This window comes from Molothrus aeneus, chromosome 11 (genome assembly GCF_037042795.1).
Source record: "Molothrus aeneus isolate 106 chromosome 11, BPBGC_Maene_1.0, whole genome shotgun sequence".
NCBI classification, from domain to species: domain Eukaryota; kingdom Metazoa; phylum Chordata; class Aves; order Passeriformes; family Icteridae; genus Molothrus; species Molothrus aeneus.
In genome coordinates, this window is record NC_089656.1 from 19197609 (window position 1) to 19338698 (window position 141090).

At 50.8% G+C, this 141090-nt stretch overlaps 4 protein-coding genes, 1 long non-coding RNA gene and 1 other non-coding gene across 7 annotated transcripts in view; 1 reads left to right on the top strand and 5 right to left on the bottom strand.

Annotated features, from left to right (window-relative positions):
- Positions 1-349: 349 nt before the first annotated feature.
- LOC136561317 (uncharacterized) lies at positions 350-10090 on the bottom strand. The gene is made up of 2 exons (XR_010784318.1): positions 9911-10090; positions 350-688 (listed from the first exon to the last, which is right to left on the bottom strand). It is a non-coding gene; the product is annotated as an uncharacterized lncRNA (long non-coding RNA).
- A 14250-nt stretch (positions 10091-24340) lies between these two features.
- Positions 24341-40814, bottom strand: KIAA0513 (KIAA0513 ortholog). 2 transcript variants are annotated; one of them, XM_066557348.1, is made up of 13 exons: positions 40674-40814; positions 35049-35535; positions 33923-34022; positions 33347-33420; positions 33154-33224; positions 32469-32676; positions 32038-32078; positions 31522-31600; positions 30578-30655; positions 29049-29078; positions 26631-26711; positions 26279-26373; positions 24341-26199 (listed from the first exon to the last, which is right to left on the bottom strand). In XM_066557348.1, the coding sequence occupies exons 2-13, from the start codon at positions 35396-35398 to the stop codon at positions 26150-26152; spliced, it is 1257 nt and encodes a 418-aa protein (XP_066413445.1). In that variant the 5' UTR covers positions 35399-35535; positions 40674-40814; the 3' UTR covers positions 24341-26149. The 2 variants fall into 2 exon arrangements, with proteins under 2 accessions (XP_066413445.1, XP_066413444.1); XM_066557347.1 differs by lacking the exons at positions 29049-29078; positions 40674-40814 and having other exon boundaries at positions 35049-35529.
- Positions 40815-54439: 13625 nt separating this feature from the next.
- Positions 54440-78912, bottom strand: FBXO31 (F-box protein 31). Its single transcript, XM_066557233.1, has 9 exons — positions 78534-78912; positions 71233-71304; positions 65847-65923; positions 64308-64475; positions 63595-63669; positions 62157-62266; positions 61337-61490; positions 60434-60795; positions 54440-59175 (listed from the first exon to the last, which is right to left on the bottom strand). Exons 1-9 carry the CDS (start codon positions 78910-78912, stop codon positions 58953-58955), a joined length of 1620 nt encoding a protein of 539 aa, XP_066413330.1. The 3' UTR covers positions 54440-58952.
- Positions 78913-79349: 437 nt separating this feature from the next.
- Positions 79350-79422, bottom strand: TRNAM-CAU (transfer RNA methionine (anticodon CAU)). The gene has a single exon. It is a non-coding gene; the product is annotated as a tRNA-Met (tRNA).
- An 8636-nt stretch (positions 79423-88058) lies between these two features.
- Positions 88059-96489, top strand: MAP1LC3B (microtubule associated protein 1 light chain 3 beta). The gene is made up of 4 exons (XM_066557558.1): positions 88059-88191; positions 90660-90715; positions 93005-93111; positions 94973-96489. The coding sequence occupies exons 1-4, from the start codon at positions 88152-88154 to the stop codon at positions 95145-95147; spliced, it is 378 nt and encodes a 125-aa protein (XP_066413655.1). The 5' UTR covers positions 88059-88151; the 3' UTR covers positions 95148-96489.
- A 142-nt stretch (positions 96490-96631) lies between these two features.
- The window catches only part of ZCCHC14 (zinc finger CCHC-type containing 14), a 51829-nt gene continuing 7370 nt past the window's right edge, over positions 96632-141090 (bottom strand). The window contains exons 2-13 of the mRNA XM_066557566.1: positions 133905-134028; positions 113009-113082; positions 109247-109318; positions 108933-109042; positions 106903-106997; positions 106758-106812; positions 105998-106271; positions 104658-104749; positions 103574-103701; positions 103138-103278; positions 101602-103068; positions 96632-100689 (exon numbers count right to left, since the gene is read on the bottom strand). Of these exons, the coding sequence (XP_066413663.1) occupies positions 100634-100689; positions 101602-103068; positions 103138-103278; positions 103574-103701; positions 104658-104749; positions 105998-106271; positions 106758-106812; positions 106903-106997; positions 108933-109042; positions 109247-109318; positions 113009-113082; positions 133905-134028 (2688 nt within the window). The 3' untranslated portion in view covers positions 96632-100633. The remainder of the gene's footprint in view (positions 100690-101601; positions 103069-103137; positions 103279-103573; positions 103702-104657; positions 104750-105997; positions 106272-106757; positions 106813-106902; positions 106998-108932; positions 109043-109246; positions 109319-113008; positions 113083-133904; positions 134029-141090) is intronic.

The window sequence follows — 141090 nt, forward strand, 5'->3', positions numbered from 1 at the left end:
GTATTGGCAGAGGAGTGGGAAGCAGAAGTTCACAGGAACAGAGAAACTCAAGGTGCTCCCAAATATCAGCCCAGAGCCCACCAGCACCACCAGCACTGGGATGGACAGGAGCCACGTAGAGGCTGGAGGAGAAAGCACAGCTCCTGCCAGCCTTGTCCAGCTGTGTTCTGCCAGATTCTTGGCCTCAGGGTCCATCTGACAGGCAGACACCACTCCTGGGAAAGCATCTTGGTTTGAAAGACAGGTGTCTGCCAAGGAAGGCGGGAATTGCCCTTGGAACAGCAAAAAAAATCACCACCTTCCCTCCGAATTATTATCACTTTGAAATTAAGATGTTTTCAGGTGACAATGAGAGGAAAAGGAACAACATTTATTTACTAGGATGTGTAAAAAGGCAAACAAACAACAAAAAGAGCAGAAACCCAAGCGCGGCCTCTCCCGCCTGCGGGCGTGTCCCCTGCGCTGCAGTTTCAGGCACGGCCACCAGGGGCGCTGCTGGCTGCCGGCCGGGCGGGGCGGGGCGCGGTTCCTCCGAGCCGGCAGGGGGCGCTGTGGTGCCGCGGGTCTCCCTCACGCGGGGATGGCGGGCGGCATGGACAGCGAGGTCAGGCCGCAGCAGGAACGGTGGCTGGAAAGGCGGGGAGGAGCAGATACCGCAGGAGGTAAAGATGGAGCTGAAACTCCACAGCTGTAGAAAGAGCCACAGGGTGTCAGGGCAGGCAGTGTAGCAAAAAACTCAGGGCATTGGCAGCCGGGTTCATGAACGTGGCCGGGAGAGGCTTGTCTGGAGGGGAAAAGGGCCCAGGGTTCTGGGTTCTCCCCTGAGGCACAGACTTCTGTCAAGACAGATTTGCTGCCCTCAGGCACTCAGAAACCAAAGTAAAGACCAAAAGCTGGGAACAGGGGAGCTGCCCCTTACCCTAAAGATGGTGAGGGTGCCTTCCAGTGAGGTCGGGTGTTATAAGGTCCCAATGCAATGGCTGCTCCCATGAGCAGAACTTCGTTTGCAGTAGGAGAAGACAGCAGGAGACAGAACCCTGCAATGGTGGCAAATTCTCCCCACAGCAACCCCAGCCTGTCTCCCCTCAGATGCCGAGAGAGAGAGGAGCCAAGCTCAGCTCCCCACCGAAATCTCGAGGTATCTTTGCCCTTCCAAAGAGAAAACCCCCCTGGTAACAGAGTAGCCAACCACACCCTTCACCCATCTTGGCCATTTCCTTTGTCTCTTAAATACCGGTCATTATTTTCTCTTAGCAACATTTGGGACAAAATTCCATGAGAGAAGGAAAAATCCTAACCCCCAACAGAAAACAAGTGCTCAAGGAGAAGAACAGTCCAGCCATTGAGGAGGTGAGAAAGATGGTTCTTTATGTTGAGGAACATCATGGCTCAATTTTTCAGACAATTGTTGGCAATTCTAGACACTCCCAGGCACATCTGGATGAATTTCATGGAGAGTTTGGCCAATGCAGAGAGGTCCTTGATGGCTCCTAACCTCAGAAGGTGACCAGCCCCCAGAACAGGGTGGATCTCCTGGTGAAGCAGCTCACAGCCCTTTGCCAGGCTGGGTTTGCCAGGATTTATCCCTACTGCAGGGTTCCAGGCAGGCCGAGGCAGAGAGGGGCTGAGCCCACAAGCCCCTGACAAGGTCCTGAGCAAACAGATCCCAGCTGTCGCCCTTCCCAGCAGGAAGCAATAAACACACACCTGCTGTGAGGGGAGCTGTGAGGGCTCCGTGGCAGCCACTGCCTTTGCCAGGAGGGATCTGCTCCCTCCTCCCCTCACCATCCCTGGGCAGAAATTCCTGCTCCTGGGATGCCTGGCTGAGGGAAATCAAGCCAAGGGTTGGACCATGCCTGGGATGATGACACATCTCTGCTTCTCGGAGGGTTTTTGGGGTGGAAAAAAGGGAAGTCACCCCCTCCTCTGTACTGCCTCGTGGCATGGAGAACCTAGAGGTAAAGTGGATTTTTGGATGCTCTGTCACTACCAGCTGGGAGACCCCCAGGTCTGTATCTGGTCCAAACAAGCCCAAAATGAGCTTTGTCCCTCAGCATCCTTGTGGGATGCAGCTGGAAAAAATCATTGCTCCTGCTTTGAGCAGAGCAGCTCATGTACCTCAGTGGTGCTTACAAAGATGAATCCCTGTCTGGAAACACTTCCCCTGAATTAATATCCATTTTTTTCTCCATTAGCACTTCTATCAAGACAGATTTGCTGCCCTCAGGCACTCAGAAACCAAAGTAAAGACCAAAAGCTGAGAACAGGGGAGTTGGCCCTCACCCTAAAGTTCAATATGGTTAAACAAAACCTGATTATTCCTATCAATCCTGCTTTCCTCCATGGAGCATTCCCGTGCCACAGCGTCGGGAGATGCTAACTCACCGCTGCTGCCTTTAAGGGAGTTCTTCCTGATTCAGACCAGGGCCAAGGATCAGCTCTGAGTGTCCCCAGCAAGCAGCAGGATGCTCAGGGATTAAGCCTGACATGCATCACCCCTGAGGGACAAGGAGAAGCTGTCCCTGCAGTTTCCCATGGGAAGGGGGAGTGGAGGGGGAGAGCCATTAAGCAGCTCCTTACCCTGGGAATAATTAATCTGCAAAGCCCACGAGGAGGGAACGGCTGTGTTGCCCTCTCCGTGCTCCCATTTCCAAGGGGGAGCCTGGAAGGGTTCCAGTCAGATCCCATCTCCTGGTAGGGGGTCCCTGCTCACCATCTATGGGGTCTTCAAGGGCATGGGAGTCCCTGCCAGCCTGGAAAAGGGCATCCAAAGGGCTGGGCAGGGCCACCTTGGCTCCCTAAAGCAGCACCCAGGGGCGTCCCCAGCGTGCTGAGCCTCGGGAAGGCTGAGCCTGTCCCCAGCCTCCGGGCAGCCTTTCTGAGCTGGAGCGTTTTTAATCTGGAGCTGTGGAAATTCGGGCAGCTCTCCAGCCCTCGGAGCTGTTCTGCAGTTTGGCTTTTAGCTCCTGCACCCAGGGCAGAGGCAGGAGCAGGGCTGTGCCCCCCCAGCTCTGCCCCACACACGGGCATGTGCGCCAGCACATCTCATTGTTATAAATGATCTTCCTGCTTTCCTCAGGGCTTTGGAGCTGGGATCGGTGCAGCAGGAGGCTACAACCAGCCCTGCCGGGGTCTATGGGCAGCACAGCATCCCCAGGGTCACCTTTTGGTTCTGGAGACAGCTTCAGCCCGGTCCTCAGTGCTCAGGCAGAGCCCAGCGGGGCAGAGGGTGATGCAGGCGGGGGAGAACCAGCGTCCTCTGAGAAACCCTCCTGGGGACAAAGCACCAGAAAGCCGCTGGTGAGTGCTACAGCTTTGCAAGAGCCTGGAGCTCTGGAAAAGCAGGAGGGCTCGGCACAGAGGTGCCTTTGGGATGTGCTCTCCCTGCCAGCACCTGCCACCTGTGGCAGCCCCTTCCCCAGCCCTTTGATCCGCCTCCAGCTCCCGGCTCTCCTCGGCATTCGCCTCTTGCTCTCTCTAGGGATTTTCCAGACCACCTGGGGAGAAGCATTCCTGCATTCCCCGTGTGGCCCGCTGCCGGCGTCAGCTCCTGGAGCCAGCCTTGTCTTTGCCTCCATGGCTGCCTTGCTCTGCCGTGCCAAAACCCAGGCTCCCAAAATACTCCGAATTTACAGAGCAATCGCTTTTCCCCAGCTCCCCTGGGCCTGTGGTGAGGGTTTGCAAAAGCTTTTTTATTCGGATGTGCAAACACCAGAGGGTCTAAAGCCACTCTTTAAGCTGAGACTGGCAGGGTTTTATCAACCCAGCGCCTCAGGAAGGTTCACCAGCCCAACCTGCCCTGTTTACTGGGAATTCATTGCTCTCCTGTGCTGCACCAGGCCCAGCTGTTTCACAGCATCACTGCTGGGCTTCCATGGAGAGCATTCTGCAGGATTGCAGGATGGGGCTGTGTGGTCTGTGCTGGCACTGCAATCCCCACCACCCCTGTCCAGCATCCCCTGTACCACGAAACCCCAACTTCACCATAAAAGCCAACCCCAGACGCGCCCCAGTCCCCTCGTCTCTGTCACCCCCATTACCTCCCATGGACTCAGCCTGCAGGATACAGCCCCTGCTCCCCCCTCTGTGTCCAAGGAGAGCCAGCCCCCGGTGGTTTCACCCCCCCTCCTTCCCTTGCAGGCTGTTTTTCTCCTCCTCTCCTCCTTCCATCAAGCAGCAAATATGCTTTCAGAGCAATAAGACGGCTGTTCAGCCTTTGGAACAAATGTTCTCTGCCAGGCTTCGAGCACAGGGGCGGAGGGGGGACTCACACTGATTTAATGACAGTGATTTAAGCAATTTGATCCATTTTTATGGCGCATTTACAGTTAGGGGAAAGGGAAGGAAAAAAAAAAAAAGAGGAGAGAGAGAGAAACACAGGAGTGGAACGGAGGCAGGAAAGGTTAGGGAACGCACCCCAGCAGGCGCTCGGAGAGGGAGAGAGGCTGTCACAAGCTGTTCCCCTGGCTGCTCTGCCAAGGCGAGGCCTCGCCAGCCTCCTGCGCCCGGCTCTGAAATCTGGCTCGTGTCAGCGTCAGCTCCCCGGGGCTGCAGCTCGCCCAGGAGGTGCTGCAAAGCCTCCCCAGGTCACATGGATCCAGGGATGTGGGGTCAGGGTAGGGCAGCACCTCCTTTTCAATGGGAAAATGCAGCAAGGGCACAGCCAAGCCCCAGCTCTCATCCTGCTCCATGAGAGGAGTCCCCCATTCACCCCTAATGGAAATCCCTCCAAGATCCCATCCATTTCCCAGTTCCAGCTGTAGGAATAGAAGATACACTTTTTGGGTGCTGAGGGATAGCTGCCTGTATAAACACACCACATCCACTTGGAATGGAGGTGAAAACAGAGCTCTGAGCTCACCCAGCTCAGAAAACTTTAGCCCCAGAGAGCCTTTCCCATGGTTCTGCTGAGACCTGGCCCCTCATTCCATGTGCTCTGCACAGCTTCATCCTGGCCCCACTCTGTATCTCCCAGCTGGCTCTCAGCATCCCAGAAATTCCAGCCAGATGTGGGCCATGCCAAGGGACCCTGCTGTGGATTGCACCTCGTATTCCACGGGGCTCTCTGAAGGGAGGTGCTGCACCTGTGGGAATGCTGCCAACCCCCCCTGCCCCATCCTGCCCTGCCCTGCCCCTCCAGTGGGGAATGACCCCCAGTAAATCCAGGATGCACCAGCCCAGACATCACAAAGTAACAGAATTGGTGGCCTAACCCTGCTCTTCCCTCGGGAAGAGACCTTGGATATGCCCACACTCAACTTGACAACAACCAGCCAGCTTGGCTCTGTGGGAAAAGGAAGAAATTCCATGCAAAATCCTAAAGGATCCCTCCTGGGGGTCCCCTCTGCCACAGCTGGTGGCTTTGTGGGACCAGAGCTGGCTGAAGCATCGCACTCTGCCCAAATCCTCATGTCCTTGGCAGCACATTGAGGACTCAGTATCAGGGAAAACGCACCTGGACTTACCCTGCTCCTGGCTGGAGAGCAAAGTGAGTCCTGCCTCAGGAAAACTGAGGGGGAAAATGTCATTCCAAGAGAGTTTACATCAATAAACAGACGGGAGCAGCCTTTTACCAAACCCCATCCACAACAAACTTCCAACTGCATCCTCCCACTCCACCTGCAAGGGAAGCCCTGTGCCAAGAGTTCCCCCTGTTCCCAGAGGGTTTGGGTGCTGGTGGTCCCTCACTTTGCTGCTCCATCACTTGTGCAAAGCCAAGGCTGTCCCAAAACATGGATCTCAACTCCTGATATCCCACCTGCAGTGCCCCAGCCTGCTGCAGGCACAGGGATTGGGAAGCTGCAGCACCACTGAAGCTGTCACCCTGCAGAGATGCTGCACAGCCCCATCACTTGAGCATGATTTATCCAGCTTGATGCCCTTTGTATCCCACAGGAATGAGTTGTGGCACCTGGGAGCTCTCTGCAGCATGGGGAAAGGGGCACCCAGGGACTGCACAGCAATGAGGGAGCTCCCAAAGCAGGCTTTGGCAGCCCACACCTCCCCAAGGAGAATGAGGATGGAAAAGGTTGCACAGAGAATCCATCTTCCTGCTTGACTGGTCAGTCCCACAGCCAGGAAAACCCTTCCTGGAAGCCAGTGGAATTTTTCCCTGCTTGTTTCTTTGGTTTTTATTATTTCTTTTTTTTTTTACTATCAAGGCCCATCTGGAGGCTACAAATGCCCTGCAGGTCTATAAGGGATGGGCTTTGAACACATCCCAAAAAGTTCTGCCTGGAGTGCCACCATAGGAGCTGGTGGCACTGACACCTCCATGGATCCAGGGACATCCAGGAGAGCAGCAACCCCAGCCTGGCCTCGGGGGGGTTGTTGCCTTTAAATACCTCCAAAGGAAGAGGGAAAAAAAATACAAGGGAAAAAAATTCCAAGCAGCAAACAAAATAAATCTTCCTCTCCAAGCCAAAACAGAGAGAAAATAGCCAGGGACCTTGGCCGGGAAGTTGTTTATTATAGCCCTGGGGTTCACTGCCAATTTCAGCAGTTGGACAATTTTCCTTTTGCAGCCCAGAAATAGCCACCCCTTCTCTGGGCAGCCCTGGGTGCTGCGAGGGGGGCTCCTCTCCTGGACTCCCAAAACATCCCTGCTCCAGCTTAGGGGGGTCCCTGAGCTGCCCGGAGCCCCCGGCAGGCAGAGGCTTTGCTTTGGCAAAGGGATTTTCGGGAATCACCCGCAAAGCCGAGATCCCGCAGGCGAGCAGAGCCCCGGCCCTGCCTGCAGCGGGATGTGCTGCCAGGCGCAGCTGCCCTCTGGCTTTGTTTCCAGGGATTAAAAGGGAAAAAAAAAGAAGAAAGGACTGAAGCCCAGGAGAGCAGGAGCGATGGACACACCTGCCTGTGGCATCACCCCGCAGCTGCTCCCCCTTCACCCCCAGGAAAGGGGCAGCTGCTGCTCGGTGGGCTCTGGGGGTCCCATGGGAACAGGCAATGCTGGAACAGGAATGGGGAACATCGGGATTGCTGCGTTCCCTTCGCCTCCCTCTCCTCATCCCATGAAGACGTAGGACAAAGGGAAAGGCAGGCTGCCTATAGCACGCGGCCTTTTGTCTTTCAATTAAAAACAAACACAAAATAAGAGCCGGGAGGGACCCGCCCGCTGAGGCCGCGCGGCTCCTTCGCACAGGCGGCTCCGCCGGCTTTCCTCACCCCAAAGGAATCCGCGGGCTGGGAAATCAAATCCACGTGGGATGCGAGAGAACGCTCCTAAGGGGCCACACGCCCCCCTGAAAGCCCCCGGCCCCCCGGGGGAACGCTCCTCCCTCGCAGAGCCGGCAGTGGCACAGCTCCAGCTCCGGCACATTCCCTCTCCTCTCTTCCCTCCCTCCCTGCCATCCCTCTGGTCCCCAAATGTGGGCATGGGGATGGGAAGCTCCTACCCTGCATCCTCCACAGTGGATCCAGCCCCTGGCATCCCCCAGGAGGCTTTGGATGTCCCCAGCCCAGAAGGAGATGCTCATGGTGGTGTTTTACCTCCTGCCCAATGCCGGTGTCATCGCTGCCTTCTGCAGGTGACAACGGCAGAAAGCACAGGGTCCTGGGCCACCAGGTGGGTGGGGAGAAAAGCAGCGTGCCAAAGAGGATCAAGGACAGCTGGATGTTGCAGAAAAGCACCTGGAGGAAGCACACCTGGAGTCTGGGAGCACCGCTCAGTGCCATCAACAGGCCCCAAGGTTGCTGAGTGTTCTTGTAGGAAAGGACTGAGCCCCACGGGTGAGCTCAAAACCCAGGAGATGCTCAGTCCCCTCTCCTCGACCCACTAAACCCATAAAACCACCAGGAAATCGCACTATTGTTACACAGAAGCTGAAACTCTATCTGGCCAAGAGAATTTCCAGAAAAATCTGCTTCACTGCATCTCCCGTATCCCTGAGGCAGAACTGGGGTTTGCTCCCCTCACTGCCCCTGCAAGTCAGGGTCATGTCAGGCTTTTGGCCAGGGCCCCAGGAACCCAATTCCCTGCTTTGTGGAGGAAAAATTAAATTTTCATTCAAATTTTCACTTTGGCAGCCAAGATATCGGCTCAATTTCCACCTGCTGCTCTGAAGCCTTCGCTTTGCATGGGAGAAGCGCACAACTGAGAGTTTTCAATTATAGAGAACTTGCATATAAGGGCAGGAACAGCCAGGAGTATGGATTTGAAGCCTAAAAAACATCAAAATAAAAACAAAATGAGAGGCACTCGGAAGGACACGCTGCCCCAGGAGGGACCAGCTGCTGCTTGGCTGGGTGGAGCAGGACCACCGCTGTCAGCCTATGGATGTGCTTGTTCCAATCTCAGCGCCAACAGCATGTGACACGGAGTTGGGCCCTTCTCTCCCCAAAATCAGCCCTGCAGGTCTGGCTGGGAGGTGCCAGGGCTGAGCTCGAGCCAGGTTTGAAGCAGGGACGTGAGGCAGGTTTGGACCTTTCCCTTGAAGGATGCGTGAGTGGGGCTGCCTCCCCCAGGCTATTGCTGTACCCTCTTCCAGAGGGATAAAAGAGGATTTATCCTCCCTGAAGGGCTGGGGATTCCCACTCTGAAGCTGCAATTAGACTGGAAACTGCTCCAAGTTTCATCAGTGGATTTGGAAAGGTGGGTGGGAGAAGAGGGGAGCTTGGCACTGTTGGGCTTGAATGCAGTGGCCTGGAGCCCCCAGAGCAGCTCATCCCAATGTCCTGTAGGAGAAATTTCCACCTGCATCTCTCAGGGATGGCTCTCTGAGATCCAGCCAGGCTGCTGGGTTGGAACTTCAAGGAGCAGAGGTCCATGAACAGCTGAATCCCATCCCAGCAACCCTTTGTACATTCCAATAAACCCCATCACCATGGGAAGAGCAGTGCTGGCTCCCAAAATCATCCCAGGGAACAAGAAAACACAGCCCGGCCTCCCCAGCTCCAGCATCTCACAATTCCTCCTCCTGTCCCTTCTTCCTTGACAGGAGAGACCATCCCCACCTGGCTCTGACCTTTCAGGTGGGTGCAGAGAGTGAGAAGGTCCCTAAATATCATCCCAGATGTCCAGAAATTTCCCCCCAGGCTGCCAGAGCAGGCAGGGAGCCCCTGGTTTGCAACCTGGAGCTGCACAGAGCCTGATGACCCCCCCAAGCCCAGCCTTTCACCTCAGTATCAGCAAATCCCAGTATGTGGGACCACCAGGAATGTGACATTTGCCAGAGCCCCTGCAAGGAAAGCCAAGAATTGGGGCAGGATCTGCAAAAGGCAGGAGCAGGGAAGCCTTTGGGGACACATTAAGGAGACTTTGCAGGAGGAGATGCTGCTGACGCTCTGCAGACACCCAGCATTTTCCAACAGATCCAGACACGATCCTGCTCTCCAAACTGGACCCCATGGAAAAGGAGGAAACCACATGGCCGTGTCCCCCCTCCCAACACCCAGCTCCTCCGGGGGGCTCAACCCCACTTCCTCAGGGACCTTCCCAAGAGCAGCCCCTGCCCTTCCTCCCCCGCTTTCAGCCTGAGCACCAGCGTCTCTCGGAGCCATCCCGTATCCGATGCTCGCCCCCTGGCCGCCATGGGGGACTCCCGTGCCCCCCCTCCAGGTCCAGCTGCACGGCACACCCGAGGGGCCCGGCAGCAGCTGCCTTGGCCCGGCTTCAAGCCCGGCACTGCTCGAGAGCAGCTTGTTATTTCGGTCCTGCTCCGCGGTTATTTTTAGAAAGCGCTGAACACCCCTTCTCCCAAACGGCTCCTCCAGGGATGACCTTGCGGAGCTGCAGCCGCTCACTCCCTGCTCCAGCGCCACCCCTATCCTCGGGGACTGTCACCCACCGCCCCCAGGGTCCCCGCCCTGTGCAAATCCCGGTGGCAGCAGGGCGAGGAGGGAGGGGGATGAAGGCTGAACTACATCTCAACCCCTGCCGCCATCCAGGTTCGCTCCCGGTTTCAATTATCACCTGCTGGAGCAGCAGCTGCCGAGTGCCGGGAACTCAAAGCGAGTCAACAAGGTCTTGTTGTTTCAGCTGCTCGGGGGCACGGAGCTCCGTGCGCTCCCCCTCCCTACATCTCCGCGGGGATGCAGCGGCCCCCGCTCGGCCCTGTGCGTGCAGGGCTGCGGCGCTTCCATCATTGCCCCATCCCGCTCTCCCCGGCAAGGTAAACGCTGCTGGAGCTGCCGAGGGGGGAGCGGAGAGAAACAACCAACAAGGGAAAAAAAAATAAAGAGAAAGAAAGGAAGAAAAAAAAAAAAAAGCCCCAAGAAGCAGCCGCTGCACAGAGGTTATCCGGGGGACAGAGCAAATAATTGGCGAGGCGAACAATGCATTTTAATTAAACCTCTGCAGGAAACGAGGGGAGGGAATCAAGTTAATTGCATGGAGCGGGAGCAGGAGATTAAAAATGCTCTTTGCTCAGAAGATGGTGGCTCCCATCCGCCTTTGCTGAGGAAAACAAGGCCACCTGGGGTGGCAGTGCCGGCGTGGGGACACGCAGCTCGCTGGCTCTGCCGGGGCTAGGTGTGACAGCAGGGGCTGGGGGGATCGTGCTGATCCCCTCTGCCAAGGGGCTGGGGGCACCTGGTCCACAGGGATGGGTACAGGTGTGGGAGCTGTTCCTGGGAAGTCCCACAGGGATGGGGACATTGCTTGTGTCTGCAGGAAAAGGGCCATGAGATACATCCCAGGGGATGTGTCCCATCACAGCTCTGCCCTTGCCCTGCTCCATGTCCTCTGCTCAGCCCAGGGTGTTCCTGGCACTCTCCCCATGAAAAACCATCAGCATTTACCTTTTCCTGCCCATGATACTTCAAATTTCACCTCTCTCAGCTTGGGACCCTCTGTTTTTTTTCTCAACTACTCCCTTTCCTGATATTTCAAGACCTTGTTTTTACCCCATCTTGGACACCACAAACAGAGAGCCCCAGAAGAGCAGCACATCCAGGCTCCTCTCCTGCTCAAGAGAGGAAGCAGCACCACAGACTCCAGGCTGCTGGAAGATGGGGGCAGGACCGAGCAGCCCACGCCTGGCACTGGCACAGGGGAGCGCTCCCAGCCCACCCCCATCCCCCTGGGCACCCATCCTCACGGCATCCAGGGCAGGAGGCACCAACCTCTGCCCCGAGGCAATTTGTGAGCTCCAAACCCTGCCCTGCCTCCCGCCGCCTGCTAATGAGCCCCAGCCCGCTCCGCCTGCCATGAGAACAGCAATCAGAGCCACCACTCGCCTGCTAGGAACAATCTCCCTCCTTCCCTCCTCTGCATAAATTTCCCAGGCTGTGGTTTTCAGCCTCTTATCCCACATAGCTTTATTCACAAGAGAAGTCCCACGGGGGGCAAGGAAATTACTCCAGCGAGGAAAATTACCCGGGCACGGGATGCACACCCAGGGCACCAGGAGAGGGGCTGGGGTGGTTTGGTTTTTTGCACATCATCGAAACCAAAATAAATCCACGGAGGGAACTCAGAGCAAAGCCTTGCTCCTGACCACGGGTAAGAGGCAGACAAATTATAGCAATTAAAAAGAAGAAAGAGGCATGTGGACTTTCATATCCACAAACCTCAGGACGCAGCCTGTGGGGGAGAGAGCGTTTCCCAGTCACACACAGGCAGCAAAGCCGGCTCACATCACAAAACACTCCGTGTCCTCAGAGGCACAAGCTGTCCCTCCAGGCACCGGTGCCACCAGCGTGAGCACGGGGCTGGGACAGCCTGTCCCTGCACAGGATGGCTGTCAGCAGCAGGACACAGGCTGTATTGTCCCCAGAGCTGGAGATTGAATTGCAGGTTGGCCCTCCCCGCTGTGCACAAGCGCTGCCCTGATGGGAAACGAGAGTTCAGCCGAGATCTTCCGCTTTTCCCCTGCAGCTGCAGGCGGACAGGCAGGAAAACCACAGAGCTCTGCTCAAACGCTCACACCGAGCAGCTTTCCAGCCAGAGAAACGCTGCTGCTGCTTCACCACATGCTTAAATTGCATGTTGGGAGGGAGGAAATTGGCCACTGTTTTCACCCCAAAGCTGTGGTGGAGCCAGGAGGTGAAGCCCATCACGCTGACAGTGAAATGGCTGCAGCACCCCCAGGCTGTTTGTTCAACAGGAGCATCCCCAGTGGGAACAAGGCTGGATTGCACTCAGCATCCCCAGGAAAAGGGAGGGAAGGGCGAGCAGAACCAGCAGGGCCAACCCAAAATCCCAAACACCCCCTTGCTGCTGCCTCCCCATCACTCCTGGGGCTGTCCCAGCGCACCTGGGGGTACCCACGGCACCCCTGGAGAGCTGCAAAGATCCCTGGCTGCCAGCAGGGCTGTGGGAACACTCTCTGTGCCTGCCATGCTGCAGGGACAGGGACATTTGGCAGCTGCCTGCCGGGAAGGTGTCTGGAGTGCAGTGGGAACATGAGTCAGAGCTCCCTGCTCTCCCTGACATCTCCCTCCTGCTCATTTATTCACCACGTCAAATATTTGCCCTGCGCAGACCCGCGTTATCCAGGAGGGTTTTTTTTTCCTTTTTTCCTTTCTGCTGGCAGTGACAGCTTCAAAAAAGCCACCACAGTGCCATCTTGGGAAACTTGACCTCCCAGCTAAGCAGTTCCAGCCTCCTTTTCCTCGCCTGCTCCAGGGACCGGCTCCTCTTCAAGCAGCCACCCCCTCTGTGAGGGATGGAGGGGCTGGATGCCAAAACCCACAGGCTAAAGCAGCAACCCACAGGGCTGCAGCAGGGAAAGGTCATTTCAGACCCACTTCCAGCACAGCCTGAGTGACAGCAAAGCTGGGAGACTGAGGGAAGCAAGCAGTGGTCCTGCTGTCCCCTCATGTCCCCGAGCATCCTGCCTGGAAGTGGCACACGCAGTGGCAGGAGAGGCCAGCCAAGGAAAACTGCTCAATTTTGCCTCCCTTCAGCAGGGAAGTAGCTTTGCTGGCTGCCAGCCCCACAGCAATCCCCTGAGGACCTCAGCCTTTGCCTTTTTTTGAGCCACATCCCTGGATTTCTTGCGGAAAGGGGTGCTCACACCCTGAATTCCCAATCCCCAGCGAGAAGGAAAGGTGTCCATCCTTTATTAAAAGCTAAAGGCTGGAGAAGGTGACCTTGAGCAGAGGTGACACAAGAGAATTCACGTCCCCACCTGGCCCCACGGGATTTTTATCCCAGGGTTGCAGCCAAAAATGTCCCATTTCATGGAGAAAGTGCAGAAATGGCTCATAAAGCACAAGCTTGGGGATGCAGCTGAGCAGATCAGCTGCCAGATGAAGACAGCGTGCTCTGGGGGAAAACACACCTGCCTCCCTCCTGGCTGGAAAAGGAGGAGGAAAATCTCCCTTCAGCCTCCATTCCCAGCAAGGACACACACAAGGCTTTCACCTTTTACAAGAGCTGCCCAGGATCAGGGCTGGCATTTCTTGCTGGTGGGGGCTCCAGAGCCTGCTGGTTGGTCCCAAGCCAGCCAGCTCAGCATTCCTCCTCTTCCTTGGGAAGTCACAACACATGGAAAAGCCTTAGGGCTGGAATAAAACTACAAAAAGCTTCTGCAGTGCTGTCAGAAACAGCACCAGGAGAGAAGGGAACTGCCTGGTGGGTTTGGCCCCCTCAGTCCTGCATCCTGCTCCATCCCTGAGCTCCAAACCCAGCCAGCTCCAGAGGCAGAGAAATCATGCTGATTTCCTGGGATTTTCCAGCTTATCCACTGTTTACAGAGCTGTCCATCTCTCTTTGCTGTGGAGGGGCAAATTTGGCTGAGCCCACGGCAAGGACTGCTGGCAGATGAGCTCAGAGTCCTTTGGGGAAACCAGCAGGGGAAAATCCATCTCAGCCAAGACACCCCCTGCGTCTCCCAGCTGGACAAGGAGCTACAGTGACCTTGTCCAAACATGGCCTGGAGTTGGAAGCGAGGAAGGAGAGGATGTGACTCACATCTGGGATGTGGCCACAGAGGACAGATGTGTTTTATTACTGTCCAGCCCCTCTCTGCAGCTCTGTCTCCGTGACTCAGCCTTGCCTTCAGGCCCTTCCTAAAGGAGCCACAGCACAGCCCTTCCCAGCAGCTTCCCTCTGCTGCAGTAAAACTGATTTGGGAAGTTCAGGCTCCTGTGAAGGGGAAAGAATAAATTAAAACAAATCAAAGTTATGTTTCTGCATGGGAATCTTCCAATTTCAGTTGTAAGTCATTCAGAGAAGGATAAAATCAGATGTTTTAGTGGCAGGATTCATCTCTTTAGAGACTTTAAAGCTAAACATGCCCCAATCCCAATGGGAAGGACAGGGAGGAATCCCCTGGGTTTTCTTGGACACTTCCAACAGGGCAAGAGGAAACATCTGGAGATGTTCCATGTCTGGAGGGAGGAATAGGGGGATTTCAGCAGATCTTCCCGCAGTCAGGAGGAAACTCAGCAGCATGTAGTGGAGAGAGTCCCAAAGGGCTGAGACCAGGCAGAGCCACCATGTGTTAGACATCAGAGGATCGAAAGAGGGGAGCTCTGCAGCCAGCTGGGTTCAGCTCATCCTTTCTGGCCCTTCCTGTGAATCCCCACTTAGCTCCTCTGCCTTGGGAAGGGCTTCCCTTGCCACACCAACCCCAAGAGCCTTTAGCACACTCACCTGCACTATTTACCAGGTACCGAGGGACACAGGGGTGACAGCCCTGCCCAGACCCCCCTTCCCAGCTGTGCTTTTCCCGGAGGGAGAGCAGCTGGAGCCCATCAACCGAGCTTTTCCAGCCACATCCCGGCCTCGACAGCCCCGGGAGCCAAAGCTCCGTGAGCCCCCCGGGGCCAGCGGTGCAGTTCGCCTGGCAGACACTGGATGGGGCTGCGAAACCGGTCACCGGCACAGCTGGCACGGCCGGGGGGCACAGCGGCCCCTGCCAGGTGTTTTGGGGTCCCTCTTTGCGGGTGCCAGGCTGGCCGGGTCACAGCTGCCACCACTCACTGCGCCGGGCACCAGGTGGCTTCAATCCGGGCTCCACCTCTCCTGGATGCTGAGTGAGAGCCTGGCAGCACCTGGGGAGAGCTGGAGGCTTCACCTCCCAAAGCTTTTCCATGTTCTGAGCACGGAGATGGGAAGGGAGAGCGGGAGTTCCCGTCTTGTGAAATGCTGATGAAGGTTTCTGCTGCAGTGGCAAGGTGAGGTGAGTTTCCTCCCTCCCACCTGCCTGAATCCCAGCTCTTTGAGGGACTTTGGACAAGGACACAGAGGGTCAGGACCAGAGGGAATGGCTTCACATCGTCAGAGGGCAGGGTGAGATGGAAAATCGGGGAGAAACTCTTCCCTGTGAGGATGGGGCGGCCCCACAGAGCAGCTGTGGCTGCCCCTGGATCCCTGCAAGTGTCTGAGGCCAGGCTGGATGCTGTGTGCTTATTTCTGGGACTTTCACCTGTTTTTCCAGCATCTTCTTTGCTGTGTTGTGCTTTGCTCTTTGCTTAGTGCCAGCTGTCATGTGCTGAGGGGATGGGTGAGGACCAGAACCTGGGTGCTGGGGAGTTCTGAGCTGGCTGATCCTGCGAGCTGGGGCCTTGGCTGTGGCAGAAGGGCTGCTGGGTGAATTTTGGCATTGTGCCGCCACAAACCCACTCCAAACAAAGAGCACTTTGTGGGCACGGCGCTGCCCTTTGAAGTCTCAGTGGTGGCTGTTACCAAGCAGGTGTTATCGGGGAGATGTTGATTCCATCACTTCCTGTCCCCAGGCTGGGCTGGCTCTGTTGCCTGGGCACAGGCTGCTGTCCCCTCTGCAGGGCCATGTGCAGAGCCCCCTTTGCCTTGGCAGGGATGGTGGCAGTGACACTCCCAGCCTTGCTGTGATGCCGCCCTTGTCTCTGCTCTGCCCCCAATCCCTCGGGAAGCTGCTCCGTGCCCTGCCCTGGATCATTAACCATTTCCTTTCCATCCTCTCTGCAGCAGGGCCAGCAGCTGCATTACTGCTGTGGGCAGCTGGGCTGGGAGGAAGGGGGTGCAGGGATGGGCAAGTGTCACAATACGACACGAAATGAATGACACTCACACGCTGAGATGTCTAAGGAAAAAAAATGTGTTTATTTCTGGACCTCGGTATTTATCATTTAGATTTTTATTATTTAGAATTTATTATTTAGAATTGTTCTTTTTGTTATTTAGAATTGTATTGTTTAGAATTCTAAAAGTGGCTATGGATTGAAGGATGAAATTGCCACTTCTCTAACTACATTGATCAAACTAACAGTCTATCAATTCTCTCTTCCTCTAGAAAGGAATGCAAAACAATCATTATTTACATGAAAAGGGCGTGAGAAACTCCATTACAAAAATGTAAACATCAGGAGGCTTAGAAGGACTTTAGAAGAACAGGGTGACAGGCAAGCTCTGCTCCCTGGAGTGCTGTGGGTGGGCAGAGCTGGGCAGGGAGAAGAGCAGCAGCCAGGGGAAGCCTTGGCAATGCTGCAGGGCTGCCTTTGACTGCTGGGCTCCTGCTGGGGCAGCAGGATCAGAGCTTGTGGAGTGTCCTGGGTGTCCCGGCTGTGCCTGGCTGCTCAGGGACGTGCTGCCTCCCAACGGTGTCCTGGGGACACAGCTGGAGTGGGCAGCTGTGTGTTGGCCCCTCTTTGGGAGCAGGGTCAGTGGCCTGAGCTCGAGGGCTCCCTGTGCACGCTGAGAGCAGAGTGGCAGCGGGGACGCGGTGTCCAGGGGGCAGTGGCACAGGACATGGCTCTGCCCCACAGCTTTTGGGGGATGCAGATGGGGACAGTGCTCAGACAGCCCATTCTTCCCCATTCTTCCTGCCCCTAACAGCAAATTCTGTCTGCCTTGGGCTCCCCTGGCCTGCACTGGTGGTGTTTGATCCATTGCACCAAAGTGCCTGTTCTCATTTGGCTTACAATTATTAACCCCTGTATTGCCTTTTGATCGATTATCAGAGCCTGAAATGACCTCAAAGAACCCCTGTGACATCAAGTAACTCCTCTCTGAGACTTCAGGAAAGGGTAGAACCAGGGAGGAATTGCCTCATCACCTTAATCACTAACTGGGGATTCTTGTCAGTCATGCTAATTTGCTAAAAATACAAAATTGTAAATATTTATAGGGCGTGTTTTCGTTCAGTGTGTCATGCACATAAGGATCCTTTCAGAGGGAACCCCTTTTTATCACCTAAACCAGTCTGGCTCACAATTTTAGCACCAGGGAAAAGGTTTTGGTTCCTGGTGACTCCACCAGGACTTGTGGCACAGCTGCTTGGACTGGGGTAAACCCTGCCCCACCATCCATAATTTTTAAAGAAATTGTGTGTTCTTCATGGTGCTCCAGGAAACTGCAGGAGTTCCAGAATCCAGCATGGGAATAGAGGTACAATAAAAGGCATTTTGTTGCTAGCGTTTGTGGGTTTGCATTTGGAGATCTCTTGTGGGGGTTTTTTGGGGTGGGAAAGGGGCAGAAGGGGTGTCCATGGTGGGGGGGTTTGTCCATTCCCTGTGTTTTGTTCTTCCCTCAGTGTTGGAATGCCAGCCTCTCGGAGTTCCTCAGAGAGAGGGATGAATGCAGGCGTTGAATTAAAGCCTTTAGACAAATTAAGATAGCCACAAATTAAGATATATTAAGCCACATAGTAGAAGTGTAGGTTTAAGTTTGAAGTAAGTGGAAGTGTAAGTTACAGTTTTAAGTGAGTAGAAATACATTTTAAGTGCCTTAAGAAACTGTGTTAGCTAGTAAAGGCCCTAAGGCCTAGTTTAAAGTTCAGTAACTTAGTTCCAGACTTAACAAAAACATAGCAGAGCTTTGTCTGTGTCTCTAGAACAGACAGAACTGTGTGTGTAAATAGATAGAGCTACTCATGTGCATAGATAAACTCATAGATGGAAATTTAAAGTAAGAAAACAGATAGTATATTTGTGTAGATAGATTAATATTATATATGTAGGTTTTTAGGTAAGAACTGACACTACTTTTGCACATTAGAATTAATTTAGATTGGTTTAGAAAGAGTGTTTTAGAATTGTGCTTTTAGAAGATTGGATGATTTAGGGATAAAAACATAAATTCTGTTTATTATGTGTATTGAGGTGTTTGGCATGGAGGAACAAGAAGAAGAAAGAAGAAAAGGCTGTGGTTCCTGCTGCTCAGGACATTGGACATTGTGCAGGGAACAACTTCTGCTGCTGTTCCTCACAGAACCTGGGACTCTGCAGCACAGAGCAGCCCTGAAGCTGCAGCTTCTGCTTGGGACTCCATGCCAGAAAGATTTTAGCATGGACTTTAATACTTTAGTATGGACTTTTAAACTTAGAACTCTTTGTCTTTGAGACTGATGTATTCATATATATTAAATATAGAATAGATTAAATAATTTAATAAATAATATAAAATTATATATTATATAATATACAAAATATAAACATATAAAATATTTTTAAATATAAAAATAACTTTATACAAAATATAAATTATATAAAAATACATATAATTATATATTACATAATTGATTAAATATTATACAATAAATTATATATACATATAGAAATTAATTATATAATATATAATTGCATAGAATGTATTATTATTATTTAGTCTATATTATATATTATATCTATAATACATATAATATATGTAATCTTTTTATATGTAGATAAATATATAAAATATATTAAAATATATAGATATATTAAAATAAATTCAAAACAAATATATATCAAAATTAATAGTAAATTAATTTTGATATATTAAAATTATATAATAATTTAATATATAAAATTAATGATATATTAATAATTTATTATTAATATATCAATATTAATAATATTGATATATTAATAATGAATTAATATATAATAACAATATATATGTAAATTAATAATATATAACAATATATATTATGTATATATGTTATTATATACATTATATATAACATATTATATTATAATAATACATTAATGTACATATAATATATGTATATTAATGTGTTATTTATAATATAATATGTTATTATATATAATGTATATAATACATATGAGATATGTAATCTTTTTATATATAATAAATATATAATATATATATGTATATTAAATTTAAATAAATATATAAATTAACAAATATGTGTATATATGTAAAAATAATAATAAACAACTTTATAGCAACCACCAACTGCTCATTTCTCCCTGAAGACCCCAGACCCAAGACAAGCTCACTCTGCCTGCAGACTGTCCCTGCACAGCTCAGCCTGTGCCCAGGGTTAAGTGTCACTCCTTGCAGTGTGTCTGCATTTCCAGGAGCTTGGTTTTGTTGTCTGATACTTGCAAGGTTTTTTGTTTGTTTTTTTTTTAATCTATAAAAAAATAAAAAATAAAATAAGTGAAAATAAAGTACGGCTTCAAAGGTGGGGGTAGTGGAGTTTGCTCCCCCAAGCAGCAGGTTTTGTGTTTCCCCTTGAATCCCAGAGATTCCAGTCCCAGGCCTGGTCAGCCAAGGTTTTTTCTCTCGTGTTTTTTTTGCCCCTGCCTGTTCAGGGACGGCCCAGGGCAGGGTGAGCCCCTCTGGGAGTGCAGAACCTCCCCACAAATCCAGGACCCAGGGGCTGCCAACTCTGCTCTCAGCAGCTTTGTCCTGTTTGGAAATGCAAACATGGGCTGCATCTGCAGAAAGTAAAGATCCCCAAAACTGCCCATTCAATTCAATAATAAAACACTCCTAACATGTAAAACCATCTTTTATCATGGAAGAGCTGCTTTGGAATTCTACAGAGGTGTGCCCAATGCAGAAGCTGGAGCAAGGAGGGACCTGGCCTCCCTTTGGCAGTTTAGAAAGTGACTTTATGTCAGGATTATTGTGAAAACTCCCTCAGCAACATTGGAATGAGATTTTGTGCACTGAACTCTTCTTTGTATTTTCCTGAGGTCACAGAGGTTACTTGGGGTCATTTGAGGCCCTGATCGGGGTTACTTGAGGTCACTGAGTTCATTTGAGGTCATGATCAGGGTTACTTGAGGTCATAGGGGTCGTTTGAGGTCATGATCGAGGTTACTTGAGGTCATAGGGGTCGTTTGAGGTCATGATCGAGGTTACTTGAGGTCATAGGGGTCGTTTGAGGTCATGATCGGGGTTACTTGAGGTCATTGGGGTCATTTGAGGTCATGATCGGGGTTACTTGAGGTCATTGGGGTCATTTGAGGTCATAGGGGTTACTTGAGGTCATTTTATCATTTTTCGTTCCTCCAGGGGTTACTTGAGGTCATTTTGAGTCCCTCTTTGGGGTTACTTGAGGTCATTTGAGGCCCTGATTGGGGTTACTTGAGGTCACAGGGGTCATTTGAGGTCATGATCGGGGTTACTTGAGGTCATTGGGGTCATTTGAGGTCACGATCGGGGTTACTGCAGGTCACAGGGGTCATTTGAGGTCATTTGAGGACCTGATCAGGGTTACTTCAGGTCACAGGGGTTATTTGAGGTCATTGAAGTATTTTTTAAATTGATCTGGGGGTTACTTGAGGTCATTTGCATCTGTATTAATTGAGTGTGGGGTCAAATGTGGACACAGGGGTTCCTTGGGGTCAGTTGTGTCCCCATTAATTGATCAAGAGGTCAATGGGTGCACAGGGGTTAATTCTTCTGAGCTGTGGCCATTTGGGAAGGGACACTTTGTGTAATGGATCAAACAGTGCCAGTCCAGGCCAGGGGAGCCCAAGGCCCCAGGTGACACCAGTGCCCTGTGGTGTCACCCATCCTTTGCCCTCTGTCCTCTCAGCATCGTGACAGAGGCTGGTTTTTAGCTTTATTAATATTTATTATTAATTTGCAGTATTATTTATTGTATTTATAGTATTAGCATTTATTATCATCTCCTGTAAGCAGCAGCATCTATGGAATTGGTGTTAGCTATTAATACAATCATCAATAAATTCTACTGTTGGGATTACATTATCAGTTAAATTATCTATTAAATCTATTATCTAAAAAGTATCTATTAAAATTATCTAAAAATTTTCTATTAAATCTATTAAATTCTATTTACAATATTATCTTTTAAGATCCAGTAGTACAATCACCTATTACAACATAAAACTATGATTATTTCTTATAATAAACAGTAGATTTATTAATATTGGCAATTAGCAATGTATTATTAGCTGCCACAGGGGTATAAATCCTATTGGAGCCTCCATGGGATTAAGGAATTCCCTTCCCACCCTTCTGTTTGTGGGAGCAAATTCCTCAACTCAGCTTTGAACCTTTATTTTCACACAGATTAAAAAAGCCTTGCAACTATCAGAACCAAAAAAATCCCAACTGCTGGAAATGTTCACAAATAAAATCCAATAAATAAAATCCCATAAATCCAAATAAAAATACATCCAACCCTTTCAAAGCTTTTGCTGGGACACCAGGTGTGGCAGGGGACAGCTCCTGTCTGGTCAGGGCTGTGCTGGGGACAGCCCTGGGACACCCAGGGGACAGCAGAGCTCTGAGGGTGTCACTGAGAGGGGCTGGGACAGGAGCTCAGGGCAGGTTCCTGCTCGTGTCCCCTCCCCAGAGCAGGGCCACAGAGGGGTTTGACCTGGGGCTGGCAAGAACTGAGCACAAAACCCCTGAGATGTCCCTGACTGCTCTGTCTGATCTTGATTCAGCACCCCTAAAATAAACCCAGAGGGGAGAGGAGAGCCCTGCCCCTCACACAGCTCCAAACCAGGCATCCTAAAACTTTCCTGTGGGAAGAGCAGTGCTGGCTCCCAAAATCATCCCAGGGAACAAGAAAACACAGCCTGGCCTCCCCAGCTCCAGCATCTCACAATTCCTCGTCCTGTCCCTTCTTCCTTGACAGGAGAGACCATCCCCACCTGGCTCTGACCTTTCAGGAGGGTGCAGAGAGTGAGAAGGTCCCTAAATATCATCCCAGATGTCCAGAAATTTCCCCCCAGGCTGCCAGAGCAGGCAGGGAGCCCCTGGAGCTGCACAGAGCCTGATGACCCCCCCCAAGCCCAGCCTTTCACCTCAGTATCAGCAAATCCCAGTGTGTGGGACCACCAGGAATGTGACATTCGCCAGAAATTTCCCTTCAGGCTGCCAGAGCAGGCAGGGAGCCCCTGGTTTGCAGCCTGATGAACCAGCCCCCCCAGGCCTACACCTCAATATCAGGAAATCTTCAAGTTCCCTTCCCACCCAAACCCGCTCCAGGAGTCTTTGCCAGCTGCACCAGTGGGATTTTCCCAGTTTCATCCCCAAAGCCAGAGAGGATGTGAAGATGCAGCCCCAAAGCAGAGGCTGAGCCCAGGGAGAGGCCCAGCCCCGCATTGCAGATCCTGGGCAGCCCCAAATTCCCTGCAAGCTGCTGCCAGCCCTCCCAGCAGGGCCCTAAATCCACCCGGACCTCCCTGGCTCCAGCTGGCTGAACAAGCTGGCAACAGCAGCAAGAGAGGCAAAGCCTCTTCTACTGAGGGGAAAAAAAAAAAAAAAAAAGATTGGGAGAGGTCTCCATAAATCCTGAGGCAGTTACTGGTGGAGAGGACTCCCCTCCTCCTGCTCCACACTGCAGCACAAATTATGGCCCCAGCTTCGCTGTTGTTCAGTGATGAACATCTGAAAAGGCTGTGACAGATGAGAGGAGGGATGATTTAACAGCCATAAATCCAGCCAGCTTAGAGGTGTTTTTACAACCAAACCCATCTTGAATCCCCTCTGTTATGAATACTTATCACTCCCAGACACTGCCACAATGGAAAGATTTTTAACAGCTTTAATAGAGACGCAATAAAACCCCCAGAGCCGGGCGAGCAGCCGTCCTTTGATCCCTCCCGAGGGAGGGAGAGGGGCTGGGAGCTGCTGCCTGGGCTCAGCCTTGAAGGGGCAGGGCTGCAGCAGCCTCTGGGCTGACCCTGGCTTTAATGGATGGGTGGAATCACCCCAGAGCTGGATCAGCTTCCCCAAAGCTGCTGCATTTAATTCATTAATTAATTACCACCGGGCAGGGAAGGGGGACAGGGGACAGGCTGGGCCTGTGACATTCAGTACCTTCTCCAGGGGCTCCTCCTGCAGTCCCCACCTCACACCTGCCCTGGCCCACCTGCAGGGATTTAAACCAAGGCTGCATTAATGACCCCCCTGGGTGTGGTGACACCACTTTTTAACAGTAATGACTAAATTGGCTCAATGGCCACCACCTGAGCAGGACAGGGACACTGTCCCTTGGCACTTCCCCAGCAGGACAGGGATGTTCTCCCTTGGCACTTCCCAAACAGGACAGGGATGTTCTCCCTTGGCACTTCCCCAGCAGGACAGGGATGTTCTCCCTTGGCACTTCCCAAACAGGACAGGGATGTTCTCCCTTGGCATTTCCCAAGCAGGACAGGGATGTCCTCCCTTAGCACTTCCCCAGCAGGACAGGGACACTGTCCCTTGGCATTTCCCAAACAGGACAGGGATGTTCTCCCTTAGCACTTCCCAAACAGGACAGGGATGTTCTCCCTTAGCACTTCCCCAGCAGGACAGGGACACTGTTCCTTGGCACTTCCTGGAGCTCAGGAGATCTCCCAGCTCCAGGGTAACTGGTCATGGATCTCACACCCTCCCAGGCTGGGATTCAGCAGCCCCAAATCTCATCTCCACTTCCTAAAGTGCCCCTGCAGCCTCCCAAAACAATTCTAAGCACCCAGGCAGCAAAACCAGGAAAAGGGGGGTGCCAGGGGGCACCTGCTGCAAAGGCCACGTGGAGCTGGGCAAATACCTCAGGAACAAGCCCCTCCCTTCCTGTACACATAAACTTATCAGGCACAGCTGGGTGATAAGGAATCCAGCAGGTGGAGGGAACAAAATTGATCCCAGGCTCTTTGTTTTCCACAGCTGAGCAGTCCACACCCAGGGAAAACACCCAGGCTTTGGGGCTGGTGGGTTTCCCTCCTGCACAGGGGGTAATTCAATAAAAACAAGGAACAGGGAAAGCTCCTTCCTCAGAGAAACGTGGCTACCGAGAGAGATGTTGGGCTAGCAAGAGAGAAACCAGCCCTGCAGGACAAGGAACAGGCTCAGCTTGGCCTCACAGAGACCTGAGGGGACGTGGACTCTGAATCCTGGGTGGAATGGGACGTTCCCAGCCTGCTAACCTAAGGGAACATCTTTTAATAAGATAATACTGAGTAATTGATTTTTAAATACACTGAAATCAAATGTCCCGAGGCCAGAGCAGGATCCCAGCTCTGCCATCAGCTCCGAGGCCACTGGCAGAGATGGAAAGCACAAGGGAAAAGAAAATAAAAATGAAATCTCCTTCAAGTGCCTCTCTGGCTCCGGGGCAAATGTGAATATCTCTGTAAAAGGTACAACAATTTTTCTCTATTAAAAAATAGATTATCAAAAGGGAGAAGCTGGTGGAGGCACCAGGGACCAGCGAGGTCGAACAACGGGGAGAAAATCCATCTGCTTAAAAAACACAACAATAACTGAGCAAAAATATTCATTTCTAAGATAATTTATTCCAATCTCTCTCTCATATCCCATCCTTCACACAGTCCCAGTCGAGGAGGGTTCATGGCTATTTTTTATTGGATTTTAATTGTTTTTATAGAAAAATACACATGCAAATAATATATATATACTTCAGCGCTGAACATTTCTTTTCATGTTGGAAAAAATAATAATAATAATAATAATAATAAAGAAATGAAGGAGGATTTGGGAAAGACCTGAGTGGAGACAGAGCCAGGGAAGGCCATGGGGATGGGATGCTCCAGGATGCTGAGCTGCTCATGGTACAGCACATTTTTTCCAGCAGGAAGGGGTTTATTGGGATGAGGGACCAACATCAGCCCCTGTCCCCAACAAAAACCCTTCTCCAGTGACTCTGCCCAGGTTTGGGAATGGCCAAGGAAAAATTGGTGCTGGATTTGTCCTTCCTACAGGACCCAGCACGGATCCCATCCCCAGCAGCAAGGGAAGTCCAGCTTAGGTAAAAGCATCACTTTGATGCTTGGAAATGACACCAGAAGCCAAGAGCTACATGGAAAAATTATCCTTTTATGCTATTTCCTATGGGATAGAGCTGGCAGCGCAGGGAAAAATGGGTTGTTGGAAACCTGGACTCGTGTTTCAGGATGAGGTTTTTGGGGGGAGACTGTTGAACCCTTGGCTGTGCAGGGCTGGGGGTTTCTGCCCCTGTGGGCTGCTCCTTGCAGAGGGGAGCAGTGATGTCCCCATGTCCCCAGCAATGTCCCCATGGCCCCAGCCTCTCTGCAAACACCGTGCCAAGGTCCAAGGGATAAAACAGAGCTGCTGCCCCTGGAGCAGAACAGGAGGTGTCCTTTGGACAGGGCTGTTTCAGGTTTGATGGATGAGCAGCTGGAGCAAAGGAGGGGGCAGAGAGGAGCAGCCTGGGGAAGGAGGACACGAATCTACTGCCACAGGATGCCAGGAGGCTTTGGGAAATGTCACAATGCAGCAGCATCCCGGCACTGACAGGGCAGCAGGGAGAGGGATGAGGTTTTGTCATCTCCTCCCAAGGCAAGCAGAGCTCCTCTGCCTCTGCCTGCAATCCTGCCCAAGGCCATGGCTTTTTTCCTACTGATCCAGGCTAATGCTATGGAGCAAACTGCTGTCCCTTTGCCCAGAGGTACAAACCCACACAGGCAGCACAGTGAAGGTTTCCCAAGGGAAGGATTTCCCTCCAGCTCCCAAGGAAGATGGCACCAGAGCTCTGCCATCCCCACCTCTGCCCCCAGCATGGCCCCGCCCTGCCCATGTCCCCAGGCAGTGGTGACACCCTGGAGCCAGCACAGAACCTGACTGGGTGGTGGCCGGGTGCAGCCCCAGCTCCTGGCTGTGCTCCCTGCATCCCGGGTGCAGCTCCAGCATCAGCGAGGGGACTCCAGCAGGGAAAGGCAGCCTCGGATCCCTCTGGATTTGCCACCAGAGCCCTCAGCATGGGGGGCTGCGCACACAGCACCTGGGGGCTGCACAGCCACGCTCTTCCTGCTTTCCCCTTGCGTTTTGTTTTGCTTTTTAACCAACCAAATTCACCTTTGGGAGCGTCTACTCCGGCAATAGAGGCGGGAGGGTCTGGCGAGGGCGGGGGCTGTTTGGCTCCTATGTCTACAGGCTGCCCTGGGGCAGCTCTAGAGTTTGATGGACGATCATGCAGGTTTTATTGCAGCTCGCGTGTGTGGTTTGGTTTGTAGGTAGCCCAGCTGCAGTCTCAGGTAGCCCCGGGCGTGGGCTCCTCTCCCTCCCCACCTGGCCGGCCGCCGTCTCTCCGCCTCTGCCCGGCGGCTACTCCGGGGCCATCTGCTCGATGTGGTCACTGAGCAGCTTGTATTGCTCTGGGAAGGAGAGAGAGAAGGGCTCAGGGAGGCTGCTGAACCATCCCATCCGCGCTCCATCCCCCGGGCTCCCCCCTACCTTCGTCCAAGTTGCCGATGGTCGCCTGCTTCTTCAGGAAGTCACTGCAGAGCTTCTTGTTGAGGCCAAACGCCAGCATGTTGTGGATGAAGGTGCTGAGGGAGGACAGAGATGCTCTGGGTGAGAGAATGGCCAGGCTGCCCCTTCTTCCCCCCGCCTTCCTCCTCCTCTCCACAGCCCCTTGCAGCAGGCACCGGGATGATGCTCAGCTCGGTCCCTTGGGGTATTCAACAGAAGGGGCAGGAGCAGGTCCCAGGGAGAAGCCTCAAAGATGCTCTGTACCATAGGGGATGTCCCCAGAGGGGGATCAGCTGGGAGGTGTCCCCAGGGGTGGTGCCCGTGCCCTGCTCACCCCAGCTGCCCGAAGGTGATGTTCTCATTGAAGCGCAGGCTGTCGTCGCGCTCCTCCTGCGTCATGTGGCACCACTTCTCCCTGCAAGGAACGAGCCAGTCTGGCACCACTCTGTCACCACTGTCACCTCAGCACCCCCTGCCTGCTTCCTCCCACCCCGGACCACATTGCTGGAGGACAGGAAAGCACCCAGAGCCCCTTGGAGCACAGGAGAGCCCCTGGGTGTGGTGCTGGGTGCTGGATGAGCTCACAACATGGATCCATCTGCAGAGCTCCTGCCCTGGAGCAAAGCAAGAGATGCCCCAGGAAAAAAAAAAACAACCTTATTCAGCCTTGGCTTTGCCTGGAAAGGTCCTGGTTAAGAGCTAAAAATATCATTGATCCCTCCAGCACAGAGCTCACCTTCAGTGCCACCGTGTGCACGAGGAGGAAGCAGGGGATGGCCCTCCCAGCAGGGCTCTGCTGAAGCCCCCCAGCCTGGGAGGGTGACAGGGGGACACCAGGCAGCTGTCCCTCACCTCAGGAGGCTCCAACTCCCCGAATCCCAGCCAAGGTGCTCCCCAGACATACCTCCCCCTCGGACAGGGCAGGAGCTCCCACACCCCTCCCCACGGGCCAGCAGCGCCCTGAGGGTGCCCTGGCTCCACTCTGGCTCCCTGCAGCTGCAGCAGCACCTTCGGGGGTGGAGGGGTTAAAGCTCTGTGTGTTTGCAACCAGCTCTAGGCAGGGGCAGAGTCCCCAGCCCGGGAATCAAGCCTGTGCCACAGGGATGTCACTCGGGGTGCTGGCAGCAGGGCTCAGTGCATGCATGCCAGGGAAACTACAGCTCCAGGGTGAAGCCAGCCCCTTCCCAAGAACCAGGTGAGGTTACAGCCAAGGAAAGGAGGAGGAGAAGCGAGGAAAAACAGGGATAGGCAGAAGAAAAATGGAGGAGAAGGAAGAGGAGAACACCAGGAGAAGAAGGGACGCTTGTAGCTGGCCAGAATACCAAGCAGGAGGGGGGAGCTGTGCTGGGGGGAAACTGGGATAGAGGGGGTCTCACCCAAAATTCAGAGAGGCTGGCTCAGCCCCAGTGTGCCTGGAACTGGAAGAAAATGGGAAGTCAGACAGGCTGACCCCACAAAGGGAACCAGTCCCCACTAAATCACCCCAACCCAAATGTGCAGAGCGCTGAGCTGAGCCTGCAGCCAGCAGCTCATTGTTTACAGGGCTCTGGAAATGCACACAACATGTTTCAGGGGACTTTTTTTAAATAAAAGAAGGTGTAATTTCTCTCAGATAAAGCTTAGGATAGCAAATAAAACCCCCAGCCAAATGCAGAGGCTGAAAGGAGAGGGGAAGGATCAAATTAAGGGGCTTTGATATCTGGAAGCAAAACTTCACAGACCCCACTGGCTCACTTACAGGAGAGGCATGTTTGTAACTCTTTTTTTCCTGCCTTTTTATGTTTTGGAGGGAGGAAGAAGGGAGAAAAAACATTATCAAAGTGTCCCCAAAAAAAGAAAATCTGGCCACGTTTCTGGCTTATGATTACGTGCCTGGGAAGGGAGAAAACCCACATGTGGCTCCACTCAAAGCCTTTGATCCTCACCAGCAGGACAGGAACAGGGGTGAGGAACCCCCTGGGCTGTGGGGTTGCATTTTGGGGTATCCAGGGAAGCCTTGCTGTGCCTGGAAGTGCTGAGAAGTTTCCATTAACTCCTTCCTCTCCCAGCAGCAGCAGCAGCAGCAGGGTTTCCCCCCGCACAGCAAACCCCAGCAGTGATAATTACAGCATCCCTCAGCCAGGACATCCCTCAGCCACACAGAAAATTCACTGCCAGGCTTCCAAAGCTCCTCATCCTCTTGCTAATGCCATCACCTGGAGGGATTTGCCCCCAGACCCCACACTCCAAGAGAGCAGTGACTGTTCCCAGCTCATGGCCCCAAGGACACGCTCCCAATTGTGACATGCAGCCCTCCCCATTTGCAATTTTAATTTCGTTAAGGGATGGCAGCAGAAAAGTGCATTAAAAATGGAAAAGGAGCAGCTTTTCCAGCTGGCAAAGGATCCCCAGCACCTCTAAGTGGCAGCAGAAGCCAGGAGCAAGCAGGAAGGACAGGAGAGGGAGATGCTTTCTACACAAAGAGACTCAGTTCATGCCCAGAACCTGCCCAGAGGGATGTTCCCAGAGAAATATCACAGCTTGAAACCATTCAGGCTCCTTTTTAAGAGCCACATGAAAGAGGAGCCACTCTAAACCCCTCAGGCCCTTGGGGAGGGCGATGCTCACGCTCCAACCTCCGGCAGCTGCTCCTCCTCCTCCATGGAGGAAGGGCCTTGCAGAGCCTCCCAAAACACATCCCCCCCATGCCCAGGGCAGGATCTGGACCTGAAGGGAGCCTGTGGGCACTAAGGAAGGACAGGGACAGACACACCTCTTCTCCTCTTCCTCCCCAGTGTTCCCTCTGGAGCGGCGGCAGAAACGGGGCCCACAAAGGTGGCGCGTGAAAAGGTCATGCAAGACAGAGGGGTGGAGGGGAACGGAGAGAGGAAGAGATGGAAGAAGGTTGTTAGAGGCAGAGAGAGAGAGGAAAGAGAGAGAAAAAGAGGAGTTTAGTTCTGATTCCTTCCCCCCTCCCCTGCCCTCCCCGCCCAGAGGAGGAAAAGCCTCCCCAAAGGTCTCGCAGAGGACAAAGCCCGGCCGCCCCAGAGATGTCCTGGTCACCCCAGCACAGAGGTGGCCTCAGCCCCATCCTCATGGATCTTCTGGGCATCTGCCATGGCCAAGGACCGACCTGCAATTCCAAACCCAGCCCAGCCACGTCCTCCCAGCAGGGATTTCCATCCTCAGCTCCCTGTAAGGATTCTGCATCCTCTGCAGAGGACTCGGGGGGGTCACCACCACCTCCCAACCCCCTGAGACACTCAGAATTCTCCAGGCTGCAGCTCCCAAAGCTCCTTTGTCAGCCAGGCTTGCTCCTGCAGCCGAGGCAGGCTCAGCCATCAGATTAATTGGGAGAGGCACTGGGAGCAGGGAGCAGCTGCCGGTGGCGTCTGTCCTTGTGAGGCACTTGCTGCTGCTAATTTGGGGCTTAATCAGAGCAAATGCAGTCATGGCCACACTGCTGCTCTGTAGGCTCTTCCCGTGCTTGCTTGGGAGGAAAAAAGGGAAGCAATAAAGGGGAAAACAGGGATTGATCCAAGAGCTGAGGCTGGCACAGCATCCCAGGGCTGTGAGCCAGGGCTGCTGCGCTCAGCTCGGGGTTTGGGGGGACAAAACGGGGGCTGGCTGCTCCACGGGGCTGGCAGAGCTCTGAAACGGGGAAAACGGGCAGCTCCAGGGCTCCAAGGAGAGCTCAGAGCCTCAGGCACTGCACAGACAGCGGGAGGGGCCGGCTGGGAATGGGAAACTGCTGCCAGGAGAGGAGGGAGAGGCTGGAGCCCTCACACAGCTCCGGGTGCAGCGAGAGATGGGCACAAGCTTGGTGAGTGCCTCACCCACTTCTGCACCCCCTGACATGAGCAGCCTCATCCCTGGCAGGTTTATTCCAATTTGGGGGCTGGCAGTGCCACCATCGCCAGCTTCTGTCCTTGCTGGCTGCTCCTGGGGACAGCTGGGACATCCCCTCCATCCTGGTGGCTGCACCTCCCACCTCCCAGACCTGCTGGCAAACTCAGCACCAGCTGCCTGAGCCCTGGCTGGGATTTCTGGGCACATCTCTAGGGTTTGGTTCCTCCAAAAATGCTGCAACAGCAAGCAAGAAACCCTTCCTGTTCCCAAAGCCCTGCCAGGCTGCAGATCTCACCAGCACTGCCCGCTGCCCAGCACTCCCGGCAGGATTCCAGTGGGGATGGAAATCAGAGCATTTCCCCAGGGCTGGACAAGCTCAGGGCTGTTGGGAGGAGCCCCCTGGGGGGCTGGAGGGGACACAGGGTGTCCTTTTCCCACAGGGACGTGTCCTACCTGGTGGTGGGGGACCTCTTCCTGCGCTCGCAGTGCACGGCGTCGAAGAAGGCGGCGTTCCAGAAACGGAGGTTGTGCCTGCAGGGAGGGAGGGAACGGTGGGAATGGCTAATTGGGATTTATAATTGGGTACCACAGAGTGCCCAGAGCAGCTGGGGCTGCCCCTGGATCCCTGGAATTGTCCAAGGCCAGGTTGGACAGAGCTTGGAGCAACCTGGGACAGTGGATGGGATGGGATGATGGGATGGGATGATGGGATGGGATGATGGGATGGGATGATGGGATGGGATGATGGGATGGGATGATGGGATGGGATGATGGGATGGGATGATGGGACGGGATGATGGGACGGGATGATGGGACGGGATGATGGGACGGGATGATGGGACGGGATGATGGGACGGGATGATGGGACGGGATGATGGGACGGGATGATGGGACGGGATGATGGGACGGGATGATGGGACGGGATGATGGGACGGGATGATGGGACGGGATGATGGGACGGGATGATGGGACGGGATGATGGGACGGGATGATGGGACGGGATGATGGGACGGGATGATGGGATGGGATGATGGGACGGGATGATGGGACGGGATGATGGGATGGGATGATGGGATGGGATGGGATGATGGATGGGATGGGATGATGGATGGGATGGGATGATGGGATGGGATTTAAGGTCCCTTCCAACCCAAACCACTCCAGGATTCCCCAGTCTCACCCAGCCTGTCCTGAGTCCTCCCAAGGGTCAGGGTGGGCCAAACAAACCTGGCAGATTCCTGGAGCAGCCTTTGGTGGCTGCACACACACTCTCATTAGCACAAGGGACGTGCCAAAGCCGAGGCCAGCTCTGTCAGGGGCACTGGTGAACACTGGGGACACATGGCCAGCAGGACAAACCCTCCCCAGGCAGGAGCCAGCTCGCCCTGGGGCTTTACCAGATCGGCTGCTGCTTGAGGTGCATGTACAGGTAGATCTTCTCCCCTTTCTTCTCCTCCTCTGGGCTCTGCAGGGACACTGTGGGGACACACAGTCACACACCAGCACCCGGGGGACTCCCAGCTTCCCACCCACGTGGGGATTTTGTGCTCCCTCCCAGTCTGGTGGCTGAGCAGTGGGATGGATTGCAAACCAAACACATCCCTGCAATGGGAGGAGGAGCTCTGAGTGCCCTTGGAGGGCAGGGCTGAGCCCTGAGGAAGGCAGGAATGCCCCAGGAGGATCCTGGAGGGACGGGGCCGCTGCTCTGGGAGCACACAGACTGATGCACCACCAAAGCCCAGTGGGTGCCCAAACCTCTGCGGCCTGTGACACTGAGGACAAGATCCTTGCAGAACGAGAGTTGTGACTGGAATTTCAAACCCAGCCCCAAGGAATTCCAGCATTTCCACCCCTCTCTCCTTCCCCAGGGGTGCCTTGGCCATTCCTATTTCAGTGATGCTGGCTGCACTCACCTGTTTTCTTCAGCTTCTCCTTAGGTTTGTCTTCACCTTCTCTGTGGCACAAGAAATCAATGTCAGCTCCAAAAATCCTGTCCCCCTCAACAGCCCATGACCCCCTGGCAGAGGGAACCTCATTTGAGAGACCCCCTGATCCCATGCCACCACCCCCAGGGCCAGAAAGGTGACAAAGAGACAGTGAAAGAGGGACATCCCTCCCCTCAGTACAGAGATGATGCACAAGACCACCGGCTTGGAACCACAAAACTCCATGGCTGCCTCGGTTCTGAGACAAATCAGGAGGAATCAGGACAATGGCCAAGGGAAACAGGACTCCCAGACCATGAGGTGACAGTGACTAAGGATGGGACCAGGCTCTCGTGGTGGCCCCACACCCCTGGTCATGGCATGGTGCCAGCCCAGCCCCACAAGGGACTGGTACCCACTCGCTCTTTTTGGTGCCAGGACCCTTCAGTTTGGTCTCCAGGCCCCCAAAGAAGCCCTTGACGTTCTCTGTCTTGGCTGAGGTGTTTTTCAGCAGCCTCTCTGCAATGTCCTTCTTCTCAGCCAGCCAGGTGTTCGCTGACTTCAGGTACGAGTCGATGCTGCCCGTGGGCTTCTCCTTGGCCTCCAGGGGCAGGGCCTGAGGCTTCCCTGGGGAAAATGTGCCAGGAGCTCAGTGGGCACAGAGCCCTGAGTGCTGCCAGCTGCTGGGGACCTGCATCCAGCTCCAGGGTGCACCAGCAGGAGATGGGGACACCCCAGATCCCATCCCAGTTCCTGGAGGTTTTTATTTTTATCCTCCCCACTCCCATTTTGGATAGAAAATCCAACCCCCCCCCCCCCCCCCGTGGAGGAGCAGCCATTGCACACCAAACAATAAACCAAGGTGCTCCTGGGCTGGGGTGTCCACATCCCACCCTGGGGCTGGGATCACCTGGGGGCTGTCACACACAAATATTCCTGGCTGGAAGCGAGGACAAAGCAGCATCACCACCCCAGCAAGGGGCTCTGCCAGGTTTGCATGGATTCTGAGCTCTTTTCCACCTGGGGCACCCCTCCAACTCCTTTCCCACACACAGGACACATTTCACAGCAGCAGAGCCTCCCCAGGGGTGCAGGCTCCCTTACCTATGTAGTAATAGGTGAAACACATGGTCATGAGGTTCTTGGCAGGGCTGAAATCGTCCATCTGGTGACACCTGGCACAGAGGCAAGACCAGTGAGGACACCCCGTGTCCTCACTGATGGGAGCCCAACAGAGCTCTGCCCTCAGGGCCTTTTGGGGGTTCCCACAAAGCCCCATAGGGCCCCCAGGACTTACTCAAAGAGCACGAGGGCGAAGGACTGCATCAGGCGGTAGAAGGTCTGCTCTGAGACACACTTGGAGTTGCAGCGCTGCAGGGACAGAGCCCAGGGCTCAGCACAGCAGCAGGGACAGAGCCCAGGGCTCAGCACAGCAGCAGGGACAGAGCCCAGGGCTCAGCACAGCAGCAGGGACAGAGCCCAGGGCTCAGCACAGCAGCAGGGACAGCCTCAGCCCCCCAGGACCCCCCCCCCATGGCCAGGGAAAAGAGCACTCATGGCTGAGATTCCCCTCAGAGACAGCGTTGTGCCTGTCTGGGTTTGGAGTTTTTTTAGGGAATAGGATGTGTCTGAGTGCTGGTGGGATTTAATTTTAAATAAAACGAGTGAATTCCCTCCCACGTTGCACCAAGGGTGCGTTTAACTGCTCAAAATGCATTTATTCACTCCTGTGTCTCCCTCTGCTGTGGTTCCTCACTTTCCTTCAGTTCCTGCCTTCCAAAAATACTTCTCTGGGAGATGATTCAATCCCCCTGGCCTGAGGCAGTTGTAGAGCCCAGGCAGGATCCCTGCTCCTTCCCAGCACTGCCCTTACCTGGGCGCTCACGTATCTCGCAAACCACTCCCTGCCCTTCCCGTCCTCGCTGCTGCACAGCTCCCCAAACCTGGCCTTCTCCTCTTGGTCCAAATCCTCTCTGCAACAGGGAAAGAATAAAAAACATCATTCAAGTCAAGGATGTGACCTGCACCCCCCCCCCTTGGCATCAGCATCCTGGTGCTGGAGGAAGGCAGAGGAAGAGGAGGAGAGGAGCATCCATTTTGTCACCCCGCGCCTTGTGCTGCTCTTTTCTCCCTCCTTGGCAGGAGGGAAACCAAAGGCAGGGGGAGAAGGGAAGAGCCAAGGACAGTGTGAGCAGAAACTGAGCTCCAGAGACAGGCAGGCAGCCCCAGAGCAAAACCAAGCCCTGTTGCTGCTCCTCACGCTCCATTTGCTGCATCCAGCCTGACACGGAGCCACGGAGAGCTGGGGGATGCAGGGCTGGGGGCACAGCCAGGGGCTGCCACGGGGCCCCTGGGCACGTGAGAGCCACTGGCACTTCCCTGAGCATCAGTGGGGAGAGGGGATGGGGACAGTGAGCCCCTGGCATGGCAATGGGGACAGAGAAGGGAGGGAAGCTGGGGGTGGAAGATGCGGCCAGGAGAGGAGTGCAAGGCAAAAACCACTGTAGCCATGATATTTTCTGAAAAATCCTTCCCTTGGGATTTTTTCTCCTGAGAAGCTGAGAGGCCTCAGGAACAAAATGCAAACAATGGTTATCTGCTGCTGTGGGATGCAACAGGTGCATCTGGGATTGGTCTCATGTGGTTGTTTCTAATTAATGGCCAATCACAGCCCAGCTGGCTCAGACTCTCTGTCCCAGACACAAGCCTTTGTTATCATTCTTTCTTTTTCTATTCTTAGCCAGCCTTCTGATGAAATCCTTTCTTCTATTCTTTTAGTATAGTTTTAATATAATATACATCATAAAATAATAAATCAAGCCTTCTGAAACATGGAGCCAGATCCTCATCTCTTCCCTCATCCTCAGACCCCTGTGAACACGGTCACAAACCACATCCCCCAATGCCACGAGGGGGAAGGACAAACTGCTGCTCCTGGGGTGGGAAAGCAGCCAGATCCACCCCCATCCCCTGGGATGTGCCTGTCCCTGCTCACTCACCCCCCAGTGAAGATCTTCTCCACGTAACCCCGCATGAACTCGCGGCGCTCGTCCCGCGGCGCCGACTCCGAGCTCTGGCCAGAGGAGAGGGACTCGTTGGAGGAGGAGCGCCGGGGGCCGCCCCAGTGCTGGGGAGAGCCCCCCATGTCATTCTCGCTGTCTGCTGACTCGGTGGCATCGCTCTCCTCGGCTGCCACGTCCCCTGTGTCCCCCGTGTCCCCGTTGTCGTCCCCCGGGTGGCCGTTGTCGCTGGGGACAGCGGGAGGAGCCGGCTCTGAGGGGCCACAGGCGGGCGTTTCGCTGTCAAAGTCAATGAGGTTCCCTACAGGCACATCCAGAGGGGCCTCCATGGCTCTCCCAGGGGATGTGGCAGTGCTGGGGACACTTGCTGTTTGTCCTTTTGTCCCTCACTGGGGCGTTGAGGCCATGGCTGGCAGGAAGCTGGCTAAGGCAGGCAGGACCTCCTGTGGGGGTTACCACAGCACATCTGAAAGGCACAAGGAGGACAAAAGTGAGGACAGGACCCTGGGGAGCCACCACCATGGAGCTTGGGCAAGGCCACCACCCACGATGTCCCCAGGATGTCCATCAGCACTGAGGGACAGGCAGACAGAGCTGGCTCCTCTCCAGCAGCCACGTGAATCAGCAATCCCATGGAATGCTCACATGCTGTCGGCGCCGCTCGAGAGGGTTTTCCATCCTTTAGCCCAGAAAAGGGACAATCGGAGCCTCAGCTCCATATGTCACATTTGGGATGTGACATCTCGTGGCCTGACGGGCAGAACTGGGCTGGCAGGAGCTGGCAGGACACTGGTGGCTCTCCAGGGCAGCCCTGACATCCTCCTGTCCCTGGCCTCTCTCTACTCAGGGCTCTGTCTGACCCCGTTGGGAAATGGGATCATCTCCAGTGTGGAGCATCCTGGAGTTTAACACACACTGACTGAGCTGGGAATGGGAAGGGGATGCTGGACACCACAGGAGCTGGAATGGGATGAGGATGCAGAGCTCTGGACTGCAGTTAAGGGGTTTGGCACCTCAAATTGCAAAGGTCCTGCAAAGGAGGTATAGGGAGCCCAGGGATGGAGATGGACTGGGATGCTCCAGCACGCGCCCATCCTGGACAGCAATGCAGCAAAAGAGGCAAAGAGGCAAACAAAAAGAGGCAAAAGAGGCCACCCTGAAGCTGCCCCCGTGTCAGAGAGTCACAGAGTACTCACTGAGGGTGTTTCTGGCCCAGGAGGGGGTGAACTGTAGTGTCTGAAACCCAGCACACACTGCAGCATCCGGGACAGGAGCAGGGACAGCAGCACAGGTGACAGTGACAAACCCAGGGCAGCACGACAGCAACACTGACACAGCCCCTCTGCCTTCCAGGGATCTGATCCCAGGACACAGGCAACCACCCCCAGAGCAAAAATCCCCCAGAGGACCAATGTCCAGTTCATCAGACAAACAGGAGATGAAGCTGAAAGCAGATCTGACATGTTTCACCAAGCACAGCACATGGGAAAACAACCCCTGGGCTGCAGGAGCAGCCACTCTTCAGCAGCATCCCCCTCCTCCTCCTTTCCTCCAGGGACCCTCTGGGGCACTGGACAGTGAGAGAAATACAGCTCCTTGAGTGGCTGGGACAGCAGGGACAGAGAGAAAAGTCACCTGGGGTGGCAGAACCCCTGCAGCCACCTCAGCTGGCAGCTTCTGTCCCAGCTTCCCTCACACTGAGCCCCTGGCACACACCTAAAGCTGCTCCCAGGAGCTGCAGGGACACTGCTGAGCTCCAGGAGCTGGGCAGAGTTTGGCCCCTGGGAGAGGAGCAGCCCAAGGCTGCAGCACAGCAGGGACTGGCAGTGTTCCCACAGGGATCCAGCCAGCTGCAGCCTGGCTCCGTGCCCCTGGCAGTGTGACCCATCCCAAACCACCCCTCCAGCTGCAGGGACCTCCATCCATCCATCCATCCATCCTTGGATCCTTCCATCCGTCCATCCATCCGTCCCTCCCTCCCTTCTTACTCTCACAGCAGCTGCAAAGTCCCCTTGGCACCGATGCAGAGAAGGCTCCAGGGAGAGCTCAGAGCCCCTTTCAGTACCTAAAGGGGCTCCAGGAGAGCTGGAGAGGGACTTTGGATGAAGGCAAGGAGTGACAGGACACAGGGAATGGCTTCCACTGCAGAGGGCAGGGTTAGATGGGACATTGGGAAGGAATTCTTCCCCACGGGGTGGTGAGGCTGTGGCACACAGGAAGGAGGACTTGGAGTTCAGCCCAGCAGCCCCAGGGAGTGCATCCTGCTCACAGGGGGATGGGAAAGATTTAATCCCTCACTGACCAGCTCATGGTAAAGCCCTGCCCTTGAGTGAAGGCCACCAAAGCTGTCCCAAGGTGTTGGCAGCTGCTGGGGGTGCCCAGGGTCCCCCAAAGGTTCTCAGCACAGAGCCCAGAAGAGCTTCAAACCCAAAACCAGCTGCAGAACCAGCCCTGTGCCCACTCCCCAACCTGCTCATTGCTCCAGCAGAACAATTCCAGGGGAGGAGTAGCCAAAATTCCAAACAAGAGCCTCAGGTCCCACAGCTGGCAGCATCCACTCATGGGCTCAGCTCAGCTGCACATGCCAGCACTGCCCAGGCACGGCAGTGCCTGGCTGGGTCAAGTCTGACAGTAAATGAGGGTTCTGGAATAAAAAGGGATTTTTAGGCTGCTTGGCAGCCTTGATGCAACATCACGAGCTTCAGCATCATCGTGAAAGTCAGCAGGTCTGACTTTAACCACGAAGCTCAACCAGACAAGTGGAGGCACCAGCCCAGAAATAAAATCCATGAATGTGCTGAAGCCATGTATGGGAATGCCACAGGAGGCCATGGTGGCCTGAAACTTTGGAAAATGCCTGATTTTACTAAAAAGAAATGCTGGGGCAGATGTGAATGATTCACCTACAGCTGCACATGCGTGCAAGCAGCTTTTATCCATGACCTGCCCTTGAATCCAGCATTCCTGGCTGGATCTCCCAGCATCCCTAAGCCCTGCACCGAGTTTCCCCTCGGGGCTTTTTCCAGGTGCTGAGGTCAGGGTTGCTCCGGGCCTCAGCAATTCACACCTGGGCAATGGGATCCAATCCAATGGAAATCCCAGTGGGGAGCAGGCTTTGGCCAAGCTGTGTCCCAGCTCTCCTGTCTCTCCATCCCAGTGCTCTGCTCCCCAGAGCTGGATGACAAACTGAGATAGTAATCCCTGTTATCAGCTCGGGCTGTGGGTGACATCCCACACGGTGACACTGCTCCAATCCACACTCACTGCATCCTGCACCGAGACAGTGCTCCAGCCTGGAGCTGTCAGGGATGACTAAAAACTGTAATTAAAGCAAAGAAACCTCTGCCTGCCTCCTCCTGGCCTCAGCCCTGCAGTCTGGCACCCAGACACGGAGTGCAGGAGCTCTGAGAGCCCTGGGGGCACTCAGCTGCGGGAAAGGGGAAAATCCACAACCGATGTTCCTGCAGGACTCGTTCTTGGCAGCACAGAGGGGACAACTCTGCTCCTTTGGATAGAGCCAGAGCTCTGCAGAGAGCCCTGGCACCGTGTCCATGCCAGGGGCTCCTGCATCCATGCCAGGGGCTCCTGAATCCATGCCAGGGCTCCTGCATCCCGCTGCTGTGCGGGGGCGAGGGATGCTCACCTGGGCAGCACCTGGCCCCGGCCCGGGCAGGGTTTGTGCCCCGTGCTGCAGCTCAGGTGATGCCAACACATCCCACGCCTCTCTGCCAGCTGTGCCAGGGCACAAATCCTTCCCAGCCTGCAGGAAAGGGGGCAGAGCACTGCTGCCTCCTCCCAGCCCTGCTGCTGATGCCCTGCAGAGGAGGCAGCCCCGGGGACACGCTGGGAGGAGTTTTTGGGACACGCACAGGGTGTCACCGCCGCTCGGGGGCTGGCAGAGCGCCACTGCTCGGTGCTGGCACCTCTCCACGCTGCGGCCCTCCCTGGAAACCCTCCCTTGTCCCATCCAGCCCGGGGGTTTGCGGTGCCCTGGCACAGGTCTGACACGGGTGTGCCACCCGCTCCTGGGGCTGGCACTGCCCGGGGACACCGCGCAGCCCCGCGCCCGCGGTTGTGCCAGCCCGGCCGGGCTCTGCAGGGCACCCTGAGCGCCTGCCAAGGAAAACTCCCTGTGCCGGCAGGGAACAGCGTGTTTCCTGCCGGGAACTGGTCAGTCTTGTTCCCCGTGTCCCTCCCCGGGGAGAACACGCCGGCACGGGGTCACGGCTCCGGGCTGCGGACCCGTTCAGTGCCAGAGCCCCAAACGCGCCCTGAATCCGGAGGTACCCCCCTCACCCCTTCCCAAGCACCCCGCTGAATTTAACCACACAAACCTCCTCGTTTAAACACATCCTGGTGCTTTGGAGAGCCGAAATTCCCCCTGGCTGGGCTGGCCCGTCCCCGCCGCAGATGCCGGGGCCGGGACGCGCTCCCGGCTTTGTCGGGGAGGCTCCGGCTGTGCCCGGGCCAAGGCACGGCCCTGCTGCAGCCCTGCCCACAGCTCTGCCAATCCCTACAATAATTCCCTGCATCCCAGGGGGGTGGGTACCTGAGAGCGGTGCCCAGCTGGGCTGGCACGGCCGGGGCAGAGACCGCACACACTCGGTGCATGCCAGGGTCAGCTCCCAGCCCATCCTGAGCCCCCACCAGGATCCCAGTCCCTGATGAAGGAGGATTTTTGGCGTGTGATACGTGTAGGTCTAGAGGATCTTTTCCCCAGCATCACCTCCTCTCCAGGCCCCAGTCCTGGGGCGCTGCTGCCTCCCAGGCGGATCCTTCCCCTCCCCGAGCCCGGCTTTAGCTCGCACGGAGCACTCATAAACCATCACCCAGCCCTTAAACCGGAGCCATTGCCCGGGAATCTGAACCCGGCGAGCTCCCAGCTTGCCCTGCTTCCCTTCCCGGGGAGCTTTTTCCTTTTCCTTCCCCCCGCTGCCATCAGACAGCAGATGGCAGCTCCCCATCCTGCCGGGCTTGCGAGGGGAATTAAATGTTTCTTGAATAGACCCGAGCTGCGCAAGCCGGGCTTTTGTGCGAGCAGCGGTTTCTCCTTTCACACTTCCCAGCGGCGCAGCTCCCACACGGCCACGGCCACATCCCCAGGGGGCCCCAAAACGGGGCTACTTATTCTGCAATTCCCATTTTGACCTGGCAAAAATTCCTGCCGGGGGGGGCCGTACCAGGCTGTATTTTGGAAACGATTCCCCCGAAAAGCACACGCGGGGAGAGGCGGGGGCGGGTCCCTGCCCCAGCCACCCTCAGCCCCCCATTCCCATGGGAAATGGGAAACGCTGCTTCCAGCCCCGCCGGAGGGGGGGACCGGGATGGAGCCGGGGGACACCGGGATGGAGCCCGGGGGACACCGGGATGGAGCCCGGGGGACACCGGGATGGAGCCCGGGGACCCTTCCCGGGCACGATGGTTGCATCCCCCCGGATGTGCTGAACCCAAAACCAGCTGGGAAAAAAAAAAAAAAAAAAGCGGGGTGTCCCCTCCCAAGCGGGATATGGGGTCAGAAAACGGATTAAAGCCCAGCCAAGCGCAGGCCTGTCCCCAGGCGGGGTCACGGCGCCATCCTCATCCTCATCCTCCCTCCTCCTTTACCTGTAGCCGGGAGCCTCGCAGCGCCTCGGCTCGCCGCTGCCCCGGCAGCATCCGGCAGGCCGGGAACGGGCGATGCAGGGACGCGGGGACGCTGCTGTCCCTCCTTCCTTCCCTCCCTCCCTCTCTCCGTGCGGAGCTCCGGCGCTCCCGGTGCCCACGCGCGGCTGCGCGCTCAGCGCCGGCTCCGGGAAAAGCTCCCGGTGCCAGCCGGGCACGCTGCGCTGGCTGCCCAGAGCCCTTCCCGCGGCACACGGGCAGCGTTTCAGCCCGGGAGCGATCCCCACCCTCCCCCAAAACCGGCCCCTCTGTGCCCCCTATATTGAGAAATATTATGTAGGATCCCCATCAGAGGGGAGTTCCCCAGCCTAAAGCAGCTGCCCAGGCAAATATGCAAAATATTGACCAAACTAGTGTGGGGTCCCCATCAAAAGGGGACCAAATTATCTTAAGTCCCTGCAGATAGTGAAAATATCAAGGGAAATGAGGTGGGGTCTTCATTAAAGAGGGATTCTCCAGCCCAAACCAGCCTAAAGTCCTGACACATGCAGATATCCCAAATATTAACCCAATATCTTAAAAGAATAAGGTGGGGTTCCCATAAAAGTGGGATTCTCCAGCCCAAACCAGCCTAACTACCTGCACATGCAGATATCCCAAACATTAACCAGAATGAGGTGGGGTTCCCATAAAAAGGGGGATTCTCCAGCCCAGAACTCTTTGTCCAAGCCCCTCAGCACCCTGACATCTGGAATATTAAACCAAAACGAGCAGGATCCCCACCAAAGGGGGATTCTTCACCCCTTTCCTCACCTTTAGCTGGTTTTCTGGCCTCTCGAGCACTCAGCCCCCTGAGCATTGTGAATTATCTGCTCTGCCCCTCCCCAGCTGAGCCACTCGGGGGGGAAAAAGTCTCAGGTGAGATCAGAGGTGGGAAAGCCCCGGTGGGGAGGAGGAACTGGGTGGGAGCAGCACCAGGACAGGGGCAAAGCTTGGGGGAATTGTGCTGGGATCTGGCTTCTCCCCGAGCCTTGGGAGAAAAACTCCAGGGGTTTCATGGCAAGAGATGGGGAACAGGGCAAGGCTGAGCCCCTGGGAGGGGGATGTCCCCCAGGGGGGTGTTACACGCCTGGGGGAGCAATTTTGGGGTGCTCTGCACAAAGGGGAGTCTCTGACACAAAGAGAGGCAAACGAGCTTGGACAGGAGGCCACCAAGGCCCCAGCTCTGCCCTTGCCAGCCTTCCCAAAAGGACCCTGGCACTGCCTGCATTAACCCAGAGGGATCTCCCTGAGGATTTGGGGGAGCAGAGGAGGCTGGAAACCCCCATATCAGCACAGGATCCCTGCTCCTGCTCTTCCTCCCCACCCCAGCATCACCCCAATCCCGAGCAGAGCCCTTTGCTGTGCATCAGAGCCTCCCCCACGGACAGGGAGGCAGGAGCTGCAGTCCCACTGTGATCCCCAGGAAGAGGAAAAACCAGTCAGCAAAAACCTCCCCCTCTGGAGCAGCAAACTGTGTGAACCCAGGGAAACACTGCTGGGGTGGGAAATGCAGCACCCCTGGCACAGCCTGGCCAAGGCTGAGCTCTGCTGCTCAAGGGCACCCCTGGAAAAGAGCCCCAGGGCTCAGCTTGTGTGGTTCTCAGTGCTCTGGAGGCAGGCAGGGCTGAGGGAGGTGGGTGAGTCACTCCTGCCACGGAGCATCCTCGTCAGGAGAGCTCTAAGGATGTAATCAGTGTGAAACTGCTCATTGTCCCCTCCATCCCCACGCTGGGGACATGCACACCCTTCATCATCATCATCACCAGCTCATGGAGGGAACAGCTCCCTGTGACACAGCTCAGCAGAAACCCAGGAGCATCCCTCATTGACTGAGTTCCCAGGGTGATTATTATAATTAAGGCAGACTTCAGGAATTGCAAGTGACAGGGAAAAAACGCCCCAGTTCTGACATGGCACCACGGGGAGGGGTTTGGTGCCTCCCCCTCTCCAGTCCTTGGCTGGGTTTCCACGTGGATGCCTGGCCTTTGGTTTTATTCTGTTTATTCTGCTCCTGACCCTGGGTTTGCAGCATGGCAGGTGGGAATCCTGGGAGCACACACATCTCTGGCACCTGGAGATGTTCCTGGCCAGGGCTTGGAGCAGCCTGGCGTGGTGGAAGGTGCTCCTGCCCGTGGCAGGGGGTGGATCTGGGTGAGCTTGAAGGTCCCTTCCCACCTAAACCTGAAATTCCCGTGGTTCTGTGAGGTTTTGTGCCTCCTCCACCTCAGCTCACAGCCCTGCCTGGGAATTCTTCACCTGAGCAAGGAGAGGAGAGGCCCCCATCAGGGACAAGGCGATGTCCCCATCAGGGACAGGGCAATGTCCCTGTCACAGACAGGGTGACACCCCCATCAGGGATAGGGTGACGTCCCCATCAGGGACAGGGTGACACCCCCATCAGGGACAGGGCGATGTCCCTGCCACAGACAGGGCGATGTCCCCATCAGGGTGGCACCCTCACAGCTCAGGGGAAGCAGATTTTGTGGAAGTTCCTGAAGCATTGGGTAATTTTTTGCCTCCCAGCCCTGAGCAGCAGGGTCAGGCCCAAGGGCAGACCCAGGAAGGGCTTTGGTGGCAGGGGGATCCCAGAGTCCCAGAATGTCCTGAGCTGGAAATGCCCCCCCAGGGACCATCCCAACAACCCCACCCTGTGCCTGGGGGTGCCCAAACCCTCCTGGAGCCCTGGCAGCCTCAGGGCTGTGCCCATCCCTGGGGACCTGGGCAGTGCCAGCAGCCTCGGGGGGGAAGAACCTTCCCTGAGACCCACCCTGAACCCGCCCTGGCCCAGCTCTGCCACTCGGGTCCTGTCCCGGCCACCACAGGGGTGTCAGAGCTGCCACTGCACTTCCCACTGGGATGTCAAGCCCTGCTGTGAGGAACGAGATAACAGCTCTGAGAAAAACCCCAAAGCTCCAATGAAAACCCCAAAACTCCAATGAAAATGCCCAAATCTCTGATAAAAACCCCAAAACTCTGATAAAACCCCAAAACTCTGATGAAAACCCCAAAGCTCCAATGAAAACCCCAAAACTCTGATAAAACCCCAAAGCTTTGAAAAAAACCCCAAAACTCTGATGAAAACACCAAAACTGATGAAAACCCCAAAACTCTGATGAAAACACCAAAACTCTGATTAAAAACCCCCAAAACTCTGATTAAAAACCCCCAAAACTCTGATAAAAACCCCAAAGCTCTGATAAAACCCCAAAGCCCAGGCCCTGTAGCCCCCCAGGGCCAGGCTGCCCCCGTGCCCAAAGAGGGGCAGCTCCTTGGGCAGGGCTGTGCCACCAGAGCCAAAGCTCCTGGAGAGGGACAGGGACAACCAGAGGCTCCAACAGCACCCAGCCACAGCCCCAGGATGAATTAATTTGCATTAATAGCAGGAAACCACCCAAGCTCCCCCAAAAAACTCACCCTCCACCATCTCAGGGCTCCAAGATTCGGCTCAGCCCCCCAAGCCAAGGAAGATCCCGGGTTCCTGGAGCTGGTGTGAGCTCCTGGCTGCTCCCTGGCCCCTCAAACCCAGCACCCAAGGGCAGCACAATGCAACCCCAGCGTTGCCACACCAGGGCTGGTTGTGACACAGCTGCTGAAAACCTGAGTAAGCTGCTCTTCCCCACTGACCCTCTGCAAATCCCTCCTAATCCAATCTTGTTTGTGGCTTTAAGCTGGACCCTCCCATGCTGAACACCCCTGTTTGCTCCACAGTTGGGAAAATCCTGGGCTTTTCTCAGTGCTGGGTGCAGATCTGATGCAGAAGGCACCAGTGTCACAGACATCTTCTATGAAAAATCCTTTCCTTGGGATTTTTTCCTCCTGAGAAGCTGAGAGGCCTCGGGAACAAAATGGAACCAATGGTTATCTGCTGCTGTGGAATGCAACAGATGCATCTGGGATTGGGCTCATGTGGTTGTTTCTAATTAATGGCCAATCACAGCCCAGCTGGCTCAGACTTTCTGAGAATCATAAGCCTTTGTTATCATTCTTTCTTTTTCTATTCTTAGCCAGCCTTCTGATGAAATCCTTTCTTCTATTCTTTTAGTATAGTTTTAATATAATATACATCATAAAATAATAAATCAGCCTTGTGAAACATGGAGTCAGATCCTGGTCTCTCCCCTCACCCTCAGACCCCTGTGAGCACCACCACACTCCAGAGCTTCCTTCTCCTCGTGTGTGGAGGTGTTTGGGGACAGGGACCTGCACCCCCAGCTCCACATCCCCCTGGCACAGTCTCTGTGTGCCCCTGGGCCAGCCTGGCACAGCCAGGAGTTCTCCTTTGCTGGGTTCTCCAGGTTTAAAACAGAGATTTCTCCACCTTATCCCAACACAAGGGAGGAGCTGGAGGAGACAAACCCTGGTCTGACCTCCAGCTCCCCCCACAAATCCCAGCTGGGATCCAGGTTAGGAAACCAGCCCCAAACCGAATTATTTTGGTGTGATATCCCCCCAGAAGGTGCCAGAGCCGCATTCCCACCACAGCCCAGGGCTGGGAATGCTCTGCCCTCCCCGGGGCCATCCCACAGATGGATCCCACATGGGGAGGACACAAAGCTGTGGGTTTGCCCCAGGCTGCCACGGCCACGAGCCTCTGTGGTGCCGATTGCTTCAGGGAGGAGAAAACCCTGCCCTGTGTCCCCAGGGCCAGCAAACATCGGCCACCACACGTGTGGCACAGCAGAGCAGCTCAGCCAGGAGCCAGGAGGATGGAAATGCTGTAATTACCCTCAGCATCCCTGGAATCTGCAGGAAAGTCTTGACACAGAGGAGGAAATCTGGTTTAGCTTTCCTAAAAGGAAAGCTGAATGTGTTTATAAAGGGAGGCACAGGTGGAGAGGCTGGCACAGGCTGGAGCAGTGGGAATGGAGCTCCTTTCCCTCTGCTTCCCCTCCAAATAATCCTGGATCTTGTTTGGATCCATCCAGCTCAGTGCAGGAACATCCTCAGGGATCTGCACCCACCAACTCTGCCTGTAAATCCACATGGAGCTGGGGAGGAGCCCCAGAGGGATCCAGGCTGTGCCAAAGCAGCCCCAGAGGGATCCAAACCATGCCAAAGCAGCCCCAGAGGGATCCAGGCTGTGCCAAAGCAGCCCCAGAGGGATCCAAACCATGCCAAAGCAGCCCCAGAGGGATCCAGGCTGTGCCAAAGCAGCCCCAGAGGGATCCAACCTGTGCCAAAGCAGCCCCAGAGGGATCCAACCTGTGCCAAAGCAGCCCCAGAGGGATCCAGGCTGTGCCAAAGATCTTCCAAACTAATGAGCAAATAAACAAGAATAATAAGAGTGACTGAAATAACTCCAGGCATGGAAAGCAGCTCCAGCTCAGGGCCCTGCAGCTCTGTGATGGGGTGAGCTCCTTCCAGTGGCGTCAGAGGGATGGGATGGGATGGGATGGAATAGGATGGAATAGGATGGAATAGGATGGGATGCCAGTGCCAGTCACCCCTAAATGACTATTTTTTAACACACACCCAAACCAAGCTCATTTTGAGCTGTGGGACAGAACAAGATGCTCTTTGAGGTCCCTTCAACCCAAACCATTCCACGATTCTCTGATTTTACCCCCCCAAGCTGCTCCCCTGGCCAGGCCCCTGGGCTCTCTGCAAGTGCTTTGTGTGTTGTAATTTCCCTTGCAGCCCCAGCAGTGACTCCTGGAGCTCTCTGTGTGTGTAAAGCTCCACCCCATGCTGGGTAAAACCCCAGCCAGGAATTCCCAAATTCATCTTTGGAGGCAGCAACTGCCACGGCAGCCATCCTGCAGAGCATGGACAGGGACAATGCAGGGGATGGATGTGACACTGAGCCGTGGATGTGTCACACAGGGCTGTGGATGAGCCCCTGGAGAGGAGCAGCAGAGATGCCACAATCTGGGATCTCTGCTCACGGGGGCTCGCCCTCCTCACCACCCAAAACAATGCGAAAACAGCAAATTTCCCAACTTTTGCCATTCCCTGCTGCAGCCCGGCCCCGGATGTTCCCTCCCAGCAGCTCAGCCTGCCCCCCTCCATCCCCAGCCTGCTCCGGGGCACCCCAAAATTTCCTTTTTACCTCCTGGCCCTGGAGCTGCTCCTTCCAGCGGCGATGCCGGACAGGGACAGACACGGGGACAGACACGGGGATAGATACAGGGACAGACACAGGGACACTCCCGCCGGCCTCTGCCGCTGAGCAATGATTAATTCCAGCTCCGGGTGACAAAGTGAAAGCCAAACAAGGCGAGGCCGGGGTGTCCCCGCTGCTTTTCCCTGGCCGCGGGTGCCGCCCGCCGCTGGCAGCTCCCGGCGGGACTGGAAAGACCTGTCCGGCCTCCAGAGGAGCGGCAGAGGCCAGCAGGGATCCCGGCACCGCCTCGGGGCTGTCACCGCGCCCCGAGCCTGCAGAAGGGCGGGGGACACGGGGGGATGCATCCCACAGCCCAGAGAGGAACCCGAACCTGTTTCAGCCCCAAATTCCTGATGAAAACCCCAAAACTCTGATAAAACCTCAAAGGTCTGATGAAAACCCCAAAGCTCTGATAAAAACCCCTAAATTCTGATAAAAACCCCAAAGCTCTGATGAAAACCCCAAAGCTAAATTCCCTGGATCTGCCCAGGGAATGAACACATTTAATAAAAACCCCAAAGTTCTGATAAAAACCCCAAAGCTCTGATGAAAACCCCAAAGCTCTGATAAAACCCCAAAACTCTGATGAAAACCCCAAAACTCTGATGAAAACCCCAAAGCTCTGATAAAAACCCCAAAGCTCTGATGAAAACCCCAAAGCTCTGATGAAAACCCCAAAGCTAAATTCCCTGGATCTGCCCAGAGAATGAACACATTTAATAAAACCCCCAAAGTTCTGATAAAAACCCCAAAGCTCTGATGAAAACCCCAACCCTCTGATGAAAACCCCAAAGCTGTGATGAAAACCCCAAAGCTGTGACGAAAACCCCAAAGCTCTGATGAAAACCCCAAAGCTCAATCCCCCGGGTCTGCCCAGGGAATGAACACTTTTAATCTGTCCTTGAGCCAGGCTGGGCCTGGAGGCTCCTGATTTATGGCTGGGACCCTGAAATGCTCGAGGAGTAACCCCGGGGATGCCCCATCCCAAATCCAGAAGGCCCCGAGGCAGCACAAACAGCACAGCCAGGGGGAGAAAACGGGGAAAAACTGGGGGAAATGCAGCTTTACTCCTCCCTGATGTTTAATAACCTTTCTTGTCCTCTGAGCAGCAGATTTTTGGCAGCACAGCTGATTTTCCTCCAGGCTGGAAAAGCTTTGGAGCCCGGCAGCTGCTCCATCCCCTCACCCTGCACCAGGAACCCCCAAAAAAAGGCTCCAAAACCAGGAGGGATGCCAGGCTTGGGGGGGCCCTTCCTGAGCTCCCTGGGATCCCCGCAGCGTTCCCGGGCTGCTGGGGGAGATCTTTCAGCGCAGAAGATCCCAGGGATGCAGCAGAGCATCGGAGCCAGAGGATGAGGCACTTACCGGGCACGGGGGAGAGGCGCTGACAGCCCGCAGGAGGCGAGAGGAGGAGTTAATGGTGCTGCAATTCCCTCTGCCTCCATCGTTAGGGAAGGAAAACGCAGCCGAGCAGCCCCGCTCGGATGCACGAGGTAATTTGTTTCGGATTTAATGGCATCCTGCTTCCTGGAGGTGGGAAAAGCCTCTGCTTGTGCCGGCCGTGGCCCGGGGAAGGTGGAGGCAAAGCGGGGAGATTCGAGGAGTTTTGTGGAGGGAAAAGCTCGGCTGAACCTGGGCAGGGCTGCAAGAGGCTGGGAGCACTGGAGTGAGATATCACCCCCAGGAGCTGCTGGCTGAAAAATGCCTAAAATCAGCTTCATGTGGGGAAATCAATGTTTTATGAAGGGTCTCAGCAAGGTTTTCAGGTTTTCTCCTGCCCACCAAAGTCCCACACTAAAGCAGCATCACCACGCCCTGCACAGAGCAGCGGCATCACCTCAGCCAGAACCAGGAGTTTGGGGGCAGGACAGCAGAGGGAAGGAGGGAGGAACCCCGGCTTTCTGTGGGACTGAATCCTCTCCTGGAGCCCTGAGTTTTGCAGGAGGAGGTCAGGATTTCCCCCAGCCTGACGTGTTTCCTCCTCGGGGCCTCTTGTTTGTGCAGGAGCGTTTCCTCCTCCCGAGGGAGCAGCCAGGATGGGCTCTCACACCCCTGACTTCCCCACACTCCAAAACACCTCGAATTCAGGAATCAGATGCCCTCAGATCACCCTCCCTAAAACCTGCAGACACCTCCTGTGTCTGGCTTTTAATCCTGAGCCCTGCCAGGGTTGGGAATTCCAGTCCAATCTCCAGGTGCTGCTGCTGCTGCAAGAGAGAGAGAGAAATAATCAAATACAGACCTGGGGGGGGGGGGTCCCACAGCAGTGAAATCGCTGGGTTTTTCCTGCAGGGCTGGAACAAGGAAGAGATAAACCAGGTTTGCTCCAGAGCACAGGCAAACAACTGCTTATCACCACGCTGGCAGCCTCAAGGCTATTGCAGGGTGTCAGGAAAAGTGAAATTCCTCTCCTCTCCCGGGAAAGGTTCTATTTTTGGCCCCTCTGTCCCAGGGAGCTGGGGCTGGAGAGGAGCCAGCCCTGCAGAGCCCCTTCCCTCCCTGCCACACTCCAGGGAAGGGATGCACTTCGGGGGAAACTGAGGCAGCTCTGGCTCAAGCTGCAGGATCCCCCTGGCCTGGCTCACTGAGAAGGCTCCAGGCAGAGCTCAGAGCCCCTTCCAGGGCCTAAAGGGGCTTCAGGAGAGCTGGAGAGGGACTGGGGACAAGGATGGAGGGACAGGACACAGGGAATGGCTCCCACTGCCAGAGGGCAGGGATGGATGGGAGATTGGGAATTGGGAATTGTTCCCTGGCAGGGTGGGCAGCCCTGGCTGCGGGTGCTCCACGCCTGGCAGTGTCCCCAGGACAGGGCTTGGAGCACCCTGGGACATGGAAGGTGTCCCTGCCATGGCAGGGGTGGAATGGGATGAGCTCTAAAGTCCCTCCCAACCCAAACCACTGCAGGATTCTGTGATAACCCAAAGCTCAGCTGCAAAGGGGCAGAGCCAGACTTTGTGCTGGGTTTTCCAGTGACATTTTAGGGGTCACTGGTCATTTTCAGGCTGGAAAATGATGAATCCTGTGTCCCTGAGGGGGACAGAAAAAGCCCCAGCTGGCCTGACCCAGTGAGAGACCCCCAGGTCCTTCTGCCAACACATTTGTGACACTCCCTGCACCACAATCCCCTTGGCCAAAGAGGACAGACCCATCCATTTCTCCCTCCACCCCTGGCTCCGCTCCCAGCCCTCACCAGCTCACCCCAGTGAGCTCCATCACTCCCCTGCAATGCCCAACCCCAGCAGCCAACACATGGAAAAAGCCCATTTTGGATGATTCCCTTCTGCCCAAGTGTGAGATCGCTAATTGAGGGTAAAATTCCATCCAGGCTCCTGAAAATAGCCCGATAAATGAGCTCAGCTCTTTGCTGCTTGACTCAGCTAATCCTTCAGCTGCCGCCAGACAGCTTTGATTGTATCTTCTCTCCTTGGGCTCCCTTTAATGCCAAGGCCGAGCCGTGGCAGCTGCAGCAGCTCCCTGCAATTCCTAATCTGCCTTTATTCCTGGCTGCACCACCGAACAGAGGTCGGCTCCCGCTCCTGCTTTGATTTATGAATATGGATCGTGTTGGTTAAGCCATTAGGAGCGGTGATGGAGCAATTCCCGGTACATCCTGCACCGCCCGTGCCTCATTTGCAGCTCGCCCCGCAGAACGCTCCCCCTGCAACGCTGCTCTTCATGCAGGGAAGATTATATTAAAGCTTTGTCTGTAATGCTGTAATTCCACCTCGCCTCCCTGAGCCCTCTCCAATGGGAAACAGCCCCGCTGCGGGCAGGGAAACGCTGGGGAGAGGAGGGAACTCAAACCCAGCGGGAGGAGCTGATGTCCCGCCCCAAAAGGCTGAAGGGAAAGAGTTAAATCCTCTGTCAGCCCAGTGGGGACCTGCTCTGGCTGCCTGTGGTGCTGCCCCAATGCCCCCATCCATCCATCCATCCATCCATCCATCCATCCATCCATCCATCCATCCATCCATCCATCCATCCATCCATCCATCCATCCCTCCCTTAATCCATCCATCCCTCCCATCCATCCATCCATCCATCCATCCATCCATCCATCCATCCATCCATCCATCCATCCATCCCTACCTTAATCCATCCATCCATCATCCATCCATCCATCCCTGCATTCCTCCCTTAACCCATCCATCCACCCATCCATCCATCCATCCATCCATCCATCTGTCTATCATCCATCTGTCCATCATCCATCCGTCCATCCATCCATCCATCCCAGGGCATGCTCCAGCTGGAATAATGGGGATGAGAGGGGGCTCATCCTGCTCTGCCCCCCCGGGAGCAGCCCAGCCCTGCAGGGCAGGGCCTCCACCCCGGCTGGGGCCGAGCATCGCTCCCGGGAGGCCCGGCACGGTCGGATCCCGGCCCAGGGAAGCTCAGCACGGTCGGATCCCGGTCCAGGGAAGCCCAGCACGGTCGGATCCCGGTCCAGAGAAGCCCGGCACGGTCGGATCCCGGTCCAGAGAAGCCCGGCACGGTCGGATCCCGGTCCAGGGAAGCCTGGCATGGTCGGATCCTGGTCCAGAGAAGCCCGGCACTGTCGGATCCCGGTCCAGGGAAGCCTGGCACTGTCGGATCCCGGTCCAGGGAAGCCTGGCACTGTCGGATCCCGGTCCAGGGAAGCCCGGCACGGTTGGATCCCGCTCCCGAGGTCGCATTCCCGCATTCCCGGTGCGGGATCAGCCCTTTGCAGCGCTGCGGAGGAAGAACCAGGCTGTGCCCGGAGGCCTGGCTGTGCAATTAGAGAAAACAAAGGGGGAGAAGGGAATTGTGTGAGCAGGGGCCCGGGGCGCAGCTCCTTCCTCCTGGCTCCCAGCCGTGTTTTTTTCCCATGGCTTGTTTTGGAGAGGAGGAGGTTTCCCCTGCAGCCGCCCCCCCTGTCAGGCATCGCCCAGCACAGGGATAATTTGGCACCTTCTCCCTAAAAAAACAGCAGGGGCCAGGATGTGGTCATGGGTGAAACAAGCACTTTGTCCATGTGGGAATCTTTGGGAAGGGTCCCAAGCAAAGCCAAGTTTTCCCTTCACAGCAAAAGCCCTTGGGAAGGTGCATGAGTAATATCGAAGGCCTCTCTTTTCCAGAGCAGCAGAAAATTAAATTTCCATGTTATTTATCCAAGAACTCCTAAATGGAGCAGATCCTCCCAGCTCATCACTCACCAGCATCCCCTCATTTGTTTCTAATTAGCAGGAGCACACAGGGGCTGAGCCAGGCAGGTAATGGAGCTCAGGATCCTGGGAGATCAGGAAAACCACCCTGACAGGCTGGGATCAAGGCACTGGAGCAGGGAACAAGGGGACACTGGCTCTGAGGGCTCAGGGGTGGTGCAAACCAGGACTGAGGGACAGGGGACACACGAGGGACTGCAGCTCTGGGTGGGCAGCTCTGGTGTCCCAGGGCAGGAATAATTTGGGTTCCTGGAGGTGAGGAGAGGGATGACAAAGTGGCAGAAAGCCGCAGGGAGAAGTGACCTATGGAGGAAAATGCTCCCAAGAGAGGTAAGATATGAAGGGAGGAATTTGGGGTTGTCCTCCAGGTTCTGGAGATGGAATGATGGGAACTGGTTCACTTGGGATCAGCTGGAGAGGGGTGGGACGTGGGACAGTGGATTGGTGGGGAAGGAGGGGCCGAGTCCCACAGGGGTGCCCCAGGGGTCCCAAGTGCCACAGGTACCTCCAGGGGTCCTGGTTTCAGCAGGTGGCCTCACCCAAGAGCCTCAGGGTGCAACAGTTCACACGTCTGTGTGGCTCCCAGTCCCATGAGTGTCCATATCCACATGGATCCTAACCCTATGAGTGTCCACGTCCACATGGATCCTGGTCCCATAAATGTCAGAGTCCATTTGATCCTGACCCCACGAGTGTCCGTGTGGATCTCGGTCCCGCAAGTGTCAGGGTCCATGTGAACCCTGTCTGACACATGGTCATACCCACGTGGATCCCAATCCTATGAGTGTCCATATTCATGTGGATCCCGATCCCACGAGTGTCTGTACGGATCCAGGTCCTGTGAGCGTCCATGTGAATCCCGATCCCAACATGCAGTTCCCAATCCCACGAGTGTCCATCTCCGTGTCCATCTGGATCCCATTCCTTGAGTGGCTGTGTCCGTGTCCATCCCGATCCCGCGAGTGGCCGTGGCCGTGTCGATCCCAATCCCAATCCCGCGAGTGGCCGTGTCCATGTCCGTGTCGATCCCAATCCCAATCCCGCGAGTGGCCGTGTCCATGTCCGTGTCGATCCCAATCCCAATCCCGCGAGTGTCCATGTCCGTGTCCATGTCCGTGTCCGTGTCGATCCCAATCCCGCGAGTGGCCGTGTCCGGTCTCCAGGCGCCCCCTGGCGGACACGGCGCGGCTCAGCCTCGCCCGGCAGCGGCTGCTCGGGGAGAATCCCACGGGATTGATCCCACGGGATTGATCCCACAGGATTGAACCCATGAGACTGATCCCCATGGGATTGACCCCCCACGGGACTGATCCCACGGGATTGACCCCCACGGGATCGATCCCACGGGATTGAACCCCACGGGATCAAACCCCACGGGACTGATCCCAAGGGACTGAATCCCAAGGGATTGAACCCACAGGATTGACCCCCAAGGGACTGAACCCCTCAAGGCTGAATCCCAAGGGATCGAACCCCACAGGACTGAATCCCAAGGGATCGAACCCCTCGGGACTGAATCCCAAGGGATCGAACCCCTCGGGACTGACCGCAGAGGGGCTCTGGAGGGACGAGCTGACATTAAACCAGGAGCCAGAAGCAGAGCCCATCACCCACAGAGGTTCAGGGCAGCGGGGTCATGGCACAGGGCAAGGATTAGGAGCTCATGCCTGAACCTGGGGAGTTCAGAGCTCCACGGCCCAGGGTTTGTTCTCAAAATCAATCAGCTGCCAAGGAATTGACCAGCAAAACTGGGCTGCAAAATTCAAAGCACAACATTCCCTCCAGGAAAGGCGGGACAGGGAACACAGGGCTGGCACAGGACCTGCAGCAGCAGGAGGAGGAAAAGCTCCTTGGTGGCAGCTGAGCTCATTCCACCAGTTCTCCCATTTCTACAGAATCCCTTGGAAAAGCAGTGCAGAGCTGGAGTGGGTGTGAATTTGAAGTGTAGGAAACACAGACAGCTCAGTCTGATCCCACAGAGAAGGGGCTGACACCATCACCGCCCCCTCCTCCTCCCTCGTGCTGGTTTGCTGCCAGCTGAGCCCTTTCAGACCAAAAGGAAGGAAGAATGGGGGAAAAAAATATCCAGGATTACCTCAGGGTTCCTTTCAGACAGAGAAAGCTGGGCCTGGGAGGGCAGGAGGCTTTGTCAGGGTCTGGGTGTCAGTTCTGCCACCCCAAACCTGCTGGGGGAGGGAGCCAGGAACCCCAGGAAGAGAGGACAGAAAACAGGGATAAGGCAGGAACTGGGATTTCACAGCATGAGGAGTGGGATGTGTGTCTGACATCTTCAGGAAATCAGAACTGCTCCCCCAGTACCCAAACAAGGGAGAATTATTTCCTACCCCACGCTGGAACACGGGCAGCTGCACGCCAGGAGGGTGGGACTGGCCCAACATGTTCCTGTGGGGCAAAGGGGGGGAAAAGGAAGCAAACAGAACTAAGTTCACAAAACTTTGCTTTTTATTATTTGAAACTGGAAAAGGCTCCTTGGGTAACAATGATCAGGTGTAAAAGTAACACACAGGGCTTGCTCAGCTTTCCAGAGCCTGCAGTGAAGCAGGCCAGGTGTTGATTTTATATATCCCATTTCTCTTAAAGCCACTAAGAAAAGAACAGGCAAAACCCCAGCCCTTGGACAGGTGAGGTGGTTAAAATGCAATTTATCATGTTCCACATGGATATTTGTGGTGGTGGATGTCCAATGGTTTCCCCCCACTGCTCTCTGTACAAAGCAGAGATTTAAGTTTCACCTTCATTTTTAATACTTTTTATAGAGACTTATCCACACTCAAAACCTACAGGAAATGCCCAGATTAATCCATCAGTGTCATGTTAAAGTGGTGAGTGCAAAATACACATGGGAAGGGGGAAGGGGGAGTAATCAATGACAAAACAAAAGTGCAGATTGCTTTAATTAAGCTAATGAACACAGAGCCAAGTGCTCTTTGCCTCAGAAGTTCCAAGGATTGCAATCCAAACAAAAACCAGCACCACACATTTCAGTTCAGCACACAAAGCACCCGAAGGTCAGTGGCACTCCCAGTTTGGTACCTCTCTCTTCCCCTGCACATCCCAAACAATTCCCTGTCCCACTGGCAAGGGCAGCAGGAGCCTTTGGAGGCTGAACAGCACAGAGGATCGGTGGCCACGTGAGCAGCCAGCTACAAGACAGAGTTAACACATCACCATTCCCTAAACTAGCAAGGTGAGCCTAAACAACCCATTTCCACACAACACCCAACACTCCCATCAAGTTCCACTAGGTTTAAATTAATGAAAAGCAAGAAAAAGTCATCCTTGTTGAAAAGTGAACACGGAGCCAGCTGTGGTTGGGGCTTTTCCTGGGAGCTGACACCTCCAGGCACGTTAGCACCCAATTCCCTTTTCCCCAGCACACATTTCCTAAGGAGCTGCCCTCCTATCCCAGGGCAGCTGTAGCAGCTCCACCACGGAGCTGACACCCAAATTCACCAACAATTCCATCCTTTTTCCTCCTCCTCAGTAAAATCCAGCCTGACAAACCCCCGTGGAGGGCAGTGAGTCCCCCACAGCCTGAGCATAGCACATTCACAGCCCTCAAACCAGGCAGAACAAGGCAAACAAAGTGGAGCTCTGATGTTCCTGTTTTCCAGCTGGCCAAATCTGTGTGTTCTGACAACACAGGGAGCAGGATGGAGGAGCAGAACCCATCCCACATGAACCAGACACTTGTCCCCAAGCCAGAACTCAGCCCCCAGGTCTTGCAGTGGCCACTGGGGCTCTGCCACCTCCCTGCAAAGGCTTTGTTTAATCCAAAAGGCTCCTGCCAAGAGTATTCCTACCCCTGACAAGTTGTTTTCCATCCTCGCCAGCACTTTCCACCCATCTGGGCTGAAGGAATCCAGCCAATTGTCCCCAAGATTTCCTGCAGAGCCACAAGGACGAGGAGATGTCAGCAGCAGAGATTTCTCACCATCTGCAGGGCCCCAGCACGCATTATCCCTGTCAACAGCTCTCTCAGAGATCCCAAGGGCTGCAGAAGTGGGATTTGGGGAAGCAGAGGGGAGTGCAGAGCAGTGCAGGGCTGGCACAGGCTGCACCCAGCACAGCCCTGGCCTGGCAGCACAGGAAAAGCAGGAGCATCCCCCGCTCCATGGGGGAGCAGATCCACACTGCTGCTCCTGAATGTCTCCCCTTTCCCAAAGGTTCCAGAGCTGGGAGTTTTGTCTCCATGTTATCCTGCCTTGCTCTGGAAGCAGTGGCAGAGCCATGCACAAAGGAACAGGCACAGGAGCATCCCAGCATTCCCAAATCCAGCTGCACTGGATGCTTCCCTCAGCCAAAGCACAGGGAATTTTCTTCTGAAATGCCACAAAAGCCTGCCAGGCTTGGAGCAGCAGAAGGTGAGAAAAGGCATCAGAGGAATATTAATACAAAATTTGCTATTTCCTTTGCTCCAGACAGAATGGAGCCAGGGGGTACCTGCAGTTTTCCCTTTAATCAGGAATTATCCTGACATTTTGAGGCCAGCCAGGTGAGTTATAAATAAAAAGATGCCACTACAGGGGCAAGGCAGAGCTGGGAAAATTCCCACAGGGCATCAGCCTCCACCCAAGCCCTTCTCCCCAGCCAGCCAAGCAGGTTTGGCCACCAGGAGACCCTTGGCACTGCCACTGGAAAGGTTCAGAAGGGACAGGCAGCCTGCAGAAGAGCAGATGCACAACCTGTGCCAACAACAAACAGGTGACACCTTGCCCAGGTGACAAAGGAGAGAGGCTACAGACAGATCAGTACCTGGGAGAGGGACTCAAGCCTCAGGTACTTGCAGGGCAATCAATGCAATCTAGATTTTAATCTCCATTTAAAAAAATTAGTTGTAATTTAAAAGTTAAAGGCAAAAATTATCAAATCAGTTGTGTGAAACCTAAGGATTTTTTTTTTGGTAGGGATATTGAAGTGGGGAGGAATCTGCAATCAGAGCTACAGATGCAGCTGAAGAAGAGCTGGTTTTAGGGCCAGACAATGGGAACAGCTGCCCAAGGGGACATCTCCCATCCCTTTGGGCTGTTAGAACACCAGGCAGAACTGCAGCAGCCTAACAGCAAATTCCAAGATCAACAAGCCACTGAGATACCAAATCAAGTCCTAATCACAGAATCATTTAGGTTGGAAAAGACCTCTGAGATTGAGTCCAACCATTAACCCAGCACTGAACATGTCCAGCTGTCCCAGAAACCTGCACCCACCTGGAAACCTGTGGCTGCAGAGCAGGCAGGAGCTGTGCACAGAGCTCAGCAGCTGCAGCACGAGGCTGAGATGCCCCATTCCAGCTCCAGGCCCCCTCTGTGCCCATTCAAGGCACACAGAGCAGCCCCTCCCTCTCTGAGATCCCAGCAGGTTCCTCCCTCTGCAGGAAACCCCTCACCACCACCCTGCCCTTCCCAGCTTATTCACCAGCCTGAAACTGCTCCTCACCCCCAACACTGGGGCACTCCTCACAAAGCTGCAGGAAACAAAGCAAAAAGTGCCCTAAACCACCTTGAAATTCCCAGAGCTCTGGAGAACTCTATCCAGAGGGACAGGAATGAATCCTGTGAGTGACAGGAGCTGCTGCTGGAGCCTGGCTTCTCACACAGCTGGGGGAACACATGAGAGCCAGAAAAAGCAAAAAGCCCTTGTGAGAGTGAGAATAAAAGCTGCTCACAGGCACTGGAACCAGGCAGGGACTGAAGCTTCTCCACAGAAGGGACCTGAAACCTCCCAGAGCAGGTCCAGAGACATTCACAGACCTAAAACTGCAGAGATGTAACAGCAGGGGTTTGTTAGACACTGATCTGGGGAGAAGAGAAGGGACCTGGAGTTTGTCATCACGGCCAGAGGGCAGCTGCAGCAAAGGGCTGAGTTAGTGCTGGTAGCACCACTCCCAGCCTGGAGATGAGCACTGGCCAGGATTTTCCTGCACAGCTCAAGGGAACCTGCTCCCCTGCCTGCAGTACACAACTCCCACTGGAGCTCAGATCTGCCACAAAACCACCTGGGATCAAACAAGTGCAACTAGAAAGGGAAAAAGGGCTCTGGGAGTGGGGCAGCAGCACCCACCACTCCAGGAGCCACAACAAACCACACAGTACAAGGACAACCCCTTGTCACTCTGAAGGGCAAACCTGGGCAGGAATGGCAGCCCTGGGGTCACACAGGACCAGTGGCACCTTCTGCTGCCCAGCTGGAGCCTCCTGGGCTCAGCTCACAGCTGGGTTTCTTTTGGCTCCTTCCTGTGCCTTTTCAGACCCACTCTACAAGAGAAAACCTTTCAGGTACAAAGCAGTCTGAACACATCAGAGCTTTTGCAGTTTAGACCCATCTCCAGTCCCACAGCCAGCTTCTGCAAGGAGAAAAAATCATCTCTGGTCTCATCCAGACCTGGAGCTCCAGGGACAGCACATCCATCAAGCTCCAGAAGCCAGGCCAATGCTTCACACACTCATCTGCAGTGGGGATCCTGCCCTGGCTGAGGGAATTCTCTGGGGGAAACCACACACTGCAATTAGCAAGGATGAAGTTATCACACCAACCCCTCCTGGCAATGCTGCACCCACAGAAAGGCTCTGGAGAGGAGGATGTGCTTTGCCACTGCCTGTTCCTCTGTCCAGCTCTGACCAGAAGTTGGTTTTGTCCCATAACATTCTTTTCTTTGCACTAAGGAAGGTCTGCTCCCTCCTCTGCAGGATCCTTCAGCTCTCCAAAGCACAGCCTGGCAAACAAGGACTGCTGGCAAGCAGCGTGGAGTGGCACAGAGGAAAGGGCAGTCAGGGATGGCTGAAGTGGGATGTGTGTACATTTGGGGTAAAAAGGCTTTATTCAAAGTGCATGCTTCTATCCAGAGGTACCGAGAGCGAGGATCCCCGGCCAGCCCGGCTGGGGAGCGCAGCAGCCTTGGCCACCCCGAGCCCTGTCCTGCACCACAAACACCCCTCAAGTAGCCAGGAACTGAATGTTCTTGAGCATCTCATCAAAGGCCTCCTGGGAGGGTGCCTGGGCGTTCTGGAAGGAGACCTTGATGCGGCTGTAGAGGCTGAAGGATTTCAGCTCCAGCCAGATGAAGCCGAAGCGGTCGTCGTCGAACAGGACGAACACCCCCGGCGTCCTCTCGGGGCTGGTGAAGCCGTGGCCAGCAATGAGGCCTGTCCCATAAAAACTGCCAGGGGATGAGGACAAAACAGGTGTGAGAACAGGCAGCACCACCCAGTGTTCAGTTACAAATCAGCACAAAACTCTGGTGAAGGCACCCTGACAGAGCAGCGAGATTCACACTCGCTTTTCCTAGTAAGACAAGGAACTCCCCATTGCTATTTGCAGGTTCCTGCTTTGGGTTATCCCAATTAGCACCTGCACACCAAAGCTGGGTTTTTCAGTAGTGCAGCCCCCAAACCCATCTGAGATTAGCTTGTGCAACTCAAGGATCAGCACAGGCTCAATCTCCCAGGAAAGCTAAGGCTTTTGAATATTTCTCAAATGTTGAGAGCGTGACCATGAAGAGGTGAAATTCAAGGGAGAGAAAAATCTAAAAAGCAGAAAAATCTACCAGGACCTGAGGAGGAATAAAGGTCAGTCAAAGCTCTGAGCAAGCAGCAGGTGGAGCAGGGCTTTATCCAAACACAACTGAGCTGTGACAGCAGGAGCCTTCTGGGATTAACCAGCTCTGGGTAGGTTTTTCCATGAGCACAGATGTTTGGCTGAAGGTCACCTGTCTAAGCCTCAGCTTTTGGGCTCTTTTTCCACACTTCATTTAGTGTGCTGCTTCACCAACTCCAGCTCCCATTCAGCACAGCTCTCTGCATGCCTGCACCTCCTGCTTGGGCTGCTCAGCACCTGCCAGGGCCGCCCCAAGGCACCAGAGGCCAGGGAAAGGTGGGAGAGAGCACTGTGTTCCCACAGCCAAGGAACATGAGTGACACACATGGGAACGGGAAGCAGCTTCAACAGTTCTAAATATATGAACTGAGCAGCTCTGGGACATAAAAGACACCAAAAGAAAAAGAAAGGGGGTGTGTGGAATTCAGGAGAGGTGCCAGCTTCTGAAGTAAATCTAGCAAGGAAGTGGGATGGCAGATGACAGCGTGGTGAGAGAGGGAACAAATCAAAGCCTGGGAAATTGGGCAGCAGAGGCAGGAACCAGAGATTGTGGACTCCACATCTCTGGAAATGTTCAAGGCCAGATTGGACAGGGCTTGGAGCAACCTGGTCTAGTGGAAGGTGTCTCTGCCCCTGGCAGGGCTGGAAAAAAAATGGGATTTTAGGTCCTTTTCAACTCAAACCATTCCGGGATTCTGTGAAATCTGAGCCCAAGGGGCTGGGAGATCCACAGGCAGATAAAGGGCACACAAATACAGGACACACCTCAAAGATTTCCCCTTCCCTTTCAAAAATGAATCAGCCATAAAAGCAGCAGTTACCAGACTCGGCAGGTCCGGGGATAATCCTCATTCCTCGATATCACTCCCGTGGGCAGCACGAAGGGCTGGGAAGCTGGGGCCTTGTCCTGGGTCGTCCCCTCTGCCCCAGCTGCAGTCTCTTCCCCCTCAGCACCTTCTCCTGCCAGGGGGCTGGCAGGCTGGGAGGCAGCCTGCTGGGAATGCTCCTGCTCCTCCTGCCTCTGCTCCCGCTGCTGCTCCTCCCGCCGGACCTGCTCCTGCACCTCCAGCACGATGCGGGACAGCTCGCTGAAGTCACGCAGGGTCTCGATGTCAGGCAGCTGCAGAGGATGTGCCAGGTCTATCTCCACAGTCTGCTGTCCAGCTGGGATGTTGGGATCTCCCTAGGGACAGGAAGGAACAGCACAGCTGCACACAGCAGTGCTACAGAGCCACCACCTGAACTTGTTAATAGTTCACCCTGTTCTACAATCACATAAAAAAAAACAACCCTGCTTGGATCTTCTTTGCCATCTCTGCTTTCCCCCTTCCCAGAAGCAGAATTTTAAATCAAAAGCTGTATACTTGCAAGGGTGAAAGAAAGTCAAAGCTGCAGCTGCAGAATCCCTCCCTGCAGGGAGGAAAGGAGCTCCCCTGCCTGACTTCAGTGAAGAGCTGCCAACATTTGGTACCTGCTCCTCACACACACACAGGGGATCTCCAGTGACCTGCTACCAGCTGCTCACAGAAAGGAGCTGGAAGGGAGAGGAAAGGAAGGGGGAGCCAGGAGAAATTTTGCAGAGCAGATCCTGGTCACTGTGTGTGTGCTGAGATTCACCCAGTGCCACCAATCTCCCCAGGGAACAGCTCCCAGACAGAAACCTCTCCTGCACATCCACTGAGAACACTTCCACAAGCACCTGAGAGACAGGAAAATGCACTCACAGTGATCTTAGTGCCCTTGGCCTTCTTGCCATGGAAGCTCAGCATGACAATCTCCAGCCCGTGGCTCCCGTAGGTGCCTTTGAAGAGGCCTGGCTGGATGAGGTCCTCAGGGCTGCTGGGGGGGAGGTAGATGCGCCGGTACGTCAGGCAGTTGCTGTGCAAGAGAAAAACATCACACAAGTCAAGGAAAAACCCTTCCCAGCAGCACTGTGTTGGCATTCTGCTCCTCCAGCAGCTTGGGGATGTTGTCAAGACAGGCAGGATCTGTGTTTGCAGCAAGCTCAGGATTTGCTTTAGAGCTCTGCGAGCACTTCCTCCCTCCCTCCCTGTGCTGCTCTCCCCACCATCCTCGTGAGCACAGCAGGAGATTCCTGCAGCAAGGAAACTTCCTCAGCCCTTGAGATTCCCAGAGAACCTGAGAGTGAAGCATATTTAAACATCTGCTACAGTGAGATGGCTGCTAATAGAAGCTTGGAGAGCTGGTTAAAATCCCCAGTTTCTCAGGGACTCTCTAATTCCTGCACTACAGAGCACACTGACTAATATGGATAATAACCAGACACTCCTTGGGATCACAGGCATTTGCTCTGTCTTCAAATTAAACAGAGTTAAATGACTCAAAAGCACCTTACTGTGCATAGTTATTGTGTAGAACTTGGAATCCTATTCCTACTGCTGTCATTCCACCTCATCTCCCTGTACAGCTGGGAAGCACTGCAGAGACACAACATTCCTCTGGCTGTGAAAGCCCATGGAAAACCTCATCTTGGGGAAAAAATGCTTCAGAGTGTGCAGAGTGTGAAGTTGCAGCAGCCCTTACTCATATTGGCTGGTGTAGATGAACTTCATCAGGATGAGCTCCTGCATGTGTTCATGGAAAATGTCCTCCAGAGTCCGACCCCACTCCTCCCTCAGCCACGTCCGGAATTCCTGCAGCACCAGGAGAAAAGGGAGAGCATGAGGTCACTTCAGTGATGTGCCCCAGGATGGCTTCACTGTGTGACTCTGTGACAGCACATTTCACTGGCAGAGCCACAGACAGGGCACATCCTCTGCCAAGGACAGGGAAACATGGCTGGATTTGGGAACAAGCACGTGTTGGCTTGGAAATATGCTGAACAAAGAGTGATTATGGTGATCACACAATAAACAGGCTCCCCTTCAAATAAATCCCAGGTAGAAGCATAAACCTCCTCAGAATAAAGGCATGAGCAGGGCCTGTCACTGCAAAGTAGCTCATCTACTCTTTCTCTCACAGTAACTCATTTGTGTGCCCACAAGCTGACTCCTGTGCCCTGTCCTGACATGCTCAACATAAAAGAAAAAAGCTTTTGAAAAGCACTGAGGGTTTAGGAGGTTAAATCCTGCTGATTTAATACTGATGCATCTAAATCCAAAGGGTGCTTTGAAAGCATCTCCTGAAGTACCCCAACTGCAGCTCTGACAAGTTAATACCCTGCCATGAGTTGGTGTGATAACAGCTTACACTGAGATAGCAGCCTGCCAAGTGATATTCCAAACCTGCCTCCTTTATCTTCCCAAGCCAGATCCTCCAATTTCCATAAAGCCACGCACACTTAACGTGGTGCTTTGAAAGTATTAAAGCATTTCTCATCTGCTCCAGCACCAGAAAACACTTAACTAAACCTTTCACCCAGCTGTTTCCCATTAGCAGAGAGACATTTTACAGCATTCCTCAGAAAGCAGCTGAAATATCAGATTTGTCACGTGGAACCAGCTGGAAGCAAACAGCAGTACCTGGCACAGGTATCCATCCTGCCATTTATACCTGCATTTAAACACAGCTATTTCAGTCAGGAATCTGCCTTGCTGGCTAGAGCTGACACACACAGGAGAAATAACCAAATGAAGCTTTTAATCCCTCAAGCAAGGCAAGCAGTGGGAAGGTGCCTCACTGACCAGCAGGTATCCAAGTGCAGCTGGTGCTCACTGTGTTTGAAGGATCTTAATTACACAGACAGCAATGGCACTGAGATCAGTGCCTGGAGTGCTGCTGATGGCCAAGAAGCTGCTGACCCTCCCTGGACAGGTCTGCTACCAAAACAGGAGGAAGGCTGGGGTTCAAAGAGTACCTTGACACAGAAAACTGCCTGGAACAGGGAATGAGCCAAAAGCTCCCAGCCTGGGGGTTCATAGCTGCCCAATCACACAGAAATCAGAAGGGCAGCAGCTGAGGGCAGATCTCAGGACACGGACACACAAAGGGGCTCAGTGCAGAGCCCTGGCAGAGCACTCACCTCCTGCCTGCCCCCTGACATCCGGTGGTGATCGGTCTGGTTGCACTTGGTGGAGAACTCGTCCTTCTTTACAATCTGTAGTTACCAGGGGGAGAATTGAACAGGTTACACACCTGTCTAGAGATGCTTGGGACGATGTAGCTAAGACTGCTCCCAGTAAACACTTCACAAAACAAACATTACTGGATTTACTACTACAGAGAAATCATTCACTGCTACCCAGTGCAGCAGCTACAGAACAGAGAAATAAAAGCAATAAAACCTCAATGCACTCTAATGAAAATAATAGTTTTAAGCTGCTTCCCTATTTCAGCTTCCTCCTATAAAGAAAATCTGTCAGGAAGCTTTTCAAAGCATCCAATGGATGCTGCATCCCCTTCTCAAGGTCTCACCATGGAGAGAGATGCAGAACAGGTCTGGGTCTGCCTGGGCACACTCAGCAGCTGCCCAAGGCCAGCTTACACATCCCTTCCCCAGCCTGTGCACATCCTGGTGCTCCCAGCCCAACAGCCTGGCTGTGCCACTGCCAGGGAACAGATTCAGAGCAGGGAACAGCCCACACAACTTGTCAGACACATAATGAGTGTAAAGCTGCTGCCCACACACACAGCAGGGTGGTGAAAGCCGTATCTCTGAAATAACATTCTCACAGCTTCCTGATGGATCCATTTCCAAAGTGCACACACAGTGCTGAGGGAGGCAGAGCAGCTCACCTGGATGTGGCCATTATGAGGTCCCTTGTGGCCATACATGCACTCCACCGTGGCACATTTCCTCTCCATGAGGTGGATCCTGAAGAGGGGCTTGAATCTCATGGGATCATCCACGTGAGGGTCATGAGGGGGCAGGTACATCCAGCCAATGATGAACAAACCATCCACCTGCAGAGGGACAGGACACACAGCCCAGGGGATCAGCTTGGCAGGATTCCTTAGGAGTCTCTCTGAGGCCTCTTGTGGCCCAGGAGCTGCAGAACAGTTTGCTGCATTCCCAAACAGCTTTCCAGCCATTAACCCAGACCATATGCACTCCCAGGGTGAGGAGGGTTTCTTTACAAGGTTTCCTGCACCACTGGAAAAAGCTCAGACCTTTATTGCTGCAAATGACTTGCCTGCAGTGCAGCATCCAGAGGGAAAGACCACACAGCAAGTCAGGCTCTAATTGGTTTGAGAGCTCCTGCTGGCAGATATTCTGCTTCCCATGACTATCCCTGCTTTTTGGATGAGGAATTATTTAGTTTTATTACTCAGAGAACACAGGAAGCAACTTTCCTCTGCTGAGAGGCACAAGGGGCAGCCTCCTCCTGCACACCTACCAGAATCCTTTCCCTCAGGATAGGGCAGTTTCTCCTATATAGGCAGGATTGTCTCCAAACAGAGAGACCTGAGACAAAGTCTTTAAAAGGTCACAGGGGAAGCCCTGATGCAGCTGGATGCCCCCTTACACCAGTTCATGCACCAGGATCTTGCAAACCCCAAAGGCCTCGTGATTTGTTCTGCCTCAGGCTGGCAGCTGGTGAACCCTGGTGCAGAGAATGAGGGCTCCAGGCACACTCCTGCCTCAGCTCTCACAGTTCAGATCAAATGTTGTTCATTAACTGCTCTCCCAGCAGCCCCAGAGCTGCCAGGCTCCACAGATCTTGCACCAGTGTCACTCCACACCTGATGCACGAGTCTTAGGGCTGGGGTGAAGGTTTGCCAAGCACACAACTGCAAAGCCCTTTGCAAAAGCTTCAGCTGCAGGCAAAGAAAATTAAGTAAATGAACAGATTACTGTGCCAGCCACTGGAATATCAGTGTCAAACTCTAAATCAAGCCTTCCCCTCAAACACTGATCATGTTTTCACCTGCTCCTGGGGCAGTTTGGGGTGGAGCTGAAATATAAAAGAATTTTCTGGTGATTATGAGAATGCCAGAACCATTCAGGCTGGAAAAGAGCTCCAAGACCATCCAGTCCAGCCTGTGAGCAATCCCCACCCACAGCAATGAGTGCCACATCCACTCCAGGGATGGGGATTCCTCCTTGAGCAGCCATCTCCTGTATTTAACAACCTTTCCTGGGAAGCAATTCCTCCTGATGCCTAACCTAAGAGAAACCAGCAAAGAACCACGGAGCACCCTCTGTGTCCAAATCACCCACTTGAGGCTGACTGTTCAGACTTGTTAGTGGTCTGGGAATGGCTGCCAGGTGTGGAAAGTGTAAAAAAAAGCAGCTCTCAGGCCCAAAAGGGCCAGGATGAGGCCCTGACTCACCACCACGTTGAGCAGTCCCCCGTAGGGCCCGATGTCCGGCTGCCACAGTCCCAGGATGTGCCGGTAGCGGTGCAGCACTGGGGAACAGGGAGACACTCATCAGCACATCCAGCCCAGGAATGGCATTTTGGGACTGAAATCCCTGCTGCCAGGCTGCACACAGCACCCACAGCTGCATTCACTCAGGAAAAGTGACTGTGGGCAAGCTGAGCCCTCCCCCAAGCTCGCACACGTTTGTGTTCTTTATTCCTGGCCCTGTGGAAGGGCAGAACCACCTACCTCAGGAATTCCCAAAAAACTTTTGCAACACAGTGCCATTAATGTGAATCACACAATATAACCAGAGCTGAAAACAAATAAAAGCATCTGCCACCTCCAGTTACCAAAAATGCACTCAATGGTTCACACTGCAAAGCAACAGAAAATAGGGAAGGGCAGGAAGGCAGGAAGGAACAGGGAAATCAAGAGGATTTTGAAAGCATTTCACTGCCTTGTGTAGACAAACTTGGCTCCAGAGTTAAACATCCTTAGAAACAGCCACTGGGAGCATGGGCAAAGCACTTGGATCACTCCAGCTTGGGAATCTGGTGGTGTGGCCACATCAGTCACAGCCTTAAAAATTGTACAGAAGCAGCTAAACCTCAGCAGTGCCCAAAAGCTGCGTCCAACCCACTCAAAATCTACTCCAGCAGTTGAGGCTTCCCTGTTTCTCATCTCAGAGCCAGCTGTCCCTCCAATCCCACCTAAATAGAGGAATATTTTCAGCAAGCAGGAGAAAAGGGCTTTTACAGAATGACCTTAAACCTCCTGTGGTGAGGAAAGCTTAGAGATGGGACCCACCTCCAGTCCTTACACAGCCATTCCTCCTGTCCATCTAATTCCCTTTTGTCCATCTGGTCTCCTCACACAACCAGCAACCTTCACAAGAAGGGATTACACACTCTGGCATTCTGGGCAGGAACAGCAGCATGCACATTGTTTCCATGAAGATATTCACTGATATTTCAATGTCCATGGCCAACTCAGAAGACCACAGTAACTCATTGTAACCTCCAGGACTCAGGACTGGCTTGAATAACAGGGTTGGGTTTGCATTAATTTAAAAGAAGAATTGTGTTTCAGTGCAGCTGCTCCAGCAGCTTTGCTGCATTAATTACTTCAGACAGCAAGAGCTACAGGAGTGGTTTTATTCCACCAAAAGCAAGAACTTCCACAGGAGTTGAGGATGGCAGGGAGGGATTTCTAGAGCTGCTGCCAATTGGCCTGGAGGAGCCTTTTTCCTGGGCAGTAAACAATTTCAGACTGGCCTGGTTTCACCCAGGGAACCAAGTGCAGCACAAACAACACTAAGGCAAGCAGGCAAACCCCATTCCCAGCTCAGTAATTACATGATAATTAATGGCACGGGCTGCTCCACCCACCACACTCTGCCTTCTACCCTGTCTGCCACAGAGCTGATAAAACCCAGCCATTTTTAATGTATTATTATTTTTTAGGACAGAAAACTAAGCTGTCCCAGGGGGATGAGGATGTCCCTCCTAGCCCAGCTCCTGTTAGCAGCAATTTCAGGAAACAGAGCTGAGTTCTGAACACAGGAGGCAAAATAAATGCCATTCACTTCCAGAACTTACTGGGGAAAATGCTGGTGTTTGGCCAAAGGCCCAAACAAGTCTCAAAACACAGCTCAGTTTTCAAGGCTGGGCTGTCTCTGAGCTCTAGCAAAACAGCAGCTAATATTAATTGCAGGGAAAACCTGGTGAGTTCCAGCTCTGGCTCCTCCTGGTAGGAGACAGGATGGATCTGGCAGTTGTTTCCCTTCCTGCTCCTCGAAAGAAAACAGCACTTGGGTTTTTTCCTCCAAGCTTTTCCACTGCCTGTGCTCAGTCCTGGAGAAGCCTCTTGCCTATCAGAATTTCTGAGTCCACATCCTGCCAAATGGAGCAAAAAACCACATCCACTGGATGCTCCAGGACAGCCTTCACCCAGGCTGGATACTCCCCACGTTCCACAAGCAGCTCTGCACACCCTTCAGATGGGAAAGGGGCTTGAAATCCAGCTGGGAATGGCCTTGGGAAAGCAGGGAATGCCAAGCTCCCACTGCCAAAAGGCTGCCTAGGGCATGTCCTGACCCAATCCACTGCAATTCCCCCAGACTCCTCGATGCAGGAAGGTCTCTAGAAGCAAAATGAGCTGGAGCAATGAAAGCAGTGCCCTTGGTTGGTGACACCTGACCTGCTCCTGGCAAGAGCTCAGAGTAATCCAGGGGAGCTTAAAGCCCTGGGGAAAGTGATCTGAGCTCACCTGGCTGACCCTGAGTGAACAGGAATGAGGGAAGAGTCCCATGGAAAATCCTGACAGCACAGGAGGGAAAAAAGGGGAAATGGGCCATTGCATCCTAAACCACAGGGGCTCAGAATCACAGAATCATTTAGGCTGGAAAAGACCTTTAAGATCACCAATTCCAACCATCCAAGCTTTTCCCCAAGACAGAAAGGGCACATCAGAAATTTGGGGCTGCAGCTAAAGAAATAACAACTGAGGGAACAGCACTAAATGCCATTTAAGTTTGGAGGAAACATCCAGTCCCCAAAGGAATCCATCTTGCAGCTTGGATTTGCTTCTGCATCCCATCCAGCTCCAGAACAGGCATCCCAGGTTGCCAAACCTCAAACTTTGTCCCAATTCTTGCTGTAGCCCTGCTGCTGCTCTGTCCTGACTCACATTAAAGGCACCACCTCCCCTGCATGGCCCCTGCTCAGTTGCTTCCCTCAGCACAGGGAATTCTGCAGCATCCACTCACTGATTAATGTGTGTGAAAAACTCCATTCCCAAGCAGCAGTGGGTTAGGAACTGGAGTCTGCCAAACTCTGCAGACCCAAAGGAGCATCAGACACAGCTCAACACCCCCTCTAAATAAACACCAAATAGTCCTGGCTTCCTTAATTGATGTAAAATAATCAGTCCTTCCCCCTCAATTCCTGCTGAACACTGAACTCCAAGGGTTTAACTATTCCTCCCTCAACACAACACAAGGAGGGGAAAAAAGGTTATCCTAAGTGAGGAAGCCAAATCACAATGTTTAAAACATTAGCAGAACGTTTCCTAGAGACAGAGATGGTGCTTAAAAGGATTGAGTGTGCAGGGAGGGAATTACTATGGGAACACTCAGCATTTTCCACTGGAAAGGGCTGTGGATTTCACTGTGAATCACCACAAAGCTCTTTGCCAGTCCAGAAGGAGGCCTCACCTGGCTATCTGAACTCTTTCCTCAAAGAAAGGAGCAACTCTCAATGAGCAGAGTGAGTGAGAGATGCTCCAAGAAGCCCCTGCAGAAACCCCAGCACCCCTCAGCGCCTGCCCTGCTGTCGCTGCCACGCCAGCGCTCCTGTGCCACGCTGCAGCCAGCCCTGGTGGCACAGTCCCTGCTGTGCCAGGGCCAGCCCAGTGCTTTGCACCAGGCAGGCAGGGAGGCAGGCAGGCAGGCAGGGCACAGTCCATGCAGCAGCAGCAGCAGCAGCAGCAGCGGGTACGTACGGCAGGTGTAAACATCTCTGTACTCCATGTGCTCGTAGTCGGGCAGGATTCGCATGAACCGCCCCGACTTCACCCGGGGGTTTATACCTGAACAGACAGAGCAGGGTGAGTGCCAGCCAGCTGTGCTCCACTGGCACCAGCAAACACCTCCATGGATCTGCACCAGCCACACAGGGAAGCCCAGGCTCTCTCCTGACTTTGCTTCCAGTTGTTTCTGTCACCCTCAGCCTCGCTGAGCAGGGTTGCTCACACAGAGCTGCTCCAGGTTCCCACAGACATGATTTCCAAATGGCATCCAGAGAACTCCAAATGGGATCAAAGTCCTTCCTCAAACTCTGCACTGCTGCCTCAAGAAGACCAAGTCACTCCATGGGCTTTGGATTAGTTCTGCTTTCAGGCACTTGAGCTCAGTTCCCATTCTCCCCCCGCATTTCTCACAGCAACACACTCAAGGAATGGAAAATGCAGTAATCCCAAATTAACTCCTCTGCAATTAAAGAGGTTTATGGGACAGTAGAGAAAATGGGGTACACCAGCAGCAAACTGCTCCTGGCACAGGGCAAAATGCAGAATCTGAGCATCCTGAAAGCCAGGAAGAGCTGCCAAGCATTCCCATTTGGGGTAACCATCCCTGCCTGGGATTGCTGGGTGCCTACAAACACAGATCTTCCACAGAAGGGCAGGAAAGGCCATCTCAGGGGTGTTCTCACACATCAAGCGTGACCCTTTGCTAATGGATGCCATGGATTTGAAAACTACTCATGGAAATGTATGTGTGAGACAGATTTGCTGCAGGTTATTGAATAAATAACCTGATTACACTCTGGAAAGCTGGAAACAATGGGAATGTTTAGGAAAATATCCCACAGGCTTGTCCTCTCCCCAGCCTCCCTGCCCACAGCCAAGGCTGGGAGATACTGGGCTGGACAGTCACCACTGTCCTGAGCCAGTAAGGCCATTTTCACCCACAACATGTGCATAAAAAGCACTAAATACCACTTTAGGATCTCTGAACCATGGAAGGTATGTAGTGAAAAGGACTACAGGTCATGAAGAGGTGTTGTGCCACTTAAAAATGGCAATGAAGAGCTGAGATCTGACCTGGTATGTGCTGTGTGGCTGTCACCACACCAAGATGTGGGATTAAATGGGAATTAAGGGTGGTCTCAAGGGTTAATGGGACTCCTTTGGGGACATTTGTGTGCTGGCTCAGCATCACTCAGCCCTCCCAGCCAGGAAAACGAGGCAGTTCCACCCCTAGTGTAGTGTGATAGGGAAAGAGAGATGCCAGGTGATGAAATAATTTTCCTGTGGATGCTCAGCACAGTTCATTAAAGATGGGATTCAAGCCCTTCTACCTGTTCTCCCCAGCTTTAAGATCAATGCTTGAGGTCATTGCTTCTTCAGGGTTCTAAAGGGTCCCACAGCCATTCCCAAAACACACACACAGAGCTCCTGCCAGGCTCTCTTCCTTCATGGAATGTTCATCCCTTTCCCACTCTCCTACAGCCATTTTCCTTTCACTGAGCTCAAAGCTTAGGAAAAATACCTGTTAATTCCTTAGCAAGATCTGAAAATAGCAAAAACATGATGAAAAACCCTCAATAAATTTCATTTAAAAATTAAATTCCATCCTCTTTTCCCACCAAAGGACTGGGAGGCAGAGAATAAATAAATATTTATTTCATACCAACTCCTGGTATTAAATAAAACTCCAAACATGTAAATTTCCCAATGAAACCCCTGCAAGTCAGTCTGAACAACTTCTGCCATCAAAGTTTAATAAATATTCATCATTTCTGTGCTCTCAGAATTGGTGTTAAGCAGGATTTGGAATGGATTTGTCACTTACGTTTGGCGTAAACATCTCGACAGGACACTCCTGTGATCTCCAGCTTCCTCAGGTTCTCACACACTCCATATTCTGCAACAACACAGCAAAAAAGGGTCAACTCTGGCACAGAAAGGTTTGGAGCCTTGACATCAACTACTGAGATCTGATTTGTGCTTTCTTGAAGTTGCCAAAGCAGACCAAGAATCTGATTTTTGCTCGAAAAACCGGATGAGATTTTGTTGCAGAATCCAAGACATCTCACAAGCAATGCCTGCCACAAAAACACCATAAGGCACAAAGACAGCCAGCAAAGTGCCAGCTGCTCACATCTAAGCCAGGAGGAGTGTGAAATGTGGGAGACATCCCCATTCCAGCTGGGATTGTGTGCCTGCTCCCAGCAAATCACCCCTGTGTGCAGCAATTATCTTCCCTCGCTGAGGTACCCGACAGGGAAAACTGCTTATTAGGATCCTGAAGGAAAGGTCACAGGCTCAAAAAAGAATGAAACACAGACATAAAACAGGCCCCAGCATGTACAAATATGGTTACACTGAAAGCAGATCAGATTGAGACAGGGCTGCTGTGCACTCAGATGCCTTTGATTGCTTCCAGAATCCCCCGAAAACAAAGGGAGTTGGAGATCTGGGAGCAGCTTTGAAGCAGAAAATGAGATTCTGGTCTTTCATTTTCAGGAAGTCAACGTCAAACTTCTAAGAAAATTAAAATTAAAATAAAAAAAAAAGTACTAATGTCTCTATGCCAGGAATTCTCAGAAGAGCAGAGGGAGGAATTGAGAGCAGGGAGATCCCAAAAAATCAGCAGTGACAATGCCACCCTGCTGCAGTGACCCTGACAGATCTCAGTACAGAGACATCAAAGACATCAACAGCACAGATCAAACAGCAGCTTTCCTCAGCAGCACAAACACCTGCCAGATATTTGACACAAAACTGTATCTCTGCAGCCCCTCATCAAGCCATTAAATACAAAATTTATCCTCAGCTGAGCATCCTTGAATCAACAACTGTGGCTGTGAAGCACCACCTAATGCTGGAAACCTGCTGCAGGAGAGAACTCTGCTTTCAAATATGAGAAAAGCAGGAGGTTCCCTGAATTAATTCAGCCTCCTCCTGTCTATAAATGCAAGCAAAGGATGAGAAAGGTTTACTGGCAGCCTGTCTCCAGGGAATACACATCCTGCACACCCTGGCTAAGCAGCAAGGGTGAGGGGGGCACAGGGCACAACAAACACGCTGCCCTTCACCAAAAAATGCCAAGGGCAGTGGCAGAATCCCTGCTGACCTCTGCAGGCAAAGGCAGGGGAAGCTCTGAGGGTGGGCTGGGGAAGCACAATGAGCAGGGCTGGGCTGGCAGGAGGAACAGCCCAGCACAAACAAAGCATTCAGTGCTGGGGCTCTGCCAGCTGAGTGCTGCAGAGCCATGGAGAGCCTGGCAATGCAGAGCCACCCTGGCAGAGCTCTCCAGGCCTCCCAGCTCCCCTCTGCACGTGAGGGAGTGAGGGGTAAACACATCCAAGGGATGGAAACACACCCAAGGGGTGCAGGAACAGTGTGGAATGTCCCCAGCTGACTGGAAAGTCCTTGTAAAAGGGCAGGAACAGCAGGGCTTGGGAACAGGCAACTCTTGTGCACCTGAACAAAACTCACCTGGCCCCAGAGATGCCTCAGGTTTTGGCTTTTATGATTTTCAGGTTCTGTGCTGCTTTAGTGTGTGGGTCTGGGTTCACATCAGGGGATGCTGAGCTCTGTGCACAGAGCAGGGAGACAAAACAATTCCTGCTCCAGCTGGGCACCAAGGACAAATGATCCAAATCTCAGCCCCAAGAGCACAAACCCCGTGGGCTGAGAGAGAAAAACAAGGATGGGACTGCAGGGGCTAAAGCTGGAATGGGACAATGAACTGCAAGATGCAAATGGAGCAGAACTGATCCCAGGGAGAGACCCCGGGAGCGCTCGGGCATTTTGGGACCATTTTGGTTCATCTTGGGACCATTTTGGTCCATCTTGGGACCATTTTGGTCCATCTTGGGACCATTTTGGGACCATTTTGGTTCACCTTGGGTGCAGCCCTGCTGGGCTCTTGTGCTGCCCAAGGTGCATCCATTGAGGAGATCCTTTTAATAAATCCCTGCTTTATTCTGTAGCTCTGCCCAGCCTCTGCTCCAGCTCAGCCTTCCCAAGGCATCAGCAGGACAGGTGAGAGGAGCCCAGGGCACTGCAGGCAGGGAAGGGATTTGGACTGCAAATCCCAGAGGAGAGGCAAAGGGAGGAGACACCTGGAGGATCCTCCCCAAATGGAATCTCCAACAGCATCAAGAGTGACATTATTCCCTCTTCCCACAGCTCCCCAAAGCCTTCTCCCTAATCCATAAATCCCTCAAGTGAGTGCCATGGGAGATCCACCAGCAGCAGTTTCCTCCAAATAACAGGCTGGGAAAGGATTTGATGTCACAGCTTCATGCAAGGGCCCCTGACAACCTGCAGTGAAATTTTATCAAAGCCAAACTGTTATTAAAGTGCTTGTAATTCCAATCTCACCTGGAAAGATTCAAATAAACTCCTTCAAATAATACAAAAATTGAGAATTTCTATATTGCTACACATTATTTATCACTAGATATCCAAAAGAGTATTATCAAGAAAAAAAATAATCTCATCCTTATGTGCTTTAAGACTCATTTTATAACTAATTCTTAGCCTGTTTTGGTCAGCAAACAGCTACAGAGAGTGAAAATGCCACAGTGATGGCTGAGCTCCATAAGTGCATTACTGAAGCTCTTCTGACCCAGCTGCTCACACCAGCATGGCCATTTTATGGGAAAAAAAATCAATCTTTTGGCTCACAGTGCCTAAAAACCCCCCCCTCCAAATACCATAAGCAAGAAAGGCCATCTCCTTTTAGCCCAGAAGGCAAGAGGGACATAAATAAACAGCAAGCAGGGCTTCAGGACAATGAGAGAAAAATAAAGCTGGTAAGGTTTTCTTTACAGAGAACAGAAATCCCTTTCCAAGAAAGATATGAAGGGCTCGAGCTTCCTGGAAAATTCCACTTCAGTGCAATTAAATCTATTTTAAGGAAATGTATCTCAGTGCAATAGCTCACTGAGTAAAGTATTTTTATTTTAAGGAGTTAATAGTCACCAAATTCACACCCTTGGAAAGTGGCTATTTAATCCTGCTTCCAAAGCAAAGATGGAAATTGGTTTTCAGATTCCCAGTGGCCAGCTGGAAAGGCTGCTGCTTTAGAAGGAGTGCTGATTTCCCAAGCACAGGGACATGCTGCTGTTTCCATGGTCACATGCACGGGATTTTAAGGACCTGGAAAAGCAATCTCCATTTGCTATGAGCTGCACCAACACTTCTGCAAGTGCCATTTATCCCCTGCCCTGCTCCAGCCCTCCCAGGCCTCACATTCCCTGCTCCTCCCCAAAAGAAGCTGGGTCCCCTTCACCCTGCAAGGACCAGCGTGGAGTTTAAAACCAATCAAGGCTCTTCCATCCCAGGTTGGGAATAGCCCTGTGCTCACATCAAAGCCCAAATTCCTGCTTTTCTGCTGCCTTTCCCAGCATGGCAACCCCAGGGAGCTGCTGGAAGCTGTGTGTGCACATCCACAGTTCTGAGGAAATGAGGATGTCTGGCAGAGCTTGATTCCCTTCACCATTACTGAACTTCCACTGTGTCCTGGCTAATCAAATCTTCCAATTATCCCTGGATAAATGCAAGCTCACAAGGCTGGACATAGAACAGAGAGGAAAAAAACTCACTGGATTATTCCAGATACCACAAAAATGGGAGATTCTCAGGTTAGCAGCTCTGAAGTACCAGCTGGACAAATTTGGAATTGGCTTCTTGTTTCCAAAGGTTGAGCAATCAGATTAAAACACACTCAGTCCTCCCCCAAACACTTCTTCCAGGGGAAGGCTTGTGGCTACCATCAAGGAACAGGAGATTTGATCTGCAACAAATGCACCCATTTGTGGAAACCCTGCAGCAGAGGAGGGGCAGCTTCAGCTGCAGACAAGTCTGAGACTCTCTGAGGGGTGCCTGAGAGTGCTGAGCACCTGCCTGAGCACTGAGGAACAGCCAAGCACTGCCAAGCTGGGGTTTAAAGCCAGCAAAGGGCATCAGAGATGAAGAAAAGCCACAGACTGACACAGCACACAATGTTTTCACACCACACCAAGGGAGGCTGGAGCCTTGTGACCTTTGAAAGCCACCTGCACTAGGGCACAGCTCTGCAAGAACTGGTTCCTGTTGTGGCAGAATTGTGCATCCAACTCCTGCACGAATGCCTTGGAGTCTTCTAAGAGCTGAACCCCACCCAAAAAGTCTCCTCATTTCCCACCCTTCTTTCCACACAACCTGAAGGTCACAAACTCCAGCACCTTGGCTGACATTTTCCAGCAGGCCCAGAAGCTGCTGGAGGTTGTTTTCACAAACAAAAGCCTTTTCTGCCAAGCTCTAGAACTGGTTATTCTGCATTGCTGGTCTGTTCCCAGGGTTTATGCTGCACTTGCCCTGCTCTGATCAAAGATGAAAGAAATGAAATATTAAAAATGGACTATAAGGTGTTAATCAAGGTAGGTCAGGCCACCAGCCAGGGTGACACCAGCTTTAATTCTGCTCCTGCTGCAGGGATCAGCAATCTCCTATTTATAGAAAACATGGAAGTGACTGCAACCCTCCCCTTGCCAAGGAAGCAATCCAGAGACATTGTTTACCCCAAACAGTTGCAATGATAAAAGGACAACAGCTCTGCCAGTGTCATCCCAGTTCCCCACAGCAGCAAAAGCCACTCCACTTTCAGGCAGACAAATCCTCAGGACACTTGGGGTAATCACAGCATGTCTTCAGACTAATCCACAGCTGGGCTGGCCCAGGGCAGAGCAAGACATCAGCACTGCAAGGACTGAGGGCTCCATCCAACTTGGGGCACAGCCAGGCTGCTCCTGTCCAAGGGGGAGGGAAAAAACAGCCAAAACAAAGCACTGCAACAACAGCTTCTCCCAGAGAAGCTCCTCTCTGCTCTGATTATTTCAGGATTCTTCCCTGCCTCTGCACTGCTGTGCACTCCTAAAAACAGAAGTGGTTTTGCACAGGCAGCTGACAGCAAGATGAAGTTTCCCAGTTACTCCTGGAACACCGTGCTGGGTTTGGATGATCCTCGTGGATCCTTTCCAGCTCAGGATATTCTGTGATTCCATGATCATCAGGAGGCTTCGGGGTGAATAAACCAGCAAGGCACACGTGCTCTTGTTCTGTTTTTAGGACATGCAGCCTCACAACAAGGCTCAGGCAGACATAAACACACACACACTTAAACACTGAGCTCAGATGGGAATAAAAATTGGTTTTGGAAAATATCACAAAAAACAATCACATTTTTTGTTTACATTTTATGCTTGATTATCACACGGTGTATGGCTGTGCAGAAACACAGCACAGAACATTTTAAGCTTTAAATGTGTATTTATTTACCAACACCTGATGTTTACCTATAAAATAATGCCCAATTTTATCCTTGTGTGTACAACCTTTCAAAGTTACAGTCCTACCTCAGCAGAGCATGCAAAGCACCACAAACAGCCTGAGAAGTCCAGCTGAGGAACTCTTGGAAAACCAGAGCTGGTTAAAAGGTTCAGAATCAGCTTCACCATGGTAGGAAGATTTTGGCCAGGAACTGCCCCTTATCTGTTCAGCAGAGCTTGGGCACCTGCCTTGGGTACAGGATCCTCCTCAGCCACAGCAGCAGCCACCAAAGCACTCTCTGACACTACTTGGAATGGATATGTTGGCAAACTGGAGAAATTACATGCAAAGAGAATCAAAATTTGGTTTATACACCCCTCACCTGGCAGTTAGCTAAGGGGGCCATAGACAAAAGGGTTGTCTTGATACCTTCCCTTCCTGTCCAGGTTAGTTTTAGCCATAAAAATCCCACTGTTTCCTTAATTTCCTTAAATTTCAGCTGAGCTTTATCCATTGGAAAGAAAATCCACAGAGCAGACATGAATTTGATAAATAAATGTAAATCCCTGTCAGACCTAATTCAGCGGGTCTTTTTTACAAGCCAACCTACCCTAGAGTTAGAAGTGACACAAATTTCTATGTACAGGTTTTGCCAGGATTATAACCTATTAAAATAATTAATCAGTGAAGTTTTGCAAACCATTCATCAAACACACAAATCTCCATGTCACTAGAGAAGTATAAGGAAAGAATTAACACAATCTCATTAGCCTGTCTCCTAAAACCAGTGTTAAATTATTGGGACAATGCTGAACTATGGAATAATGCTTTGGTTTACATTTTCCAGGTGCAGCCTTTGTGCCGTCCAAAGATTCTTGGATAGTGCTGATAAGGCACAAATTCATTCCTGCAAGGTTTCAGGCATTCCACCAGATCCCACTGCAGGCAGCCACTGACATTCCCAAATCTCTCATCCCCGTGCCCTCGCTGCTATTAAAAACAGAAAGCAAACAGGAAAATACACATGACTTCATGTGCTGGCAGCAGGAGCCCCTGGCAGGATGGCAGCGTTTGGAGAGAGGATGAGCACAGCCAGGCAGACCTCGGGAGGTGGGACACGACTGAAATAACAAACAGAGGACACAGAGCCACAGCGCTGGGAGGAAGAGGATGAGGAGTAAGGAGGGAGAACCGCAGCAATCACAGAGGAAAAAACACCTCCCAGGCCTTCACAGTACTGCAGCACAGCATCCTGGCACCAGAGCATTCCTGGAAAACGCACACCCGAACCTGGAACCTCTCCACACTGTGGACTTCCCCAAAGGCTCTGTACTCCCACAAAGGATGCCCCTACCCAGGCCCGGCCTCTCCGGACCCAGCTCCCGGTGGATCCCCGTGGCTCCAGGATCCCCACGGTCTCCCCTTTCCTCCCCGGTGCAGGTGCTGAGCATTCCCAGTGCTCGGGATGCCCCAAGGACACGCTACAAGGCGGCATCACCTTCCCAGGGCCTCTCCCATCCCATTCCTCCGGGGGACACCCCCAGCTCGATGCCCTTTACCTCAAGTCAAGCTCCATCACCAAGGGCCCCGCGTCCCAGGGGACCCGAGGTGTGCTCAGGCCTCCTCCCCGCACACGTGGAGCCCTGTGAGCCTCGGCCCCAGAGCCCGCACCCCAAATCTGATTTATGCCCTGCACCTCCAGGCCCCAGCCCTTCAGGACCCCCAGCCCATCATCCCCTCTGGCACCCCCGGTGCGCTCCCGCACCCTCACGGCCGCAGCCGCGTTCCCCCCTCGGCCCCGGGCCGAGCGGCCCCTCGGGCGGGCGGTACCTTCGCGGCAGCGCCGCCGCCAGATCGTGTCGGTGCTCAGGATGCGGCGGAAGGTGGTGCAGACTCGGGCCAGGCTGGGCAGGTCGGTACCGGGCAGGGAGCCGAAGATCTGCACCAGGAGCTCCGGGGGCAGCTCCAACAAGGACAGCGGGGCCCGCCCGGCCGGGCCGGCCTCGACAGAAGGCGGCAGGGGCCGCCCGCCCTCAATGCGTTCTGCGGCTTCATCGTCCTCCGTGACGCCCCCCCCTCCCGCTTCCTCGGGGTCCGTATCGGTGTCGGGCTCGCTGTCGGCGTTGCCGCGGCGTTGTTCCCTGGCGGCGCCGCGCCGGCGGCAGCCGCGGGCGGGCCCCACGCCGCACAGCCGGGCACACACGGCCATGGCCGCCGCCGCTCTGACGCGGCTCCGGGGGACCCCACCGTGCCGGCCGCTGCCCGTGCCCACCGCTGGCTCCGCCCACCACAAAGTCCCACCAATCAGCGCCCCTAAACCCGCCGCTAGGCCGCGCCTAGCGCGCGGCTCCTCCAATCAGCGCCTCCGCATCTAGCCGCGCCACGCCCCACGCAGGTAGCGGACGCTTGGTCAATAACCGACGCAACCAGCGCGCGCGCCCCCCAGCGGGCGGAGGGACCGTGCGCATGGCGGGGCCGGTGCCCGGTAACCGGCGCGCTGCGGGCCGGTGCGGGGCTGGGGCCGCGTTCGCCGCGTCCCGTCCCGCCTCCTGCTCCAATTCCATGAAAAAAACCAGACACTCCTTTTCCTTGGGAAAGTCTGGCTGAGGGAGAGGGGAGGAAAAAAAAAAAGGAGGAAACCATCTCTGCCCCGTGTGAGGATCGAACTCACGACCTTCAGATTATGAGACTGACGCGCTACCTACTGCGCTAACGAGGCTCCTCGAGCATTGGCTCTGTGCGCACGGCATTTATTCCTGCGCCTCCGCCTCCCCGGGCCCCTCCTGCTGCTTGCGTCTTCACCGCCATTCTCGGCGTGCTGCCTGAAAAACATCTTTCCTTACAAACATCTCCTTTTCTGCACCTGTTTTGATCGTTTCGTTGTTTTTTTCCCCCCATTCCGTCTTTTCCCTGCGTTTCCACCAGCCAGGCCTCAGATTTTTTGCAAATGGCTGCTCTTTCCCACAGTGTTCTGCAAGAAACATCTTAGGTTATGTCTTTTTTTTTTGTATTTTTTATTTATTTTGGAAATGGCTCCTTTTTATTCCATGTTGTTCTGCAAAACAGCTGCAGAGTCCTTTGGGGTTCTTAAGCATCCTCATCCTGCTGGCCAGGAATAGACTGTGAGGGCTGTGCTGACAACAGGCTCACGAGGAAATCAAGATGCTTCCATATAATTAACAAAAATTAGAGGCAGCCTCGTTTGCTGTGAAGAGACGCTGTTCAGCTGGGATTTCTGCAGTGGAATGAGCTCCCTGCTCTCAGAGAGTGCTCAGCACAAGAGGGTCCCCAGTGATGCTGGCTGAAGTGCTGCCCTGAATCCTAATGGAGGGGCCTCACCCTCAGCGAGGGTCCCACGGATGCAGTCGCCATGACAATCGAGCAACAAATCCCCAAACTGGCAGAAGATGGGAAAACAGAGATTTAATTGATGCAGAAAGTCTGAGAGCATCACCCACGAGAATCGCTGCAGGGAGGCTGCTCTGCAGAGCAAGGAGCCGGCAGAGGATGAAGGAGGAACACACCTTTGGACACTGTAGAATCCCACAATGGTTTGGGTTGGAAGGGACCTTAAAATCATCCCATTCCACCCCCTGCCATGGCAGGGACACCTTCCACTGTCCCAGACTGCTCCAAGCCCTGTCCAACCTGGCCTTGGACACTCCCAGGGGCAGCCACAGCTGCTCTGGGCACCTCCCACCCTGCCAGGGAACAATTCCTAATTCCCAATCTCCCATCCATCCCTGCCCTCTGGCAGTGGGAGCCATTCCCTGTGTCCTGTCCCCCCATCCCTTGTCCCCAGTCCCTCTCCAGCTCTTCTGGAGCCCCTTTAGGCCCTGGCAGGGGCCCTGAGCTCTCCCTGGAGCCTTCTCCTCTCCAGGTGAGCACTCCCAGCTCTCCCAGCCTGGCTCCAGAGCAGAATTTTCCCAGCTTTTGGAGCATCTCCCTGGCTCCTCTGGACTCTCTCCAGCAGCTCCACATCCTCCTTACCTTGAGGATTCCCGGGCTGGACACAGAGCTCCAGTGGGATTTCATGAGAGCAGACAGAGAAGAAGGGAGCATCACCCTCCTTGACCTACTGCTCACAATACTTCTGAGTCTCACCAGACCAGAAGAGATGCTTGAGCTGCCCACAGATTTTGCCAAGGGTCTTTTGGGCAGCTCTTGTTGTCAGGGTCAGGACACCCTGATTCCCAAGGATCTGGATATGGGATTATGGGATGATGACATGATGAGTCCGGGCTGCCTGGCTCATGGTACAAACAACATTGCTCTAGCCCTGGGATGAGTAAATGCTCAGCTTTCCCCAGGCTGAACCGCTGCATTCCACCCCCTGACTCTCCCACAGGCAGGATGAGGTGTCATTTTTAGTGCTGTGCTAATCCTTTGGGGCCTCAGTGATGGACAAATGGAGTGCCCACAGCTCTGATTACATTACAAAATCTGCTCCAAGCATCTAAACCAAGGCACATGGGCAGTGAGTCATGTAAAGCAAACATCAGAGCTTTGGAAATACGGCCGGAGCTGGTTTCCACCTGTAGGGAATCACGTGGCTTTTCCCACGTTACATTATGCTCAGCTGGTACTTAAAGGTTCTGACACAGCTTTTGAAGGCCTTGTCACGTCTGTTTGTTTAGGAAGTGATGGGTTCATGGAGGGGACAGGGGAAAGTACTGATAGCAAGGATTTTTGTGTGAATGAAACAAAAGATGTCCTGGGTGACATTGCCTGCAGCAGAACCACGGCAGTCTACAGCACACACATGCTTTCCCCTCTTTTGCTTTTGTATTTTTATCTGAACTTCTTTTTTTTTCTCCTTTCCCACTGAATGCTCCTGCTGCCTAATCACCCTACAACCTTCTCTCCTTTCCCTCACCCACCTGACCCCTATAACCTGACACCACAGTCTTGGCTCTGTGGGTGCTGAGCCACATTTCTCATCCATCAGCCTTCCCTTGGCCCACTGACCCCCTTTCCAGTCCAAGCCAGCAGAAGGCAGGACTGGGATGGGCTGTGATGGACAGCCCATCACAAATCCATGCCAATTCCCACAGAGCTCCATTGCCCTGTGCTGATTTCCTGCAGATCAGGAAGGGCAAAGGGAGAAGGCAGTGCCCACCTCCATCCCACCCTGATGTCAGCCAGAGCCCAGCAAAGCCTGAGGCAAAGCTCCCAGTGCTCCCAGTCACCATGTTTCCCCTTCTAACAGGACAGAGAGGAGCCCTTCATCACAACAGAGAGGAGAAACAATTGCTGTCTCCAATTTCCAGTGCTGTTCTTGTGGAGCAACACACAATAGATTTTGAGCCTGGGCACATCCAAGGTCCTTGAGGCCCAGAAGGTGGAGACCTGGTGTGCAGCAGGGTGGTTGTAACTGAATATCACCTTCAACTTCAGTCATCAAAGCCTAAAATTGCTGCTTTCTCCCCTATCTCACCAAATCCATTATCTGAATCAAGCAGCTTTGTTTGTGACAGTAGGGAAAACAGGAAAAGTGCCTTATCATCATCTCCCATCCTCTGTGGCACTGTCTGAGCACCTTCCTTGGAAAACATTCCCGAGTAATGGCCTGGAGCTCTCCAGTGCTGCTGTCTGAGGCAGGCAGCTCGCAGCCCTTACCACAGGGCTCTTGGAAAAGGATGGAGGGAAAGGGGAAATGTTATTGTTTCATTTCCCCTCAGCAATTAAGGAGCTGATGCAGCTCTCGCTGTAGTCAATTAGTCTTCACGCTCACTAAAGGGCTTTGGATGGGTCCCAAAGTTAGTGTCCTCATTTTCTGTAATCCTGGAAGTGTTTATGCCTTCCCAGGCTCTGAGCAGGGATGAGCCAGCTGATGGCATATCCAGCCAATTATAACCAGAACAGCGAGGGGAGAATGATTTATTTTCCATTTGGCAAGAGGGACAGAAAAGTATGGCAAGGCAGGCTGAGACAGATGAACAAACCCTGTCTGCAAGCTCTGTTTGCCACAGAGAGTATTTGCAGCATGTTTTTTTGGCAGGAGCCTACACTGAGATTTCTGCTTTGTAATAAAAAACAAAGACTGCTCCTGCCTCCTAAAAAACTGCTCCCATCCTTGAAGGGAGGACACATCAAAGAAAGAATATCCCAAATAGAAAGGCTGAAGAGTTTTGCTTTGGTTTTTGTCATGTGCGTATTTTAAACTGGAAAACAGCTCTTCTTGTCCTGGGTCTATGATTTCCCACTTCCTTGCTTTGTGGACATTGATCTCACCAGATTTGCAGGATAAACAGCATTGGACAGGCTGGGCTCTTCAGGGAAAATCCAGAGCACTGCAGAAAAGCTTCTGATGGCTCAGGAACTGGTCACCTCCTTCTGCTTTAGAGCAGAGCTCCGTGCCCTCTCTTTAACTGGCTCCCCCTGCCAGAGGGCAGGGATAGATGGGATATTGGGAAGGAATTCTTCCCTGGGAGGGTGGTGAGACCCTGGAGCGGGTTCCCAGAGAAGCTGTGAGTGCCTGGAGCCACCTGGGATAGTGGAAGGTGTCCCTGCCCATGGCAGCGGGTGGCACAGAATGAGCTTTAAGGTCCCTTCCAAGCCAAACCTTTAAGATCACCTCCAACCCCAAACATCCCATGATTCTATGACTTATGGAAGAGGGTATGATCTTTCTCCAACGTGCTGTCCTTGCTTCCACGAGGAATCAGTCAGTCTAAAGGCTGTGAGCGTCTGGAGTCACCCAAGACATCACAACACTTCTGCCACAAGCAGTTCTTGTCCCTCCAGCTTTGACTCCAGTGCAGCCTGAACAATTTAGTTCTGTTCAACACCTGGAGCAGCTCAGCTGGCAGAAGCATTCTCCTGCTCTGGAGGGGCCAGGTGTTGGGGTGCTATTCCTGGCTGCTGCTCCGTGGTTGTGCAACCCCAGGCAGCCCACAGAACCTCTCAACTTCAGCAAGGACAGTGTTTCCTGAGCCACAGGCAACGCAGTGCTCAGTTAATATTCGAACACGTGGGGGATTGCTTTAATCCTAGGAGTATCAAAAACCAGGGAAGACCTTGTTCCACGCCGGGTTATTCCACGGTTTCCCTGCTCCGCCTCCCGCGCTGTCGCTGCTGCTTGCCAAGGTGTTATAGATTTTGTGAGTGAAATCAGTACACAAACACAGCTCAGTGCTGCTTACACCAACTGATTCACCGTGTTCCATCAAGCAACATCTCCCATTTCAAACCTGATCCTGGAGCCAAGAGCTGTTTGCTGGAACAGCAGGATCTGATGTCAGTTATGGTACCCAGCAATGATCTCTTGGGCAATCCTTCTCGCAGGGGAAGTACAGGGAGTTTTTAGCCAAACATTCTATGGAAGTGATGTTTTTGTGATGACATTGCACACATCTGTGTGTTAGCTTGGATTTACCATCCAAAACAAGTGTGTCTAATAGTCTAGAACATGTGGTATTCCAAAAGACAGTGTTGAGCTCCCACTGAGGGATGGGCTCAGCTGTTGTCTGACCTCAGAGAAAACCCACCCAGGCAAAATGTGGGGTTCCTCTCTAGCTTCACTTCTCTCAAATCACACTTTTCTACCCCCAAAACAGATATTTGGACATTCTCACCACTTCTTCCTTAAGTTCTCCTAATTCAGAAGGTGAAATTTGAAGTGTGGGAATTTGTTCTTAAGGGTAGCCACCATCTTGAGGCAAATTTCAGGTGAAAACTTCCCAGAAGAGTTATTTTAAGGCACTGCAAACAATTCTCTACCGTCAGATTCTGCCTGAAAATCTCCAATAGCAGCTGGGTAATGGCTGCACACTTATAAAGAAACCAAACCCACATTAATCTTGAGCTGAGCTGGATCGATAAGAACAATTTGTGAGCAAAGAACTGAGGGGAGGTATTTTAATTCAGGTTGAAATGCAAGTTATTATCAGCACAGTGTCCTTCCTTTTGTTTTATGGGGCTTTTCTCTCTGTGTTCCTGGTGAATTTAATACTGCTGACAGCTGCTGAGCTCCCAGCCCCACACACAGCACTGTCTTCCAGGAAGGGTGCAGCACTGCAGAGGAACAGCTTTGTCTGTTCCTTGGAAAAAAAAAAAAAAAAAAAAAAAAAAAGAAAGCCTTTTCAGTCCTGTTGTACCAGAAAAATGAGGGGATGATTTATTATTCTGAATGTGAAATACACTCGTTTCATTGTGAGGCAGTAAATGTGGGAAAAAAATAGGAAAAGTGGGAGTTTTTCCCAAGGGAAATGCTGTGAATATCAGCCATGGTTTGAAGTCACTGTTCATACTGGATTTTTAACAAAAAAACACCAACCCAACCTTGTGGAAGAAAGAACAGTTGGGAAAACATGTGGTGCTTTTTTTTTTTTTTTCTAATTTAGTATTTAGTCTGGTGTATTTATTAAGTATTAGTATTTATTAGGTGCAGACAGGAGGATCTGAGCTGGAATCCAAACCCAGCCTGTGCTCTAACCTGCTTGGCAAATTTGGGAAATCACATCTCCTTTGCCTCATGCAAAACTAGGGCTGACAGGGATTGCAGGGGATTATTTACCCCATCCTTTTCCCTGAGATCAGAATGATTCTCCCTGAACTCTTCAGAGCAGATGTTTTACTAATTTTTCATTAAATAAAAACATCCAAAGGTGATTACTCCATTTCTTTCCAAGGGAATTTCTTCTGGTGCTCAACAGTTCTTACCCTTATCCCAGTCCCTAATTTCTATGGCCTTTTCCAAGCTGTAAGCTCATTATTTCTCATCCTGGTCCCACAGCAAGCAGGAAAGAGCTAATTCCCTCCCGCTCTGCAGAAACCTTTTGCATATTTGAAGACAATGTAATGTCCCCTTTGGGTTAAGTCTCCTCTTCCTCAGCCTAAATGCTTTATAAAGTGTTCTAAGGCCAGGATAAAAACGCTCTGTGGCTCCATTTTTGAAGGGCTCTGTTCCAGCGCTGTCTGAAGCCAAAGCATTTTCCAAAGCAGTGTTTTCTCAGCAGGGCTGGGGAGCTGTGCTGAGGCAGAGCTGATCCCAAAGGCTATGTCCATGCTGTCATTCCAACTGCTCTTAACACCTTCCTCAAATCCAGACTCGCCAACTGTCTGTGCTGTCGACACGCAGACACGGGCGAGGGCTGAGCTGAGGAGGGAAAGGTCAGGCGAGTCTCGGTGTGGATCTAAGTTTCCTTCTCACAGTCTCTGCAGATTATTTATGAGAGGAGCATGTGATAGCCCAGCCTGTCAGCAGATACTCTGATTGTGGCTCTCCCCAAGCAACATATGGATGCTTTCAGCCCGAGCTGCAGCCCTGCTAACAGTCGGCTTGTGGATGCAAACCACACGGCACACAGAGCCCGGGACTGTCAGCCCTGACACCAGGATGCACCTGTACACCCCCAAAATAACATTATGTGGTTTCATCCTCCTGCCTTCAGCCCTCAGACACAATTCCCAGAGCATGGTGGAATTTCCTCAGCCTGGAAATTGTGTTTTTTTTTTTTTAAAGGCAGGCATTTAAATAAAGAAGAATCCTGTTGAGACAGAAATTTGGGATTGGTGTTTTAAGTTGCAGATGTATCAGTGTTCTGCTGGTCATGCATGTCTCACCTGCTATCCCTGGATAGTGCCGTGATGTGATGGACAGAGCAAACACACACCTCAGGGCTGTATTTCCTTGTTAGTCACATCTTTAATGGCCTCATAATGACAGGCCACCGGAACTGCGTGACCCTGAATCCCAAAATTAGGTCATGAACTCTCATTCCTTTGTGTGAGTGGAGATTCACTCCAACTTCAATGCATTGCTCCACCCCAAAAATGCAAAACCACTGATAATCTCTAAGATAGTTAGAGAGCTGTCCTTCTCCCTGTACCCCTAAGGACAATCCTGGTCACAGCTCCCTGTCCTCTGGATTGTACAGCGAGATTGTGCCCTATTGATGCAAAATCGTCCTTAAATTCAAACCACGGTGCCAGGAACGTATGTGAGAGAAAGAGAGAGAAAGAGAGAGAGATGCAGCTGAAAGGCTCCAGCCAACAGCTTGTGTCAGAAAGCTGCTAAGCAGGAAACAGTTGGGCAGTTTTACTCACAACGTGGTATCTGTGACTGAAGTTGTGATTTAATCAATTCCTCACAAACCGCATGAGACCGGGGGGTGGCTTCCAAGAGAATCGGAGCACCTGCTCCTGAAATTTTGTTCTTCCACTGTAAACTCTACCCATATCCATGTCAATGTGAAGGCAAACTGGTGACAGATCATTGAAATTGCACTTTTGTATGGAGAAAAGTGTTTAAGCGGTCATGTTGAAGGGGACATTGTGGGCCACTCCAAGGTGGCCATCAGCGAGTTCATGGAATAATGGAATAACAGAATACCAGGTTGGAGGGGACCTCAAGGATCATCTGGCCCAACCTTTCTTGCCAAAAGCACCCTCTAGACAAGATGGCTGAATCTTAAAAGTGCCCAACATTTGGGAATCCACCACTTTCCTGGGGAGATTGTTCTTTTTGTTGGCTGAAGGGGAACACGGCCTGGCACTGAGGTGGCCATGGCTGTGTGTCACTGAGGAGAACACATCCTGGTACAAAGGTGGCCATGGCTGTGTGTCACTGAATGAGGAACACGGCCTGGCACTGAGGTGGCCATGGCTGTGTGTCACTGAATGAGGAACACGGCCTGGCACTGAGGTGGCCATGGCTGTGTGTCACTGAATGAGGAACACGGCCTGGCACTGAGGTGGCCATGGCTGTGTGTCACTGAGGAGAACACATCCTGGTACAAAGGTGGCCATGGCTGTGTGTCACTGAATGAGGAACATGGCCTGGCACTGAGGTGGCCATGGCTGTGTCACTGAATGAGGAACATGGCCTCACTGAGGAGAACATGGCTGTGTCACTAAACAGAACACTGCCTGACACCAAGGTGGCCATGGCTGTGTCACTGAGGAGAACACGGCCTGGCACTGAGGCAGCCATGGCTGTGTCACTGAATGAGGAACATGGCCTGGCACCGAGGTGGCCATGGCTGTGTCACTGAATGAGGAACATGGCCTCACTGAGGAGAACATGGCCTGGCAGCAAAGTGGCCACGGTTGTGTCACTGAATGAGGAACACGGCCTGGCACCGAGGTGCCCATGGCTGTGTCACTAAACAGAACACAGCCTGACACCGAGGCGGCCATGGCTGTGTCACTGAGGAGAACACGGCCTGGCACCAAGGCGGCCATGGCCGTGTGTCGCAGAGCGGGAGCACCGCCAGGGCACCGTGACATTCCCCCAGCACCATGTCTGTGTGTCACCGAGCGGCCATGCCGGCGCTGCCCCGTGCCACACACAAGATGCCGGCGGGGCGAGGCGGGGCCCGGCTGACGCGCTGTCAGCTGACGGCCGAGCGGCCGCGGCGGCGCGGGGGGCGGGCGCCGGCACTCGGAGGTGTCCGCTGCCGCCGCGCAGAGCCGCCGCCGGGCCCGGGCCGAGCGAACGCCGCCATGCCCTCGGAGAAGAGCTTCAAGCAGCGCCGCACCTTCGGTGAGCGCCCCGGGGAGGGACGCGGCGGGGTGCGGCCCGCCGGAGCTGCCGGTGCCGCCGGGCTGCGGGAGGATCGCCGCGGTGGGGAGGGGGCCGAGGGCGGTGGGAGCAGCGAGGGTCCGCGGGCGGCTCCGGCTGACAGCGGGGACCCGCGGGCGGAGCGGGCCCGGGGCTGCCCCGGTGTCCCGGCCTGCTCGGCGCTGCGGCGGAGTCAAACCCGGCCCGTGCTCCGGGGTTGTTTACCCGGGCGGTTCGGGACATGGGGGTTTTGTGGTGTGGCGAGCTGTGCTGTGCCCGGCTGAGGAGATCTGTGCTTGGGGTGGGGAGATCTCTTAATGGCATCATCTATTATCGACTGCAAAACTCCCAGGAGCCTGGAAACATCCTCGGTGCGTGTGCCAGGAGCTGGGCCTGCCCTTCCCTCCGGTGTCTGCTCAGTGTCCGGCGGCCTCTGCGCCAGTGGCAGCGGCATTAAAGCTCCGCTGGCAGCCGGTGCCTGGCGCGGGGAGGGGAATTCTCCACCCGGGCAGCCGCGACTGCACCGGGGCGTGTGGCTCCTGTCTCTGTTTGGCTGTTGAAAACTAGCAGGGCATCGAAAAGAGCTGTGTAATGATGGCTGGGAAAATGAGATTAGTGCCTTTGGAGAAGGAGCAGGCTCGATAGAGCCGTGGCACGCTCCTGTGTGTGCGCTCAGGATGGATCCGGAGCAATCAAAGGGCTCGGGATCTGCCCATGTGTGTCAGGGAGGGAGGCTGAAGCGCTGCGAGGGTAACACGAACTGGCAGCGTAACCTATTTCTGCATGAACTATAAAATCCCGTACGTGAGATGGAATTGGTGGAAGTAATTGATCCAGATTTTCCTTTCTTCCTGCCTTTGGGTTAGAGTCAAGCTGCTTAAGAGAGCTTTGTGATGTGCCCACCCTTGCCTTTGCTGTCGTGCTAAATGTGAGCTGTTCCCTGCAGGGAAGAGGAGAGGATGTGGGTCTGACAAAAGTCTGTGTTTATGCCACCCCTTTTCTCAGAGCTTTCCAAAACTGTTGTTGACCCCATCGGCTGTCAGCAGCCTCTGTTGCAGGTATTAAGTTCAGCTAGGATGGCAGCCAAGCAGTTGCCACTGCAACTACTGTCGTCAGAGAACAGTGTTTATCTGTGGCTGACTGGGGCCTGATTTTGAACACACCACACACAATAATCTCTATGATTTGCCCGGTTTATGTTCCTTCTACTCCAGGGAGTTCTGCTGAATAACATTGCTGTGAACAAACCTGTTCCAGCTGAAAAGTTAGTGCTTGCCAGGTGGATGCTTGGTCTCACTCTCTCCACGTATCTTTTGTGTTTTTGGTTAATCTTAAAAAGTATTCTAACGAGGTGGAGCTCTCTGCCCTTGAAGCTCTCCTGCTGGGCTGTGGGAATGTGGCTCGGGATGTGAGGTGGCTTTCAGGTGAAGGCTTTGCATGCTCCTTGCCTGAGTTCTGCTTGATTCACCTGCAGCTCCAAAGGGTGATTCAGGGAGCTGCATTCCTTGCCGGGCTCCTGAGGAGGATGTGCTCCATGGGCCCAAACACAGACGGAGGGATGTTATTGCTGAGTGTCCTGCCATTAGCATTCCAACGGGGAGCTGGCCTAAGTGCTTCTCTCCCCAGGCAGGTGTGTCTTCAAGCCGTGATGCAACACTAAATCATCTCTCTCCGAGCTGTTTGGAACCTGAAAACAGCCTGGAAAGCCCCGTCCTGCTGCAGAACAGAGGGCTTGAAATGGAGTTCACTGAATCTGAAAGTAGGCAGGGGACAGACAGACGAGGCGGCCCCTGAAAGCAGCCGGGCTGTTTACTCTGCCTCGTGTACTTTAGCCAGGTTCATGATAGCTGTTCTATTAATATTCCTGAGGAGAGCTGAACTTTATCCTGAAAACTGGCACGGAGAATGGCAAAATGTGTAGGTCCAGCAGCTCCTGCAACAATGGGTGAGGCCGAGTCAAAATAAAACCTGGAATTCGGTAACAGGAGAGCACACAAGGAAAGCTGATGCTGCCAGGCTTGGGCCAGTCCCGGGGCTCAAATAATTGTTGACCATTTCCTCTTCTGGGACCTGACAGAAATAGCACAGGGTATTTAGTTTTTCATTTGGGTGGTGTAATTTGAGGCCTTAACTGTGTGAGGTTAAATGTGTGCCTCAGTGGGCAGAAAGTGAGGGGTGTGGGGAGGAAAGGATCTCCTTTAACACTTTCTAGGAGTGCCAGGCGGGGGCACACAGCGCTTGTCGCCTTGGGTTAAGGAGCAGGGGATCAGCTGTCACAGGAGAGCTTGTACTCCTGATAGTGGTGGCCCATTTGGAAATTGCTTTGCCTGAATTTCCTCTTCTGGCTTTTCCTGACACATGGTCCTTCTGTTCAGTGGTGGAGAAATAAGGAAATAACAGCATTAACTGTGAACGTTTAAACAGTTGTTTTTTTTTTTAATCCCTTGCAGAACAAAGAGTGGAAGATGTACGACTGATTCGGGATCAGCATCCCACTAAAATACCAGTAAGTCCAGTTCTTCTAATTTTTTTTTACTTCAGTTTCCAGCCTGATGGTCTTTTTAGCAGTTAGAAAGCTGTGAAAGAGCTGTCCTGAGGAGACCACATGAAAACCTGGCAGTTCAGGGCGGCTGAGCCTGGATTTCAGGAGCATTCTCAGGCAGCAGTTCTCACGGTTGGTGTGGTGCAGCAAGGTGCTCACAGGGGCTGGAGGAAGTGGCATTTCCGGAGATTTGCACTTGTGTTGTAACTTGGAAGAAAACCACACCCCAGCTGAGCTCTGAGATCCTCCTGAGCACTCAGCTCCTCTCTCTGTGGTTTTCTCCTCTGAATTAAGAGTCTTCAGAGGCTCACCAAGAAGAGTAGACAGGAGTGTAGAGGCAGATATGGATTTGCTCATCAGCCTGTGCTGGGAAGGACAGAAATGTTTTTCTGCTGGGATGGGCCAGTGCTCAGGTCTCCAGGAATGCTGCTGGGCTGTCCAGCTCACATTGGATATCACCCCTCACCCTGTCACTCCTCAGCTGCTCAGCTCCAAATGCTGCCCAAGTTTGTATTTTATTTTATTTACTGCATCCTTAAAGTTAAAATGCAGAGAGTATCCTACAAGCAAAAGGCATGGATTGTGTTCTGTCACGGGTGAGTTCTTCAGCAGAGGGGACTGAATGGGACCCTCAGCCTTTGGCTCTGTGATGGGATTTGGTGACCTCAGTGTGTGGAAATTCTGCTGTGAACCAACTGCTGCAAACTGGCCCCACTCGCAGAGCAAGCTCACTGACAGAAGCTGCTGTAGAAACAGAAACTGAAAGGTTTTCAGCTTTTCTTGGGCTTTAAACTCCTTCCTTCACTTTGGAGCTGCCACTGCTGCTTCCCTGTGCAGTTGGGCAGGGGAACAAGGAATACTTCACAGCAGGATTTTCTGACTTTTTTTGGAAGGTTTCATTTTCCCAAAAGGTGCTTTCCTTGCAAATCTGTTTCCTGACAAATATTGCTTTTCCCCTCACCTTTCAGAGACCACTTAGCCATAGTCCCCAAGCTCTGTGACCACAGATTGAAAGCCAGGGATTTATAGCAAAACCCTCACTTTTAAGTCAGCCATGGACAGGTTCCAACCAAAAATTCAGAGGTGCCTAAGGAACTTGCTGGAGATGTGATGATGCAAACTCCCAGCTATCCCTGCTGGGATCCCTGGAGTCTTGCTGGGCCAGTCAGTGCCTCGTTATTGTCATTAGCAGTTCTGGATGAGATAAGGTGGCAATGTCACACCAGATAATAAATCCCTCCTGTGCTGTCAACATCCTCCATTCTGCTGGTAGAAATATCTACTGCTTAAAAATAGTGGGGCTTTGTTACCCAGAATGAGCCAGCATTTATTTCAAGTGATGTAAGGCTCTTTCTGTGGTAGAATTCAATCAGCATCTCTTCACCTGTGCAGCTTTTTAGGATCAACACAGCCAGACCCCGTGAGCATGGAGAGGATCCAAGGGACTGGTGTCACGTAGCTCCTGGTGACTGGAAATCAACAAACCCCACATGGCCCTGGAAACAGGAGCACACGACTTCTGAGATCACTTCTCAAAAGCAGGAGCTACCCTCAGTTGCTGGGCAGGGTGTTCCTTAAATTGGGAAATCTGCAGTTTCTCTGTGAATTAAGTGGTTATTACACAGCAGTCCTGGCAGAGTTACTGCCTCCTGAGCGTGCTTGAGGAAATTTTCTCCTTTATTTGGAAATTGGAGGTTTCATACCCTTCCAAAGTAGCTTTTTCTCATCTATTGGAAGGAACCATGGGAGGTGAATGAAACAGCAGAGTGGTGGTTCTTAAAGAGATGGCCTGAAACTGGAGAAATTCCAGAGACAACTGCTTGATCTGGCAGACTTGCATGGCAGCACAAACCCCTGGTCAGCCACTGCAGTGTGTTAGAGGGAAGTGGGCTCCATCTTTCCTTGTATTTCCTTGTTGCTGGGTTAAATGACTGCAGCAAAGGAACTCTCTTAAAATTGCATTGAAGCTGTGGATGTGTGCTGTAAAATCCCTGTGTGTTACCCCTCTGTGCAGTGGCTCTTGCAAACAGAACAGAGGAGCACGTGGAGGTAATTAATTCTCACGGAAACACAGAATTGTTTGGGTTGGAAAAAAAGCCTTTAAGATAGTTGAGCCCAACCATGAATTGCTGCTTTTCAGACTGGAGATGCTGCATTCACAGGTGAAGGGAAATGGAGCTGGGAGGGGGGAGATGAGAGCACCAGACACTGTTCCTGCCTTTCACATCTTCTGCTTTTTGTGTTTCTTCTCAGGTGATCATTGAAAGGTACAAGGGGGAGAAGCAGCTTCCAGTTTTGGATAAGACCAAGTTCCTGGTGCCAGATCATGTCAACATGAGCGAGCTAATCAAAATTATCAGGTAGTATTGCTGGGATTCCAGTGTCAACTGATCCACCTCAGACTGTGATGCTCTGTTAATTCCCCCCCTGATGCACTTGGGAGGTCTAAATGGAAAATCCATCTAATGAGCACTAGGACAAATCAGGAGAAGGTGCTTTTCCTTTTGCTTTGCTGGAAAAACCCCACTCTGAAGAGAGCTGGGCTGGTAGTCTGCCTCCAAGAGAAATAACATTCCCAGAGCTGTAGGAGGAGTGTGGGGCTGTGAATCCCTGGCTGCCATGGGTCCTTCTGCCTTGGCTATTTTGGGATGCCTCCTCTCTTCTGCCATGGAGTCCCCCTTGGGAGTGGCTGCCTCTTCCCACCCACTGGGAAGGGGAGTTTGGGCTCAGAGCCAGAGCTCTGCTCTGGCTGCTGCTTGGGGATGCTCCTGACATCCTTTGGGAATTGAGGTTTCCCTCAGTGACAGCACTGAGGCCTGGGAAACACCAGCTCAGGCCAGGGTGTTTCTGCCCCTGCTTGCTCAGCTTACAGGAAAGGCAGAGGGAAACAGCCCCGAGTGGAAGTTGTGTGGTCAGAAATTCTGCTAGAAGTGCATCTCTGCTGGCTCAGCAGCAGTGTGTGATTAGGAGGGGTTCTCCAGAAGTGAGCAGCAAACCAGAGCTTGTTTTGAGCTGGTCAGGCTGCAGCAGGAGCTGGTTTGTGGAGGCCATGGGCTGTGGGAGTTGTCCAGGGTGTCCAAACAAAAACTGTCACAGGCAAATCCCAGCTCCTGCAGGAGGAAGAAAGGCAGAGAGGGCTTTGGAGACAGGAACCAGGTTGCTCAAGTCTTCCAGAGTTTCTCAGGAACGTGAAAGCCCCTGGGCAAAGAGGTTAACTGCAGGCTGAAGGATTTTCTCACCTTTTTTCTCTGCCTTTTCTGTTAATAAATAACTTGGTACCGGCCACACTTGGTCCTCAGCCAGCTCCAGTGATGCACAGCAAAGCCCATCCTTCCCAAACCTTGGAGAGCTGCTGCCTTCCCTCAGCCTGCTGTCTCTGGAGTGATTAGCCTGGCTTTGGAAGGGTCCCTGTCCAGGGTTGTGGTTGGGAGCTAAATAAATCCTTGTTTCCAGCTGCTGCTGCCCCTCAGCAGCGAGTGGAAGCAGCAGGAAGCTCTTCTGATCTATTCTTTGCTTGCTTTGGTGGCAGCTCCACACTCCTGAGCTGCTGTTGCTCACTTGGTTGATCCAGTGGGAAGAGCTGCTCTCTGCAGACCTGCTCTGCAGGAGGCAGTTCAGCAGCAACACCCATTTCCCCTGAGCTGGAATGATCCAAGGGAAATCCAGAAATCAGCTGTTTCCTGTGCCAGGCAGCTTCTGCAGCTCCCTGCCCTTCCCACCATGCTTCTCCTGGGAGGGAGGAGGAGAAGGGAGCAAGATGCTCCAAGGTTAAAGCCAGGCCATTACAGAGCTGGTGACAAAGTGAGTTTAAAAGTTGCCCAGGTTTTGCAAGGAAGCTCTGCCTGTCTTTCCCAGTCTTCCTAAGGATCTCTGGGTTTTCATTCCAGTGAGCTGCAAGGCACAGGTCCCTGGTTATGGGGTGCTTCTTCCCAGTCCCTCCAGTTCAATGCCCTTCTGGGGTGCAGCTTTGCCCCTGAGAGGGGGCTCTGCCAGTGGATGTACCTGCCTGGATTTAGCAGAGGAATTCAGTCCAGTTTTGAGGGACAGGGCTGGGTGGGGACATGCAGGGAAAAGTGCCCATGACAGAGGCCGGAATGAGATGAGCTTTATTGAAATCCTTCCACCCCAAACCACTCCCTGCTTCTCTGCTGTGACCTTGCTGCTGAGGACTGTCCGTTGCCATCTGTCCTTTGTCCCCCCTTTCCCCTCACCCCTGCCCAGGCGACGCCTGCAGCTGAACTCCAACCAGGCCTTCTTCCTGCTGGTGAACGGGCACAGCATGGTGAGCGTTTCCACGCCCATCTCCGAGGTGTACGAGAGCGAGAAGGACGAGGATGGATTCCTCTACATGGTCTACGCCTCCCAGGAGACCTTCGGAGCGCCGGCCTCCGCCTAGGACACGCCGCTGGGCCTAGCCCAGGATTTGGGTTGACCCTTGGCCATCACCCCCACTCTTCCCCACACACCCCCCAGGGAAAGAACCGGATGTCACCTACGCTCTCAGTCCTTAGCATAGTCTTGCTTTAGCAGGTGTCTCATCTCACCTTGCCTTGTTTGTGACTATTAAACAGTACAGACGAGCACCTCCACCTTTGAAACCTGCCCTAATAATATTCCACACAGGCACATTTACAGGTCTGGACCTGACGAAAGGAGCCCAATTGTGCATGTGACACTTGCAGAGAAAGGGACACTCGATTTACTTTTAACGAGCAAACAGGCACCAGAGAGGAACTAAAGTGTTTCCCGTGAGTTTGCTGGAAAATCTCCCTACGATTCCTTAAATTTTTTGGTTTTAAATGGGAAGGTTTCTCATGAGAGCAAATGCATTTTAATGTTCCAAAGGGGAGCTTTTTCTTCTGCAGCTCCATCAGACTCGTGTCAGTGCTGCAGGGAGTGAAGGCAAGTGCTCGGGGTGAGCTGGGGAAGGACAACTCTTTGTGTCTCCGGTTTTTGGGCACCGCACGCTCAGGGGCGGCGCCGCTTTCTGGATTACTCATACCAAACACCACAGCTTTATCGTAGATGTAGGAAGTGTCTAACTGTAAAATGCACACCCCAACAGGTAACACTGAAATAAATCCAGTCTGTTACGAATTCCCAATCCCTGTGTGTTCATCTGAGCTGGCTTCCAGTGATCCATAGGATCCTGCCCCTAGCCCGGAGGTCGGCCCTTCCCGTGCCTGGCAGTCGGGAGGAGCAGCTCAGGGCCGGGAGCGGCTGCCCAGAGTTGACGAACAAATGATTTGTGGCACGGCTGGAGGCTCCCGTGTCCCGGGCAGGGAGCAGGCTGTGCTCTCTGGAGAGAGGGGAGCTCTCCCGTGGGACAAACCTGTGTTTCTCTAGTGCTGTCAGCGAGGCGTGGCGGGATCCCCGCGGTGTCCGTGTGTCCCCGCTGTCACCGGCTCTGGCGGGGACAGAAGCAATACTACAGCGCCGGCACTGCGCGGGGTGCGCGCGTTGTGCCTCCTCCACCTCGTACCTCCTCCACTCTTTGCATGCATCTCCTCTTCCCGGGGCCCCCTGCCCGTTTTTTATTGTCCTTTGTGTTTTTACTCCGACGTGAACTTTTCGATGCAGCTTGTTCTCTGTTTAGTTCTGTTCGTGTAAGAACTCGTTTAACTCGTAACTGACAACTGTACTTGTAATTACGACGTGATCGACTGATATTCCTGTACAAATGTTGCTTTTTTAAAATTAATACAGTGCTGATATGGATGGATTACATCCCAACTTAATTCCGGCTCGTGTGGTTATTCCTAGGCATTTTCACAGCAAAATAATTAATTAAAGGAATTAAAAATAATTCTCTGCTGCTGCCAAGCTGGAGAAGCCCCCACACAGCTGAATCCCTTTAAAAGGAAAGCCAATACCAAGGGATTCTGTTTAACTCTTTATTTTCCATACATTAAATTTACTCAGATAAAAACATTCTAAAAATGTACAATTTAACTTTTAACAAAGTATAATAAAACATAAAAATCCCAATACCAGAATACTTGACATTTACAATTCAAAATCAAATTAGCTGAATATTAAATATTTACAAAACTATTTAAAATATTTATAAAGTTACATGCAGAATTTGTAATACTAGAAGTGATCGAAGTAAAAGAAATGGCTCAAATGGAGCAGGAATTTCCTTCATTCCTAATGGAAAGTTATGTCCAAGAGAAGCTGTTAATCTGCACTTGAAAACACACGGGATTTGCTTTCTGCTTCAGTACCAACACAGTTCTTGTGTACATCACAAAATTTCAGGGAACAAATGGGTAATTCCAAGGGTTTATTACAAGAGCTGTGGGGCCTCAACCAGCCAAAGTGATTCCTACTCTCCCAAACTCCAATACATGGATTTTTGTCCAGATTTGCCCATACTCATCCCATTTCCAGGTGTTCCAGACTAGCCCGAATCCAGCACTCCCAGGGTCCCTCTGGCACAGCTCTGCTGCCCCACAGATCGAGGGAGGATCGAGCCCCAGCCTGGCTCATCCCGGGATATCTCTGGGATGTGGGGGCATGGCCAAGGCCTGCTGCTGGACTCTTACTCTGGGAAGTCTGGTGCTTAATTTGCCAAGATTTAATGAAGATTTAATGAAAAATTTTCACAAAAAGCTGAGTGTGACAGAGCTGGTTTGGATAAAAACCAGCTCTGATAAACTTTAGTATTGGTTCAAATGTGGTTTTCAATAGAAGTCAGGTGGAACCCTCTGATCAGTATCTCAGTTCCCTCTCCTCCCTCTCTGCACTCCCTGTTAGGGTCGAGCCCAGGATATTTATTAATGCTTAATTTGCAGGGTGAGGAGGAGTTCACTGGAAATTCCATCCTATTTTGAGTCTTTCCATCATCGAATGGAAAATGCAGCTGGAACTGCCCCACCCACTGCTCCCTCCCCTGGGAAAGGCTCCTCACTGATTCTCCTGCCCCTGCAGGGAGATCACTGGGGATTCCCTTCCCTCCTACACTGAAAAATCATTCCCATTCCACAGTGAAATCCATCTGAAGAACTAATTCCTTTTATACTCGCAGGACAAAGATAGGGCTAAATAACATTCTTTGAAATCTCCATCTTTCAATGTACAAAAATAGGGTTTAAGAACTGCTTCCTTCAGGCAGGGCAGCTGGAACTCTACTATTCCCACCCAAGCTGCCGTACTTTTAAGGGGTAAAAAGATGGATTTGTGCCTTTGAAGAAGAGATTAAGGATAATTTTATGGAATTAAGGTGCTCTGTTCGGACTTACCAACTTTGGTTGTTCTGGGTACAGAGTGGAGGGTGTTCACTGGCAGGTCTGAAGCCCCAGCTCACTGGGATTTGGGGAAGGCTCTGAGGTTGCTGCTGGCTCACCAGATTTTCCTCTCGGACACTCGTGTTGCCTCCAGGTCCTTCTGGATTGGATCCTACTCCAAACCCAGACCCAACCGTTCCATGAGCCACTTGAAGAAACATCAGCCATAACTTGACACAAAGGAAACAATCCCAAAGAAAGGAATGAAACAGTTTGCTGGAAACATCAGCCTGAACTCTACACACATGAAAGGAGCCTAAAGAAAGCTCTGGAGAAAGGAATGAAACAATTTGCTGGACAGACATTCAGTTTTACAGTCCTTTTGATATGATTTTTTCTGTGAGGAAGATCAGACGCAACTGTGCCCAGCCCTGGGCAGTAAAACAAAACACAACCGGTACAGAAATGACTTTTTTTTTTTGCTGCTGCTGTTTTTTGCTGTTTCAAGAGGGTTTTTGAACACTCACATGTGTGTTGAAATACAGTTTCTTTAAATACAATTTTAAAATACTGTTTAAAAAAAGTGAAAAAAATAATAATAACAACAATAATAATAATAACACTAAGTTTGGCTTTCAGCACATGTTCCAGGCCACTGGAGAGACCCTCAAAGCTGCAAATAGTAAACATGGAACTGCACGTTTTCCTTGGGCATGATGCAGTGGGACAGACTGTTCCTACCATTGTCTTGAGCTCATTAAGGCAAAGTAAATTGCATTGTCAGTTTTCATCCCTTTAGTGTTGTAGGTCTGAAGGTTGTTCATGGGAACACAGGGAACGTCCTCAAACGCAGGCAGAGCCAACAGGGAGCTGGACTGGGGATACACAAATCAGGGGGTTCTTATTGCATAGCAATAAAGGTATCTTTTGTTTGTTTGTTTGTTTGTTCTGCAAATTGAGGTTTTGGATCCCTCCCTGGGCCCAGTTTGGTTCTGCCCACCCACATTCCCGAGGCTCTCCTGATGCTCATGATCCCACGAGGCTGAGGCTGCCCTGGGAGAGGCAGGGACACAGGGATGGCCCAGAATGTCCCTTTCCTATGAGCAGGGCCCAGGAAGGGCTGAGCTGCCCCCTCCCACAGCCCCAGCTCCCGGGGCAGCTCCAAACCCTCCTGCTCCCAGAGGACTTCCCAAGCCAATCCTATGGATTCATCCTGCTGTCAGGAATACCTCCGAGTGTAAACAAGGCTTCAGACTTTAAAGGTGTCTCCCAAATTACAGGATGCAAATTCCTCTCTGTCAGACACTTTTACAGAGGAGGCCTCACCCATTTAATGCTGTCATATTCCCAGGGGGGAGAGCCATGAGGATTAGGATCTTCTTTCAACCAGACAGGACCAAAGTGTTTCAAATTAGCAGTTCGAGATGGGTTTGGCTTCCTCTCGAGTCCTAATTTAGATTTGTCACCCACAAATGATGGACTAAGTAGTTAACACCAAAGCTACTCACCTACAACCTACTGCAACGAAGGAGGCCGACAAGAAATCCTTCCAAGTCTTGATAATAATGAAGTTTTTACTACCTTTTACATGTTTGACTCCCACCACTCCTGAATCCTGGGGTAGGAGCCAAAGGGTATTTCATATAAAGTAAAGCAAAAGCTTATCAACTCTGCTGCCAGAGTTCTTAGTTTGATTTTTTTTTTTTTTAGGATGGTTTAAAATTCATTTACAAAAGCAGAATAATAAGGTTTCTGTGAAAGAGACCTATATACAGTAACAGGACGTAAAGGTTTTGTGTATTACAGGAAAATATCCTTGAAGCTTTTATGACTCTGGAGTCTCTGGGACTTGGACCCTTGGAAACTAAGTTTATTCCAGTGCTGGGAAGCCAGCACTAGCTAGTAGTAGGTGAGACAATGAAGCACGAGTTTGTTTCCAGAAGGAACTGAAACTGCCGTGTGTGTTCTTTTGGAAGGGAAAAGAGAGACTTTTTAGGATTTTTATTGTGGAATTAAGTCCCGTAAGCCTGCTGGTGCCAATTTGTAAAGGTTGGAACTTCTTTGCCTCTTGCACTGGTCTCAGAGTGACACTGTCTGCTAAAAGTGCAGAAAGCTTGAAGAGTTTTACATTCTTCTGTAGTGCAATCCTTAAAAATCCCAGAGATTAGTGCCTGATCACTTTTGAAAAAAAGTAGACATTTTACCTAGCCCAGGGGTGCCAAAGTCCTTCTGGCCACTCCTACCTTCCACCTCAGAACAGAGCTGCCCTGGAGTCAGGCCTTTCACCTTGGAAAAGTCCATTTGTGGCAACATTCTCCAGCCAAAAAAGTACAGGGGATGTTGTACTTCCAGCAGGAACTGCAGCTGGCCAGCTCCACCATCCATCCATCCATCCATCCATCCATCCATCCACCTGTCCATCCATCGGTCCGAGGACGCGGAGTCAGGAGCTCCAACAACAAAGCTTGAATTTGGCAATCAAAACTGGGTTGGCTGCACCCCTAAGCTAGATTTTCTACCTAGTCTAATAAAGTAAAGCACCTTTGGATTAAAAAATACATTAAGCTTAACAGCAACTGGACGTCTCAGTTCTGCAGTTCGATCTCCGTCGCTCTCCATGGCTTTACAGCATCGTGGGGCCAGCTGGGGAAGCTCAGTCTGTGGAGTCCAGACTTTCCGAGGGAGGGGCGTACTTCAGCCTGAACGTACCTGGGACAGGGACAGGGACACAGGGGTTACACATCAGTCACCTCCCAGGGCTTCCCAAACCAACCTGCTGCCTCCTACCCATGGAATGAATCACTGGAATTTGAGCGCAATTTTAGGGCTGGCACAATTTTGTTTCATGGAATCACAGGATCCCACAATGGTCTGGGTGAGAAAGGACCTCAAAGTCCATCCAGTTCCAACCCTGACACCTTCCACGGGCCCAGGCTGCTCCAAGCCCCAATGTCCAGCCTGGCTTTGGACACTTCCAGGGAGCCAGGGGCAGCCAGAGCTTCTCTGGGCACCTGTGCCAGGGCCTGCCCACCCTCTCAGGGAGGGTTTGAACAGCAATTCTTCACTCAGGTTATTGTGTTGGGAGGAAGGGAAGAGGAACAGAGATTTCAGTTTCTAAACTTCCAGGGAAACTTGCAATAATGACTGAAGCTGACCTGGCTGACAATGCAGAGGCAGCAACAGTGGTTCTGCTGCAACCTGTCCACAGCAGCTCCCTCCCTTCCTTGAGGTTTCTTCCCTCCCCAAAAAACAGTGCCAACCCCACAGATCACAGCTGAGGGCCTCATCTGAGTCATCCTCATGGGGCTGCCTGAAATTTGGCAATAGCTCACACCATCAACTTTTGATAACAAAATAGTTTTACAAGCCAGAGATTTCCAGACACCATCAGACCCCAGGGGCAGGTCTCAAGGCCACACTCTGGATTGGATCCTACTCCAAACCCAGAGCCAACCGTTCCAAAGCGTCACCCAAACGCAGCCACGAGCCACTTGAAGAAACATCGGCCGTAACTTGGCCCGAAGGAAACAATCCCAAAGAAAGGAATGAACCGGTTTGCTGGAAACATCAGCCTGAACTCTACACACAGGAAAGGACCCTGTGTGTCCCCCCAGCCTTTACCTTGCCGATTGAAATCCATGGGTGGCTGTTTGCAGTCCTGAGCTCTGTGCCCGCTGGCCCCGCAGTTGTAACAGGAGAGGTTCCCGTTTTTTTTGTGGCTTGACCCGTTGCCGTTGCCCATCATCCCCTGTGCCTGGTACACCCCGGCCGTGCCCGCCATAAAGTTCTGCATGGGGGGCACGGCGAAGGTGGACTGGCCGGCCATGACGGAGTCGGGGGCCAGGCCGCTGTTGTAGGCCGTGTGCACCACGGGGAACGTGGTGCTGCTGTTGTACTGCTGCGTGTTGATGTAGCCGTTGCTACACAGCGGGTTGAAGGGCAGGAAAGGGAAAGTAAACATGGAAGGTCCTGAAAAGGGGTGCTGGAAATAGTTGGCGTAGCTGACGGTCATGCCGCTGGAGCCGCAGTTGCCGCTGCAGCCGCAGGAGCTGCACACCATGCAGCCGGGGGGCTGCGGCGGCGGCTGCTGGTGGTGGTGGTGATGGTGGTTCTGGTTGGGGACGGGGACGCTGCCGGACGAGCCGCCGCCGCCGCTGCTGCTACTGCTGCTGCTGCTGCTGCTGTAGAAGTTGTTGTCGGCGCCGGAGGAGAGCGTGGGGCTGGAGCTGGGCGCGGGGCAGCTGGGCAGGTTGGCCATGGTGGTGAAGGATGGGGACGGGTGGCTGCTGGAGGAGGCCGCGTTGCTGTTGGCGCAGAAGCTGCCCTGCATGGGCGCCACGGGCACGCTGCTCATGGCAGAAAAGGCAACTTTGGTGTTGGCTGTGTACAGAGCAGTCCGGGGGTTGATTATTGCAGGGGACACCGTTATTTGCATATTACTGGAGCAGGAAGTCTGTCCGGCCATGGTGGAGTCGGTGGGAAGAGACGACGACACCAGGAGTTTGATGGGCGGACGAGCCACATGGAAGACTGTGCTGGACGTCACCGTGGCAGCAGTGCTCGTCTCCACTATGAGTCCTGGCTGCTGGGCTGGTTTGATCACTCTGTCCAGAGCGGAAGCGTGGACGACTTTGGTGCGAGGCCCAAAGTTCATGGTGGACGTGGGGGAACTGCTCTCGGCACCCCCCGACAGCACCTGCAGGGGCTGGTGCGGAGAGGACGCGGACATGACATCCACCACGGCGTTCCCAAAGCCCTTCTCCATCTTTATGCTGCCCCTCGAGCCCGGAGACACTTTATTCCTTTCCTCCAAAGACAAGAGGGAGTGCACGGAGGACGAGAGCAGCTTCATGTCGGCGGAGCCGCGCTCCGGTTTGTGCATGGAGCCGAGCATGCGGATGGGGGCCATGTGCGAGGGGCTCGGGGACAGCATCTGCATGGGCAGCGCGTGGTGGCCGGCGGGGCCCGAGCCGCCGTCGTTCTGCACGGGCAGCACCTGGGCCGTGGGCCTGGCAGAGCTCGAGGGGAAATGGTTCAGCAGCATCACCGGCTTCTCCTTGTCCGAGGCGTCCAGGTGGAGCTCCAGGCCTGGGGAGAGAGGCGTGGTGAGGACAGCCCTGGGCGGGGCAGGGGGCGCGGCCGCGGGGCTCTGCTTACGTCTCTCGTTCTCCTCGGCGCTGTCCGAGCTCTCCTCGCGTGCCTGGATCCCCATGGGGCTGGAGCTGGAGCTGGAGTACTCGGAGGAGCTGCCCTCCCTGGGCAGGGGGTGGGCTGCCTGATCCACGTCCACTCGCAGCTCTGCAGGGACAGGGGACACGCAGGTGACACTGGCAGCACCTCAGCAGGACACGGCCATGCTCAGCAGTTACAGGGATACATCACAAGTGGAACAGAGCAGCTGCCCTATTCCCACCAGAGCCATGGAAAAATCACTTTTTACTGCCCCCAATAATCACTGAAATCAGACTTTTTGCTTGCTGCCCGTGAAGCCAATGGCTTTTGGAAGATAAAGCTTGGGGAAGCAGCAGCCCAGGAAGGAGCTGACCCTCGAGCAGGCACAGCTGAGCACAGCAGGGTCCCCTGCTCCCCTTACCTGCAGCGTGGTTGCCCCGGATACTCTGGATAGGCCCCACGTGGGAAGTGGGGGGAACCCTGGCCACCCCACTGCTGGTCACTGAGGAAGGTGTGGAGGGGTTTAGGCACCGTTTCTCTGACTTCTCCCTACAGGGTGATGGAGAGAAGCGTGAAGAGACAGAAACTGGCTAAAACACAACCATAAATAAATTCATTTCTGAATGAACCCAAAGCAGACAAAGCCCATTGAACAATGCACTGCTGCTGTGCCCATTTCAAATGGAAACACTTGGAAATCACAGCAGTGCTGACCAGAACAGCCAGCAGTTAGGCTTGGACTATTTGCCATCTGATTGCAACACTATGCTCTTATTTGTCCAGGGTAAAACATCACCAAACCCTGACTAAACTCTAAAATTCTGTCACATATTATGTCAGCACACCCCAAACCCAAAGACAAAACAAACACAGTCCCAAGTTTTCCAAACAAACTCTGGAGAAACTAAGATTGCTGATAAATGCTGCCAAGGAGCTCTGAAAAATGGGCACAGATTTGGATTTCTAATTGCTTTGTAAGGAACAGCAGCAGCTGCAGAATAAACACTTTCCTGTCAGTGGAGATGCAAAAACCAGGACAATCTGTTGCATCAGTGTCCCCAAAGGGCTGTCACAGCTGCTTGGGGGCACTGTGGGACACTGAGGCAGCTCCTGAAGTAGCTGTGCTCCATCCATGTGGATTGGAGCCCAAAAAATTGTCACTTGCTAGGAAAAAACAGGCCTGACTTTGGGAGTGCATCCCCTGGGATTGCAAAGCCAACAGCTCCCACCAATGTCAAGTGGATGGGAAGCCCAACATCTCTGCAATAAATGTGATACAAGTTTAAAAAAACCTAAACACAATGTGTGTATTTTGTAGATTTAAAGATTTGGTATCCTTATCACAACCCTGAAGAGGCAGCAGTAAACCACAAAGTGCTAACTATTGTTTAGTAATGGAGATAATCATCATCCATATCTCCATGGGAATCATGGCAGGTTTCTGCTCTGGGAAGTAAAATTTGCATTTTTTGACCATAAAAGAAGTTCACCCAGCCCTCACTTACTTCTCCAGCTCCAGTTGGGTCTTGAGCTTCTTCTTTGCTCCCATGGTGAGGGACTCAAACTTATTCAGATCTTCCTCAGTAAGACTCAGAAACTTTGAAAGAAAAAATATGTTTAGTTTTATATCCTGAAATATTCTTATTCCCTTTTTTAGTGAAGAGTAATTCCAAAAGCCAACTTTAAAACCATTTTTAAATTCAAAGAAACTCTCTACTCCAGTTTTCAATTATAGTGTAAAAGGAAAGTGTGGGGGACAGGCATGAAAGGAAGAAATGTGCAGATTTAATTTAATTAGGTGTGTGCTTGAATTAACCAGTCACAATAAGGATGAAATAACTCATGTACATATTAAAATAGAATTAAATTAAAATAGAACTTGGTGCTATCAGTGAATTTAAGGATCTTAGAAAATCACTCCAGTTTTCTCAGTGTGTCATTTACCACAAAAGTGGAGCAAAAATATACACCAATAATAAATTTAATAATAAAATGTAGATAGATACAGACATTTATATTATGATGTAATTAAAATGAAAGGCAATGAAGTATGCATAATAATATTTGCTTTTTTAAAAATAGACTGGAATACAGAGTTTTACTACATTATTAAAGATTAAAAAAAAACCCCAGTATATTTCCCTTCTTATAATGAAGAAAATTAAATCAGAAGCCTCTGGTAAGAGATTGAAATTAAATCCATAAAATATTCCAAAGCAGCACAAAGCTCAGCCCAACCCTCCCTCCACTGGAGGGCGTTCCAGGCCAAAAGAAAGAGGACAAGGAATCTCCCACCGGAGCTGGGAAAATGCTCCAAAACCTTGTTGAGACAAAATCCAGCACACAAGGTGTGATCTGGGACTCTTGCAATGCAAAGACATAAGAGATGATTTTTCCACAGGAATTTCTGCAGGAAACAAACCTCACTCACTCATGTTCATATTCATGCCACATGTCTCTGAAAATCTAGTTCTTAAAACAGGGATAACCAAATATTTTGGGAGAAAAATCAACCAAGAAGAATTCCAGAGAAATCAACATATTTAGGTATCTCCTGCACACAAAAGGATGTCCAGGGAGCCAAGCAGAGCTGCTGAGGCAGCATCCCAGCTGGATCTCCAAGCCTTCCATGAGGAAGCCTGGGAGAAGCAGCAGCTGTTGGACAGCCCTGGACAGAACACAGAGTGAGAACAGCAAGAAGGTTTTCATCAATTCATTACTGCTTTCAGAAAGTGAAAACCTCCCCAGCACATGCCAGAAACTTGTGTGATCCTGGGTGCAGATGTTCCCAGCCTGGAGAAGGTGGGGATAATTAAAAGCTGCTTCCCTCCATTTCCCGCCCTACCTTCTCCATGGTGAGCTGTTTGAAGACGGGGTAATACTTGTGCAAGCGCAGCTTCCTGAGCCAGTCCAGGATCCCGTTCTGCTCCTGTGTCTGAGGGGTCTGAGGGCTGGAAGACATCAGCATGGCAGGGGAGGAGCTCTCCAGCTGGGAGCGATAGCCCAGCGAGGAGCCGGCGCTGCCCGAGTGCGAGCAGTGCGCCAGAGACGCGGGGGCAGCGGCCGAGTGCTGCACGTGGCTCTGGGAAGACTGAATTCCAGCCACCCCACAGATAGGTCTGCAAAACAGGAACAGGCCTGGGTTTAGTGTGATGAGCTGTGACAGCCAGAGATCAGCTGCTGTGGCCACAGAAATCGGGAAAAATTCATAGAAATTCTGGGGGAAACGACCCCGTTGGAGCCAAGGCATGGATTTGTACCTGCCCTGCTCCACAGCTCAGTAAAACAGGGCTCTTCTGGCAAAGGGGGAAGCTGATCTTCACCTTCAACAGAATTTTCTTTCAATAATTTCCTTCACTAATCACAGATATGAAATATTCTGCTGCCTCTCTGTGATTTAAAAAAGCTTTTGACAGAGCGGCCTTTGCATTATTAAAAAGAAGTAAAGAAGCCCAGATATAATCCCATGGAAATTTTTAATCTTTCCATATGGAAGTGGCAAAAGAAGCCACAATATTGGCTCCTTGAAGGTGGTCTGGGTTTTGTCGGAGGACATGAAAATTGCCCCTTAAGAGAATGAATTATAAACAGGATAAATATTTCACCTTCCAGATGTTCCCAGCGTAGTTCCTACTTTATACAGGGAGGGGTTGCCAGGATCTGGAAACAAGGAACAGAGTCACAAATGGCATCAGTTTATGAAATGCAGTACAAAAAAAATATATATTTTTAAACTTTATTTCAACTCACTTGAGCTCTGAAGTTGCTGTGAGGGAGATGAAGTGCTGAAGAACTTCCTGACGTGGTCATTTTTCACCACATGGGAAGGGAACGGGGCCAGGTACCTGCAGCAAACAAAGGCCCTGCTCTGTTAGAGCCTCCCAAATCCATCAGGATTGCACTCTGGACAACACACTTGGAAGTCAGATTGGAAATTGAAAAGCTGAAACCCACCATGCAATTCTGAATTCTGGAAACTTATGGATATTCTTAATACCAAACCCTGTTACTCCAGGTTGTTTTAACCCTGGTGAGTGTTTCAGCAAAGACCCCTCATTCAGCAACCCTGAACACTTCTAAGGCAGAAAATGTTCAAATGTAAACTTGAAAATTGCCTTTCAAATGCAGGAACCTGAGGAATATAAAATAGAGATGGATCTGTTATTGAATTTCCTCCTCTTGGAGATAAACAGCAGATGCAGAGTCTGGCAGTTTAGGGCAAAACTTCTGTCACATTTTCCCTGTGCCTCTTCTAAGGGAAAAAAGCCCTTTAACAGCATTCCAGCTCCTCCAGGGGCCTGTGGGACAAGGGATGGAGGGGCAGGACAAGGAGGGACAGCTTTGAGCTGGACGAGGATGGATTTAGATAAAATACTGGGGGAGAAATCCTTCCCTGGCAGGGTGGGGAGGGCCTGGCACAGGTGCCCAGAGCAGCTGGGGCTGCCCCTGCATCCCTGGCAGTGCCCAGAGCCAGGCTGGACAGTGGAAGGTGTCTCTGCCATGGCAGGGGTGGGATGGGATGAGCTTTGAGCTCCCTTCAACCCAAACCACTGTGGGATTGCACCAAAAAAAGCCAATTTCCCAAAGCTTTGCACCTCGCACAGCCAGAGGCGTTTCCCAGCTGGAAAGCCCGGAGTTCAGTGCTGAATTTCACAGCTGAGCAGCACCTTGGAGCAGCTTCTCCCCTGCTCCAGAGCTGCAGCTGAGCCCTGGCAGGGCAGTTGCTGCTCCATTAACCCAGATTTGCAGAGGCTGTTGTTCCCAAGCAGCAGGCACACACACATTCCCTGCAGCCTCCCAAAGTCTCCTTGGAGCACTGCAAGGCACTGGGAATGCTGCCTGCCATGAAAAACAATCCAGGCATGCACCTGCTGGCTGCTGCCTATGGAAAACCAACATCCACCATAGTTTAGGGGAAAAAAAAAAAAAAAGTGGAAAGGAGAAGCTCTAATAAAGTGAATTAATATTTTAAAGTGTCATTTGATTTTATAATAATAACATATTAGGATCAGAATGATATTAATATTACAATAATCTCGTTTTGTGTAGATAAAGACAGTAGCAGCTGAAAGGAATTTAAGTCACTCCAATTTTCCTAGGAAAATCATATTTAGAAAGAGAAACCTGATGTGATCTGCTACAGATGATGATATTTAAAATAATGGTTTATATTAAATAATGGCCAGATGATTTGTGATAATTTGAGGAGGTACAAGATAAGGCTTCAAAAATTTCTTAGCTGTTAAAGACTTCCAAAAATGTAACAATTTAATAATACCTAAATACATACCTAACTTTTTAAAATTAAAGTAAAATGACAACCTAAAATGACTGAGAAAATAAAAACTCTGTGAAAGGGGGAAAAAAATCCCCACAACCCATTCCTCAATACAGAAGGGTGAATATTCAGGCTTCTATTTTTTCCTGAGTTTTGAGTGGTTGTTTTAAAAAATTCTGGTTATTTTTGAGTCCAAACCAAACTTTTGCAAAACCAGTGATCCTCTATTTGTTCTTCACAAGGAATGAGGAAATATCAATTCTCCAGGAAGCTCAATACAGAATATTATTACCATCTGTATTTCTCAAGAAAGAATTCCTGAAAATTTGTTATGCACTGGAATTAATGGAACATCCAGGAAAAAAGCTTAGGATCAGGCTCTAATTTCTTTGAAGTAATTTAGAATATGGAGATAATATTTCTATTTCCTGTTTTTTTTTTTCTTTTTCTCAGTGGAAGAAGCCCAGTGTCAAGATAAAAATTCCACAAAATCCCAGCATACCTCAGGTCTGATTCCAGGTCCATGTGGTTCCTTTCCAGGTAAAATGAATCTGGACCAGCTAAGCAGGGAATGAATTTCTCCAAGTTTTCTTCTGGATACAGCTGAGACAGCTAAAGGGGGAGGATATGACAAATTAAACTTGAAAAGTTTTGTTATTTCTATGAGGTTCAAGCCACTGCCTGTTATAAATGAAATATTTTATGAAATTCAATCTGAATTCTCTTGGCACATTTTGAGAAGTATCACTGAAAAAAATTAGAGAGAGGGACAAAACATTTTTTTCCTTTTCAAAGTGTTTTTCTTATTGTCTTTACCTTTGAAATGAATTCGGTCACTTCAGCAGAAGATTTGGTTACCAACGTCACCGAAGAATCAGACCACAGGACCTTGGGGAGGAGCAAGAAGGATTTGCTTTAGTAATTAATTGAATTTGGTTCCTCAAAATTCAGTAATTGGTATCAACTGTCCCTCACAGATGTTGTGATGGGTGACATCAAGAAGGAAACACATTTTTTTTGTGCACAAGGACAAAATTGCTGCCCAATTCTTGCTGTTTTTACATTTGTCAACTGCCCTGGATGCTTGGAAAAGCCCCTCAGAGTTTACACAGCCCTTACAACCTGCAGACATCCAGAGTTAAGCAAGCAACCACGGAGTAATGGAATTTTTTCTCCTCATTATTGTTAAAGAAAACAGCTGGTTTGTAGGATCTGCTTTCCAACAGGAACAGCTCCCCCCACACAAGGCTGCCTATTGCTAATTAATCAACTCCATATGCCAGAAAAATTGAGAATGGCAGCAAAAATCCAGGCAAAACCTTCCCAGTGAAACCTGCAGCTCCTGCTCCAGACTCCATCTTGTCCATGCTCTAAAAAAAGGGAATATTCAGTATTTCTTCCCACACAAACAAGCCACAACACCCTTGGATATTGAAGCATTTATTGCTTGGGAGATAAGTTTAATCAAGCCAAAAATCAGCATTTCTTGGCTTGAGGAAAATCAACATGAGACAGGCGAGGGGTGAATCCCTATGGATCCAAAATGTCCATTGGAGCATCTGGGAGGCAGCTGGATCCAGAGGGAAGGAGCTGGGTGGGAGTTTGGGGATCACAGAGCAGCCTCTCACATGACATTCGTTTCAATGACAACTCCAAACATACACTAAGTTTTTCCAGCCATCCAAAAGCTGCCAAAATGAGTGGGGAGAGGAGAGGATTTCAAAATATATTACATAAGGGAGGAATTTCCTCTCAGCAGAGCTGTTACACAAAAAAAAGGGGGGGAAAAAGAAGACAGAAACTTGAGCAGTTTTACCAAGTTTGTGGGTTGTTTTGTTTTTAAGTTTGTAGTAAATAAATTTTTTTTTAATTCACAAGGAATTTCAGAAAGTACAGGAAATATTCTCTTTTTTCCTAGTTCTGTAATAACTCAACAACTGTCATGACTTCTGTTTAAACTTGAATTTTCAATACTTATAAAACAATAATGTGAACTGTAAATGGGGGGAACAATAGCACTGCAAACACTAAACTGCTCCATCCATTGACCTGCTATTCCCAAGCTCCTAAACTGAACAAAACCATTCCATAATTGGGTTTTTAACCCAGCAAACAGCAATTTATCAACTCAGCTGAAGTCTCTGCTCTTCCTTCAGTTCAAGCTGTTGAGGCAAACATTGGGTACAGTAATTTCTGTTATTTATAGAAAAATTTGTAATAGGAAAAGAAGTTTCACGAGATCTTAATTGGAGTGGAGACAACTGCAGGCTTCATACAGAGCTTGAAAAGCCCTTGGAAAAATCCTGTCTGTGATTGATGACATTTGGAACAATTGGGGATTCAGGAAATTTGGGACACTCTCCATGAATCCAGCCCTGCAGAGGTTAATGCTGCCAAAATCCCAACCGATGCTGAGGAGTTTTAAGGAATAACTTGGTGAAAGCTGCGGATAATTGGGATTCTCCCACCTGATTCCTTCTGAATTCTCCTTGTCTCACCCCCACTTTGTCTCATCAAACAAACCAAAGCTGTTTTCTGTGCATCCCAAACTTTGGAATACCTGACTCCAGTTTGTCAGCTGCTCAGCAGCACCATTCCCATGGCTGCCATTGCTCCAGGGGATGAACAAGGAACTCATCCCTGCAGGGGATGGGAGCAAACCCAGGCTGCAGCAGGGGGAAGCTGCTGCTGCTGCTGCTGGCCTGGGGGCTGAGCCACCCTCAGTGCCACAGCACTGCTGCCACTGTCAACCTCAGTGCCACTGTCAGTGCCACAGCACTGCTGCCACTGCCACCCTCAGTGCCACTGGGACTGCTGCCCCTGCCACCCTCAGTGCCACTGGGACTGCTGCCCCTGCCACCCTCAGTGCCACTGTCAGTGCCACTGGGACTGCTGCCACTGCCACCCTCAGTGCCACAGCACTGCTGCCACTGCCACCCTCAGTGCCACAGCACTGCTGCCACTGCCACTCTCTGTGCCACTCTCAGTGCCACTGGCACTGCTGCCACTGCCACTCTCTGTGCCACTCTCAGTGCCACTGGCACTGCTGCCACTGCCACTCTCTGTGCCACTCTCAGTGCCACTGGCACTGCTGCCACTGCCCCTCTCAGTGCCACAGCACTGCTGCCGCTGCCACTGTCAGTGCCACAGCACTGCTGCCACTGCCACTCTCTGTGCCACTCTCAGTGCCACAGCACTGCTGCCACTGCCACTCTCTGTGCCACTGGCACTGCTGCCACTGCCACTCTCAGTGCCACAGCACTGCTCCCACTGCCACTCTCAGTGCCACAGCACTGCTCCCACTGCCACTCTCAGTGCCACAGCACTGCTGCCACTGCCACAGCACTGCTGCCACTGCCACTGTCACAGCACTGCTGCCACTCTCTGTGCCACTGGCACTACCCCCACTGCCCCTCTCAGTGCCACTGGCACTGCTGCCACTGCCTGTCTCAGTGCCACAGCACTGCTGCCCCTGCCACTGTCAGTGCCACAGCACTGCTGCCACTGCCACCCAGGCCAGGCTGCCTGCAGCTCACACAGCAGCCCCTGCCCTGCCCTTCCTGCTGGATGAACACCTCTCTGCTGGGAAGGGTTTGATTCCCTTTGCCAACACTTTCAGCTCATGGTGAAAATTCCCTTCCAGTCAACTCCCCCAATTCTTGCTCCACTGAGTTTTCCTCGAGTGTAGGAATGTGCCCCCTGTTGATGGAGTGACTCAATTGTTCTCTGTCTGCTTAAAAAGGCAAAAAGCCCAGAAGTTTCTCTCCCAAAGACACCTCATAGGACCTTTGGGACTTCACCTCAAACCTGGGGCTGTCCAATTGGACAGAGGCCATGAGGTCCCACCTATGTAGTTCACTAGAAAAGAACAAAGGAAATATTTGCTTTTGTGGGGTGTTCTAGCAGGAGCAAGAACCTCTTGCCCCTGGCTTGGTTCTTCTCTGTAAGAGCTTCGTTATTTTGCCTTTTATTAAACATTTTTCTGTTTCCAACACTGCCTCAGAAGCCATCCTGCTGATTTTATGCCATTCAGGGTAGCTGGGCTATCTTGGGTGTGTGATGGGCTCCTCTGAGAGCTCCCAAGAGAAACCCAGCACTCAGCCCTGAGGAGTTCCCAAAGCTTTTCTGTTCTCTCCAACCTTTTGGAACCATATCCCACCACAGGCTCCCTCCTCCTGCCTCTTTCCAGCAGCTGTGCCCTCAGAGCCCACGCTGTTCTCTGTCCAGATTAAGACCTAAATTCTCTCTGGCTTCTGCATTCCAGCAGAAGAATGGACATTGGATATAGATATGGATAATATCCTGTAAGTGTGGCATCACATTTCCCCTAAATAAACACTGCCAAAATTTCCTCCATCAAAATGGTTTTTGGGTTTTTTTTTTTTTGCCAATCCCCACCTACCAACCTCTGCATCATCCACAGCCATTTATGACTTTCAAATCATGGATTAGAAGCTATCAGTCCCAAAGGAGCTCTGATCTCAACAAAGGATTTTTGGGATCTAACAATAAAATTTCCTCAACTCCTCCTAAAGTATTATCCTCCCTTCTTTCATAGGAAAGGAAACCCAAACTTACCTCAAAGGAATACTCAACATTTCTTTCATTCTTCTTGTGTGCCAGCCCCTTTAATTCCACTTTTTCAACACTCACTATGGAAAAACAAAGAGAGAAGAAGAATGAGGAGGATGTTCCTCAATACAGGCAGAAGTGATGACTTTTGAGAAGTGCCAGGCCTTGTTTTGAGAGCATCCCATGACCTGTGGAGGTGCTCCAGGTGCCCAGTTCCAACTTCCTCCCTCAGGAATGTTGGTACCACCATTTGATGCTGTTTTCCAGCCTTGGGAGAGCTTCATTCCAAGCAGTTTCAACCCAAATAATCCACTCCAAGCAAAGCTCTTACCACCCCACTCATCTCTGTAATAACACACATGGAATTATCTTAATAACATCAAGGAACAGACACCATCACTCCCAGGGGAACTGGCATGAGGAAGAGCTCTCCATGTTTTCAGGGCCTGGTTTTACAAGTTCACTTTGGTTTCATGGCTCTGTTCACATCCTGACTCCTCCCTTCCTGCAGCTTCACAGAAAAATTCCCTTGGAATAAGGTGTAAGAAAAACCAGGATCTGAGTGTGGGAAGGATGGAATGCCAGGACAGGTCAATTCACACATCAGATACTTGGTGTGCTGAGTTCTGGGAGACTCCCCCTTCCCAAGACACCCAGAGCAGGAATTCACCATGAAAAGCCTTTATTTCATCAACTTTCTATTCTCTTATAAATCCTTCCTGCCTCATGACTGCACACATGGGGATCCACACATGGATTTTTCTTATAAAAAGCCAATTTACATTGGCTTAAAACTTCAAAAGCAGAATTACCCCAACCCAGAGTCAGTAAAATTTCACCTGTGAGTGCCAGGTGCCTGAAGGGACACGTGCTGTGCATGGAGTGTTTGGACTGAGCAGTCCTAACAAGCAGAGCCCAGAATTGTGTCACTTTATTTCCAGAGGATCCCCATTTACAAGCTGCTTACCTGTTTTCAGGACTATTTATTATTAACTTTTTGTTATCAGTAAGACTCAAACCAATGTTTATCACATGGAACTTCCTCCTGAGTGCCCAGCAAAACACTGCAGTGAAATGACAGCAGCACCATTGCAACAGGGACCTGCCTTGGGTCACCTCCCCTGTCCCTGTCCCCAGGGAGGCTCCACCCAAAGAGAGCCTGAGTTCCCTCTGTTTCCCAACAGTTGTGGCCTGAAGGTTTCATTGAGACCTTTTAAATTGTTTTTATTGTGTTCTCAGAGAATCCCAGAATGCTTTGGGTTGGAAAGGACCTTAAAGCCCACCCAGTTCCAACCCTGACACCTCCCACTGTCCCAGGCTGCTCCCAGCCCTGTCCAGCCTGGCCTTGGGCACTGCCAGGGATCCAGGGGCAGCCCCAGCTGCTCTGGGCACCTGTGCCAGGGCCTGCCCACCCTCCAGGGAACAATTCCTGCCCCAAATCCCACCTAAACCCACTCTCTGGCAGTGGGAGCCATTCCCTGTGTCCTGTCCCTCCATCCCTTGTCTCCAGTCCCTCTCCTGGAGCCCCTTTAGGGGCTCTGAGCTCTCCCTGGAGCCTTCTCCTCTCCAGGGGAGCACCCCCAGGTGTCCCAGCCCTGGAGCAGCTCCAAGGGCTCCTCTGGGCTCGTTCCAGCATTCCTGACTCTGGCAATCCCAGGGCTGGACACAGCTCTGCAGGTCCTGCTCATTTCCAAATGTTAGCACCTGAGTCTTGGCTGCTTGAAAATCTCTCCTTTCAGTCTTATTTGCAGTGAAAATATTGAAAGCCCCCAAATTCAGCTCCACAGATGTTTGTGGCTGTCTTTACATGGAGAAAATGAACATTCCTGTTCTGATACTCACAACTGTTCCTCCTCCATGTAACTCCTAATTACAATTACATCAATCCCTGGGCTTAGGAATAATGTCAATTCATTACTTACTGCTTTCTCCTGCACATTCTGCTTTTTGGAGAGGTTTGTTCCTTTCAAAAGAGTTCACTGGGTTCCTCTCACGCTTCTGAAATGATTTTGTGCCACATGCTGAGCACCACAGGGATAAATCTGCTCAGCAGACATTGCTGAGCCATCACACAATATTCAGTGGTATGAAGGTTTGAACATGAAGATTTGAAAAGGTTAATTGAAAAAAAAAAATCTATCTCAGTACATTTCTTTAAGAGAATTCAGGGCCCCCTGAGTTGTGATCACAGCTAAAATAAACTGAATATTGATTGGAATTATGAGTACTACAGGATTATAATGAGAAAGAATGTGTAAAATGGGTATTGAGAGGGGGAATGTGGTGAAGCAGCTGAAAGATGAGCAAATAACTTGCAGAAATCCTGGTGTCAACTGCTGCAACATCTGGTTTTGAAAAACACAGCCTGTGTTATGCAACATTTGTTGTTTATAGCAAACCCAGCATCACTTTTCTGCAACTGTTCTTATCATTTGGCATTTCTAAAGGATTCAAAGCCCATCTCTTCCAGACATTCATTTTTCATCTCCAGCAACTGCAGCAGAATTGGATTACTCAGAGACATAAACCCAAGCTATTCCTGTTTTACTCTGTAGGTTAATAACAAACCTTAAATCACCCCTGGATCTCGTGGTGCTGACAGTGCCACAACCTTTTCCTGCTCAAAGCATGGGCTGAGCTTGCCCAGTGAAGAAAATGCACTGCAGTGAATTTATCATGGAAAAGGATTGCAATTAGAAAAATGGACCTGTAGGTAAAGATCAGATTTACTGATCCTGTAAGATGAGCTCTGTTCTAGAGCAGGAAATGCAGCTCATGTCCTGCAGGACAGGTTTTAGGGACAACCAACTGGGTAATTCCTCAGATCACACAAACAGCTCCAGGAGTTTTCTCCCAGCTAGCTAAAATATCATGAAAAATGAAAAACATCACCTGCCTGAAGAAATCTTGTTTAATTTATCAAGTTCTATGTTTGTGTTCTGTGGCCTCTCACCTACTCTGTGTGTTGTTTAACTTCTGGCTGGTTTTATTGAAATAACCTTCCCAAACCTACCCTGAAGCTTAACTTTATTCAATCAGTGCTACAGAACTGCAGAAGAAAAGGTGCCATCCACTAAGTACAAAGGGAAGGGGAAAAAAAAAGGGATTTTTATTTACTTCTTTTACTCTCATAAGCTCAAAGAGCTGACTCTACTCAGTATCCCAATGAATGAATCCAGGAGCAGAAAACCCTTGGTACAGAATTAAGGACACATGATACTGATGGCTTTTCAGGATGCTGAATCCAGCAAAATTCCAACTTCCCAACCCAGGGGACACGAAAAGTGAAAAGTTTCTAATTCAGGGGATTCCCTGAGTATATTTGCACTGGCAAAGGGGCACAGGAGGCCTTTTGCTGTGGGGATTTATCCAGAAATATCTGGGGAATTCCAGCAGGTGAGTGGAACAGCTGGATGAGATCCCCAGGAGAGGGGCAGAGGAAAACCAAGGGGGCTGGAGAAGCTCCAGCAAGGCTGTGGTGCCACCTGCCAGGACCTTCTGGCATCATCCCTGAAGGGCTTTTCTAATTATTATTATTATTATTATTATTATTATTATTATTATTATTATTATTATTATTATTATTATTATTATTATTATTATTATTATTATTATTATTATTTTCTGCTTTCTCTGAACACAAGAGAAGCGTTTTCCATGTCGTTTTGGAGCCCATTTGATGGTGTCCAGCATGGAAGGCTGAGTGTGGAACCCTCCAGCACTGAGGCACAGCCAGGGACGTCACCTCCTCTGCTGCCCCAGAGCCAGGGCAAACAGCCAGGGAGCCTGCACACATTTGATTCAGCTCTGCTTTCCTACTTTTCCTATTTCCTGGGGGCTTTTCCCCTGGTGTTTTTTTCCCATTTCCTATTTTCATATTTCCTGTTTTCTGTTTTCCAGCTGGGGATTTTCACCCTTTTGGCTGATATTGTATTGTTTCTCATCTGCTCACTTCAGTGCTCCTGTGAAGGGACACACAATTCCCTCCCTCTGCTCACACCAGGTGTTAAATCCTCTGCATTTCTGGTCTCCCTCTCCAAAAAAAAGCAGGAGTTTGGATCTCCTCCTCCTCCCAAAATGTCAGCAGCTACACAAAGCAAAAGGCCAATTCCAACCCTTCAGGATCTGCCATTCCTGGCTGCTAAAGGTCAGGGTAAAACCTGCACTGGGTGTGGGCCAGGGCAGATGAGACATTTTGAGAAGCCACATCAATCAGATATTGATCTTTTTATAATTGCCCCTTTACAGCTTCTGGATCCATCCTAATAAAAGGATTAGCTAGATCAGTGCCTCAATGCAAATGGAGAATTTTGTGCTCCTCCTGAAAAAGTAAAAGTAATGAAAGATAAATCAGGAGTGTTGATTGTGGCCCAGCCCTTTTCCATAAAATCCAATATTTCACCATTCCATACCTAGAGGATTTCCTTTGATGAAATCCCTGGGTGCAGGGTCAGTTTGGGTGGGATGTACCATGGAAATGCCACTCTCCAGGGGCAAAATCTGAGTCTCCTGAAACTGGGCTGAACATTTTGGTTTGTGCTACTTGACCAAAAACAGCAGAAAGGCTGCAAGTTATTTTATATAATAATAATAATAATAATAATAATAATAATAATAATAATAATAATAATAATAATAATAATAATAATAATAATAATAATAATAACAATAATAATAATAATAAACCTAGGTAAAAAACCCACCAACAACAACAAAAACCCAAAAAAACAAAAACAAAATCCCAAAACAAACAAAAACCAAACAAAAGCCACCAAAACCTAACAAACAAACAAAAACTCTAGGTAAAATCCTTTCTATAGGAGGCCACAATCATAAATGAGGCCTCTAAACTACAAGATTTATTAGATTTTCATTCATGGAAAGAGGCATCAAACACCATGACAAGCAACTGAGTGTGTGCTGAAAAAGTGGAACGAAAGGGACCTCATAAGATCCTTTCCACATCGCTGTTGACACAGAAGTGGGCAGAAATGCAGCACCACCACTTTCACAAGGCATCATCATCAGTCCTGGTGCTGAAGAAATGCTTCCAAAGCAGCATTACCCAACTGCTGCTGCCCAGCAGATGCCAAAATCTGGGAACAAAATCCCACAGAGGCTCCCCACAAACCCTCCAGGATTTATATTCCCACATCCACCGGCAGGAGGGAAGGAAAACAGAGACAAGAATTTATTTGCTCCATGCAAGGCACATTCATGGCAACAAAAGACCAGAAATTAAAGGGGTTTGTGGGCTTTTTGTTTGGGTTTTTTGACTTCTTATAAACATCAGCTTAAGAGAAGGGGGTTTTGGGCTGTTTTGTAGAAAACTTCTTGCTTTCACTTTTAAAATCTTTCTAAAGCTTTTTATCCAGGCTATGATGAAAATCCAGGATAGCCTCTCGTTCCCAGCACAGACATTGATCCTCTTCTCCACAAACACACAAGGACTGAGTTTTCTCATCACTAAATTTGATTTCCCTTTCTCCTACTTCTTAAAACTTCATTTATTCTTGTACTGGAATAATGGAGGCCTGAGGAAAACCTGCAGAATTAAATGTTAGGATTTGAATCTGTAGGATGAGAACTGAGATTGAAACATGACCAGCATCTTTAGGGTGCCAAGAACTTGGTGTTGATGCCATCCCAGGATCCCTGAGGTTGGAAAAGAGCTCCAAGGCCATGCAAGCCAAGCTGTGACAGATCCCCACCTTGTCACCAGCCCAGAGTGCCACATCCAGCGACCCCCAGGACACCTCCAGGGATGGGGACTGTCCCAGGAGCTCAGATCATTGTGTTTAGTTACTAAAACTCCTTTAGCAAAGCACAGAATGACAATATTATCTTCTAACAGATATTCTAATAGGTATTAGAAGATTCTAATAGACCTTCTAATATTATCTTCTAATTATCTGATCTGCCACTGAAGGCTGGCCCTGCTGAGCTGTCCCTGAGGTGATTGCAGAGGAAGAATTCCCTGGGGGAGCATCCCAAAGCCCCAGCCCCGCACCCAGCAGGCTCTGAACACTCAATATGTGGAGAGGATGGCACTGAAAGCATTCAGCCTGAGCCCTGCTCTATTCCCCAGGCAGCAGCAACACACCCTGCTGTGCTCCATGACACACGAACTGCTGCACAAACCCCCCCTGAGATCTCTGATCTGCATCACCTGATGGGCCAGAGTCCAGAGCAGGAGGACACGAGGGGCTCTCTGCTGTGGGAGGGCTGCAGGGACAGAAACTGCTGCTGGGGAGGCAAAAACCAGCAAAAAACCACCAAAAAAACAGCAAAAAACACCAAAAACACCAAAAAACACAAAAAACCCACCAAAAAACACACACACACACAAAAAAAAAAACAAACCACAAAAAAAAAACCCAAAAAAACCACCAAAAAAACCCACCAAAAAACCCACCAAAACCGCCAAAAAACGCCAAAAAAACCCACCAAAAAACCCACCAAAACCGCAAAAAAACCCCAAAAAAACCCCAAAAAACCACCAAAAACCACCCAAAAAATACAAAAAAAACCCCAAACAAAGCAAAAAACACCCAAAAAACACCCAAAACCCCACTAAAAAACAGCAAAAAACCCACCAAAAAACAGCAAAAAAACCACCAAAAAACACCAAAAAAACCACCAAAAAACACCCTTACATGGAAGTGCAGCAAACAATTAAAAGCATCATTAACTTAATTGACAAGCCATGATGAGCTTGTCTGTGGAGATAGCAGAGGGGAAAATGCTTCCACTCAACAGCATGGGGAAGTATTTCAAATATTGAGGGAAAACAGGCAAAAACCCAAATGTTTCTTCTTGAAAATCATCTTATTTTGCTAGTTCTAGAAAAGTAAAAAGTAGAAACAGATTAAGCGATTCTCTCTGCAGTTCATTGCATTGAGTTGTCATGTGAAAATGACCTTTTGTTATTATATTAATGACATCTCACACCTCTCCAGAAGGGTAATTTATAAAGATATTAACCTGTTTTCACATCCTGCAGTGGTTCTGGATGGAGAAAACACCCCGTGAAGAGGCCTAATTTGTACAATGAAGTGATCTCAAATACTTTCTGCAAGTAAATAATACTTAAATTGAATGTTAAATACTTAAATGTTAAATACTTAAATGTTAAATACTTAAATGTTAAATACTTAAATGTTAAATACTTAAATTGAATGTTTAGTTTGAAAACAAAAAATTAAGATTATTGAAGTTCTACAGAAAAAGGAAGATACAATTTGAGTTGGGCTCATCTGGATCTTGCTCAGCCTCAAAACATCATTCCCCATCCAATTTTCTGCTGCTATCCCTTAAAACTAAAAGTGGACAACAGTTTTTCCATGGGAAAGGAAAGTGCAGCTGGGAAAAAACTTGTAAGCAAACAGAACAGTTTCACTCCTTAGCAAGAAATTCTTCTGGCTGGCTGCTCCTCAACAGGAAAACCCTGGAAATTAAAGTTTCATGGACATAATGAAAAATTTCTGTCAGCAGAGGAAAAGCTCTCAGATCTGGCATTTTCCTGTGTTAAATAATTTTTTTCCCCTGAAAAATAAGGATTCTTCCAATGTACAGAATGTTTAAGATCCAAACCAACACTTCCCTGCACCATCACTTCAGGTGACAAATCAATGCTGCTTTAATTGAAGAGCAAGGCTATGAAGTGCAATATTCCACAGGAAATAATTACAGAGATTTTTGTGAAAACCAAGGCCATGAGCTGAGTTTTGGCAGCCCAGAGCAGCAATAACAGGCTGGGATTGTATCACTCACCCCAACCAAACCAGGAGTTCTCATGTCCCTGCTATTTCCTCACTTTGGCTGATTTAAGCTGCCAACTAAGTGACCTTCTTATGTTTCTCCAAAACAGATATTTAAAATTTAAAAAAAAAGCCTATATGCCTCACTTCTAACTGAATTCATGCATTTTTGGAGTGATCCTGTCAGCACTTCAGCCAACCACAAAAGTCAATCAACCTAAAGATGGCTTGTGCCACTTCCCTGGATTCCAAAGCTTCCCAAAACCCCAAAGTGCCTCTGCTGGAGGCTGGAGAAAACTCCCATCAGGACAGGAAAATGGAAAACCCTGAAGAGCCACTCAGCTGCTCTGAAAAGAACTGAGACAAGGCTTCAAGCACTGTTTTGAAGGGGTTTCTGCCCAAATCCTTGAGGCCAGGAGCACTTTGCATCCCTGCTCCCTCCTGCCATGGCCACTGAGCACACAACTGCCTGATGAATTGTCCTTTTTTTGGGTTTTTTTTTTTCTTTTCTGAGGCCAGAAAAAGCTTTTGCAGAATAAAGTACCCAGAAAGGACTGCTGGATTGGCCAGATTTGTGAAACAGCTCCTAAATTTGAGCAGCAACACATGGCACAGGGCAGGGGCTGGGCCTGAGAACATCCCCCAGGATCTGCTGTGAAATCTGGAATGGGTGCAAAAATTGTGTAGAGAGCCAGAAAAGGCTGCAGGAGTTTGAGATCAGGGACAACCCAGCAATATATTCCTTAATTCCAACAGCTTTAACCAAGGATAGATGCAGCTCTTTGGGGTATCAGGCAGAAGGCAGGGAAAAAAGAATCCAGAAGAATGGGATTTGATACCATGGCATTTTAAAGCATGATTTTAGGTAAATATGTGCAACACTGAAGGTTTAAAGGTATTCAACAACAAATTCAGAGAGATCAGCCCCAGTGAGGTTCAACATGTGCTCAGGTTTTGTGCCTTGTGGGCTGCATTGTTAAAGGGCTGCAGGAATCCCCTCTGCACCCTGCATTTACTGCCTGATCCCACCTGCAGCTGATCAACTCTCTGCACACAAGTGCCAAGTGTGAGTTCTGCATGTAGCTCTGGACCTCATTTGCTCAGTGGCTCCTTTTCCTTCTCCCAGTTAGCTCAGAACCATGGAAAAGAATTCCTGCAAAAGTGAGCAAAGCCCAGAGCCTGGGGTGAAGGGCAGCTCCAGTAACCATTAACATGATACAGAAAATTTAAATAAGCAGGCTGCCTGTGTTGAATTTATCTAACAAAAACATCTCTGAAATCAAGAGAAATGTTCAGCTTTGGATATAAATAATTTTACTTTCTGGGTAAGCAAGCTGCAGTTGTATATTTAGTCTGGTTTTATCTGATGGAGTGCTTATTTTATTTACTATTCTTAGAGCACTTTTAAACAAAATGTTGGCTTTGTTTCTCATTCTTAAGAGGAGCTTTGCTCATCATAGAGAAATCTCCTGCTTCTCCCCAGAAAGGATTTACTCTGGCACATAAAAGTCCCTGAGCCCCCTCAAACCCAAGGTGAGCCTCATCATTAATTCTGATCTGAAAACTGTATTCACCTACAAAATTACACATGCAAAGTCACTTTTCCATGGAAAAACTGACAGCAAACTCTCATTTTTTTTGCTAAAGTGCAGCAAAGCCCAGAAATCCAGACTTCCCTAAATTCCAAATATCCCAACCCAGCTGAGCTGAAGGCTTTGAAGTTTGAGTTCTGCATGGGGCAGCTGCTTCCCCTGAGCTCAGAGAGAGGATTCCAACCTCAGAAAGGAAACCAGAACAGGCAAAAAGTGACACATTCAGCTGGTCACCACAGCTGGGGACATGAGCTGGGGCTTGCTCTGAAGTGTGGAGCAGTGTCCTAAATACCAGTGGACAAATGGAGTCTCACAGCAACACCTTGTGAAATACAAAGCACCTTTGGGTGCAGCTTGAACTAACCACAAACCACCTTGGCTGGAGGTGAGGAAAATGGACACTGAGCTAAAGCTGTTACTACCCATTACCTTCCCCCCCTACAATCACCCAAGATTTTACTCACTTCAGACTGAATCAAGATTTTAACACCACTCAGCTAATCCTAATCTCTGTTGTTCTATTAAAACACCCAACATTAACCCAGCCCCGAGTGCATCTGACCAAGATTTGCCCGGCAGGATTTCAACTCGGAGTGCCCAAGGCAGGAGCTGAGTGCTCCATATATAAATATACATTGCTCCCAGCACAGGGGTGCTTGTTTTGCAGCCTGAGGGTGCAGTTTGTAACCATATATCGGCATGGCTGGAGCCCAGAGGGAGGGGAGGAGGCTGCAGCTGCTCAGCCAACGTGCCCTGGCTCGAAGGGCATCTGGTGCTAAAACACCACAGCCCCGGGATCAGATGGCTCCAGGGATTCCTGCCCCTACCCAAAGGAGGTAAGGGATTCCAAGTGCAGAGAAATGCAGCATTTCAGCCTCCAAGGCAGATGAAGGAAGCAGCTTGCCTGCTTTGGAAGGGCTGCTCCAGGCCAGCAGGGTTTCATGCTCCTGTAAATAAGCACGTGCTGTTTGCTGCATTTTTTGAGACCAGGCTCAGCACTGGAAACTCATGACTAAGGCTGCAATAACAGGCAGGAGAAGCAAGGACAAAGTCATTTTATAGCAGCTTCAATTTTTATTTTCTAAGGAATTATAGCCTTGTTAACAACAAAAAAAAAATTCTCTTAGCACGCTATGTAAAAACACCAGACTGAGGGACCCATGTGGAATAGAAAATCCTTGAGTACAGACAGTCTTGCCAAGAGCCACAAATGCATTCAAGTGCTCAGCTCAGTGAGGAACAAATATCCCTGCTCACTCACTTCTGTGAGGTTCCCCTTTTGTGGCAATTTTTGTGTCTCTGTTCTCAGGCTTTAACATTCTTGTTCCCTTTTCTACTTCAGTACGATTCATTGTTCCTTCTTTCTGGATCCCAGACAAGATTTGACCAGTGATTCAAAGAGGCAGAAGGAAGTTCTAATTTAGCAGTTAAACTGATTTGGAGACACCACACAACTACTGGATAACTGTAACACATCTATGAAGCAAACACAGGAGGGAAAAGCCCAAAGTAGATTTTACTGCCAGGGCAATGAGAATGCCCAGAAACTGAGCCAAAAGAATGCAAAAAACACCAGACCCCATCCACTAAAAATCTCCAAGCCCTGAAGCCCTGAATCTCCAGACTCACCAGCAGATCCTTTAGCAGGGCCTACAGAATGAAACAAACCCCACTTCTAGCAAAAATTCATGTTTAAAGCTCCAGGTCCCCATCTCCTTTTGCAACAGTTGGAGATCCAGCAAATCCCTGAACTCCTTAATAACAGGGACAGGGAGGAACACAAACTAGGAGCTCTCCAAGCCACTGAGACCTATTTCATACCTGCTGGCTTTGCAGACAAATTCACTTATTGCACTTTTCCTCAGGCCTCTTCACAAGAGCTGACTGCAAACAACCCTGCTGGAATGATACACCTGGAATAATTCACCCCCAGGAGTGGAAAACACAATAGCGAGAGAAACTCCAAAGGCCCTGTGGTGTTTTCTGCCATTTCCTCTCAGCTGGGGATATTAATGATGTAATTTTAGCAGGGCTGCCCCTCTGAGGGATGGTTAAAAATAGCACCCACACCCTCCACTGATGAAATGCATCCACTCCAGGCAGGGAAGTCATGCAGCACAGCAAGCCCTCTCCTTCTTTTTTTCCAGGGAGAAATAAAAGAACAAGCCAGAAAGCAAATGAAACATTAACCTTTTAGCTTAGCATTTCTGTGCACCCAAGAAAGAAAATTTACTTTAATCAAAAGCATTGTCGTGCATAATTACAGCCTGCAACTCCCCAGCTTAAAAGAACAAAAGAAAATTAAATTAGAAATGAAAATTCAAAGCACCTAAACAATAACAAAGTTGACTGTTTGTCTCCTCTACTTGTGTGGCACAAAGGACCAGTTCAGATGCACAATTCCATGGAAGGCTCCAGGGAGTATAAGGGACCACGTTCATAGGGTTTGGGGCAGTAGCACCCCTCAAACCTTGAGTTCCCACTGTCTGCAACCCACAAATGAGATTTCATTCTCATTTTAGTCCCTACAATCAGTCCAAGAACAGCTCCAGCTGCTTCCCTTCCCCAGCAATCCCTGCATGCAGGTCCCAGCCCAGGCTCTGCTCTGGCACTTTCCAACAGACGCCGTTCATCAAAACTCCATTAAGCTGTCATTAAACACGAGAACACAACTTCCTTTAAACAACCCCAAAATAAATGAATAATGGACAGAATTCCACTGCTTGGACTCTTCTCACATTTTTCTTTCATATCATGGAATCATGGAATGGTTTGGGTGGGAAAGGACCTCAAAGCCCATCCAGTGCCACCCCTGCCATGGCAGGGACACCTTCCACCATCCCAGGTGCTCCCAGCCCCATCCAGCCCGGCCTTGGGCACTGCCAGGGATCCAGGGGCAGCCCCAGCTGCTCTGGGCACCTGTGCCAGGGCCTGCCCACCCTCAGAGCCAACAATTCCTCCCTAATATCCATCCCAAAGCAACTCTCCTTTGGTTTGAAGCCATTGCCCTGGTCCTGTCACTGCAGCTCCTGATGAAGAGTCCCTGCCCAGCTTCATGGCAGGCTGAACAGCCCCAATTTCATTTCTTTCCAATTCCCACCATCACCCATTTCTCCAGTCCTCCAGTATTTGATACCTTTTCCCTGCTGCAGTCTGATTCTTTCCAAAATCACAGCCTCCCATGTCTGCAGAGAAAAGCCCCCAATGAGAATTGTAATGCTGACATCAAAGGCAAGCAAGAAACCTCAGATTTATTTTAAATACCCAGAAATTTGCAGGTCTGGACCCAAAACTATGTGAGAGATGACACCATTTTTAACTTGTATATTCAGATACCTCCAAAAACTCCAGCTGCCTATTGAGAAAATTATTGTACTTTAAGCCTATTACCCTCAGATATGGAGGCAAGAATTCATCTAAATGGAAAGGTAGATGGGAATGAAAAATGTGCTTTGGAAAATGAGGGGATTTAGGAATAAACTGTTAAGGGAAGGAACATTTACCAGCTAACAACTAACCAGCTGTAAGAGCTTCCTGAGCATGACATGCAGCAGAAAATTGCCCTTTAGTCATTAGTACAGTGGTGTCAGTATGTAAAATGGACAGGGATGTGCTGGATTTCTAGGAATACATGTGAATCACTCCTGGTTTTTTCTCTGAAGTGCCAGTTTTTATCCCATTTTGTTTAAGGCCTATGTGGGCCTAGATAAGATAAGCAAGCCATTTCTTTTAAATTCTTTCCTAAATGCTTGCAGGGCCCTGTTTAAGATGGCAGCAAAATGGGCTATTTCAGAAATGCCCAGATGTTCAGGGTGCTGCATTCTGAAGGCACCAGGAACAGCTGAGCATTTCTGAGCATTTCTCACATCCCTCTCTCCATCTGCAGGCAGCAGACACAGCAATGTCCATCCAGCCCCACTGAGCCACTTCCAGCAGGAATTGGCCAGGAGGCAAAAGCAGCAGTTAAAATGTACCTTCTTGGGGTTTTTTTTCTGTTTTTTTTTTCTTCCTCAGTCTTGAATTACATATTTGTTATCCCTCAGTTATTTCTTAAATTTTAAATTTCATCTCCTGCTTTTAATTAAGGATTATCAGTAATAATGCAGGTTTAAGCATTAGTTCCACCACAGGAAAAGCTCTCCCAACACCTTTTTTCTGCCTCAGAAGATGGGCTGTATGAAACCATTACCATTAAGATGTGAGAAAAACTGGTTTTCACCATTTAATGTGATTTTAATGAAAAGCTGGAGTTGCTTTGTTGTTTCCATTATGGGAAGAAGGTCATGCTGCTGCTTCCAGAGCTGCTGAGGTAATGACCAATCATTTCACCTTCATTAACAACTCCTGTGCCACTGAAGGCACTTCCAGGACTCCAAAGACATGGAAATGGGAGAATCCTTCCAGGAATGCACATCCTGTGTGTGGCCTCCTGAGAGAGCCATGGAAAAAGGCAAATAATATTAAATATGAGTTTATAATCTCACAGTAGATATTGAGGACTACACTGTCCTTATCCAAGATCAGGAATGTGCCTGAGGATTGCATTACAGAGAGGTGAAATCCTTGGCACAGCTGGATTTACCAGCAGCCTTTTCTTAGAATTTAAATTTTTCTGAGTAGCTTGACTAAATTAATTATAAACAAAAGTATCATCCAGCTCCCACTGAAGCCAAACTGAATGGACTCCTCCAAATTAAGTGTTCTTTGTCAAATCCTATTGTAGCAGAAAACTGCTCATTTCCTACTGTTTAATAAGGAAATTATATTGCCCAGCACACAAATCTTTATTTTTAACACAAGGATAAATAAAATCAAGATGAATGATGGAGCTCTGAGCAACCTGGGCTAGTGGAAGGTAGCAGGGGTAGAATGAGAGGAGCTTTAAGGTCTCCTCCAACACAAATTCTGGGATTTTATGGATTATCATGGAGCAAAACAAAGCGTGATTTCCCACAGATCCAGGCTGTACCTCAGCTGTTCTCACTTCTCCTGGAGGAAGCATGAATGAGTCTCTTCTATGCACACATCACTGTAAATAAAATCTCTAAATAGCTTTGTTAAATTGGAATGAATTGAATCAACAGGCTCAGCAGTTAATTAGGCAGGGACCAAGCAGAGTGATTCCACCTCCTCACTGAGGAAAAACAGGCAGGAAGTCCAAACAAGACCAAAGTTAGAGAATCACTCAGCAGCTTCAGGATAAGGCCCTCAGGTTAAATGCTTGATATTCATTATTTCAGGGGAATATGGGCTCAAGGCAGATGGTGCAGAAACAACTAAAACTGCTCAGAGGAAACTAAAGAATGCTCTGTGAGATGAGCCCCACAAGAGCCACAGGAAAAGCCCCAGAGCTCCAGAAGAGCCACAGGAGAACCCCCAGAGCTCCAGAAGAGCCCCAGGAGAACCCCAGAGCCCCAGAAGAGCCCCAGGAAAAGACCCAGAGCCCCAGAAGAGCCCCAGGAAAAGCCCCAGAGCTCCAGAAGAGCCCCAGGAGAACCCCCAGAGCATCCTTCACTGCAGCTCTGGGTGTGCTGGGATTCCTCCCTGTGGAGCACAAGGGGCAGGAATGGGGGCCATGGATCCCAAACCCAGCCAGGAGCAGTTCCAGGTTGCACAGGAGGCGCCTCCCCACCCAGCCAGAGTGTCTGTGCTGCCTCCTCTTCCTCTTCCTCCCCAGCCTATCACAGCAATCCCAGATCTCTCCTGACAAGGCTCATTACAGGGAAAAGGAGGCAGTGAGGGTGACAAAGAAATACTGATTCCAACCTGGAGAGAAGGTAAAAGTTAACTTATTAACAGCTGACAACATCAATTTGCCAGAGTCCAAGTGCCGCCCCAGCATGAGGAGCTCCACTCCCAGCTCTACAACAACCACTCACCCTGGCTTTGGGGACATAAAATGGCCTTCTGTAAGCAGAGGACAACTGAACTATCAATAAAAACATGAGCTGAAATACACTTCTGATGGTTTGTAAAACCCTAAACTTGAGTATTGTCTTTATTGCAAAATCAAACCTCCAACCTGAACTGAACTCTCAACTCCACATTGAGCAACGTGATTGATGCATCACCAAAAAACTCCTTAACATACAATAATCCTGTACCACAGGGGAAAATATGCAAGAGCCAAACATGTTTTTTTGGAGCATGCTAATCCTTGGGTTTGACTTCTAGAATTCACTCTCAATACTTGATATTCCTCAAACAACTCGTGTGGCAGAGACAGAAGGTCAGGAATGCACTGCCTGCTGTGTGATCTCAACCTACATTGCTCAAGTTTAGAAGCAGAGCTCTCCCTTCAGAGGGAAACTGAACAAGGACATACACAAACAGCTGAAAAATTATATACAGGAGGGAGAGGGAGATTTTTCCTGAAGGATTATCATAGCCTAAATATTTCTTTAAGCCCTACCCTACCAGTAGTTGACCCAATATTGTTGGAGATGATGCAGTTACTTAAAAATAGAATAATCCAGCTCCACAACTGATGCAGAACAAGGCAGTCTAAAGTCTGGACCTTAACAAAATAGATTTCAGAGCATTTTTTTTCCCCTCCCCCTGTATTTTCTGCCTGCCTTCAGCAGGCTGGTGTCAAACATTTCAAGAGGAAAAGGCTGTTGGTCACCATTAAACTGGGAGAGCTCCTGCAGCCTGGTTTCTTATGGAAAAAGAATGAGTCAAGGAAGTGGGAGAATAAAAAAAAGGTGCAAGACCGTACAAACACATTTTGCCAAGGAAAACAGAGCAGCAAAAATAGTGGTGAGAAGTTCTGGGAGGCTGACATCACCCATTGCTGCTGCCTATTGTCATGAAATAACTCAGATCCCAGCCCTGCACGTGACAGCCACCACAGGCACCTCCAAGGGATCCCACCTGGGCTCAGCAGCATTCTGCAAGCAGGGACAGGTTTACATCCCAATATTGATTGAAAACTCAATCAATATATCCCTGAGATGCATTTAGAGCTTGTTTTCCTTCATGCCCATGGACTTTTATCCATGTGCTGCTCCATGTGTTTGTCCAAGGCTTTCAGGCCCTTGTGTGTGGACTCAGAGCATCCCTTCAATTAAGCAATTGGTTTTCCTGTGCTCAGCAGAGCTAAATGGAGAAGAGATTGTAGAATAAAGGCTCCTGCCCCCATTTTCCATCTCAAAGCTTTCCTCCTCACTCTCCAGAAGCAGTTTGTGCCTATCCTTAGATCCTGTGTTGCAAGAATTATGATTCAGCTTCACTCTAGAAGGATCAGATTTCAACAGTTGCCTCATTTGAAATCAGGCTGGCGTGGAGACAATTTGGAGGGTTTTGTGTGGCAACAGAGAAAAGGCAAGAAAAATAGACAGGAAACACAAGAATAGGAGAGTTCCTGTCACTTTGCAGAAAATGAGACTTGTTCACTTGAGGAAATCACTGTCCAGGCTGCTCTGGGGAGGGACGTGGCAAGGGCCACCTGCAAAATGAACAGGGATGAGCAACTTCTAAACCTCCAGTGCAGGAAACTTCACCCAGAGGCTGTGACAAATCAGGATTCTATTGATTCACTGAGATTTTTACTGATTTTACTGAGAGCAGTGGCAGCATGAAGCCTGCACAGTCTCTTCCTGGGATGTTTGTAACTTATGCTGTCTTTATAATAAAGCTGCTTTTGTTCTGCATTTCAACATCTGGTCTAATGCATTTAATTCCTCTGTGCTTTTGGAAAATATGCTGTGGTCACTGAGCATGTTTAATACATTGCTAAAATATGTCACATGCAGAGAGCAGGACTTGCCTCCACTGCTCTCCACCTAATGGCCAAATCCTTGGAACCTGACAGCAAAAGAGTAATTAACAACATCTCTGGAGCATGGAAAATTCCTACTGCTTTTTTGAACAAAAATAAGCTGATTTTTTTCAGTCAGCTGTGATAACCAATAACTCCTCTCTTTTGGGAATTACCCCAACCCTACATCCATAGGCTTGTTAAAAATTAGCTCTGTGCAAAGGGCTTCCCATGGGTCACACAGCTCCTCCTGAACTTTGGAATAAAAATGGAATTCTTGAATTTCCCTTTGCTACCAGCAGAGGATTGCCAGCAAAACAAAACAGTGAAAAGCAATTTTAACTCGTGACTTTTTTTAACCACTTTCTACTGGGAAAGGCTTAGGAGATAAAAAATGCTCAACCTTTATTTTAATTTCTTTTGTTCAAATGGTGTTAAAACCATTATTAAAACCTGACTGCATTCTAGGAACAGTGGGAAGAGGGACAGAAAGCAACACATCTCTCTTGGAATTTTAATTGTATGTAACCCAAGAATCTCTGTGTTTATCTCTGACCAGTGAGATCTGTCAGTGCCTCAATACCTGAGAACAGCCTGACTGCAGCTTCCAGCACAACAGCAGATCCTGAGAACAGGGAAAGCCCCCAGTTCCTAAAGGCACCTCCAGTTAAAACAACTGCCCCTCTGTGGAAACAGCTTTGAACAGTCCTAAATCACTGGTCAAAATAGGAATAAAAAGCACAATTCCCAGAGCATGTTACTCTTGCTGGATTTCACAAGGGCTCCACATCCTTCTGTCAGAACCCACCTGTATTTTTTTTTTCTCAACTTGCACAAGGCAAATTTTTAAACTTTATTTTATAAAAGAGAAGCCCAGATAGAGCCCAGATCACCAAAACCTTTATGTCAGCAGGCACAGAACTTCCCAGTGCCACAACTTCCACTTGTAAGCAATGTCCACCTGCTTTATCCCATTTTACCACAGATATATACACAGGGACAAAGGGGTTTAGCCTGGAGAAACAGCAGGAAAAAAACTTGAGGAATTTTGATTAAAAAAACTAAGTTTTCTGCTCACCACTCTCAATAACTTGAGTATTGCAGCACAGATCCAGCACCTGGGCTAGTGGAAGGTGTCCCTGCCCACAGAATTAGACAATCTTTAAGGTCCTTTCCTGTCGCAGACATCTTTCATGAAAAATCCTTTCTTAGGATTTTCCCTTGTGAGAAGCTGCAGTTCAGTAACCAAAAGTAAACAATGGTTATCTGCTGCTGTGGAATGCAACAGGTAGAGCCGTGATTGGTCTCCTGTGGGTGTTTGGATTTCCTGACCACTCATGGCAGAGCTGGCTCTTGCTCTGGCTGAGACACAGATCTTTGTTATTCATTCTTTTCTATTATAGCTTAGCTAGCTTCTGAAGAAACCTTTTCCTTTCTATTTCTTTTTAGTATAGTCCTAATGTAACATATATCATAAAATAATAAATCAAGCCTTCTGATCATGGAGTCAACATTCTCGTCTCTTCTTCATCCTGAAAACCCTTGTGACCACAGTCACACTTTCCAATCCAAACCATTCCACAATTTATGATTGAATGCCTGACAGCGCTCCCACAGCGAGCTGGGCCTCCGAGGTAAAAGCAAAGGTTGGGGCAGTTCTCAGGCTGACACTCCTGGTACAAATTCATTTCCTGAGGCAGCACAGCTCTGGTGAAATTACTCCAGGTACCTGACAAGTCTCTGCACGAGCTGCACAAACATTGCAGCTCCCACATGCAGCAGCACACACACTGCCCTGAGAGATCCAGCAGAATGCTCCTCTCTCCCTCCCTGCCTCCCTCCCGTGTAGGAACTGCAACATTTGATGCCAAAAGTGGTGGATTAAGGAAAACACAGTCACTGAGAGCTTCCAGGTCCAAGCTACTACAACCCCAGTCACTGTTCAGCTGTGGAGAGTAAATTAAATTACTGACATGTCTCCAAATCGGGATTAAAACATTGCCTGGGTTAATACAAACTGTCTCTAATCCAGCTAAGCACAACAAATACTGCACCTTTCTCATTTTTCTTTTCTTTCTCATGTTTCAGCTCCAGCCTTTTTAACTGAGACACTTCCAGCTCCAGGGCTTTGCCAGGAGAGGAATGATGACCTTGGGCAGCTCATTACTTCTGGGGAGAAATCCTGTCCTGTCAAGCTGCCTGAAACCAGGCTCACTAAAAAAATAACAACATGAAAACCAAGCATCCCGTGCTTTCATGACAATTTTATGTGCTCCAGGTTAAAAAATTGCTGGGTCCTGCCAAATTAAGAGCTGTGTTTGCTATGAAAATGAGGAATGTAAGTCAGGAACAGTGGATTCAGGTGGCAAATAATCCCAAATTGCACTCCAAGCTGAAGAAACAGAACCCCAAGACATCAAGGAGAATTCAACACTGCTGGTGAAGCAGAAAGCAGAATATCAGTATTTGTTCCACACCCCCTTTTCCCAACCCTCACTGAGGCAGTCTGTAAATTAAACTGAACACGAGGCAGGTATTCTATAAGAGAAAAACAGATCAGAGCAAAACCTAATTAATTTTCACAGCGTACCATGACTAATCTTAGCATATATGGTACTGGAATAGCAATCACTGAGTACAAATGAAAACAGTGTTGAACCCTGTCCTATTTTTAATCAGATGAAAGCCACAAACCCAGCCATGCTTCTGCTTAGTGCTGCGTTTTCTTCTACCCTGATGGTTTTTACAGCTGGAGAAATGGTTCCTTCCAGCATGACTGGGCTGTAAAAAATGACTGCTCCTTCCACTTCTGGGATTACAGGGGAGTGTGTCACTGAAAAGGAGGGCTGGTGGAGGCAAGTCAACATTTCCTGGGACATTTAACCCTTCCTGAGCTGTATCAAATCCTCTGAGTGAAGATGTGCTTTGAAATTCTGGAATTTCTGTGGTATCAAACTGGATTTGCAAAGTTCTGTAGGAAGCCAGTGGAAGAAAAGAGAACAAATTCCAAATTAAAAAATTTAGATGGTGCCTGACAATATTTTTAATGAAATTGGAAGGCAACATATGAGGGCAGATATTTCCCCTGATTAATTCTGCCCTACAGGGCTCACAAAAGCTGTTCTGCACAAAGAGCAGCTCCCAGTTCAAAGACTTTCCTCATTACCAGTGATCTTTAAAATGCATTACATAAAAATACTGTTAGTCACATTTTAGCCTGGACATTTTCATACTTGCAGAGAGAGCCTGGAGTGTGGAAATGGAATAATTAACCCTGATTTGCTAAGGCCAGTTTTTAGCCAGGTCAGCATTAGAAAACCAGATTTATTTTGGAACAGAGATAGGAGAGAGATCTTGCACCTATCTTCCACTTCTCTTCACTCAGTTCCCACTTGGGAAAGCAAGAGAAAGGTGGAAGTGGCAATCAAACTGTTTAAATGCCTTTTCCCTTTGATTGAGCAAGAAATCTTTCTTGCTTTATCCAAGAAATAACCTGCTGAGAGGTGCAATGTCCAAGATACCCACTACTCTTGCAGAATATTTCTTGAAAGCAAAGCTGGTATTTCAGAAGTAGGTTTCTCAAAAACCTTCTTGTTTATTTCCTGATGGAAAAATCAGGATACTCCTCTCTCACTGGCGATTCCTCCCTGACCCTCACACTTCCTACAAACTCCTGTGTAACTTTGCCCAAGTGTGAAGTAAAGCAGCAAAATTCCAGCCCCCAACCCCACTGAAAATGAAGCTGAGCAGCACCAAGGATCTGAGGCAGCAGCACAAGGAGAAGGACACACCTTTGGAGTGTTTCCCTGAAGGCCTCTTGGGTAGTGACTCCTCCATGGAATGTGTGGATGTGTGGAGCACATTTTCCAAACTGTTACTGACACTGTTGATGGGGGTCTCCGACCTTGGAGCCACCTGGAAGGAAAAGTACAAAAATCCATTAAAATAAGCAGAGAGAACACACAAACATCACAGCTTCTCTGGAGAGAGGGATCCCCTGGGAAGGCACTCAGGAGAAGTTGGTTCCTCTCAGAACTGAGGGTGTTACTCCTGATATTCCCCAAGTAACAGTTCAGGGAAGTGCTTTCAGTCAGCAGCTATTCACACACTGAGATTATCTTGGCTAATCTAAAAAGCTACTTACAGCATAATTCTTTTTTAAACAATAGTCACCCAGCAGTCAATGGCAGAGGGACTGCAAGACCTTTAACCTCTGCACACCACAGATTTTAACTTTTCCACAAGAAAACTGAGGAAAAGGCCTCTTGGAAAATGTCACTTTTCTATTATGACACTGTGCTGGTTTTGGGTGGGGTAGAGTTAATTCTCTTCACAGTAGCTGCTGTGAGGCTGGTTTGGATTTGTGCTGGAAGCTGTGGAGAACTCAGGGATGTTTTGGTCACTGCTGAGCAGGGCTGACAGAGATGAGGCCTTTTTGGGTCCTCATTCTACCCCACCAGCACAGAGGCTGGGGAGACGCCAGGAATTGGGACAGGGACACAAGGGTTTGGGACGGGGACACGAGGGTTTGGGACGGGGACACGAGGGCTTGGGATGGGGACACGAGGGCTTGGGACGGGGACACGAGGGCTTGGGACGGGGACACGAGGGCTTGGGACGGGGACACGAGGGCTTGGGACGGGGACACGAGGGCTTGGGACGGGGACACGAGGGTTTGGGACGCGGACACAGGGGCTTGGGACGCGGACACAGGGGCTTGGGACGCGGACACAGGGGCTTGGGACGCGGACACAGGGGCTTGGGACGGGGACACGAGGGCTTGGGACGCGACACGAGGGCTTGGGACGGGGACACGAGGGCTTGGGACGCGACACGAGGGGTTGGGACGCGACACGAGGGGTTGGGACGCGGACACAGGGGTTTGGGACGGGGACACAGGGGTTTGGGACGGGGACACAGGGGTTTGGGACGGGGACACAGGGGTTTGGGACGGGGACACAGGGGCTTGGGACGGGGACACGAGGGTTTGGGACGGGGACACGAGGGTTTGGGACGGGGACACGAGGGTTTGGGACGGGGACACGAGGGTTTGGGACGGGGACACGAGGGCTTGGGACGGGGACACGAGGGCTTGGGACGGGGACACGAGGGCTTGGGACGGGGACACGAGGGTTTGGGACGGGGACACGAGGGTTTGGGACGGGGACACGAGGGTTTGGGACGCGGACACAGGGGCTTGGGACGCGGACACAGGGGCTTGGGACGGGGACACGAGGGTTTGGGACGGGGACACGAGGGTTTGGGACGCGGACACAGGGGCTTGGGACGCGGACACAGGGGCTTGGGACGCGGACACAGGGGCTTGGGACGCGGACACAGGGGCTTGGGACGCGGACACGAGGGCTTGGGACGGGGACACGAGGGCTTGGGACGCGACACGAGGGGTTGGGACGCGGACACAGGGGTTTGGGACGGGGACACAGGGGTTTGGGACGGGGACACAGGGGCTTGGGACGGGGACACGAGGGTTTGGGACGGGGACACGAGGGTTTGGGACGGGGACACGAGGGTTTGGGACGGGGACACGAGGGTTTGGGACGGGGACACGAGGGCTTGGGACGGGGACACGAGGGCTTGGGACGGGGACACGAGGGCTTGGGACGGGGACACGAGGGCTTGGGACGGGGACACGAGGGCTTGGGACGGGGACACGAGGGCTTGGGACGGGGACACGAGGGCTTGGGATGGGGCATGGGCAGCCAGCTGAGCTCAGCTGCTCCCAGGGCCTGTGGCATCATGCTCAGGATGGGGGAAAGCTGGGGGAAGGAGGAAGCAGGGGATGTTCAGTGACCCCAATATTCTTCCTCAGTCACCATGACCTATGTGGTTCCCTGGGATGGCCAAACCCTGCCCATCCATAGGGAATTGATTCCTTTGCTTGGCTTGCATGTGTGGCTTCTGCTTTTCCTATTCAATTATCTTTATCCTAAGCCAGGAGTTCCCTCTGTTTCACTCTTGCCACTCTTTCCCATCCTGATGCCAGGGGAGCACAAGTGGCTCCATGGGGCTCCATTACTTCTCCAGAGATGAGACTCAAGGCATTTCCACATCAAACTGCAATGAAAAATTCTCAGCAAAACCCTGATTTTCTTGTCTTTGCCATTGAATAACCTGTCATGATCATATTTCAATGGAAATATCCTACACTAGCAATGCCCAAGCAGAAGGCTGAAGCATCAAAACAAAAAAGGGGTTTAAGAACCTTGAAGAGGAAAAGATGCTTTAAAGAGGGAGTTCAGACCAATAAAAACACTCCCAGTACCTACTCAGAGGAACTGTGTGACTTGAAATTCAATTGTTACATCTGGAATCAACCTGAGCTGCTGGTAGGTAGAGCTGTAATTAGAATTCCACATGGATTTTTAGCCTGGCACAAATCACAGGAGAAAATGTGCATCTTGCCATAACAAAATGAGTTCTCCTTCACTCAGGGTAACTCAAAACCAGCAGCTCCAGGTCCCTGGAAGGGAAAAGGCTCCCTCAGACCCTGCTAACTTGACACAGTGCCCTGAGCTGGGACAATTTTGCAGAAAACAATACTTTGCACAGCCTCCTGTTCCATGTTGCCGTCAGTCAGCACACACAATGCAAGTCAGAAATAGCACAGCCCCACTCCATACAATTACCTATTGTAAGCTCCATTTTAAGACTGACATTTATAGATTTATACACACTTTAAGGCAGTAGAACAAGTGAAAGGCTCTGTATACTTGACATCCATAAAAAAGCTTCTATGTGTAAAGAAATCAATCCAGGATGGCAGATGAGTGTCAGGAAAAAAGAGGGTTACAGGGAGCTGCTTTCCTTTTCAGCACTTCTTGACAAAAAAAAATAAAGTTTATTTTATATATATAAATGCAAAAATGTTCTATTTATCTAATTATACACTGTTTCTTCAGCACAGCTTCCCACCACTAACAAAACTTACCACCAAGCTTTCCCTTAGACCAACCATTAAACTCCCAGCTTGGCAGGAGGGTGGGGAAGAGTTTAAATTTCCTTTGCCAAAGTCAGTCCTTAGCTGAGCTTATCTCACACAGCCTCTCTCTCCTGGAGCTCATTAAACCCCCCCTCCAGCCCAGGGCTGCTGGGAGGAAGTTCCAGAGGGCTGAACTCCATTCTCCTGGCAAAGGGACAGCCCAGAGGAGCAGGCTGGGCAAGGAGCTCAGGCAGGGCTGTGTTATCCTGGACAACCAGGTTCCAAATACTCGGAAGAATCAGAAATATAAACACTCAGAATGATTGAAGCTGGGTAAGAGCAGCCACACAGCTCCAGAAAAGCTCTGAACAAGCAGTTTGTTACAATTTATTGCCTCTTATCTTGTATTCCCTCCTCTCCACTCTCCTTACAACAAGCATCGCGTGCAGCTTATAATTTGCATTTTGTTTATACATAACCTCCATTTTTTTTCCATAAAGATTTCATTTTCCTAGACTTGCTGAGGATTAATTTAGCCCATATGTCTTGTCTGCCTGAGCTCATACTATCTGATCCCGTCTCACATCAAAGCGGTTCCAAATTGGCCTAGAAAAATCACAAAGCTCTGATTAGTTCCAAATGGAGCACTTTGTTAGGGAGCTGAATGGTGTTAGAACCACTGAATCCCACTGCTTAAAGCTCCCATTCCAAATTCTGAAATCATTTTTTCCACTGACTTAAACATCACGATACTGCAACGGTTTGGATTTGTTTAGGGAAAGTGAAATAATGAAAAGTGGTTTGCAAATCAAAGTTCCAAAATAGTAACAGCATTTTTTTTTCTCCTTCTTTCTTTTTTTGTTTTTTTTTTTTTTTCCCCAACTTGAGGCCAAGCCAAACAAGAGGAACAATAACCCAGAGCTCAGAGCTGCAGGAGATATTGTCCTGGGAGGGTTGGGAGAAACACTGGGAAAAGCTTTACAGGAAGGACCTGTACAAATTCAGCTGCAGAAATTCAACATCAAGTAAATTCAGGAAGGAGAGTTCTCCATATCTGAACACTCCTGAAATCCCTGGTTTAGGCTCAGCACACACAGCTACTCAGGACAAACTGGATTTGGAATAAAGAACGAGGCATTCCAGGGAAATAAGGGTCTGGAAAAGTAGGGAGCAAATTGCTTTGGACCTTTTAGGAGCTGTAACATCTCTGAGAAAGCCAAGATGCCATTTAGAAATAAACATCTGCAGCTCCAGAACTGTTCAAGGCTTGTTTTCTGAGGCACTAACAGGCCACAGTGAAGATGGATAAGTTGGCATCACAGGAACCAGGAATGTTCAGGCCATACATCATAACAAACCACAGGAGTGGCATTTTATAAACGCAGGAAAAAAACCCATGAATCATTCAATGTCTAAGAAAAAACAGCAGTAGAACTTTGAATAAAAGACTGGATTTTTCTACAGACATGACTTGAGAACATCAGCAGAAACAGTCCATAAAGAGCAATCAGAACTAGCAGCAAGCCCAGAGTTAAATATCCTGCCTGATTTTAGCCCAGCCCAGCATTCCCAGGGAGAAGGAAAACCCTCTGATGCACCTCTCCACAGCTTCACTGCACTGTTCAGCAATTCCCTCCACACCACAGTGGCCTGAAGGCTCCTTCAACACCTCTAAAAGCTGAAAGTGGCTGCAGAAAAGATCCTTAAAACTATTTTTCCTCCACTCTAATGTCGCATGTTTGAGTGGAGCACACTGGTCTAGAGGAAGGTGCTCCTGCCCAGGGCTGGGGCTTGGAATGAGATGAGCTTTAAGGTCTCTCCTAACCTGGATCATCCTGGGACCCTTTGATGTGCTCCCTCCACAGCAAAGCATCTGGCTCACAGATGGACTTGTGATTTTCCAGATGCAAACCCTGCTGTTTCCTGCACTTCGAGTTAAAGGCAGAATTGAAAAGAACAAAGAAAATTGATCACAGCTTAGTGAGTGAGGCTCAGAGTGACTTCTCTGCCTCACTCCCCATTGCAATGATGACAGGATCAAAATTGGTATCAGCTACTGAAAAGTGGATCCTTCCCAACACAGATGATTCAGGAGGATCACTAAATGCTGCCCTGGAGTCCTCAACCCCCAGGACTGACCAGGAAGAGAAGCAATTGCTGTGACACAGGGGTTGATGACAAATGTGCCAAGGGAGCAGAATTCCTTGCTAGGATTTTGCCATTGTCCCATTTTTCCCATTTTCACCTGTCATCATCCAAACCCAGCCTTTTTTCCCCCAGAGTGCAGTGATAGGTTGGGCCTTGATGATCTCCAAGGTCTTTTCCAGCCTTGTTAATTCTGTGATTTCCTTCCCAGCACCAGAGAGGTTTTAACAGGTTCAGATCTTCCTGGGACAGCAAAAGCAGCTCTAGAAGCTCTCAATCCATTAAAATTACACAGGAAAATAAAGCCAGGTGCTTCCCACAGGTGGTGCTGCTCTGCCTGAAGTGGCTCTGTCCCAGGGAGTGTGGAAAAGGAGAAATCTGGGAAGCTGGGTAACTGTTAGCTTTGCTAACATTGAATACAGCGAAGCCTTTCATAAAAATAACAGGACTGATAGGAGTCAAACTTAATGTGGTCAGAGTTTTACCAAAACAGCAATTATCTGTTCCTTTGAAAAATAAACAGAGCACAGAAAATACATGGTTTAATAGCAAAGTATTTGCTGACTTAGTTTGAAGCAGAGCCAAAAATATATATTAAAAAAAAAAAAAATCAACAGAGCCACTACCCAAAGCACCATGGACACATGGAACAATGATACAGGATCTGAGGGAACAAAATATGGATTTCTATACCTGGTTAGGTAAGAAATTTAGGTCATGTATTACACAGGAAAAGCAAAGAATACGAAGGAGCAATGAGTGAGTTAAGTGAGGTCCTGGAGCTCCAAGCCACACAAACATTCTCCCACTGATCACACAGGAAAACTTTCCCATGTTCCCAACAATGGCCAGTGATAAACTGAGAGTCCTACAGAGAAATGCTTCTGTCCATACTGGCTTTTGAATTCTCTTAAAAAAAAAAAAAAAGGTTTTATAGCCATAAACTGCCCTCCAGGAGCAGGTAACATGTGTGAGTGAGTCCAGGAACTGGAACAGTGACTCCAGGGGGTAAAAACCACTCAGCTCCTGTCCTGCCAGGTTCATATTACTGAGTATTAACAGCAGCTTATTTGAGGTTAACACCAAGGCCTTTAACATGGTGCAATCCTGTTGGCAGCAATGCTCCAGGAGAAGTTTGATGGCAAGGACAGAGCCCCTGCAGGCTCAGGCTGATCCCCACCAAAGGCACAAACTCGGGGTTTGAAGTAATCTGAATAAAAATGCATTGCTGACACTCAGCTGTCAGGCTGACACCACATGAGTGTTCACCAGGCTAAATCCAAGTGGGAGATGAGGGCAACTAATGCAGGGATGTGGAATTCCAAATGCACTGAGACAAGCCCAGAAGGGGCAAGGCTGAGCCAACACCTTCCTCTGGGCAGTAACAAGGCAGTCTTGTGAAACCACAGCCTCAGGCAGCACTCCTGCATTTACTCACATTTCCAAACTCCTGAGTGCTCTCCCACCAGAAGAAGGAAATTCCAACCTTCTCCTTTGGAAGATTCAGGCTCTTCCATGAGGATGGTTAAGAAGGCCTCACAAACACCCCCCACTCTCCACATACCCAGGGAAGTGCTCACCACTTGAATTTACACATATTTAGCTGCTTTGTTGGGCTGGGATGTGGATGCAGCTGGAAGTGTTTGGTTTGTGTTAAAATTCAAGTGGTTCCAACAGTCCAAATAAGCTGTAAGAGCCAGGTGCCTCCATGTTCCAGCAGCTCCAAAATCCACCTTTTCTCCTAGAGGAGGAACACAAAGGGTGAAGAGGCAATTCCCAGGGAAATGGGATAATGGATAATTGATCAGATGGTTTTGTCCTGGGAGAGTCTCTGCAATGAAATGAGGCATGTGGTACTTAAACACCACAGGACAATCACACACCTGCTCCGA

Coding starts and splice junctions, on each gene's coding strand:
- KIAA0513 (XM_066557348.1), bottom strand. CDS start 35,398: ATGGAGGCCCCTCTGGATGTGCCTGTAGGGAACCTCATTGACTTTGAC. Junction 32,079..32,468: donor CCTGGCACCAAAAAGAGCGA/GTGGGTACCAGT, acceptor CTTGTGCCACAG/AGAAGGTGAAGACAAACCTA. Junction 31,601..32,037: donor GGAGAAGCTGAAGAAAACAG/GTGAGTGCAGCC, acceptor GTGTCCCCACAG/TGTCCCTGCAGAGCCCAGAG.
- FBXO31 (XM_066557233.1), bottom strand. CDS start 78,912: ATGGCCGTGTGTGCCCGGCTGTGCGGCGTGGGGCCCGCCCGCGGCTGC. Junction 64,476..65,846: donor GGGGACTGCTCAACGTGGTG/GTGAGTCAGGGC, acceptor GTCCCTCTGCAG/GTGGATGGTTTGTTCATCAT. Junction 59,176..60,433: donor CCCCGGACCTGCCGAGTCTG/GTAACTGCTGCT, acceptor ATCCCCTGGCAG/TTTTTATGGGACAGGCCTCA.
- MAP1LC3B (XM_066557558.1), top strand. CDS start 88,152: ATGCCCTCGGAGAAGAGCTTCAAGCAGCGCCGCACCTTCG. Junction 88,192..90,659: donor CAAGCAGCGCCGCACCTTCG/GTGAGCGCCCCG, acceptor AATCCCTTGCAG/AACAAAGAGTGGAAGATGTA. Junction 93,112..94,972: donor GAGCTAATCAAAATTATCAG/GTAGTATTGCTG, acceptor ACCCCTGCCCAG/GCGACGCCTGCAGCTGAACT.